This window comes from Nelusetta ayraudi, unplaced genomic scaffold, assembly GCF_046127955.1.
Source record: "Nelusetta ayraudi isolate G7.1 ecotype Tasmania unplaced genomic scaffold, CSIRO-AGI_Nayr_v1 ptg000026l, whole genome shotgun sequence".
NCBI classification, from domain to species: Eukaryota; Metazoa; Chordata; class Actinopteri; order Tetraodontiformes; family Monacanthidae; genus Nelusetta; species Nelusetta ayraudi.
Genome location: NW_027466076.1, coordinates 10,649,199 through 10,790,385, shown reverse-complemented (window position 1 = coordinate 10,790,385; position 141,187 = coordinate 10,649,199). Strand labels below are relative to the sequence as shown.

General features: G+C 43.7%; 9 protein-coding genes across 12 annotated transcripts in view; 2 read left to right on the top strand and 7 right to left on the bottom strand.

Moving 5' to 3' along the window:
- Nucleotides 1-54,281: 54,281 nt before the first annotated feature.
- LOC142890634 (protein phosphatase 1 regulatory subunit 3C-B-like) lies at nucleotides 54,282-55,904 on the top strand. The gene is made up of 3 exons (XM_076029836.1): nucleotides 54,282-54,375; nucleotides 54,488-54,567; nucleotides 54,652-55,904. The coding sequence occupies exons 2-3, from the start codon at nucleotides 54,554-54,556 to the stop codon at nucleotides 55,712-55,714; spliced, it is 1,077 nt and encodes a 358-aa protein (XP_075885951.1). The 5' UTR covers nucleotides 54,282-54,375; nucleotides 54,488-54,553; the 3' UTR covers nucleotides 55,715-55,904.
- Nucleotides 55,905-65,354: 9,450 nt separating this feature from the next.
- On the bottom strand, nucleotides 65,355-66,368 carry LOC142889892 (phospholipase A2-like). The gene is made up of 4 exons (XM_076028567.1): nucleotides 66,237-66,368; nucleotides 65,986-66,133; nucleotides 65,759-65,892; nucleotides 65,355-65,646 (listed from the first exon to the last, which is right to left on the bottom strand). Exons 1-4 carry the CDS (start codon nucleotides 66,334-66,336, stop codon nucleotides 65,528-65,530), a joined length of 501 nt encoding a protein of 166 aa, XP_075884682.1. The 5' UTR covers nucleotides 66,337-66,368; the 3' UTR covers nucleotides 65,355-65,527.
- Nucleotides 66,369-67,257: 889 nt separating this feature from the next.
- On the bottom strand, nucleotides 67,258-68,648 carry LOC142890639 (phospholipase A2-like). The gene is made up of 4 exons (XM_076029844.1): nucleotides 68,535-68,648; nucleotides 68,297-68,444; nucleotides 68,061-68,194; nucleotides 67,258-67,950 (listed from the first exon to the last, which is right to left on the bottom strand). Exons 1-4 carry the CDS (start codon nucleotides 68,581-68,583, stop codon nucleotides 67,832-67,834), a joined length of 450 nt encoding a protein of 149 aa, XP_075885959.1. The 5' UTR covers nucleotides 68,584-68,648; the 3' UTR covers nucleotides 67,258-67,831.
- Nucleotides 68,649-70,156: 1,508 nt separating this feature from the next.
- On the bottom strand, nucleotides 70,157-76,135 carry prkab1a (protein kinase, AMP-activated, beta 1 non-catalytic subunit, a). Its single transcript, XM_076029835.1, has 8 exons — nucleotides 75,975-76,135; nucleotides 74,578-74,745; nucleotides 74,331-74,500; nucleotides 74,052-74,145; nucleotides 73,304-73,418; nucleotides 73,056-73,189; nucleotides 72,211-72,279; nucleotides 70,157-71,579 (listed from the first exon to the last, which is right to left on the bottom strand). Exons 2-8 carry the CDS (start codon nucleotides 74,710-74,712, stop codon nucleotides 71,502-71,504), a joined length of 795 nt encoding a protein of 264 aa, XP_075885950.1. The 5' UTR covers nucleotides 74,713-74,745; nucleotides 75,975-76,135; the 3' UTR covers nucleotides 70,157-71,501.
- Nucleotides 76,136-76,553: 418 nt separating this feature from the next.
- capslb (calcyphosine-like b) lies at nucleotides 76,554-82,504 on the top strand. 2 transcript variants are annotated; one of them, XM_076029833.1, is made up of 5 exons: nucleotides 76,554-76,687; nucleotides 77,439-77,577; nucleotides 79,961-80,138; nucleotides 80,216-80,425; nucleotides 81,669-82,504. In XM_076029833.1, the coding sequence occupies exons 2-5, from the start codon at nucleotides 77,441-77,443 to the stop codon at nucleotides 81,768-81,770; spliced, it is 627 nt and encodes a 208-aa protein (XP_075885948.1). In that variant the 5' UTR covers nucleotides 76,554-76,687; nucleotides 77,439-77,440; the 3' UTR covers nucleotides 81,771-82,504. The 2 variants fall into 2 exon arrangements, with proteins under 2 accessions (XP_075885948.1, XP_075885949.1); XM_076029834.1 differs by lacking the exon at nucleotides 76,554-76,687 and adding an exon at nucleotides 80,608-80,724 and having other exon boundaries at nucleotides 77,405-77,577; nucleotides 81,669-81,750.
- il7r (interleukin 7 receptor) lies at nucleotides 82,305-90,359 on the bottom strand. Its single transcript, XM_076029832.1, has 8 exons — nucleotides 90,154-90,359; nucleotides 88,807-88,936; nucleotides 88,574-88,722; nucleotides 86,376-86,527; nucleotides 86,130-86,292; nucleotides 85,926-86,028; nucleotides 85,759-85,831; nucleotides 82,305-84,858 (listed from the first exon to the last, which is right to left on the bottom strand). The coding sequence occupies exons 1-8, from the start codon at nucleotides 90,254-90,256 to the stop codon at nucleotides 84,439-84,441; spliced, it is 1,293 nt and encodes a 430-aa protein (XP_075885947.1). The 5' UTR covers nucleotides 90,257-90,359; the 3' UTR covers nucleotides 82,305-84,438.
- Nucleotides 90,360-97,477: 7,118 nt separating this feature from the next.
- Nucleotides 97,478-127,209, bottom strand: myo5b (myosin VB). 2 transcript variants are annotated; one of them, XM_076029830.1, is made up of 39 exons: nucleotides 127,068-127,209; nucleotides 118,761-118,871; nucleotides 118,381-118,552; nucleotides 117,932-118,076; nucleotides 117,328-117,484; nucleotides 116,967-117,110; nucleotides 116,781-116,862; nucleotides 115,342-115,449; nucleotides 114,275-114,384; nucleotides 113,920-114,185; nucleotides 113,496-113,577; nucleotides 113,222-113,362; nucleotides 112,125-112,247; nucleotides 110,947-111,030; nucleotides 110,009-110,140; nucleotides 109,823-109,920; nucleotides 109,144-109,230; nucleotides 108,448-108,559; nucleotides 108,045-108,256; nucleotides 107,667-107,823; nucleotides 107,156-107,395; nucleotides 106,067-106,300; nucleotides 105,805-105,898; nucleotides 105,219-105,364; nucleotides 104,884-105,003; nucleotides 104,653-104,787; nucleotides 104,452-104,517; nucleotides 104,022-104,261; nucleotides 103,840-103,931; nucleotides 102,832-103,030; nucleotides 102,401-102,494; nucleotides 102,173-102,316; nucleotides 101,849-102,000; nucleotides 101,665-101,751; nucleotides 101,418-101,568; nucleotides 100,433-100,727; nucleotides 100,172-100,346; nucleotides 100,009-100,089; nucleotides 97,478-98,888 (listed from the first exon to the last, which is right to left on the bottom strand). In XM_076029830.1, the coding sequence occupies exons 1-39, from the start codon at nucleotides 127,095-127,097 to the stop codon at nucleotides 98,736-98,738; spliced, it is 5,451 nt and encodes a 1,816-aa protein (XP_075885945.1). In that variant the 5' UTR covers nucleotides 127,098-127,209; the 3' UTR covers nucleotides 97,478-98,735. The 2 variants fall into 2 exon arrangements, with proteins under 2 accessions (XP_075885945.1, XP_075885946.1); XM_076029831.1 differs by lacking the exon at nucleotides 127,068-127,209 and adding an exon at nucleotides 125,874-126,364.
- Nucleotides 127,210-129,360: 2,151 nt separating this feature from the next.
- Nucleotides 129,361-135,208, bottom strand: cfap53 (cilia and flagella associated protein 53). Its single transcript, XM_076029829.1, has 8 exons — nucleotides 134,512-135,208; nucleotides 133,425-133,654; nucleotides 133,080-133,253; nucleotides 132,568-132,871; nucleotides 132,197-132,415; nucleotides 131,228-131,444; nucleotides 130,355-130,445; nucleotides 129,361-130,235 (listed from the first exon to the last, which is right to left on the bottom strand). The coding sequence occupies exons 1-8, from the start codon at nucleotides 134,575-134,577 to the stop codon at nucleotides 129,995-129,997; spliced, it is 1,542 nt and encodes a 513-aa protein (XP_075885944.1). The 5' UTR covers nucleotides 134,578-135,208; the 3' UTR covers nucleotides 129,361-129,994.
- A 1,201-nt stretch (nucleotides 135,209-136,409) lies between these two features.
- Nucleotides 136,410-141,187, bottom strand: part of LOC142890627 (uncharacterized) — a 9,655-nt gene continuing 4,877 nt past the window's right edge. For both annotated transcript variants that reach the window (XM_076029827.1, XM_076029828.1), the window contains exon 9: nucleotides 136,410-138,464. In XM_076029827.1, the coding sequence (XP_075885942.1) occupies nucleotides 136,889-138,464 (1,576 nt within the window). In that variant the 3' untranslated portion in view covers nucleotides 136,410-136,888. The remainder of the gene's footprint in view (nucleotides 138,465-141,187) is intronic.

Here is a 141,187-nt window from a genome sequence, read left to right as displayed (position 1 = left end):
CATTTATGATTCTTCAAAATAGAAGACAAAGACAACAACAACAAACCAGCGATAGACAGACAGATAGATAGATAGACAGATAAATCGACAGATAGATAGATACTTTTTTCCTCAGACACGTCTCTTCCGTAATTATTAGAAACATTTGCAGCAGATATAAAACAACTCAACTGTGACAAATATATTTTCTCCCATTAAAGTGAAACGCGGCTGTTGGAGTATTCTCCACTTTTCACAACCCTGTTAAACAGCAAATCTGCATCAATCCTCGATTAAACAAAAAATTTGTCCGGCTATGACTGGAAATGGTAAATAAATAAATAAATAAATAAATAAATAAAGGTAATAAAACTGGACTCTGCACACGCTGCAGAATTGAATTAGGTTGGTCCATGTTTTACATTGACTTGGTTTGGTGCAGCGGAAGGCTGCTAGACAAAGCAAAGAGTCATTCTGAAAACAGCCTCACTCACCTCGCCGAGCCTGCTTTTTCAACTTCATTCCTTCCTTCTTTTACGTTTTTTTTTTTTTTTTTTTAATGCTCAAACATATGGTGTGAAAGAATGAATCATGCAGTGACGGAGGAGGTGGACGGAAGTGCCATGTGTCAAAACAGATGATTCATTTTTCTGTTGTGTAAAGATAACGAAATGAGCTCTTTTAACTGTGTATGGATGTCTGGTGTGTATTCATTAGGTAGAAACATATGTTTCATATTATGAATGAAAAAGAGCAATTGGTTGTTTTAGAGGTTTTATACGTGTAAAAATATCTGTTGCTGAAATTTGACTGCAAGAGGTCCGATTCTGCACATATGCGCTTCGTCTGTGTGTGTTTGTCATTGTGTTTGCGTTCGCTTTGCTGTGTGAGTTCCCCCTCTCAGCCTCTGCTCTTCGTTTCCAGATGTTTCATTGAAAAATACCAGATCTGGCCTTTGACTCCCAAACCAATGACCTTTTAAACAGGCCTTCGTTGGCAGCTGCCAATTTACGGTATCCCAAAGCCATAAGCCTCTTTGTCTGCATAAACCGGCTCTGACACAGATCTGATCTGTTTGACGGGAAATTAATGGACAGTAAAAACAGTAAAAGCATGAGGGACGTGTGGCTGGTAAATACGCATTTTTAAACCTGATGGCCTCGTGATGCTTTGAAAACATAACGGGATTTTACACACAATGTCCTGTACAAACAATAAAAAAAGTAGGAGGGGAAAAAAAAGCCGGAGATTATCAAGCTCCCAGATCTGCAGATCTCAGCTGCATCTCGGTGCTCCCTCCACTCTGCGGTATATTTGTGTTGGCACCGTGCCCGCCTTACATATCTGAAAATCGCAAAGTCCCCGGGCCACGGATGGCGGTTCAAGCCGTGCACCCCCTGCCTCCAGTCTATCCCTTGGCATGGGCGCAGGCGAGCCCAGGGTAATTTAATGCTTGCCACCCAGGCCCTGTGATCCTGCGGGAGTGGCCGTGCCCTCGTAAGTGAGGCCGAACGCTTTATCCCCCCAGCATTAGTCGTCCATGTTTGAGTTAATACCCCGGAGTAGAGCTTCTATCCCGAGGCATTAGTGTCTGACACCCCGCAGCCGGGGTAAGGCTCCCACATCCTCCGCCAGACTCTCTCCGCGTCTCTTTCATCATCAGGATTTTTGATCAGAGTTGGCAAACTTGGCTCATACGGACTGTTTTTTTTTTTTTTTTTTTTTTTTTTTCCCCCCACTCAGATAAAACAAGTGATGAAGTTGCTGTCATCCTGATGTGTCACGCTCGCCTGTGACTGACGTCTTTGTAACGCCCGCTGTTTGTGATGTAGCGGTTGCCTTCTTCTTCTTTTTTTTCTTCATCATAGATCAGACGAGTTTTGCCAGCTATCTTTTCAAAGATAACTAGTTCCTGAGTTGTTTGTGTGTGTATTAGTGGCGGGAAACTAAATGCTTTTTTTTTTTTTCTCTCTCTCCTCCTCACTCGAGTTCATGTGAGTCACTCGCCTATGAGAACAAACTTTTTTTGGAGTGATTCGACTCACTGAGCCGGTCAATCCATGCGAACCCGCAAGCTGAATGATTTGTTCATTGGCAGCTCGGGCATCAGACGCTAACCTTATATATTTTTATTTTTTGCAATTAGTGTAGCAGTTGCTTAGTGGTGGCATGTTGTCTGGTCTCTTCTTTGTCATTAGCCAGCTAGCGGTGAACTCTTGACTCACAGGTCAAAAAAATGACTCTTGACATGTGACTGATTTGTTCCGGATTCACTAATGGGAATCCCAGCTGTATTATTATTATTATTATTAGTTTTTCGATCCTACAACAAGCTTAAGTTGTTCCTCCTTTCTCCTTTGACATTGCAAATTTTTTTTTTAACATCAGATTAACAGGAAAAAAAAAAAAACAGTCATGTGAACAGTGTTTACCAGTTTATAACTAATGTGAGCGGGATTTATGATCCCAAAGCATTAGGATTTCCCATAATCCGCAGCATGCTCATGTTTGTGCAGAGCCGTTTTGTCGACCCACAATCCCTAGCTGCGCCGCCACGGCGAAACGCACATGCGGACGGAGAGATGGGAACGCGGTGTTCATAGATTAAAAACTGTGTCATTATGGTAATGAAAGACAAACAATGTCTCCTGTCATTTTAAGCAATTAGAAAAAAAAATGCCTCTGCTTTTAATCAATTCAATTTATATTCTGCGGAGCATTGGACTAATTATTATACCACCCCCGCCCGGCCCCCCCGCCTGCTCCCCCCCGCCTGCTTAATAATTTTATTCCAGCGTGCAAGATTGCGGAGCTATTATTTGCACACATGGCTGTGCCGATGTGCTGAGCCACTGTATGAACAAGTGATAGGCCCATATTAAGGCCACGCAGTTTTGCAGGGGGGGGGGGAAATAAAAAAGGAAATGTGATTTGTAAGAGATATTCAAATCAGTCCGACGCCTGCGGAGGATCTTGCCTTGCCTTTCTCCCTGCGACGAGGCTGATAGCATTACGGAGCGCAGATAAACTCCCCGACCCGTCGCTTCATGTTATCGGGCTGATAGCATGAGCGTCGCGTTCATAACTGGTGTCCTCAGCCTCCGAGGCTGACTGAGGCAAGTGCAGTTTGGTATTTATTGCCACTGGACTTCTGAGCGATACAAAAAAAAAGTCTGATGCACAAGTTATTTGTTTTTTTTTTTTTTTTTATCTGTCTTGTCCTGTTATAGGCCCTGTTTAGTACCGTCATTTCCGGACTGTAAAGCGCACCTGAATATAAGCCGCAGCAGCTAAATTTAGGGGGGGGGGGGACAAATGTACATGGTGTGTGTACACTATGAGCCGCAGGTGTTTCGTCAGGAAACGGGTCCGCGGAGTGGATCGGTTCGGCGGCTGCGAGCCTGCGACTCTGGACTCGCTCCGCGGATCCTGTTTGCGGGGTCCCGCTGGTCACCTCGGTTAATTGGTGCGGAGTCGGACTCGAGGCAGCGACGCACCGGAGCTCACAAAGACAGAGCGCATAAAGACAAGAGAACATACAGACGAGAGCGCGAGCGCGCCGTGCTCAGAAACATTATTTGATTGACTTGTTCTGTGATATGGAAATGATCAGTATTTCTCCATTTCCTTCTTTGACCGCCAGATCGACCGCCTTTAACTTAAAAGCTGCATCATATGCAATTCTTGGTTTGTTTTCCACAATGAGGGTTTGTGCATGAAAACGTTCTGTATCTGGTTCCACTTTTGCTTTCGTTGTTCGCGCGGACTGCCTGCCTCACTCTTTCCCGAGCCCACCCAAAAATCCATTGTTGAGAAGGTCCCCTAGTGGCCGTTAGCTGCAAAAAAAAAAAAAAACAAACAAACAAAAAACATAGATTAGCCGCACCGTTGTTTAAACCGCAGGGTTCAAAGCATGGGGGGGAAAAGTAGCGCCTTATAGTCCGGAAATGACGGTATATGACTTACTGTCTTAATTATTAATATTACAAACTAGTTATTTGACTCACACCCAAACAGGGCTTCTGCATATTGTTCATATGTTGCTGTTTTTCATTCACTAGTCATCTAACGGATTAATTTTTGAGCACGTTTAATTCCCTGAAATTCAGCAGTCTGCAGCCGTTGTCTTCTCTGTTGTTCTGAAGTGATAAGTGTCGCTTTGAATGTGTTTTTGTTTTTTTTTTTCTACTGAGTTTCAACAGTGTTAATTAAACTGCTGAAGATGGAAATGGAAAGTATGTCCTCTGCAGACGGCAGAAAGTCCTGCTGCTGAGAGAGGAAGTGTGATTCTTTGCGAGAAGAGGAACCGCAATGACGTGCAACAAGTCACGTTGAGGTCACGGTGCTCACGTCAACCACCCATATGTGTGTGCACTAAGTACAAGTGTGAAAGTAAGAAGATTTTTTTTTTTTTGGTTTCCGTTTCCACATTCAGAAGCATCATTCGTCCATCCTAACTGAAGCACTTTTGCTTTAATTATCGAAACACAGAACACAGACAGTTTGATCATGTCTCCATGTTTTTATTTTGTATAACATCAATGTTGATGTTACACGGTGGTCCCCATGCTGTGGTCTGGATGGAGACTATCCCAGCTGCCCTCGGACGAGGTCCGGAACAGCCGGCCGAACTCACCCACTATTTAGACCCGCCAATCAGCCAGTGTATGCATGTCTTTGATTTAAAAGGGGTTCTGAAATAAATGTAACTATTATTAAAGCATTATGTATTATCAACTGCAGTATGGTCCATTTTCCAAGATGCACTGTAAATATCTGTTGTCAAAAGCTATTGATGTGTTCTCATATTTTAAATACAATTTAATCTACTCACAAGAGTCAAACATTTATGGGACAAGTATATGATGTTTAAGCCACACTAACTTGGCAATTTTCTAGTCAGAAAGTGCTTGCGTCTGGTCTTTGTGATCTTTATTTTTCTACTTTGCAGCCATATCACTCTCTCTTTAAACTGGTGGCTGAGCAAAAAGCAGGACTTCCTCTTTTTCTGCACATGAAGACTGCACACAGAAGACAGAGCGACATCGACTTTGGCACCCTGAAAGCTTATCACCTGCAGCAAAGCACTTTGAAAATAACTGTATTTTTTTTTTTTATCTCCAAAAGAAAAAGGTAACGTCTGATGTAATTCCAACTGCATCCCTAGTTATACTCAAGAAACGTCTTTCAGTTTGTATGTTGTTGTTTTCTCTCTACAGACAAAACTGACATGGAGCTCATCAGAAAGATGAAACTCCTCTGTTTTGCGTTGGCACTTTCACTTGCCGTCACCTCAGCTCTGAAGACACTCGATTCAGAGAAGCAGCTGGAGGAGTCCGGCTTCGGTCAACCGCCGCCTCGCCACGGCCTGACGTTGCTGAGGTGGTACATCAGGAACTGTCTGGACAACAACATGCAGGCTCTCTGTGATCCCAGGGAGAGGGAGCACGGCTTTCATAAGTACTACAACGTAGAGCGGCTGCTCCCAATCATCACAGACACACCGCAATACAGCTATTACTGCATTGGAAACCTCCACTCGTACGGCGCGGAAACCCTGCCCGATGAAGTCACGAGGTACGACGGCTGGGGCCGCAGGAGTAACATGGACAGAGTTGTGGTGAGATACAACAGTAACAACAATCGCGTGGAGGCGATATATGTAACTGCCCACTATCACGAACTAGAGACGTACATTATTGGCCAAAACCTTTTTGAGGCTATTCGAACTTCTGGGGGGATCACGAGGCAAAATTGTGATCGCCCCAGAAGTGATCTGTAATGTGTCTCCAAGAAACCTCAACAGCTCTCAGCTCTCTGACGACAATCCCATTCATTTGATTGTGATTTTATTTTCCTGCTGTTTTTTTTCTCATTTTATCAACCTGCTTTAATGATGGAATTTTTAGGCACAATTATTTTTCTTGCACAGCGTCTCTAACCTTTGTGTTTTGACCAACGCTTCAAATGTGCTGTCCAGAATGAAATAATACGTTGTGTCATGCATTACTGCAAAAAATAACTATAAGTGCATTTTACTCTCCATATTGTTACATTGCTGTGTAGAGCTACACGGTTTGTGGAATGTTTGTGTGGTTATCAATGTGTAAAAGTTACTTAAGTTTAATAAAGAATATTTCAACTTAACTCAAATATGATTCTGCAATTATTTAGCACGTCATCCAAGCAATGCAAGAAGAAGCCAATAACAAAAGGGAGATATCATTTCATCACCAGTCATATCTAATTTAATTTTTTCCAAATTCAATAATTATTATTAAAAGATAAAAAATAAAAAAAAAAAAAAGGTTTTGGACTGCACTTATATAATGCTTTCCAGCACCTTTACAAAGGCCTCTCATTCACCCACTCACACAACTATTAACATCCCTGTATTGACCGTTTCTGACAACATAAACACATGATGCATTAAGTAGTTCACACTTAATGCACTTAATGATCACAATGTAGAGTAAAGAAAGAGAAAGTGGGATGGAAGTTAGGCATAAGAAAAAGTCCCACTCATTGTCACATGGTCACCCAAGATCGTCTCACGTCTATTTACCGGTAGGTTCTGTCCAGTTTGTTCATTTTATTTGTCTATACATAACATTTAAATACGTTGTATCTTGTCAGTTTAAGTCGCTCATGTATGGCCTCGTCGTGAACTTCCTGTTCTATTTTAATCCCACAGTTTAAAATCTGTAAAGTTTCGTGTCATGTTCATGTTCAGTGCTTGACGTTCTGTCATTTTCACTTCCTGCATTGTTTTGTGTTTAACTTCTTCCTCTTTCACGTTTCACATCCTGACTGCCTCCCTGTGGATGATTTCAACCTGCGTATCATCGTCACCTGTGTTGCCCTGCATTCTTCTAGCTGTTGTCTCCCTTTATCTGCGGTCAGATTGTTGTCGCTAAATTGACCAAGTCTCTCGTGTTTGGTCACGTCGTGTACATTTGTGTACACTGGTTTGTGAATTTTTGAGACACTTTTAGTTCAGACCGAGTCAAAGTCAAGTTGCTGTATTGAAGTTTGAAAAAAAATACCACTCCTTGTTTCACCTGCTCAGTGTGATTTCTGCATTTGTGTCCTGCCACCGATCAAGACGAGACATTACATGCATGGGAATGTTAACACATGGAGACCTGACATGTCAGTCAAACTTAGTGTGTATGACCTTTTTGTCATGTTTTTGACGTCTCCTTATATCAGCATTGATTTTTTTTTTTTTTGGTTGTGGATCACCAGACAAACCCATCAGATCAAGTGTATAGTATATAGCTGTGTTAATGATTTATAAATGACAGTTGGATTACAGCAACATATTGTGACCCAATCCAAGATTAACAAGTATCAATGATTTTACACTAACAAGGGTAAAATACATGAATTATTTATTAATTCCCACAATTTTCCTCCTTGTCAGACGCATTTTGGGAGCAATTCCATTATGGCAGTCTTGCAGGTAGTTGGCAGGTAGTTTGGATCGCTCAATCCACAAATATAAAGGAAAAAAAATATCCACTTCATTAAACCAATGTGATTGAGAACTGCTGTTCAGACATCTGTGAATCGAGTCCATCCCGTTACTATTGTCATGTTCCTATTCTTGTCAATAATCCAAGTCACGCTGCGACTTGTGGCTCTTCTGGCTCTGATGAAGGAGCCTGAGGAACAAAAAAAAAAAAAAAGAAATACTTGGCTTGAGCAAGGCCATGCATTTCTCTGCAATTTAATTTGAGCTTTTCCTCGAAGGATGTCGTGTTTTTGAGGCGATGCATTAAAAAAAAATTGGAATTTAGGGATTTGGTCCCCAGTGGTTTCCATTAAATCCCAGCGGGATTTAATCTTAGTGCCAGGGTTTTAATTGGGGGAGTTGCAGTGACTAGTAATGCCATCGTGCATTCAGGCAACATACTGTATATTTTAATGTTCAGTAAAAGGCTTGAAAAAAAAAAAGTAGAAGATGAGCCAATCCAGTCATTTTTGCTCTCAGGCATTTCTACTTGTTTGTCGGGGATGTTTCCAAGAGTAGATCCACACAACATACTGTAAATCCAGTTCCTGTTTGTTTCACTACAACAGCATAGATCAGATCCATGATACCAAGAGCACTGGGGTGGGGGAAAGTACATGCAGTTGAATGAATCTTTGCACATATGCAAAACACGGCACTTGCAGAGCGTCTAAAAACAACACAAAAATACACGCTAATCTTTCACGACAGTTACACCCAGTCATCATTTCTTACATAAACGCCTATAAAATGCAAACCAATTGCAGGCGGCGATGGAATAGTCAATTATTTAAGGATCTTGGAAGAGAGAAAATTGCTCCGCGGCGTAACAAGCACATAACTTCTTGTCACCTGAAGCAACAACAAGTGCGTCTGCGCCGCACTGAGCTCCATGAGGCCCTCCGGGAACACTTGTCATTGTCTGTATTCGCTGCACTTTTCCTATATTTGTTCTTTTGTGAGTGTGTGTGTGCAGAACGAGTGATCGAGTTGTTCAACTTTTTCATTCGTCCGCTTTTTTATTTTTATTTCATTTTTTTTTTTTTTTTACCCCCTCAGCATACTTTGGAGAAAATTGAATGAATTTTCCGGCCATTCATGTTCCCAGATAACTACGAATATGAAAAGAACAGCAAGAGAGGAACCCTTCTACTGGACCTAGTCCTAGAGTCTGGCCCCATCAGCCAGCATGTCAATGCTAATGGGGGAACTGGATGTAACGTTGAAGAATCAGAGAGATTACAGGAGTCCGGCGCAGTGAAGGTGTCAGGTTCTTCTTGGCTTCACACACTCAACCCGCCACTTGTTACACGATGAAGATTTCATAGTAGGCTTCAATCAAAAAGCCCTATCTCGCCCCTGTTTGCATCACACTTAGCATCCCGATGCGGAAGGAGTAAAGTGGACTCGTATAAAATGATTTCAATAACTAAAATGACTCCAGGCAAGACTTTGGACGCTGGGTATTAGTTTGCATTAACACGTACTGGCTCGAGGTGGATTTGGGTTTAATCAGACAATCTCCCTTAATGATTCTGTCTTGTTATTCCGCTTTTATGACCTGTGTGTGTGCAGAGCAAAGGAGATTGTGTCAAAGAATGCACATGCTGGATGCTGCATCGAATGACCCACTGCAATCATCGACAAAATTACCGTCTGCACGATTGCGGGGCTACAGATTACAGGCTAAGATAACAGTAAATAAAAAGATTTTTTTTTTAAATAATTAAAAATTCATATTCATATCGGGATGCCCTTGGACATTTTGTGTGGGTGGCAAATTTCTGCACTCTCCAAAACAAAGCTAATGAATCTGAGTTTTTGAGTTTCATTGTCTGTAAAAAAAAACAAACCATATGTGTGTTTTATCATCATAAAGACACAAAGCACTGCCCAATGCCCTGGATGTCAAAGCTCTGACATTTTGAATGCCGTAGTTTTATTATTACATTTTCCTTGTCAGATGCTATAAGATATTACAGAAGCAGTTCTGTTTACATACACACACATCCACATATTTATCCAGTGTCCTGAGGTCCTGAAACAACTTAGCAGATAAAAAAAAACACTCCTTATTTTTTCTCCCTTGGAAATATTCCAAGCCGCAGCAGATTTCAGATTTGGAGGGGAGCTTCACTCGCATCTGGCCAAGAAGCGACAGCACACGAAGATGCCTTTCGGCAGAACTCGCCCCCTGCAAGTAATTTCAATCTGGCGCTCAGAGTGGCAGGAGGAGCAGCTTTCTCCAGCCATTTGCGCTGAATGAATACCGGGTGATTAGTCAAATTGCAGGAAGCAGTGGGGTTGAGTAGTTTCACATGGGCAAGATGCAAAAGGAAGCACTCTGTGTGCGGGCTGCGTCAAATTCAATAATAATAATTAAAAAAAAAAAAACAATCCAGATGGAACGGAAGTCTATTTCAAGGGAATCTTGACCTTCACGTGTAAGTCAGCACATTGCTGAGACACATTGCTGAGACAGACTTTGACACAGGGGCAATTTAGATTGTCATGTACCAAAGCAATGTGAAGCAAGACTGTGCAATATCACAGTCGTCCAAATGGCTCTATGAATCTATTTCTTAGTCAATTACAGCCAACAGGAGCTTCAAAAGGAATCCAAATGAAGTTGTTGGGTTTATGTTCACGTCTTTGACAAAACGAATCAAAAAAAAAAAAATTCACTCCATTCCATTTGGATGGCAGCCTTGACCACTCTGTGGTTTTACCACACTAGCTTCCCACTGACCGATGGCCACCATGCGGAGGTTTCATCAGAACTCGATTATAATTGATTTATTCTGGCCATTGCTTTTAAACAAACCACACAGTTTGCTACATTTACCTACTTTAAACATATTGTCGTGAAAAAAACAACATCATGGAAATGAAGCAGTTCATCGAAAACAAATAAAACAAGTGAAACACTGAAAATGTCAATATGGTATTTTGAGTCAGAATGTTGAGATCATTTTATATGTAGAATGCTACACAGGATTAGGAAACCAACAAGGAGATTTCAGGATTTTGTGTAAGAGGACATACCGTGTGAGGGAAGAGGATGCAGGGAACCGGGTTCGACGGAGGCAGATGATTGGCTGTGATGACCCTGAGGGGAGCAACCAAAATAAATTTTCCTAATGATTAAAAAAAATATATGTACAATGTCACCATCACTCCATTGCTCCCTTTCTCTCTGTCACACACACACACACACACACCTTGCCCTACCTTGCCCTACCTGCCTACCGCCCCCCCTCCCTGCTTCACAGCTGCACCTAATCACTGAGCCACTTCTTAACCAGCTCCTTCACAGTACGTCACCAGCAGCAGCCACTGCAGCACTTTCCCCCGGACTGATCTCTCGGCTTCGACCCCTGGCTCGCCATTGACATGTTCTCCTGGCCTCTGGCCGGGGCGACTCCAACTGCCTTCTGCCTGTTTGCTCTCTGTCCGCCTCACTCTCTCGGGAGGATCCAATCAAGTTTAGCGCTCGGGCTGTGCTCACCAGCCCACCGTCTTGATTATTGTTTACTTGGACTTTTGACCATCTTGTGTACCTGTTACAGTTTACTTTAACACCTTTTTTTTTTCTTTTTTTTTTACCTGCCTCCATTTCCTGGGTCTGGCTACGAGTGCAGTCACTCGAGCTCTCGGCGTTTACAACTCAGTGCACCCGTCTCCACAGCAGCAGGCTGCAGAGTTCATAAGTAATGCAACCTTTGATAGGAAAAAAAAAAAAAAACAGTGCCAGTTGAATTCCCCAGAAAGTCAAAACTCTTGGGAAAGAATTCCAAGGGCAGCCTGCTTCTAAGGATTGTACGATCTCTCTCTCTCTCTCTCTCTCTCGCTCTCTCTCTCTCTCTCTCGCTCTCTCTCTCCCTCCAGGGAGCCCCCAGCTCAAACAATGAGACTGAACATATAGAGAGGAGCCCTGCATGGAATGGAAAAATAAAAAATAAAAAATAATCTACAAACTGGTGCCTCATAAAAACATGTGACGCTGTAGAAAATAAAATAAAAAATACATTCCCTTTTGAAACTACCCATTTTTAGATCATTATTTTTCATCCCAGACTCCCATGGAGCAGCACACTCAATCCTAAAGGAAAGAAAACCACTAAAAATAGCATATCAAGCCCTCCATTTTACAGCCACCTGCAAAAAAAAAATACTGCACATTGTTGTACCTTCCACATGTCTGGAAAGGGGCAAAAACAAGAGGTGCGTTGACGCTTAGCAGGGGGGGTGTGAGACTGGGAGAGATCTTGGGGTGTGAATCCACAAAGGGGATAAAAGTGAAGCAGTTAAAAGAAGGATTTTTGAATGTGTTTCAGTGTGTTTCCAACCAGCAGAGAAAAAAAAAAACAGCTCCTTTTTCCAGATATACTGCACTCTATCATTTCATCCTGGTGTTTAAGGCAGCGTGGCAGGACAGGCACTGTCAATTTCTCTGGGCTCGTCTGTGAAGCTGCGTGCAGCTTCGAGCAGGAAAGTTGCCAGGGCCTCCAGTGGGAAGCAACCATACAGTTAAATTGCCAACTGGGTGATGCAAAGCCAAGAGCTGAAAGCAGCGGAGAGCTCCACAGCTGAGTCGACTGAGAGCGCAGCCCTTGAAGTGCGACTACAAAAAAACAAAATGTTCTGCATCGGGGAAGCGTTTTTTGATTTAAAATAAAAACAGACAGGCCCTGTTCCAATCTTTGCATCCAAATCAAGTTCCCTTTGTTTTTTTTTGGTCTTATTTCTGAAGCTGTTGCTCCAGCTGCACACTATTGAAAACGGCTGCACACTTCTTTCTGGCCGAACTGGGGAGCCAGTGACATCATGGTCCACTTCAGCCATGCACATGAGTCACCACATAACTGAATCAGATTAATATTACCGTCATTAAAGATGTGGTTATTTGTATTTTTCTTCTGTAACAGACACATGAAATATTTTAGACATTATCTTCGTACTTGGGCTGTCAGTCGATTACATTTTTTAATTGTGATTAATCGCATGAGTGTCCTGAGTTAACTCGTGATTAACCGCAAATTAATTGTTTATTGTGTTTCTTAAACTCTAGGAAAAATTGGAGTGGACAATAGTAATTATTTTGTGGGAATATATTTCTATTTTCATTGTAACATTCCAAAACGATTACGTATGTGTGTGTGTGTGTGTGTGTGTGTGTGTGTGTGTGTGTGTGTGTGTGAGCGTTTTTTTGTTTCATCGCTCTCGAACTCTGATACTACCCGCTGTCGAACCGCCCTCTCCCCTTGATATAAACACGTCACGTAATACCAGCCGGAGACGGAAGCTACCGTCGAAATACTTAAAGGTACGAAGATAACATCGAAAATATGTATGTGTCTGCTAGAGAGGCTCGTGTGAGGCCTTCACCACAGCACATTTGCTGGGTTTTTATTCCTGTTGTCTGCATATGCTTTGATTACACTGAGCAATGGCCTTGCTTTTGTTGCCGGCTGCATTTTTTTCCCACCCACAAAACCTGCGGAAGAACTCGCTTGAGGAAAACCAGGATGTTAACCACGACGGTCACCTGATGAGCCACAGCGTGTCGGCAAGGCCGGTTTCAAGCTAGCACCATTGAATACCATCCATTGAAAGCTGTCAGCGTACAGGACTGCGAGCCAGAGGGACAAATAAATTAAGAGCTGATTAGGACTGATTTCTGGTTCGGCCTCACCAACATCTGTTCATTGTAGGCGACAGCAAACATATAGACTTTAAATGCTGCAATGACGAGTACAGAGTGAGGCAAACAGCGTGCAGTCACCTGTGGGGTTCATGCTGATGCTTGGGCATTAGAACAGCTTATGAAAGAGCGCCATTGTATGACGTCATTTGATAATCAGGGCGATTTTATCTGCAAAGTTCTGGAGGAAGACATTTGTCACTTGCGTGCTCCCTCCAGATAGAATGATGTCATGCCGCAGGGTTTGATAATAATCAAACCCTGCTCTTTATTTAAATAAGTAAAATGAGCAATTTATGTGGAACAAGGGCACGAATTCTACCAATCGACGTATATATTTGTTTGTCTCTGAAGCACAAGTGTTTCTTCAGAAGTTCCCCTCCGATGAAGCGCCTTCACTCAACAGCATCCGGAGATGTTCTGTGCAGAAACTGCTCCATTAAAGTAAATATATTAAGTAGTGACATTTTCTCTCCCCACGCCTTCCAGTTTTACCACGTGCACACCTCATGTTTTTTTTTTTGTTTTTTTTGCCATGACAACAAACGTTTGTTTGTTGTCACGTTCACCCGCTCCGATGACTTTAGCCGTACTTGAAGTGCACGCAAAACATTTCACTGATGTAGTTTTTTTTTTTTTTTTTTTCTTAAAGAAGAAGAGCGGTGAGTGATGTTAGACACTGACGGACGGTTGACATTTTGTAGCTGCCCGATTTTTTTGGTTTCTTTTTTTCCATCCCGACACACAAAAGTATCAAAATAGCCCCAAATTCAGGACAGTTTTGATGTGAAAATACATAAATAAATGCACACCTGAAACAAAAGCAGCACTCTGTCAGACAGGAGTTGTCACCGCCGTGTCACGCGCTTGAATAAAAGCTTCATTTCGACGAATCGACTTTTTGACTTGCTGACGTTCTGACGTCTGTGCTGGACGAACGAGCCTTCGCAGAAACAAACGACAAAAAAAAAAACAAAAAAAAACACGTTCGGGTTTCGTGACGTCCTCTGCGTACTGACCCGGGACGTGGTCTCGGCGCGCCGTCTATTTTGGTGCGAAGCGGCTGCACAAATCTCCCATTCCATCTCTTCCCTCAAACGTTTCATAACTTATTCAGCCAGTTTCTTGCCTCAGCATCTGTCCAGCTCCCTTCTTCCTCGTCATCCCTCCAGTTCCTGCATGTGCATCCGAGCCACATCACTAATAGTTGGGTGTTATTTGTTATTTATTTATTTATTGTTTGCGGCTGGCTTGATCGCTAAACTATTTTGTCTTTTGTTGAGAGGCTCGTCTCTTCCCCCCACCAAGCAACCCCACCCCCCACGCCCCTACCCCGCCGAGACGTTTCCGAACTTTAAAGGAAACATCACATCCCGACTTGAGGGAGAGATGAAGTCATTCCAGAATTCTGCAGTTTTATTTTATTCACCAAGAACCCCTGTTAGGTTCTACTTTTACATCTTGGTCGCTCTTAACCCGGCATCAGCATCAAAAAGTGGCTGTCGCTGCATTTTTTTTTTTTTCTGGGGTTTGTTTGTTTGTTTGTTTGTTTGTGTACATGAAGGATGGTGGGTGTGTTGGATGATTCATCAGCCACGAGCAAACAGTCACTACCTGGAGCAGCACAAAAGGAGGGAATCTAGGCCAGACTGGTGAACTACAAAAGAGAAGGTGTTGGAACATGTGTCGTGGGGGGGGGGTGTAAAACGAGTGATTAACTTATTGTGAAACTGGTCTTGGGGCTTCACTGATCCACCTGTGGCGCTCAAACATGCCTGCACTGCTGCAATAGAGTCCCGAAGACAAAACTTTGGACCGTGTTTGAATCTGGGATTTCTTATACCAAACAGCCCGGTAATGGTCAAGCGGAAGAGTTTCCTTGTGTCTGGAGAGCAGAGCTTGGGGGATTTATTTCATTTCTTTATTTTACCACCGAAATTGAGAACAGCAAAACCACAATTTGGAAATAACTGCAGTTGACAGTTCCCCTTTTGTACCTCTACCCTCGCGCAAGATTGGTGGTTTTGATCAGGCACAAAGAGTTTTTACTCTCGTAAGCCCGCCTCGATTCTTCTGCCGCTGTCGTCCGCAGCACTTTTTAAGAGTCTGCTGCTTTTTTTGTACATATTTTTTTTTTATCTGCGGCTGCGACCCTCACGGTGATGTATGGGCGAGAACGGGGCCGAACAATGAACAAACAACGACATAAGCTCTTGGACAGCCGCCGCGGGAGGAATCTCAGGGTGTGTGTGTGTGTGTTTTTTTTCTTCTTCTTCTCTAATCGGGTTTCAGCCTTTCTCCAGCCTGTCTCCTGTCACAGCACTTATTTACCGGGGGAGAGAAATTGCACCTGAAATATTTTCCAAAAGCCAAACCACGGAAGAGCTCGAGGGAGGCCGGGAACAATGAAAAAAAGAGAGAGAGACAGCTGGGTAAAAGAAAATGAGATAGACTGAGGGAGGGGAGAGCAGGAAGGAGACATAAGCGAGACGTAAACAGCTCCAGAGGAAATGGCGCTGCGGCGCTCCGAGGGAGACAGGAAAACCCTTGGCGTGCAACTCCCACATCTCCGGATGATTTTGATAAATGATGTTTTAACTAATTGGCCCTTTTTTTTTTTTTGTCTTCACTTTGGCGTGATCACTTCAGCCGCTGAAAAAAAAAACCACCAACGGGCTTAAAATGGACTTCATGCTTTCATTTCAGCCTCTTATTGTTGGGCACCATAAAGCAGCGTCAGTCACTTCGCAGCAATCATGTTGCGAATCTACATGACTTAAGTGGCTGTTTAGGCCAGTTAAGTCATCTGTGAGTGCTGCTGTTGTAAATCAACCCCAGCCTTCTTTTCAATTGAATCACTTATTCATCAATTAAACTCGGCTCCAAAAGATTCTCTGTCTGTTTTGGGTTGTTTTTTTTTGCCCCTCATTGTTATGGGAATCATCTACATGGCTTGTGATCTCAGTTGTTGGTCTAAATTTAAACTTAATGGAGTAGTTCACCAGGAATATAAACATCCCCCATGTGTTATGTGAAGAATTGAGGCAAATAAATGTATTGAACAGGTGTTGCCAGGTAGAGGAGGACAATTGTGAAAAAATCGGAAGACGGATGATGAGGTTGGAACAGCCAGCTGAGGTAGACTCGGCTGCGACTTCTCAAGTCAAGATGGCGCCGCGTGAGTGGCGCGCGAGTCACAGCAGCTCTCTCTTCTTTCAGTTTTTGTGTTTTACTATTTATTTTCCTTTTTCTCATCTTCTGTCCCACTTTGTGAAACCCCTGTGGAATTGCGCAGCCAGGGGTCAGACTTTGGTAACTAATTCTGGCTGAAAGACCAAGGATTCCAGAGGAACTGCGATGGAGACGGAGGGGCTGCAGAGCTGGAGTCAAGTTGCTGGAGAGAAGACGGAGGTATAAACCATGCATACCGGCGGCCACCATGGGGAACGTCCGCTCTCTCTCCAACAAGATGGACAAGCTGCCGGCTGCCACTCTCCCTAACTTCAAGCAGTACGTAGCAGACTCTCTATCAAGCAGCATTTGGCCCCTTTCCCTCTGACCAAAACCAGCAGGGTGTGACACCTGCCGGCGAGCTGCACAGCCTCCACTTTCACCGCTGCGTGTCTGCTGACGTCATCGCGCTGCCCGGGTTGTTTGACGCGTTTCGGCGCGGCTCGGTGAGCCTTTCCCGCTGCCACCAAATGCCGATTCATAAACAGTCTCCATCAGGTTTTTTTGGCCGGTGGGAAAGGGGCTTAACAGGTTTGATCAAGGTGCAATAAAACATTTATGTCAATAGTTTGTACATAATTTGTAAATAATCCAACTGTCGATATAATGTGAATATCTTGAGAATAACTTGCTTTTAATCGCTGTTTGTTCCCTGGTAGGCTAAAAATATTATATGTATTCCTTTTAATCAATATAATCTCCACTGTTTTCTATTGTATTTTTGCTGTATTTACGCAAATTTCCCATATGTGGGATCAATAAAGGCTTCTTCTTCTTCTTCTTCTTCTTCTTCTTCTTCTTCTTCTTCTTCTTCTTCTCCCAAAGGGAATAGGCAGCAGGCAGGCACCTTATTCACTGATACTTAGCATTCAAAGAGTGGCGCCACCTGTTGGAACATTGCGTCATCATGTCATGTTACTCTGCCAACACAGCTGTTCTAAGAAACATATGGGACATAAGCAGTAAACAGGGATTGCCTTTCTTTTCCTTTCCTTCAACATCAGATGCTCATTAAAAACCTGCGGACTGATCCTTTAACGCCGGTGTTCTTGCAACCTTCGTCTCTCTCGTCAGCTGAACCGAATCATCTTGTGACATCGCAGTGATTGATCTCACACCTTCGGTGGCAAGGGGCACAGAGTCACACTGGAAGTGCACTCCAGACTGAGTGCATACCAGCTCCGCCATGCGCTCTCGTGTGCTTGATGTGCCGTGTCTTGGGAGCTTGTTATGCTGAACGCCATATATAAGAGAGTCGAGCACATATGCGAGGCCTGGCTGTGCAAGATATGAGTTGGATTTTTTTTTTTTTTTTTTTTTTACTTCATGCAGGCTGCTGTTTTACCGCATTCCTCTTCCCCAAAAGAGGTTTCTGCATTGTTTTGTTCTTGTTTTTTTCAGCAGCAGCTGTTTTTCTGGGTTCACTGCTTTCCAATGCAGTGGCCCGAGACACATGGCCCACGGAAGGCAAGCGGGAGCCAGAGCTGGCTCGGCTGCTGACCGAGCTGTGATGTTCTGGAGGCCTCGCAGTCCTTTATCACGCACGAGGGACAAAACCCGGCAGACTGATGGGAAGGGAAGGCTCCCATCAGAGGATGCATTTAATTTCCATAAAGATGACTTTGTTTCCTAATTAATCTCCTGGCTCCGTCTCCCCCGCTTTGCTCCTGCCACTTCCTTAGAATGAAACATGGCCGGCAATTTGTTAAATCAATTATTCCGCCGAGGAAAGCGGGGCTGTTGGCGAGACCTACCACTCCAACACGCTCGTACATACACTCTCCCTGCGCCGCGCGCACCCAGGGAAGCACAACCGGTCACCGGAGGACGGTGGCGGCAGCGGAGACGGCGAGGGAGCATAAAAAAAGAAAAAAAAAGGTTAGCGTCGGTGTCAGGATTGGGGATTTGTTAAGTAAAAGAGAGGAAGAGTTTGTCCTTGTTGACACGGCAGAAAAGCTTTCCAAACACTTGGCTGACGAGGACTCTCCTTGGCCCCGTGCCCCGATCTCCCGCAGAAAAAGCAGGGCCTCTCCGCCTCAAGGGATGAGATACTCGGAGAGAAAGGGAGGCTGGAGGAGTGAGGGCGAAGTGAAAGAGAGAGGGACGCAGGCGGGGAGGCGGAGGAGGTAATAGGAAAGAGATGGATGCCACGGGGGAGAAGAAATGAGAGGCAGAGATGAATGCCAGAGAACATCTTTTTTTTTCCCCTCTCGCTCTACAGCTACATTAAGAATTGCACAGACTCCAGGATCTTTATTTATACAGGCGTATTCTTTTGCATATGACTAAATATGATTTTTTTTTTTTTACATGTTGTAATTCTGGCACGAGACAGGAAGATATGAAAGAGGATTAGGGTCACAAGAAGAGATTGAAAAAATAATTACAGGAAGGAGACTTTAGTTTTGAGATTGAAGTAGAAATTTGAAGTTTCATTTTTGTGATCAAAGTCAAAATTTTAATTTGTGAAGTCAAAGTTTTGTGGTCGAAGTCGAAATGCTTTGATTAAATACAAAAGGCTCTGTGCGCGGCGACCAAAACAATCATCCAAAGTAGACTGATTATGAACACTGGCAGGTTAATGAGGTGGAATAACATTACCCACAGTACACTGGAAACCATCCTGGTGAAAACAGAAGCACATCACGAGGCTTGTGCACGGAGCCTTCTGTCTTTGATCATGAAATGTCAACTCTATTTTGACTTTAATCTAAAAATCTCGATTTCAATCTTGAAATTTTGACTCAGATCTTGAAATGAAAATGTAAAAAAAATAAAATAAATCTTCTTCCTGTAATCATTTTTTTTCTCGTCTTGTGGCCCAAATCCTCTTCTATAGATGAGGCTCAAGCTTCGAAAAAAAAACAAAAAAAAAAAAACAGATGAGAACGAAGCACGTTTCAGATCCGTCTTGACTTGCCAATGATCTACAGGTGCACAAAGCCGAGACATAACTCACGCCGGACCGGGAACAGGTGGGGTTGCTGTTGGGGTTAATTTCCAAATACAAAACAAAGCAAAAAAAAAAAAAAAAAAAAAAAAGGGGGGGGGCTGACTTTCAAATAGGAAGACAAACCGATGGGAGGTGCACGGGACGGCTGCTGTATTAGGGAGAAGAGGGATGCGGTGGCGGCGGCATGTGTTTAAATCAGGGTGCTCTATCTTGCGGCGGGACACATTTCATTAAGCCTAGCAGCTGGGTCCGCCGCGCCGTCCGCACATCTATCATAGGAATCCATCAGACCCGTCTCCAACCAGCGGGCTGACAGAGAGCCGCGTGATGAAGGCCCGTCCCCCCGATCAGACGACTCCACCGTCCTCATCCGTCCCCGCTTCCATCGCGCTGTTTTTTTTCCCCCCCACTGCCTTCCCATCTGCGCTCTCCGTCCACTGACGCTCTCTGTACTTCATTTTGCTTTAAGCCCCATTTTTTTTTTTTTTTCCTTGTCGTTGCCTCTTTTGTTTTTTTCTTTTTTTTTTTAAATAGTCTTTGTCTCAGATGTTACCCCGGCTGTGACTGGACGCTGAACCCTGCCCCCCCCCCCCCCCCCCCGCCCCTCGTCCGCTGGGTTTCATCGCCGTCCCTCGTGCGTCGCCCTATCTCGGCCTCGCACACGGCGGTGCGTGCGGCAGGCGTCCAAATCCATAATTGAAGTTAAAAGAAGAAAACAAACCAACACCAGAGAGCTGAGACGATATACGTTCTAGCGGTGGTGAATTGCAACTCACGGAGGAGGAGCGAAATGTCGCGCAGCAGGTTGGACGGGATCAGCTGAGCGAATGTGTCCCTTGTCTGAGTGCAGGGGGGAGGACCAAAGTACCTGCGAGGGAACTGGAGCGTGTGGCGGAGGCGCCACATGACTCAGCGTTGTTTCCAGTCAGCTGGCGTCTCACAAGCTACAACTGCACTAAAGCCGTACGTAACGTGCTGATGTGGGACGCCGGTGGCCAGGCAGGAGTGGAAAAGGATCGGGCTCGGCTGCAGTCAACACGGCAAAATGACTCAATGGTTTGTTAGAGGTTTTTGCTTTTCAAACTGGATCTATGATGGCACTGTATGGCGCGCCAACGCGTATAGCTAACAGGGATGCAACGAGTTCCGGTACAATGAGAAACCGCGGTTAAAAAGTCAGACGGTTAGCTATCCCGTTTAAAATTGCAATCATCGCTTAAAACCGTGTTCGATTACCGCGGTTTAAAAACCTACGGCTCATTGCAAGGAAAAGCAGCAGAAGCCCCTCAGACACAGGTGCACAGGCACAGTATACAATCTTTGGTCGTAAACATGGTGGAAGGAAGTTCAGCGGACAAGATGTTTTTTGGGGCGTCAAAAAAGTCCTAAGTCTGGGCGTATTTCGGCTATTACAAGGATGCTGAGGAGAAACTGGTCGTCACTAAAGTAAACTGAAGTTTTAAGTGTTACCTAGCGTTACTCCTATAAAATGACATCTTCAGTTCACACAACAAATGACTCAAAAGGTTTGTTCGAGCCTTTCAAAATGGATACTTTTACGCAGACACGTTTAGCTAAGCTAAGGTGAAGTTGAAGTTGAAGAGTGGAAGATGAGTAAGCAGGTGTTCAACATCAAATCCTTTCCAATCGTACCATGACTTGTAAAAACAAAGCCTGCTCATCAGGCGACACGTCACGCTGGGGAACGGGTAAATCGTTTGGCCGCTTTGCATCATAACTTCTGAGTTACTTTGAGGACGGAGAGAGTTTGTTCCATTGCGACGTCGACTTCTCCTTTGTGAAGTTTATGTTGTTGTTGATTTTTTTTTTTTTTTTTTTTTTTCCCAATTACACCGACCGTCCCACGTTTCCTGTGGAGATGAAGTGCCTCACTTGCAGACCCCGAGGGCACCCTGTAGCACCTGGACGGCGCAGAGTGTCAGGGCCCGGGGGTATTTTACTCTTCGGAAATGACTCTGTGCCTAAATGTGCGGAGAAAAGGCTTCAAACAAGTGGAGGTTTCAAGCAGCGGGGGGCGGGGGGGGGGGAAATCGAATAAACTACGGAAGTAGACCTCTCGAGTTAATGCACTTTGCTCCGGCGTCTGATCACCCACCCACCCTCCCGATCTGTCTGCAGCTCGCCGCCGCGCTCAGCGGCATGCGAGCAACTGCACTTTAATTGTAATGGGTAACAGACTCTAAGGAGGGGAAGGCAGCTAATTACGGAGCTCTGGCGTGGGAACTCCGGGGCGAAGGGGTCACGGTGTAGCGGCCGTGTCGCCAGCGTGTTCCTTTGACAGCGGATCAATCCAAATGAGCGCCAGCAGAAAAGAAGGACCTCGCCATGACGGGGTGCGAATCAAAAGGATCCGTCCTGCGAAGACGGAGCAGCTCGAGCACTTGACCTGCGGACTACTACATTAATGTCGCCGTTAATGGACCATTGGGATCTTTTAAATTCACTAATGAGAACGCTCACACAAGGGTCAAGATGTGTGGATAAGGAGTTCCGCAGTGGACACAGCCAGCCGCGGCAAATGGTAAATTCTGAATATTTTCCTTTTATCTCACACTTCGGCCCTCTCTGGGATACACAGGGATGGCCCACACCCTGCTTACTAATAGAGCTCTGAGGGGAGATAAATCCATTCAGAATGAGATGTGTTTCAAAGCGGAATGAGGTGTCTGGGATTCACAGTTAGAATGATGTGGACCGTGTGTCCATGTACCTTTAAAAGTCAACATCAGGCTTGAAGGAAAGTGAGGGAATGTGAGAGCGACACCGACGGCAAGCAGAAATATCGAACTCATCACAGGGCACTCAGAGAAATAGTTGGATATTTGAACCTCTGGGGTGTCAGTAGGGAAATAAAAATCTAGTTTTTAACTCACAGTCAAAAACGTTTCCTTACGCAGTTATGAGGACACATCTATCATTGTGTTTGTAAAAAAGAGACAATACTCTTAAAATTCTGAGAACGTTAATTCCTTTTTGGACATTAAGACATTTGTAGTGATAGACTACTTGGCCATTAGGTAAGGCAGTAAGAGTAATGTGTGTAATAATATGCCTCTGGAAATGACATCTAGAATGAAGGGTTCAATGTAACTAATAAAGAGATTGTGTGTAGTGAGTGCGCATGTATGTCACAATCATAGGAAAAGTTATCAACCTTATGAAGACATGTGGCGTAATAATACTCGGATATACACTATAAATCGATATATAATAATAAATATAATACATCAAATTGGTCTGTTACTAGATAAAGTTATTGCCTGAGCAGCAATTAATCAGCCAAGTTTAGTATTACGGCATCAGTCCATTAAGTATAATGTTTTTGAATAATAGGTCGACATCAAGCTTTTTGTCGTAAACAACTACTTTGGGAAGGCAGGAGGAAAAAAGACGAATGAGATTACTGATAGATCACAATTCAAGTGCAAACTAATGGACGATTGATGATTTTAAAGCACCGTGGATGTATTGTTTTGATGATGATTTTTGTTTTGATTTGATAAAAAGTTGCCAAGAAAATAAATAAAATAAAGTTGGAACTTTGATGGAGTTTGTTTGACCATGTCTGTGCTGTTGCCTCGTCGTTGACAAAAAAGTGAGTCATTTGGTAGGATTGGATGGTCAAACCACCTCATTAACGAGGAACCAAAAAAAAAAACGTATTGCTAATTTTACAATTCAGTCTTCACTCCATTCTATATGTATATTATATTGAGGCTGCTCCCTCAGGTCACCAGCGATAACCTCGGCTCTGTCAGCAAGTGTTCGCCCACAGCTTGCTGGACGATGGCGGAGGTCGCTATGGCCATTGGCTGCCGAATCTCATCCTGATGCATCTGAGCATTAGCATGGTCTTCGGCAAGGACAGGCCTTGTTTGCCTCTGCCAAAAGCTGGACCTCCATTAGCACAGCATTGTGTAGCTGCATTAGCTAGGTTTGTTTTTGTCTCGTATGTTAGACAAGTTAGCTCTTTTTCTTTACCTTGATGAGCTAGCTGTTTTACAATGGGAGGGTCACGTGTTTTGAAAAGGTCCTCACCCACTTCCGAGATGTTCACGATGACTGCGTGACCCATGAAGGTGGGTGTTGTTGAAAAGGGTAGCGAAGAAGACGTCCCCTAATCAAAGCAGATCCAGTGCCAGCTATTAGGTACAACGGAGAAGTTCCAAATGTCCTTCAATGAGCTTGCGACTCTAAAGATCGCCCACCAAATAGTCAGACTTGCCAATTAAATTTACGGAAGACACAAGAAGAGAAAAAGTTTCCATTTCGAGAATAAAGTTGAAATTTAGAGATTAAAGTCAAAATTTTGAGAATAAAGTTAACTTCAGGGTCTATTCACTTTGTTTAGTTGTCTTATTGTGTCTTGCGATACAACATAGCCTCGCTGTATAGCACGCAGGTGCAACCAGCGATATCCCTGCATCTGCGCATTTCCAGCTATCTCGTTCTGCATGAAGGCGGCAACCTCCTGCAGGTTTGTCTGTTTAATTCTTCTGAACAGACGTCAAGTTCGACACAGTTGTTTCAATGTCCTCATACTTATTACCACCGAGATGTTCCACAGAAGATATGTTGTCAAGTGACGAAGGTGTGCAAATGCCATAAATCTATCTTTAAATTTCTACTTTATTCATGAAATTTTGTCTTTTTTTAACGTTGAATTTTTTTTTTTACGAAATTTCGACTTACAACTCAAAATGAAAACTTAAATAAAAATCTCCTTCCTGTAATATTTTTTTGTCTTCTTGTGGCCCTAATCCTCTTTCGTATAAATTGGTCCATGCAAGAGTCAGAGAGGGGCGGCGACCCCACTCCGGGGTGGCTTTTCATCGTCCTCACGCTCCTCTGCCTCACCGTCGGATGAGTTCATCTGTGAAAACTTGGAGGGCGCCACATTTGATGCGCCGTCAACTGTTTCTGCCACGTCGCCACAAATAGCCTGAAGGAAAAGCCTCTGCATCAGGCAGCAGTGGTGGTGGGGTTGTGGGAGGGGACGGGGGGGCGCTCTTTTTTTCATTTTATTCATTTTAAATTCAAAACGAAATGAGCCGCCTGCTGCCAAACACCAAGAAAGCCTACTTTAGAAAACAGGAGAGGGAAAAAAATCCCTTTCATTTGCGATCACAGGTGCCCCACATAGAATCTCCATAACTCAGGCACACTTTAAACTTGTCAGAAAGTTCCGCGTTGCGCAGCGTAAAAGTACCTCCACACACCCAGTGGCGCTTGCCTGACTTTTTTCTTTGCAGTTTCTTTGACCCGAGTTCATACACAAAATGCATCCTTTGATATTTTTACACTATTGTTTTCTTCTAACTGTGAGTCTCCTCAAGTTTCCCGCGTCTCTGTAACCCTTGAACGTGGATCAAATGGAACTGAAGCGGTAAACAAGGCTGCGGTAATTACACCGATGTCATCTAAAGCGTGTGGTATTTACATATTGTCCCGTCATGCTGTCATTGCGATCGAACAACGTGTCTCTCCGGTGCTCCCACAGAGGGGTCGCGAGCAAACTTCAGTCGCTGGAAACTTCAAGACAATCGCGTCCGCTAATATTTGTGCTCTTTACCACCGACGCTCATCGGGTGACGCCTGACTCAAAGCGACACCTCGTCCGCTGTCTTTACCACCAACTCGTCAAATCTCCTGATTAAAATAGCCGCGGCTAATTGCGCCCCGCCGCCCGTGTGCGCTTGACATATTTCCACATCAAAGTGTTTTCCTTTTCCCAGGTGTTTTTCTCCCCCTGCGTCGTCAAACGCCATGATCACGGCTGAGTTCGTATGACACAATGAGTACAAATGACTTTCTTGCCCGCTTTTTTTTCTTTTTTTTTTCTTTTTTTTTTTAAAGAAACAGCACAACTTCTCTTCAAATCAAGTGCAGCGAGCGAGTCAGTGAAATACGATTGTGACATCTGAACACATGCGTCTGCATCTGGGCTGCCCCGCGTGAATCTCATCCCCCACCTTTCGCGGCTCCAACCTGTCTGTCTGTTTGGCTTTTCTGGCCTGCTGCCCGGCTCTCTTTCACCTCTTGGTCGGGGAGGTGAGAGTCGAGCTCGGTTTCATACCGACTCCTGTTTTTTTTTTTTTTTTTTTTTTATTCCACCGTGTAATCCCTGACCGTCTGTGGCCCGATTCCTTGCGAGCGGCAGATGTGAGGCTCATCTCGGGCAGTCCCGACACGCTCCCCGGCTCCATCTGTCTCCAAACATGTCCGCTTCCAGAGCACCGCTGCATGGCTGCTGCAGGGCCGTTCGAGGGAGACGGGGCTTCAGCCGGGCCAATCAGAGGGTGAAAACACAGTCTCAGCACACATGTGCACCCCCTGTCGAGGACAAAAGCCCATCTGTTGAAGGAGTCAAACTCTCCGGCTTTGAAGCGCGGGCGGCTGATGAAGGGCGTGCGCCGCCGACTGGAGTATCTGAGTGTAAACACGCAATCTTGTTTTTTGTTGTTGTTGTTTGTTGTTTTTTTTGTTTTTTCTCACACAAAAATCTGAAGAGAAAATCCATAGATCGTGCTCCGAATATGACACGGCACTCTTCATCTGGTGTGCAGGCTGACAAGGTGGGTCACCTGACAGGACCTCAGCTTTGTGTCCGAGCATCTAAATTCAGGTGCAAGCGCACATTTTCTGAGTATGGCGGCAAAGCGCACAAAAGATGATCCAAAATCCCAAAGTGATACGACACATTCATAAACAGACAGAGAGGAAAATAACCACCCCGCTCCCTCTATGCTAGCATCTTTTTGATTCACCTGAGAGAGACAAATTAATAACTATGCTCAAGATCTCTATCTCTCTCCCGCCGGACTCGCTAGGCCTCGCCTCCCCTCCTCAAAAGAATGCTTTGCGATTCTTGTGATTTGGGAGTCTCGCTCAAATGAATTGTATTGATTTTTTTTTTTTTTTTTTTTTTTTTTTTCAATCACAAAGCAAACCGCGCTGCTTTGACACAAAAGCGCCTCTTGGCGAATCCGGATAGCGCAACAGCGCAAGCTATTAATTTGCGTTCTGCACCATGTTCGCCGTTTGTCACTGCAGGAGCGCCGCCCCTTGTGATTGTCCAGGGTCGCACCGCTGGTCATCACCGCCTCTTGCTCCCCTGAAATTGCCCAGTCGCTGTTGTCATTGCCTCGTCCACGACATTCTTAATGTTTCTGGACTCAACTCTAAATACGAGGGGGTTTGCATGGCATTTTAAATAACACAGTTGGACCTCAGACAAAGCCGAAGCAAAAGAGAATGACGGGTGATTGATAGTGGCGGAACGGTAATTTATGGCTGAAATGCGGGTGTGGGTGAATGCGAGGGCGGGAGGCCCTGATTTGCTTCTTTAAAAGCCTGCAGTCACGTGAGGCCTCTCACTCTCTATCTCTCTCTCTCTCCTTCTCCCCGAAGTGACACTCTCTGTTTATGCCCCCAACACCCAACCCGACCAACCCCAACTGAATCACTATCTATATCCCTGCCTTCCCTTCCCCCAGCTCGCGCAGATGAAGTATTATAAGACTACAGTGCCCTTTCAGACAGGATAACCACATCCCCGCTGGAGATGCGTGAGTAATTGACCGTGGGAAATGGGTGTACTCGGTCCACGTGAAAGAGGAGGGGTAGGGGGGCTTCGCCAGCTAAATCCTGCAGTCTGCTGCCTGGTGTTTACCCCTGGCACCATATCGCTCCACATCTGAAATCCCGACTATCCTCAAAACCCCATTACAGACGCTAATCCCCAGCCATGCACACTCAGACGCACCCACTCAGGGAGGCATTATGCTTAGCCGGAGTAATTTAATTTCCACTGAACCTATATGGTTACTCCTCAAATAGCTGTCAAATACTTCCTAGCGTATGGTCTGTCTCAATTCTACAATTTCAGTTTTACACCAAGTCCTAATTAAGAAAAAAAAAAAAGCCTGGTGTGTTTTTTTTTTGCATCGACTGGGAGTTTTTCTGAGCTGGGTTTTTTTGACAGGCTTTGACACAGTCAAAGAGTTACAGCTTGAAACAGGAACATGATATTCTCATGGTTATATTGGTTATTGTGCATACAAAAGTGGCCAGTGAGCTGTTTTAGAAATGAGCGATGGAAGGCCTGCTTCTGCGGGCTGTTTTTTTTTTTTTTTAAAGGAAAAAAAAAAAAAAGACCTCAATGAGACTCTAATGAGACAATAGGAGTCCGCTGCGAATTGGTGTGGGCACGTTGAGACGGAAGCTGTGCCAGCATGAGAGAAAATGCTTGCGTGTTTGTCAAAAGCAACGTTGAAGCCGGAGAACAAATTATCATTGCGGACGAGGCGCTCCGCTGCTGCTATGCAGTGTTCTTCCTGGCACAACGGGAACGCTTCCTTAAAGCTGAGCCGAAGCAATTGGAATAATGAAAGTAAGCGAGACACACGGAGGCGAAGGAGAACCTAAGAAATTCTGTCATTTTCCCGAGGGCAAAAGAAGGCCCAAGGACGGAGGGAGGGGTTCAATCCGGGCTGCGGAGTCGTGCGTGATTCGTTTGATTGGAAGACGCTGTCCGCATTGTTTGTTTTACTCCAACATTAAATCCAGATGAGTGGCACAAAAACTGTGCCTGAAGTAAGGTTCCTGTTGCATACAGGAATAGTCCTTACCTTCAGACGAGCTCATGATATGAATGTGGTGAAAATTGGGTCCAGAAATAGACACATTATCCTCTCTTCGCTGTGACTGTAGGCAAGATTGTCTCCGTGTGGTTGAGGCTCAGGGGGAACGCCGTGCATTGAGCAGAGACATAAAGTCGACTCGGCATAACAACTTTGAAAAAAGAAAATGCGGCCACAGTCATTGGATGTTCAGATGGTAGCATGTGTAACAATGATCCATGACTGTGAATCCGTATCCAATTCAAAGCAGGTAGGGGTGGATCTCTGCAGAGAAATAGTCGTACAATCATGACGGCAACAACTGTGTCAAATACAGGAAGTGGCGGTAAGTACCAGGTTTCCTGTGAAGGTTTCTCAGTCATCCTGGTCATCTTAAAGTAGAAGGGTCAAGTTGGACCAACTGGACTTGTTCTTGTGATCTTGAAGACACTTTTGTTTCTCGTCCGCAAGGCATCTCCAGTTGTGAACTGAAGAAACATCTTCCAGAGCAGAAGAGCAAGTCTACTTGCCCTAACTTAACCCTTCGACTTCATGAACCAGGCGCAACTCACACGCAAGCAAGGAAAGGCCAGAATTCATCTCCTCGGGATACATAAAACAAACAAACTGTATCTTTGTTGCAGTTCAACGCGTCTTTGCATCACTTTTGATCACATTCACATACTGAGTCCACTGACTTTATTTTTTTTTTTTTGCATTATGAAACTACATTCGATTTGTTTGTTTTTTTGTTGTTGTTCTTCTGTTCTTTTCTCCAGGCGTTGTGCATCTGTTCCATGCACATCAGGACTTGAATAATGTCTGAATAAACACTCAATAATCCAGTTTCTGGTGTCCTGTCAGTTCCCATCAGTAAAAATGTCTCTTTCTTTTGTGTCGAGTCACTGCCTCTTTTATTTTGAAAGTCTCTTCTTCCTCTTGCACTATCGCTGATGTTTTTCCCACACCTGGTGATGCCCCTGACTCTCCCTAATGTGTCCCCTGGAGGTAAGTCGAGCTGCTCGCAACCCAAATTCTTTATTTGTGCATGTGGTTGCTTCCACGTTTTCTACAGGCCTTGCCCAGCTCGTGCATGAGGCTCGTCTTAGACCTTCTTTTCATCAGTGTTTTTTTGTTATCGCCGTCCTTTTTCCACAGCACTATTAAAGTGCCAACGGCAAGCAACCCAAAATCCAAACAGATGACGCCACAACTGTAGGTAATCACAGCGTTTTCCTGCCAGACTCGGCCAGACAGCCTGGGCAGGCCAATTAGTAGTTGCCGCGAACATCTGCGCGCTGTGACCAAACATGACACCCTGAGAGCAAAAAGGAAACACAAGAGGATTAAGGATGTAATCTAAATTAAGCACAATTAGCCAATTTTTCGGGCGGATCAGAATCTCACTCCAGCAGAAGCCAGTTTGATGCCACATAAAGACCAGCACAAAGTCTGAAGACAGACGTAACAGCCCAGTGTTTGTACATCATGCATGTCAGTTATTGTTTCTATTCTGGGGAGTATTTCAGGGCAGTCTCGCTCTCTTACCTGGCACTGCAGGCTCTGTTTGTTCTGATGGCAGAGGGGAGCATCTGGTCTGTCACCAGATCATCCATGTTTAATGGCAGACAGCCACACTGAAGTGAGCTGGGGCGTCACATTTTTGTTTTTTGTTTCATTAATGGATAAATATATCTTTTTTAGAAATGTATTTATAAAGAATGTATTCTTGCAAACAAATTCTGTAAATGCAATAACTCAGTAGTAAAAACTACAATATTTTCCGGAATATATCAAGACAAACCCATGAAGTGCATGAACTGAATCAGGTTCAGACTTCTGTTCACAGTGAAAGCAACTAAAGGAAAAGCGTTTTGAAAATGTGTTTTTCCTCTTCTGGATACACAGTTTACAAGCGAATAGAACCAGGTTTTGTTTTTGAGAGGCAGCATGCCCCATGGCTGCCCACGGGCAAAGAATGTCATTCTTCCCCAACACCAATGGCACCATTGTGTACGAGTCAAATGGTGGCGCCAGCGGTGAGAGGCAGCAGATGAAGCAGGTCAGCTCACACTTCACACACACCGTCCAGCCTCGGAGAAGTAATTAATGACAATATGACCTTCGATGAACAGTGGACTTTGTAAAATGAGCTCTGTTCTTTTTATGGAACTTTCAACGTTTGTTGTTTTGTTTTGTTTTTTAGAAAACCAGCGTCTCTTGATAAAACAGATGTTGTTGTTTTTTATCTTTTTAAACTGAGCGTCAGTCTAGTTTTCTGGAGTTCAAACGGAATACAGAAGAAACTTCCAAAACAGGAAGAAAGAAATTGCCTCTTTTATCACCTTACCTTTATAACATCTCAGCAGAATACGGTTTTATTCCTGATTTTATTGTGGAGTGCGTTACAACTTTCTTGCAATCTCACAACTTTTTGAAAGGCCACTTTAAATGTTTGAACTCAGTGTCCAATTTGATTGTATTGTTCTTTGCAGTATGGCCCTGATACTTGTCATATGCACACACATTGTAAAATAGATTCTTTCAACGCTTTATACTTCATGTTTGTTCATACCATTTCCTCTTCATTGTCTTCTTCTCCAGCAGTTGATAGCAGAACAGAATATTATAGCACACGTGGCCACATAGCAGCACTTTTTTTTTTTCTTGAGGTTGTAGACCTCTGGGTCCTCGCTTTCTGCATCACATAATTTACATCTTTAGCAACAGAAACCAAGATTTTAAAAAATGAACACAGATAAAGGAATATGTTGATAGTCCTGGTTACCTAGTTAGAACCCAACCAGGTCATTTGATATATATATATATATATATTTTCTTCTTTTTTTTTCTAAGCGAGCTGTGTCCAACTGCTTCACTACTGATTCCTTTCAACTCATGAGTGCTGGATCTTTCTCAGCTGTGTCAAGGTCGAAAGCCATCGACAAACAAGCTGTCGAGCAGCGAAATTGTAGCATGTTGAGCATTAACTGATCCAAAACGACAGCTTCACCACTCGCCACGTTGTTTCATTCCCAGCATTTTCCATTGTCCCGCATTACTCTCTTCAATGACTGGGCCACCAACAAACAACAAAGTTTAAAAGATTATTTTTGACAAAGCTGAACTGTTCTATGTGACGTCACTGCTGTTATTATATTAACATCCAACAGCAGCTTTATAGTTGTTAGGCATTTATATGGACATTTTTAATATGTCGCATGCGTGAGAAAATGACAACACAAACAAAGTCATTCGCGAGCGACAGCTAAATGGACATTAGGTTCAACGTCTTCCTCCTTAAAGTTGTCGCACATGCACAAATTTGACCATTGCAAACTGGAGAAACAGGCCGTACAGTCTTACCTGAGCAGCGTCGAGCAAACCGACAAACCGAAACGCAAGCTAAATCAGTGAATTCCCTACTATGGCTGTGCCGACAGAGGGCAGGACGGGTCTGAGAGTGAAGAGTTCATGGCCGCGTACCAAACCAGACATCCTGACCGAAGGATGAGCGCCGCGTGCCTGTGCCAAACGCCTGCTGGCGCACTGCCCGCGTTCGTGTCCTGCTGGAGCACCGTCCCGGCCTCCTCAGGGGGAATCTAATGGAACAACAGCTGCGCCGATGCTATTTCTCATTTATTTCACTTAGAGGGGGCCTTCTTATCAGCGGCTCAAAACAAAAAAACACCGGGTCGCCCTTCCAGCGTGCCCCCCCCCCGCCCCGTCTTCCACAGCAGCCCCATCTAACGCGATTGCAAACTTTTCAAATTCGATTGTCGATCCGGAGAATCGCTCGGGCGAATTTAATTGAAGCCGGCCCGTTTCCTTGGAGCGAGGCGCCCGCAGCGCAGGCCGGGGACCTGTGTCCAAACGCGCCAAAAGGAACACAGAGCGCCCCGCACGCGCAATCATACACACGCCCAAGAGGGCACTCTAATATAATTAGGTGCAAAGCAATTATTCAAGCAATCAGTCCCAGTTTGATGATGTGTCAACACTCCTTGTCAGTACTCCCCCCCCCCCCCCCCCCACCCCCGTCTCTGTTCTTGAGCGGCATCGCTAATTTCCTCTTCATACTCGGCATTCATAAATGTGCACGCTCCCTCTCCCTCCACCCCACCACCTCTGTCTCTCTCTCTCTCTCTCTTTCACTCCCTCTCTCTCTTTCTCCTCACTTTTAACGGTTGCAAAAAAATTTGCCTCACCGGGGGTCAGGAGTTGAGCGCTAGCTATTTTCTCGTGTTCAAAACGGCCAAAAATTGGATGCACGCCACAGACTTGCTTTTCTACGTGAGCAGAGAAATTTAAAGGGGCAAAACAAAAAAAAAAATAGAGTTTAATAAGGGCCTCTGAAGGAGGAAATAGTCCTCTGGTAATAAAAGCCGTGGACCTGTCACTCAGGGGAACAGAGGCCTGCTCTCCTTCTTGTCGGTTCCCTTCACACCCCCCGAGCCTTGGACGTAAAGATGTTTGCGTCTGTGTTTTTGTCATTTTTGAAAGCCTATGCGGCTCATTGGACGCCTCTTTCCCACTGTACCGTCCGTTGACGGGAGCTCGCTGGAGTTCTTGGCCGTTGGCGCCGTCCGCTGCCCAGGCGCCTCCCAGTCTCTCGACATCTGCTCGGAGATCCCGCCGCCAGGTGTCCTCGGGCCGGCCTCGCATCACGGGCCACCAATTTTACCATCTCGACAACTTCAGGGCCTTCAACTGCCGACTCCCAGCACAGCAAAGTGCTTTGAAAAGCCAAAACAAGTGAATGCCACGCTGTGTAATACTTTTTCGTTTGCCACAAACCTCAAGCTGGCATGTACTCACGTAGTGTGATGTACCATTGGGTTTCTTCTCGCAATGTGTTTTTATGTTTGTTATTAACCCCCCCCAACCACACACACACACACACACACACACAAACACTCTAAAGGTAGAGAGATAAAAGCCACTATTAATATGTAGCCTATATCTTTTCTTTTCTGTTTCTAGAACGTGATAAATGAAAGAATAACAGTGATAAATACGCTGGGGTGGAATTGTACAGAAACCCCTGTGGTGGGTGGACAAAGCAGATAACAAATAAAATGAATTCTAATTAAATCTCATTTGGGCCAATTTGTTTTCTACAAAGACTTGTTTAGAGTTCGCAGGCTATTACCTTAAATCATTAAATTCAGATATGTTCGGTCGCTCCGGACCAAATTAGAGAGGAGGGGAGCTTCAGAATGACTCTGTGGGGGGGGGCTGATTGCCGCTGTTACACACGCAAATACCTATAATATGGCTCCGAGTATGAGTATGTCGATTATTATCGTAGGGTGTGCTTAACTCACAGGTAAATCCGACTAGATTTCTTGAAGCCGGACTCATGCAGGATACAAAGCAAAGATGTGAGCAACCCAGCGTCTTATCCCGGGGCAGCATAAGGCATCACAATGGCGATAAACTGGGTCATCCCCGCTGCACCTTCGCTTTGCCTTGCTTTCAGCGGTGCACGATGCGTGTTTGCCGCATGGTTACGTTCATCACGCATCCATTATCTGCCCACTTATTCAACGCGGGGTTGCAGATGTCAGGATCCATTCCCGCTTTCACGGGGCAAAGGGCGCCGACTCTTGATCTGCACAGGACTGACGTGCAGACAACAATCGAGCCTTGGCGTGGTTAATATGCAGCAAGCAGCCTACACAGAAGGCGTGTAAACATGTAATCACACAGACACAAACGCACATGTGTAGGGCAGTTTCTGAACAACATTTGCACAACAATTTCACACACTGGTGTTTGAGTCATCAGGAGTCAATGAAGCACTCGAGCGCTGACGGTCACCAGTTTTGCGCACACATGAGCTTGCGCGCACAGTTTGCAACGAGGTTCAAATCTTGTTTTGCAACGGCGCCACCTAGAAATCCCCAAAAAGGCCCCAGTCCCACAATAACACGGGCAAAGCAAAGCCCCACAATGAAACTGAGTTGGAAACATCCCAAGGAAGGAAAAGGAAAAGGGGGAAAAAAAGATGATGTCTGATTATAAATTCTTGTTAAAATTCATTTTTTTTTTTTTTTTTTTAAATCACAAACTGCTGCTTGGAGAGCAGAAACTTTCCAACCATACAATAATCAATCCAAACTTAAAAAAAAATAACAATAATAATTTGTTGATCCCACAAGGCATCCCTGCCGTAACCTTGTGTTACATTTAGCAGAGCGCTCCAAGATAAGCAAGTGTAAACAAACTCGGAGGAATTCGAATGGCAATTTCTGCCTTTATTAACTTCGATAAACAAAATTACCCGAAACAATAAAGCCAATTAAAGCGGAAAAGAGAGGAAGCACAGCATTAAATAGAAGCAGCAAAGTGTTGAGCCGTGAGAAAAGAAATGTAAATGAAATGTAGTGGCTGGTACAGGCTGTGCCAGGCCTTGCTTTAAAACCGGATGATGGCGGTACTTTAAAGATAGTTGTGGAGTAAGTGTGGCTGTAAAATGACTGCTATTATTCACATAGGTATGAAAAGCAGCAGAATGGCAGAGATCAGTGAGAGCCCAGTCCCAAATGTGTCCTGACCAGTTACAGGTGAGACTGCATGCAGCGACTGGTTTGGCTTTGATTCACTCAGACGTGGTGGCTTGAACACAAATACGAAAATCTTTCCATCTGAAGCCTCTGCCTGACACACACACACACACACACACACACACACACACACACACACACACACAGAGACACTCACACACACACACAAACACACTAAATCTCAAGCTGTGAAGCATTTCAATCGAAATGCAGCCGGGCGTCAACGGACGTAAACCGTCATGCAAAATACATTTCTGGATGCCTTATCTCATATAGAGTATAGTAAGTATATATAGTAAGTAATCCAACCACTGATTACTGAGTACTCCTTTAAAAAGTAATCTAATTACTAATTACTTTGGTTAAAAAAAGATAAAGTAACGGTTGCTCAGAGCTTTGGAATGAACTTCATTGAAGTGCTGCTGCTTCAGTACTGCCGACTTACTTGTAAACATGGCTTCCAGCAGTTTATGAGGTCTGAGGTGGATATTGGAAGTTGATAATGTCTTGTTTCCTGCACATAACGTACAACGAACCACAGTGTTCTTTCATTCGGATGAGATGAACTGAAAATAATGTTTGTGTTTCCAGCTATGAAAAAAAAATCTGCGACATCCTTGTTTTTGGTTGTTTTTCTAAATGTCAGGCGTTTTGTGGACAATAAGACATTTATCAGCTTGCAAAATGCTTCAGAAAAGTAATGTAATTGTTACTTGATAACGTAATTATGATGCAGTTGCCAGTTTCGCCACAGTAATCCGGTTACATTACTCCGTTATTAAAAAAAAAAAAAAAAAGTAGTTTAATTACAGTCGTGGATTACTTAGTCATGGATTACTCGCCAACACTGGCGCTATACTCTCTTCTTCTCTTCGGGGGTCACATCCAATCGCCTGCCTCCATCTCGCCCTCCCCTCTGCATCCTCTTCTCTCACGCCGACCATCTCCACGTCCTCCTTCACACCGTCCATAAATGTTCTCCTTGCTCTCCCTCCAGGCCTCCTGCCTGCCAGCTCCCGCCTCAGTATCCTATATATCACTCACTATAAATATCCTGTAAATTCACTGTCCCTCCTCTGCACACGTCCAGACCATCTCAGCCGGGCCTCTTTATCTCCAAAACCCCCAACGTGTGCCATCCCTCTGATGGACTCATTCCCGATCGTGTCCGCCCTGCTCGCTGCCTAGGAGGAGCTCGCCACTTTAATCTCTGCTGCCTCCAGCGCTGCCTTCCTGTCCTGCCGCCTCTGTGCTACTTAGACCAAAACATCTGCTCTTTATTTCCCCACAGCTGATTCCGGAGTGCGATTCCAACCCCTGTGCCCCACGGAAATAAACCTGCGCCGACTATTGCGGTGTGTACTTGTTGATAAGTGCGCCGAGTTGCAGAAGTACTCAATTTTGAAGATAGTTTTGACATCACCGCCCCTACCTAGCTTCCACCCCGGCTCCGAGAGGGAACTGTCAACCGCAACCTTTGTGGATCCACGTGTGTCACTTATTCTCCAGTAAAAAATAGAAATAAAAAAAAACAGCTAATGATGATGTTAAAAAAAAAAATCTTCTACATCACCCATGCTAAGTTGCGTTGACATGCCGCGTCGCCCCGCGAGTGATTAGCACCAAGACATGTGAGGCTTTTGGGGATCCGTCCTTCAACGCGTTCTCCCTTCTCCTTTCCTTTGGTCCTGTGAAATGAAGATGAGCCGGAGATCAAGTGGATACGCTGCAACACAACTGTCGAGGCATCGGCTAAAATTAGCTTCCTGGAGAGAGTTTGCAACACTAAGTTTGCCAAACAGAACTTTTTCTCCTCTTTTCTTTTCTTTTTTTTTTTTTTTTGACAAGGGTGCCGCCAGCAGGGAATCGTGCTTTTTTCTTTTTTTTTTTTTTTTTTTTTTACTTACTTTTTTCGGCATCGGCGCTCTCGTCAAAGGAAATACCCTCGCCGCCGTCCTCCCCGAGCTGGCGGGACCTATAGCCAGTGGCCCGCCGGTGTTGGCCGCTGTGGGAGCATTCTGGCAGATTCAAAGCTACTGGATCACATCAAAGAGTTGTCGCTGAACCTTTGCCATCGTGCGTCCATTCGGGGAGAACATGGGAAAATTAGCCCCCGCCGCCAACCCCCCTTTCTTTCCCCCCCTCTGGGACGAACATCTCCAATCCCTGAAGTAAGTTGACTCCTCCTCCACCCATTCATCCATCCATCCAGCGCCGCGCTACTTTTCAATCATCTCTTTCTTATTAGAGCCATGACTGCGGGCTAATATCGCCAGTTAAGATTCATCATCTGAACTAAAAAATGATCGGTGGACCGGTTGGCTCCTGAACATTAAAGGCTTTCTGAAGCCAATTACGACAGCGAGTTTAGCTTGGAATGCCTTTCCTCGCGAATGTGGCGCCCGTTCCTGGGCGAGAGGGCGAAAGTCATTAGCATTAGCCGTTGACACGGACGCCCCGTTGCCGTGCCAAAAATGACAGGAGCTCCCCGGCCAATCCGAGCAAACATCGCAGGACTTTGCTTTCATCCCTGCTCGCTTTTGACAAGTCGGCGCTGCTTCGGCATGCATAGAGCCGCCCCCAGCAACGCGCATCACACGCGCGCGCGCCACCACCCCTCAGACCGTCTCATAACCCACCAGCCCCGTTTTGCCATTTCTCATTCCATTAAACCTTGAATTATTCAAAGCAGACGAAATTGATTTCTTGATAGTTTAATCGCAAATCAAAACCAAACCTCGGGGCCCCCGGTTCATTCCCGCGGGGCAATTTTTGACAATCAAATATTCATGGAGAAATGAAATGTTAGCAGATCATTTCTGCTTCTGGCTGATTAGGCAGACACAATGAAATTCAGACGGAAAGGGGGTGGCGGGGAGGACAAAAAAGAAGGAGGAGGAGGCGCGGAATTAACTCGCGCTTCGATATGCCGCGGAAAAATTGAAAGCAAGATAAGATTTTCAGGCTTGATGCTGCGATCCGGGAGGGGAAAAAAAAAAAAGAAAGCCCAGCCCAGCCCACCCCAGGGGAAAACAGAGCCTGCCCTTTCCCGCTATATAAAACCAATTTGCTGCATGGCACAACACTAAATTAACTACGTGTCCTTTTTAACAAGTATTTTTATTTAGTGAGATTCATATCTCCACCCTTTTCAAGAGAGTTTGATCGATTCAAGCCGGACGCCAAATCCACAACTCCTCTCAGATTAAATGTATGTCTGCTTTTAGTTCACTTTACTCTGGCCATTCAGCATTACGAGTGTCTGAACGCCAGTCAGCGGCCAAATTAGATTTGAGTGGCAAATTAAAGAGGAGCCTGTTTTAGCGGAAGACTTAAAGGAGCGACTTGACGTCGCAATCTCGTGACAGAATCAGATCAGTTTGCCCCCCTCTGCTTTGCAAAACAGTAGGCACCGCTCACACGACATTTAAAGGTATTTATAGCTGTTTGGATGTTGTTCCCTTTGGACTTTTGGCAGGCGTGTTCTTTCTTTGCCCGGTTCTGTTTCATAATGCTGACTGGACTGACTGGAAGACTCGTGAACTTTTAAAACTTCCTGCCTGACACCTGTCACGACTTAAGGTAGTTTGTTTAGTTGGTTTTGGGTTTGTTTGGGTTTTTTTTTTTTTTTTTACTCATCGGATGAAGACGGAAGTTTTGTCTATAAGATTTTTTTTTTTTTCTCTCTTTTCTGTCGTAAACTGCAGCTTCTCGAGTGTCACTAGTCCAAACACACAGTGACGACACAGGAGAGGATGTCTGGACCTGCTGCTGTTTTACTGTTTTATTTTGTAGTTTCCGTCCCTGTATCTGCTGTCCTGCGTGTCACTTCCTGTTCGGTCCACCCTGCGATGCTCATTTATTTAATTATTCTCGCTTGCCTCACCAGCTCCTCGTTATCTCTTACAGTGACTCGCCTGTGTTATATCAGCGGCTCCCACCCCTCTCGTCACTTTCTGGAAGTTTGCCTGCAGTACTGCCGCTAATCTCCCTTGGTTGTCCATCCATGGTTCGTTCACTGGCTGATTTCTGTTTTGATTAAGTGATAAATTCGAAGCATCTGCTGTTTTCTTTTTCTTTTTGATGGTTATTTTTTCCTTATTTTCTATGCATTTGTATTTGATTTTTACCAGACCCTGAGCTTTTTGCCACATTTGATCTATTGAGCCTGCGATTTATTACCCTCTTCTGCTGACAAGCTTACAAATGAGGAAAAATGACATTATAAAAGAAAACAATTAATTCTACTTAGCGTCCTCCACTAAACGCTATCTGTTTCTTTTTAAACGGCGTGCAAATGTTGAGCCAACTTCGACACTCATTCACTGTCACAATTTCTCCTATTTTGTTTCAACTTCTGAAAATAATCTAATTGAAGTGTTGATATCAGAAGTGCAAAAGTTGGCATGTTGCTGCCATACCATAACATACGAATGTTGCCATTACTTATCCTTCTCTGCTGTAATTTAATCACATTAACATGATTTTTCTTTTGGTTTTTTTTGTAATCTAGGGTTGCCATAAGTCTATTTACAGACGGTGTGGTGCGTCTCGTCCATGCGGTCGTGGCGGTGAAGGAGAATATTCGAACGAATAAAAGTAAAAAAACTATAGACTTGTATATTCAAGTTTCCTGTGGAGCTGTGATTTCGTGTTGCTACCGTTGTCTAAACGAGCAGAGAAAATGTGTTCTCGGTGAGTAGCATAGCATTCTAGTGTGGTGGCCGAGCTTCCAGTTAGGCCTTGTTTATTTATTTATTTATTTTTTATTAAAACCAGTCGGGATTTCATACAGCTAGCTAATGTTTGAAACCATGAATGTTGATTTGTGAACGCTGTGTGTGTTGTATTTTTTTGTTTTTTGCTTGGTTGCTGTGTACAATTGTTGATGGCCAGATTGCTCGGCGCGAACTAATTAAGGCTCTCAGCGCACTTTTCCAGCCGACAGTGTGTTTTCTACCAGTTATATTTTCACAGGCTGTTTTTTTTTTTTTCCTGCTGGACCCTATGTACTTCCCACCTTGGACACCACCTGCTCCTACAGTAGTGACTGTGGACTCGCTTTGAGAGAGAGTGGTAGGATTTTTTTTAAATTTTTTATTTGAGTGCTCGTCATCGTGTGTTTTTTGGGGTGGAATTCACACGTCTGTTCCAACAGACAGGTTAGTACCCAGCCACCTCCTCATTGAGCCTAGATCAGGGGTGTCAAACTCATTTTGGTTCACGGGCTACATAGAGGAAAATCTATTCCCAAGCGGGCCGGACCGGTAGAACCATGGTATGGTGATAATAACGTGAAAATAACAACAACTTCCAGTTGTTTTTTTGTTTTACTTTGTCCGTGTTCTTTGAGCACTCTGCACTCTGCATCAGCGTTGCCAACTCCTCAGTAAGAAAAGTCGCTATTGGCTTTCCTGAAAGTCGCTAGAAGTCACCAAATGACGTCATCGTCTAATTTGCGTTATTGACAATTTGCACTTGATCACAACGAAATGACACCAGGAAAAGTCGCGAGATGTGTCGCTAGTCGCTTTAGACCAAAAAAAAAAAAGTCGCTATGCGGAGAATAGCGACTTTTTTGTTGGAGAAAGTCGCCAAGATGGCAACACTGCTGTGCATCAGCTTTGTCTGTTTCGACAGAGACATTTTGGGGTAATGAGGGCAGCCAATAGGAGACGTTCTGGGGCAATGAGGGTAGCCAATAGGAGGCGTGATGGCTGTAGTTGTGCCGATTTGCTCAGCCATATTGCCGATATTGCGACACCAAGTGGACACGGCACTTTCTTTCACTGATAAATTGCAGTCTGTATAATTTGCAAAATCATCTCGGGCCGTATGTTTGACACCCCTGTCCTAGACTATAAGAAGCCCTAGTTTTGTGGAGCAACTCACCCTGTCTAAGGCGACAGGTATAAGAAAGGGTTACATTTTTGTCAGCGTTTCAAGTCGCTCAAAGTCTTGGAGAGAAATAATACAATTAATGTCAGTTCTCTGAATGCCGCGTGACCGTTGGCGCAGTTATTTCAACCAAGGTTTTTGAAATTCCCTCACTCGTTCCCTCACAGTCCATTAGCAAACAAAGGAGCCCCGGAACAGCTCCAATTCACCGCAGAGATGTGATCCTTGGAGAGATTAAAGTCCATTTTGAGGACCCGGAGAGTGCTGGATAATTCCGCGGGTTTCGAGATTTCTCTGTCTCTTTACATGAAAGGGGGACACGGGCGGAAGAGCGGCGGAGGTGAGCGAGGGTGAAGAGAATAAACGAGCCAGATCAAACGCCATTTCAGGGAATGGCGAAGTGACGGTGGGGGATTTTTTTTTAATACACTTCCTGAGCACTTTTCGGCGAGGTTAATTCACCCGCGTTCCCTCTCGGCCGCAAGCGTCCCGACGCGTCTCTTCAAGGCGCGGGAAGACTGACTCGCTCCGACACGGAAAAGCAGCAGCAGCAGCATCAGATGTATTAGTCCAACAGATTGTATTAGCGCTGGGAACATACTTCCGCCCAGCTGCTTACATTCCTCCCAGGCGTCCTCCTCTCAGGCCCCAGAGGTGCATGGAGATTAAATATTGCCATGATTGCAGGATATGTTCTTTTTTTTTTTTTTTTTTTTTTTCGAATGCTGAAAAAAATCTTAGCGAATTGCTAAACTTAAAGTTCCCTGTGTTATGCAAAGCTGTCATTCCCGGCCTCGTCTGGCAGTAACTTTGTGCCCTTTGTGATGTCACACATCAGTGACATCTCCCCCAGATTGGTTACGACACCTGGTGTTTGTCCCTCCCTCTGAACCCTCATGGCCCTCCTGTTGTTGTTGGCTTTTTTGTTAGTTTTTTTTCCCACTGATGATTGCTTTAATCACTCCTTGACATCATGGCCAGGGTCTGTGTTAAACATTATTTATTTTTGTTACCAATATGCATTTGCATCAATGCAAAAATTAAATTCAACTGCATATTTCTGTTTTTTTATTTTTTATTTTTCTGTTTTATTTCTTTCGGGTAACGAATTACTCCATCAATCAAACATCAGACTTTTCAACTCAGTAACGAAGACAAATATCATCATAAACAAAGTTATTATGTTGCCTTTGTGCAAAGCATTCATCAACTTTCCTTCCTGCTTCATCAATTTTTCTCATCTCAGACTTTCTGAGTTTATCTGTAGACATTTCTCAACTCTGCTTGTCGGAAACATCTCTGCCGGCAGGCGGCATCGCCAGCAGGAGGCCGTCACCCAGAGGTGACAGGATCAGCATGCACTGTGGGAGCTGCAGTTTATGGTGACAGTGGGCTTTAACCTCTACAAAGGCGGTAATAACATAAGACAATCACACTGGCTTCAAACGGCGGTGGGCCTCATCAAATAATGTGGCGAGCCGAATTAAGCCTGCGGGATGTGAGTTTGACACATGCTGTTTTCTGGAGATCTGCAGAGGATTTTTTTTTATTATTTTAGTATTTTTGAGTCGGCGGGGAGGGTCGGCTCTACTAGATTACGACAAATAAAAGGATTCATTTTAAAATGGCCTTATGCATATGCTCTTTAATGCCTTTTTACATTTAAAAACCAAGTCTAATCCTTATTTAAAATGTTTGTCCCCGTCCGTTGCTGGCTTCGGAGCACTAGCTGCGAGAGCGTGTGCGCGAGCCAGTTGACCTCCTTGAAGTTAATAACAGTGTTTAATTAAAGGCGTCTACTTCCTTTCATGCCGCGGCTCTGGTTGATGTAAGGCCTTTTCAATAATGCATAAATCTGCGGCGCCCCAGCCGCGGAGGCCCGCGCGGGATCGCGACATACATCACTGCAAGTCGAGCCGCCCAATACTTTGGCCCCTCCAAGGTCGACGCCGACGCGGGCCGGCAGGAGTGGATTGGAAGTGAGTAACGGAGCTCAGGACTTCCTCTCGGTTGCGCCGCCTGGGTGAGAATTCATCATTGACTCGCAGTCGTCGTAGTGCCACGTGAGAACTTTCCTCCGTGCGATAAATACTGCATGCGTGTTTTCACCTGTGCAGCCGGAGTGGGAATGTGATCCTAATGCACTTAGCCTCTAATTTGGCGCAGTAGGGGGCAACACGAAGGGGAAGGAGGAAAACGCAAACACTCTTCCCCCACTCCGAGGAATCCCGGGGGGGGGGGAATTAGAGCGCTTGTCAGTCGCTTTGATGCCAAAGACGCCCAAAGTGCAGAAAGTGCCTGGCACGGAAACCTGCGCCTGTTGTTGGTGGTGGTTTCTCGCCGCTGTTTGTTTACATCACAGTCCAAGGTTGCAGAAGTGCTTGCGTCCGTGAAAAGCGCTTCACGAGGAAGGCGCTATTAGGTAAAAAGGAGCCCGAGCCAAAGTCATAAACACACCTGTGGGCTCCGAGCCAGAGCGTCGGGCGCTACGGCTTCGGCTTCGGCTTGTGCTCGTGTTACATGTGCAGGCTCGATGACGCGGGATGGAGAAACGAGGTTCCCCCTAATAACTATGACCAATGCTCCACTGCCCTCAGGTGGATTTGCAGCGACGCTGCATGCAAAAAGGATGCGCTCCCTCCAGCTGAAGGGCAGGAATCTTGAAGGGGGGTGGAGGGTGGAGGAAATCAAAGCAAAGCCGTTTGAAATGATGGAATAGCCAATCGAAGACCGTTAATCTGGCAAGAAAAGGATGTAGACGTCTTCAGACTCAAACGAACGGAGGGAATTTGATTATTTTCTCAGCTCCAAAAAGCCAAGAGAGTGTTTTCCATCAGGATTCATTTAAATCTTACGGGCCGAAAGCTGTAAAGGTTAGTAACTTTCACCTGGATTCACCTGACTGGTCCATTTCATCCCCAGCTGTGGAAGTACGCCCAGCAGAAAATCTTTCATTACTCACAGCTGTTGATTAAAAGCGCTTCCACAGTCCAAGAATTAGGACACATCTGGTTGCAAAGTATGACTGACCTCCCGTGACGTGCTCAAGTTCTCTGAAATAACACTCTTGGTTGCTGACCCCACTCGTCTGTTTGTGTGTGTGTCTGCGTCTGTTTGTTCACGTTGTGATTTCTTTTTAATGGCTGTCAGAGTCACGAGTGAACGGGACCGAAGTGACAAGAGACATAACGACAACATTTCCCTTTCTGTCAACGGACCTGGGCTCCACAACTAACTGCTGCTACTAAACACAACGCTGTCGTCTGCCATGCTTGTTTTGTCCATGGCATCAATTGATTCTTCTGGAAGTGACGTCTGTCGCATGTCAACGAGCTAAAAGACAGATGAGGTATATCAGAACGAGCAAAACATCAGACATTCATCAGATTCAAGACCGCATGTGAAAGTGGCCTGTGTCTTATTTTTTTTAATTTAATGTTAGAATTGTTTTGTTTTTTTTTAAATCACATATATGGTTGTTTCTAGACTTTTTGCAGGGTGAACACAGCCAAAGTGTGGGAAGGTGAGAACGTATCTGGAAAAGTTTCAGTTTTATCTGGAATGTGAAATACGCATCACGACGGTGAGAGCTGTGCTTCCAATGAAGAAAAGTTGTCTCACTCGGATAAACCTTTCCTCATTAGAGCCTCCACCGGGCCGCAGCCACCGTTCGCATACTTGCGATCGCCGTCGCAACTCAAAACTTCTTCCCCTTTCAAATCCAAGGCCAGCTGAAAACAATTCAAGGTGGATTTGCAGGAATTCGGAGCCGGAAATCTCTGCAATCTGTGCATGTTTGAGAAGAGGGGGAGCAAAAATCGCAGCCTGCGTTTCTGTGAAACGGATGATCAGACACGCACGGACTGCTGTGTTAACACCCCTGTCCAGGTTTTTATCCGAAGGGGGCCAAAGAACTTTACAGATAGAACAGTAAAAAGTGCTAGAAAGGGATTCACAGCTGCCCGTGGAGGCTTTAACCAGAGAGATAAGCAGCGGGTCAAATCACAGTCTCGCAGATCTAAACACCTGAAGGGTTGTGGTTCAAAAAAAAGAAGAAGGGGAAAAAAGGCGCTCTGCTCCACTTCCCTCAACCTACTTGAAATACATGTTTTAGGATGACTCATTTAAACTGAAATCTGTGGTTTCCTCCAGGATTTGGGCAAGGGAAGAGGCAGAATCTCGCACATTGGTGGAAAAAAGTTTCCAAACACCTTTAAAATTTTATACAATCTAAAACAATTGGAATTTTTTTGTGAGGAAAAAAAAAATCCTGTTCTTCTTTCGAAAGGTGTGGCTGATCAGGTGGACACAAACAAATGTCTTCTGCAGCCTTTCTATCGCCCTAATTTATTCCTCTCGTCTTTCGAGATCTTTGGGGATCCGATAATGATGCTCCCGTGCTCGCCGTGTGATCTTGGAACTTGCTTGGAACTTCATCTTCCTGCCAATACGTCAATCGTTTTCTTCGGGTTAGGACTGTTGAAATGCAGGATTGCGTGACTTCAGCTACCGGAGCTCTATAGAGCTGTCGCTCCAAGAAGAAACTCCGAGAAATCTTATGGCTGGACCCAGTGGTGACGTTGTACGCGAGCTGTAAACATGTGGCATAAGAATGGGTGACGGAACAATAACAAAAACTCGAGGATTTAAAAAAAAAAAAAGGATTCTGATCCCAGGACAGCACATGGGTACGCTCACCAACTCATATGGCTTGTGTCGTGCCAGCGTGTATTTCAAGACAAGTGTGGAGAAGAAGCTGCAGTTGAATGGGAAGGTTTCACACCTACGCTTCCATAGTGTCTCCAGTCCAAGCGGTTTTATTTATACAGCCCAGACGTTGCGCAGCGGCACAGTGCAGCTTCTTCGCGGTGCACACAAACGCACTTGTGTGTTCATCTTACGAAAGGGAAGCAACTCACAGTCGTATATAAATAATTAAATAGGGAGCTGGAGAGAGGAAGAAGGAGTGCTCCTCTCAGGATGGGGCTGTATGTATTTGATGCGTACAGAACACGGAAAATCACACAGTAAACAGGCGGCGAGCCTGTGAACCGGTGGAGATGATGCCTGGGTTACTGATGCATATTTAAAATTGTTTTTGTTTGTCCTCACATCTGGATCTGTTGTTTTTTTGGGTTGTTGTTGTTGTTGTTGTTGTTGTTGTTTTTTTTTGGGGGGGGGTCATTTTAAACAATATATGTATATAAAGTGCAAATGCACCTTCACATTTTTACTTCGCTGTCAAACTATCCCGCAGCCTTCCTCCACCCACTTTAATTTCATATGCACAAAACATCCCAGGTGTTGTGGACGCCCCCGGCGCTGACAGCGTTCACATTTTATTTTTGTGGCTTGACGATCACATGGCTGATCCCATCCACTGACTCGTGCTTTTTTGGCAGTGCGTCAACACGGGGCTGTTTGCTCTGTCTGCTCAAATAAGGAGCTCCTGGTGGAACGTCTCACGCATCATTAGAGGATAATGTGAAAGTTGGGCCCCAGCTCCAGCAGCAGGAGCAGCAGCAGCAGCAGCAGCAGACTTTTTCACACCTCAGATAAAGTTTGTTTGGCTCGCACTGGCTGGTTCTCATTATATGCATGGAGAAAAAAAAAAGGTCTGTTTGCTTCAAGATCTTTGCCTGTGATTTTTATCTATGTCCCAAAAAAGATAGATTATTTCACTTCTTTAGTCGTCTCAGAATTCAGATGCGCGTATCTGTTCAGATTGTTTCACATATCCGTCAGGGAAATAGCTGGAGTAGCCTGTTTGAAAAAAAAAAGGAAAGAAAGAAAGAAACGGTGTCTATCAAATTCTGTGGCCAACTGACTTAACCACCAGTTCAATTAGGAAGCAACAGCAAAAGCTTTCTCATTGGTACGCTGGGAAAACATCTTCTCCACTGATTACGATAATTCAATACGGTTGCCACTTCTTTCAACACTGGGTCAAAACTGTACACCCGACCATTCGATAGTCACTTGGTCAATTTTTAGTGGGGTTTTATTGTTATTGGCATGCCGTACTGACCAAATTGTGTCTCGTCTACCTCTCTACATATGATTTTTTTTGGGCTTTCCTGCAATACCATGAGTTGTAGTAAGCTAACAGTGCTAACACCAAAAACGCGTGTTTGTTTTTGTTTTTGTTTTTTTAAGGAAGCCTGAAATTTAAGGTAGCCCACCTGCCAGTGCATTTCATATATTAGGGGACAGTTGTCAGGCAGGCCTCCTTAAATATCGAACTTCCTTAAAAAACGGCAGCGCAAGATGGCAGCTAACTAGGAGCAAGCAAGACCCTTATTGCTCTACATATTCTATATACTTATATATTTATATATATATGAGGACCATTCAAAAGGTAGGAAAACCAAATTCGTTTTTATTGTACTGCATGTATACACTTTTATTAATGGAGTTATGGGCAGCATGTTAAGTTTTTACCAAAATAAAAATCATTAATCAAGCCAAATTTTCCACACTGGACTTTTAAACTGAAGCAATTCCAACTTGTCAGTGACATCATTCGAAACTCTGACTTTCTGAATAAAGAGTCTATCTATGCCACTGTGCAGTGAAACAACAAAAAGAAGAAGAACTGAGAGATCCTCATTAAGACTTCTTCAACAGCGGAGTTTGACTCCAGTGTCCCTGCTGGCGACCTCTGGCAAGAGCCAGGAACCTCACCAGCGGAAACACTTATCTTCACAGCTCCTCCCTAAGCCTTGGACAGCGGCCCGCGAGGGTAAACACAGCAGCAGGCGCAGCCCCGTGAAGCTGGCTGCAAGGCCGATTTAATAACGCTACATCTACATTCCACTAATAGCTGAGAGAGAGAGAGAGAGAGAGAGAGAGAGAGAGAGAGAGAGAGAGAGAGTCGCTATTGTGGCGAGCCAGAAGTGCAAATCTTGCAAGCCCATGTTGATTTTATCTTTATCCCCTCTGCCGAGCCCCTCGGATTAAAAAAGAGAGAGAGAGAGAGAGACGTGCCCGTCTTAGTCAGCTGAATGGAACCTGCCACGCGCAGATCATATCTGTCAAGATTTTAATGATTACCACTGAGCTTCACGTTCCCTTTGACAGAGCGAGAGACATCTCGCAGGATCTCACACCAAAGACGTTTTAACCTCGAGGGAGACGCTCATTATATTTCATGTCGACGCAATGTGAGACTGTGGCAAAGGCTATAAAACCTGAGTGACACGGGTTGTACGCCACGGTACGTAGGCCAGGGCTGATCTAAGACTTTTCTTGTTCTGTTGTATTTTGTTTTTTTGGGTTTTTTTTTTTAAGGGGAAGGAGGTCAAGTGTCACAACATACCGATTTAATGTAGATATTCAATATTTAAGGTATAAACGGGTCTTAGGAGAGATTGGACAACATTACAGTGAGAGCAACTTGAAATATTCTGTCTCATCATTTGTAAAATAACAATAAACAGGATCATTATTTCTTAGAAATAGATCAGTTTTCACACAAACCTAATTATGTCTGCAAGAGCAGTGCGTTGCAAGGATTAAAGAATTTGAATTAAATAATCACCATTGTAAAAATAGCTAATTGCTTTTGGCATCAGCTACAACTATACTTATGATGCATTGTGTTTGTCAAATACTGTCTATCTTTTAAACAAAGATCACCAACCAGCTATTTCACAGTACAATTCAATTCTCGGAGCAGCAGAATAAACATGAGCTGAGGCGCGCGGCTCTCATAGGGAAACACGTTCTCTGCAATGTAAAGCTTCAGAAAAGAATTATTGATAAAAGAAACTACTGACAATAAACCAATGCAAATACAAAGGCTGTGTACACTGTACAGGCATTTAAAAAACAACAACAACAACAACAACAACAACAAAAAAACAGCCTGATGAAGACATTGTGCAATAAACCACAGCCTTATCTTCAGGTAGGTTGGGATAATACAAGTGAGGACAGCAAGCGCATTCAGATACTGGCAAAGATGCACTTGCTTCATCCAAGGCTGACATATTGAACATTAATTGCAATTCTATCCACTTAATAAAAAAAGAATGTCGCCATCCTGCTGAAAAATAATTGCAAGGTGTGGGAGTCTCACTTTCCAATCAATTTAATAGGATCCAAAAACTATAAGAGTCTTTCCAGGAAAACTGAAAAGTGAAGCTCATTCATTTGAGACCCGCGTCTGACGATGACGTGCACTGCAGAGCTGGAAGAGTACTTCCTTTTCTCCCCACAGGAGGTCGCTCCTCCCTCATGGTTTCTGGCCGTGTGGGTCGTCAGTCAGCACAAATGACGATGGAGGTCCTGCAGGGTCCTATCTTCAGTCAAGCGAGGGTGCTAATGGGGTTAAGTGTGCAATTCTCTGCTCTATCCTGTAAGCTTACCTCAGCCCCTCTCATCATTCTTCCCAAAAGTCAAGAAATGTATTATTATTTTTATTTATTTATTTATTTATTTATTATTTGCCTTTGATGATGTCCACCCCTCCGGAAATAAAGTTTGGGGCTTTGAAGATACTATTATTGCAGCATTTATTTACTTTCTAGAAAGAACTGGGTGGAAGTACTATAAGCGGCATATCAAACAAATTGGTTGGCAGCACTTTAATATATATATATCACAAATAATTTAATCCACACATTTGATTATTTTTGTCATTATTGTAGAGTTCTATCACTAATAAAGGAATTGATGGGTGCTGGGTAATGGGTAAAACATTATTACTGGTGGTTGAAATTTTAAACTTGCACATATTGCACACCTTTGTCTGGAACACTTGATAGGGTGAGTACGCGTTCACACTTCTGAAATGGTGGCACGGTTAAGAGCCTGGAAATATGTTTTGCACGCAGTACTAAACTGCTGTCAGACAGCAAATCAATAGCCATTTCAAGTTCAGCAGTGTTCGGCCCATAACGATTCAGTGTGTTGTTGGCTAACTTCAGTAGCTCATAGTTAGCTAACAGAGCTGCCAACTCTCACGCATTTGACGTATTTGACGCATTTGTTCCTCACGCTCTCACGCCACACGCTGCATTGGCCATACGGTACCGTCGAAAGCGGTGAACATAGGTATACTGCCCTCTGGTGGTGAGCTTCTGTACAGTAACAGGACCGCCTCGCACAGCAGGGGACAGTATAAACCGCCACTAAATCTCACTCCAAAAGTTGGCAGCTCTATAACACGCTCCGCTACAGAGCAGCAGAGCAAGAAAAAAGGGCAGCGCACATAACTTTAACATAGGTATGAATTCACTCTGCCATAACTTAAGTGAACAAACACAATCCGAGTGTATAAGTCACAACTGCTGTTATATCTTCACTTGATTAAACGTCATAATCCATCAGCAAATTAAAATGCAATGCTGAAGCTATGAATTCTCTGTAAAGCAATCTCTCGTGTTCAGTGTCCACGTAGCAAAAATATGTGAAACTTTTGGTGATTTGTTTGCTTTTTCCCCAGCGTTGCTTGTGGGTTGACGGTATTTCCAGCTGGAGCTCCCACTTGACTCCTGTAACAGCCGTGAGTCATGCGTGCTGCTCCACGGGCCCAAAGTTTCTCCGTTCATGTCAAGACTTGAGAGGCACAGTGGGGCCATCGGCTGCCTGGAGCGTGACTTCATCACAGGATGACGGGAAGATGGGCACAGGGCAGGCAGACGGCGGTGAGAAAACGGAGCAGTCCCATAAATCTGCGAGCGTTTACTGCCTTATACGTGCATGTGCCCGGATGGCGTCAGTCACTTCTTCCCGCTCGAGTTGCTTTTGAATGATGGAACGCTGAAAAAAAACGTGGCCCAATTTCTTTTGGCCACTGGCATAAACAGCTGTGGACATTGCGAACATTAGCAGCAATTACAAGAGGAGCGAGTTCTGCACTCGATCCATGTAACTTTTTTGGCCTTGTCACGGGTCAGAAACAATAGTTTAAATCAGGGCTCGCCAACATGGTGCCCGCGGACACCAGGAGGCCCCCAAGGACCACATGGCCTGTTCTCAAAATAGCACAACTATGTCTAAAATGTTATTTTATTCTGTTGCTATTCCTTTGTTGTCACAGTTGCATTTGTGTATATTTAAAAATGAAAATGCCTTTCAAATAAAGTAGAAACATATTCTATTATTTATACATGAAGTCTTGGAACGTTTATGGTGAACGTTTAAAAACTGTGTTCAGTTCAAAAGTAGGTCCACGAAATATAACAGATATAAGTTAGATTTAAAAATAAATAATGTGTCAAACTGATGGTTTGTCCAATGAAAATGGGACATTTTCCGATCAAATGTTGTTGAAGTGATCATCTGAAAATTGAACCAATCGCTGAGCTTAGTAGAAATTGAGAGTTGATTATTGATATTACCTGCAGGCAAACTTGTTGAGTCATTGTTGATAATTACTGTTCGCTAACACGATGAGTGTCTTCACATAGATAAGTTTCATTAATAATAATACATAACTAGAATCACAGTGAGAAAATGTTTCATTCATTTCAGAACACATTTTGTTCCCAGGTTCACAAAGCTTGGTGAGCCCTGGTTTAAATGTACTGTATTTGGGACGAACATTGATGGCTTTCCTTTTAAGTTTTTACTCAGGGGAAATGATCCTGAGGGTCCTGTGTTGGGTCTCGTCATCAAGTCAGCCAACAACAGAGCCTTTAAAGCTTGCGTCAGCCTCCCCACTTTCCCCTGCGAGACTCTCACCGGAGAGGAGTGTGACAGAGCAGCGATCTGGGAGACAGACAGACTGACAGTGTGAAGACGGATGATTAATCATGCATGGCTGTAACCCAGTGTGAGCTCACCGACTTGTCTGCAGCAGTCGTACGTACGTTTGGTATTCATCATAGTTTTTGGCAGCACTGGTCCTTTTTTCAGCTTCTAATCGAGGCTATTTGACCTTCGGTCATTCTTAAATCATGTATTTGTGCGCATTGCAGTGTGTGTGTGTGTGTGTGTGTGTGTGTGTGTGTGTGTATGTGTGTTTCAACAGAAAGAGTGCATTTTGACTCGTCCTCACAACTCTATCATTAAACTTTAGAATGAAGGTAAGGTGGTGGTACAGGGGTCAGGAAAAAGGGCTTGGATTGGGGCGTAAAAAGAACAGATAATAACAATGAGTAAACGTCAGTGTATGGCTCTCATAGAAATACCCTGACTTGTGCGAATAATAAATGTCTGAACAAGATAAATAAGCGCGTCTCCCTCACTCTCTCAGTGCGGGTTTTGTTGGAGCATTTTGTCGATTTGAAGGGCCAAGTCTGTATGACCAGGCTGTTTCCTTTAAGGGGAACATGACAGCAGCTCTGTGTCTGTATCTGTATCTCTCTGGGTCCTCCGGCTTCCTCCCACAATGCAAAAAGATGCCTGTGAGGTGAATTGGAAACTCCAAATTGTCCGCAGGTGTGTGTGTCTGTGAGTGCGAATGGTTGTTTGCCTCTGTTTGTCTCTATGTGGCCTTGCGACAAACTGTTGACTTGTCCAGAGTGCACTCTACCTTCAGCTTATGACAGCTTGGTGGCGCGACACCAAAATAACTGCACGAGTAGCAAATAAGGAATGAGTTTCGAGTCGCCAGTTACGTTAACGTGCAGGTTTTTGGAATGTGGGAAGAGGCCGGAGAACCCGAAGAGAACCCACGCAGACACGAGAGAGAACTTTAGCGCATGAATTTTATTGAAGCCAGCGTCTTTTACGACCTTGACTGCCTGTTTCAGCAGGCGGAGCGGAGCACGAAGCTTATTTAGCTGACTCTACAGACGTTTTAGTGCAGTTCATTAGATAGAATTGCTCCTGTTTAGCTATACAATACAAAGTACCTGGCACAGCGGTTCTCAGACGTCATGGAAAAAAAGGGACCTATTAGCGCACGCACGCCTCGTTTCCTCCTGTCCCTTTAACTCTTTTCATGGGCAGTTATCATCGCGGATGAGGTTTTCTTGGCACGTTGCAGGTGGCAATTCCATTGTGTTTACATAAACAGCCGCCCTTTACGCAGGCGCCGTCTCCAGGAAGCGGCCGCGGCCGTGTGAGAGGTGAAGTGAGACGCAGCAGGCAGCGGTGACAGCGGTGAAAGGTATTCGTGAAGCCTTTAGTCACTGCACGGCTCCGTGACCTTACCTCGCCCGGGAACGTCTGCAAGGGCGGCATCGCTGCTGCTGCTGCTGCTGCTGCTGCTGCTGCTGCTGCGTTAATTAATCTAGTCGCTCAGCTGCCTGTGGCCAGACTGCTTTGCCTGAAGGCATGATGTGCAAGATGTTACAAAAAAAAACAAAAAAAAAAAAACTGGCAAATAAAATATGGCATCTTTTTTTTTCTGCTTATTTAAAAACTTTCATTTGTAATCTGAAGAGATAGAAACAGAGATTGGAGGGAGCGCCCCTTCAGCAAGAGGCCGTATGACTTTTAGTTGTGAGTTATATGTGACGCGTGTTTTAGTTTATTTACTCAAAAGATAATAAACAGTAAATACACACACACACACAAACACGTATATACGTACACATGTATGGCATTTAAAAGATTGGCTCAAGTCCAACCAGACCTATTCTCATCTTTAAACTGACTGTAAACAGTATGTAATCTTATTTTAGTACTTGTGCACTTTACAAATGCGTACATCATGGTTTTTGTTGTCATGTATGTTGACCGTCTCCTATTTTAGTGTTATTGTCTGCCGCTTTTACTGTAATTTTATGTCTCATGTGTCCCTATTTTTATATAATATGACCCTTGTGTCCTTTTTATGTGTTTTTTTTTTTTTTTTTCATGGTTTTTAACATCAGTCCAGAGGACTGTGGTTGAAAATTAGCCTAAGGCTAACACCAGCACATTGACAGGAAGAAGAATGCAAATTAATGTGCATTGTCCTCTTCAAATTAATAAATAAATAAATAAATAAATAAATAATTGAATCCTACTGGCTTATGAAGTGCTTTCCCCCAGTTAAAAACAGCACAATAACAGTGACTATCAGAATCAGTTTTAAGGGACCATTGGGAGATTTAATCTCAAATCCATACCTGAAAGAGGTTTGTACTGAAGGTTGCTAAGACACGTTAATGCGGCATAACTTGTTTCAGTCTGGCAAGCCAAAGGAACATTCTGAACTTTGGGAACGGCTGGTCTATAAACCCACTTATATGCATTGAAGAGCAACAGTGACACAGCTCAGCAGATTAAATTATGTCACTGATCTCAGACGTTAACCTGGGCGGTGCTGACGACAATGCAGCCCTGTGAGTCAGTACCCGACTGCATGTTGTAACACTCTCAGTCCCGGCTGGTTTCTATGCAGCTGCAGCTTCGCCCTATTTTTGAGGAAAAACAGTCTGCAATAATATTACATAACGACGCGTTCAATCTTTCATGGTTTGCTCGTTCGCAACGCGGAGAACATCGCTATGGCTCGTGACGCTGAAATGCTACGGAGGGATGTCACCACCACGTTTACACATTGGTGTGCATTCTTATTCGTTTGCAATAACAACTTAATGTCAAAGTTGGAAACGAAGGGTGAAATATAAGCGTGTTGTGTTTACTTAAGGATTTATTCTTTACTTAAGATCAGCGCAACTACGCATTGTGTGTGTCCGTTTCCGTCCCCAGAACTTCAGCCACCAAGTGTACCTGGTGCGAAAGGCAGTGGGAGGGGAAGGAGGGAAAAAAAAAAACACATTTCCATGAAGTGGCTTCCCCTGCTTCTCTTGTTTCCCTTCCTCGGGGGCGGCAGGATATAAACAAAGAGGCTTCGCCTCATTGGCTGAGCTCCTCCCGCTGGAGGTGTAGCCACGCACAGAGTGAACAAAACACACTGGCGGGACGGAGACAGCACAGAACCACGGGAAAACTACTCCGTCCTTCCCATCGACTCTGAGGGGACATGGTGACTCGTTTCTGTGAGTACATCTTCTTCTTTTCTCGCTGCGGTTAAGTTGCGACTGCAGTATCTCTGTTCCGTACGAGGTGACGCACATTCTGAACGCGTTTCGTCTCGGTCTCTGTTGGCAGGACAATCAGCATTTTCCTTTCGGGTTGAGGAGAATTCCGCAAAGAGAAGCATCAACAGTCTGGAAAATGAGTTGCGCCAGGTAAGCCGCCGCCCAATCTGCGTCGCATCCTCGCCGTTCGCCTCCTGGATGTCCATCTAAGCGCCACCGCTCGTGTCTTTTCAGAGTTCTCCACGCCATCGGCAGCCGTCCCCAGCCCGCCGCCATCCCCGTCGACCTGGCCAAGTGTCTGAGCCTCAGTCGGCGGCAACCTCTGCACCAGCTGGGTCAGGCTCAGGCCACGGACAGCCTGCCCAGGCCCGGCCTTCGCTCTCCCTACGCCTTGTTCTACCCGCTGTCGCCCGTGCCTAATGCGCCGTCCTCCAGGCCCAGGAGCTGCTTCCGCCGTGGCGGGAGCGCCCCCAACAAGAAGCGGGTGGTGTTCGCCGACGCCATGGGGCTGGCGCTCGCCGCCGTGCGCCTCTTCATCCCCGAGACCCCATCGCCCGAAGCCACCCTGCTGACGAAAGCCGCGCCGGCCAGACTGCAAGGTCAGCAACTGCTCAGGGCCATGCAGGAGCAGCAGCAGCAGCAGCAGCAGCAGCAGCAGCAGCAGCAGCAGCAGCAGCAGCAGCAGCAGCTCTACAAGCCCAGGCTCGGGTTCCCTCCGCCAATGACGGACTTCAAAGGCTTCCTGGCGCGTCTGAGGGAGACAGGCGTCCACCTGCAAAGCTGCAGCATCTCAGAGCAGTCCCTGACCGGCAACGTGTCAGTGTCCCACGTCGGCGTCGACAAGGCTGTGACCGTCAGGGTGACCTTCGACTCCTGGAGGAGCCACCACGACGTCCCCTGTACCTTCCTGCAGAAGTCCCCGTTCGGAGGCAGCGACATCGACATCTTCGCCTTCAGCCTGTGCCTGCCCAAAAGCCTCGACCCGAAGGAGCAAGTGGAGTTCTGCCTTCGTGTCAGCCTCGGGCCCGGTCTGACGCCACTGGTGGATGACAACATGGGGCAGAACTACAGGCTGTGCCTGGACAGAGACTTGCCGAGCGCTAGCCAAAGTGACGCCAGCCGCTTTTACCCGACGCTCACAAGTCACCTGTCCCAACCGTCGCCGCTGTCCGCGTCCGTCGGCAAGCAGGGCCTCGGCCAGCTGTCGTACTTCCAGAGGAGTTTGCTGAGCAGGGTCGGGGGTGAAGGGAACGCCGGCGACTGGTCCAGGGTGTACCCCGCCTTCGCCATGAGATAGGCGGCGGGAATGGACGGAGCAGAGTGCAGAGTCTCTGGGGAGTTCAATGCAGGCAGTACTAGCATTGCCGCAGAACTGCTTACAGAGCGCAGCTATGAAATGTACAGCTTGTATAATCATGTAACTTATGTCTATTATTTATAGCTTCCTACAGAGGATGTACAGACTTTAAAAAAAAAAAAAAAAATCTCATCCCTTGGACAATGTGAATATTTCTAAAACATGAATGTGATTAAATCTCTAAAGAAAAACAATGTTTTTTCTCAGGCATTGGACAAAAAAAGTTAACACATGCACACGTACGAGGGCCGCAGCATGTTAGCGGGGATACATGTTTATTTATGGGTGTCAGGATGCTGCACATTACTTAAAGAAAAGAAAAAGCCCAGGGGGAGGAAAGTGAAAATGTGAGATTTTTTTGCACAACAACAAAAAAGAACACACACACACGCACATAGATGCTATCTGATTCCAAGAACAACAACTTTATTATAATGTGCACTCAAACACACAGACAAGCACCAGCATCTTTCGGCTCACATTTCTTTTCATTCAAGTCCCGCATACCAGACAGGGGAGTCAGCGCGTCGCTCGGGTGGGAGGGGCCTGCGGGCGGGCGGGCGACACTCCGCCTCCTGAAATGGGAACACCAGGCCTGGGAACAGTCACCTGTTGTGCCGGCTGGCGGGGAAATAAGCGGTAGCCATGGCGACAGGCAAGGCTTGCACCTAATCCCAGGGCCTGTGTTCACATGCTAGGGCGGAGCCGTGACTCGATACTGCGGCCCCTCCCGTCTGCTGGGCTTTTGTCCTGGCACATCTTCAGCACTTTTCTGTCCGACTTGTTTTTTAATTCTTTTTTTATTATTATTATTATTTCAAACAGCTGGTTGGCATGATACATCCTCACTGTTTTTGTTTTTTTGCTAAGTTAAGACCCACGGCGGTGACCCACACAGCAAGAAGGTCTCGGGTTTGATCCCCATGCCTGGTTCTCCTGCTTTCTCTCAAAGATCCTGCATGTGAGGCAAACTACGTGTTCCCTTCTGTTCCACATGTCCGTAATGAACTGTATCAAAAGGCTCTTCTCTACTCTGTACCCTCAGCGTATGTTGCAGAAAGTTAATGATGATAATAATCATTTCTTTATTCTTGTAAATACTTTTTTTTTCTTTTTGTGACTGTCACTATGCCTCCAATTGATCATGCGCCCTGGCTACTTGGCCAAAGGGACATCCCTTTGGCCAAGTAGCCAGGGCGCATGGCTGTTACCCGGGAGTCTGGGGTATAGTATAGTATAGGGAACTCTTCGCCTTGCCACATTTCAGTTATTTGTGTTTTATCCACGCAATTTGTAACTGTGCTCTGTAGCTGCTGCTGCTGCTGCTGCCTATTTTAGCCAGGTCTTCCCTGAAAAAGAGGTTCTTAATTGTATTTTAATCTTCAAGGATTCAAGGAAACTTTATTTGCCATACCATTTTTCAACAGTGTGAAAAAGAAATAAAAAAAAACGAAGTACAGAATGTTAAAAAGAAATATATATACTATATACTATACTATATACTAATCTATTATGTACAGATGTAAAATACAAATAGAAGTATAAAAATGGAAATGTAAACAGTAATAATAAAAAATAATCAGTGGCATAAAATATGTACAGTGTTTACTACCTGGATAATTGTAGGTTAGATAAAAAACCGAAATAAGTGAACCAAATAAACGTGTGCACGTGTGAGTACATCGTGCCAAGTTCTCACTACTCTCTGCCAAGGATGAGGATATTTCCAAAGTATAAATGCTATTAATTTCCTACTTGGCTCATTGCACAAGAGCGCCATTGGCACAAGTACGAGGTTAATTTACGAAGAACAAAAGAAGATGCCACAGGCGACGCTCCATTTGTGAGGCACAGCAGCCAGGAGCTGCACGTGAGAGCCGCTTTTCACGTGGCAGAGAAGCCTTTGAGTGTCGCCCAAGGTGGAGTCACAATAACTGTTTGGGACACCATCAAGATCGGTGACAGTTTAATTACAACAGTTAATTTCGCAGCTGAGTGATTGATCAGAGTGTAGATCATGTTTCGGTTCAAGACAGCTGAGCACCTCTGTCGAACCTTTACAACACCGCGCAGACGACAGATTGATTCATACGTGCGACGGATGACGCTCGGGCCTCTGAATGCACACAGCAAGAGATGCCGTTTGGGGTCAATGTGGGGAAAAAAAAGTCAAACAAAAAGTGTTTGAAGGTGAAAGTCAATTAAGTACATTACTGCGGTTTCCACAACGGTTTCTCTTGCAACGTCTCAAGAGAAACCTGTCAACTGGTCCCCACAGCAAGAGATGGTGTCATACAAATCGGCCACCAAATCAACTGAGTATTAAGATTTCTTTTTTAAAAAGTCCATGAATTGGTCCACGAATGTTCATCGACTGCTCTATCCTGTTTCTAACTGCTTCTTGTCAACATTTAACATTAACATCTAATGTTAAAAAAAAAAAAAAAAAAAATCCCAATAAATCCAAAACACAAAGTTTAGTTCATGAGTCGCCGTAATGACTCTTAGTTTTTCCGGTCATTCCACTGGTGAAGTCATTCATGTCAATGACCAATCATTAAATGTCATAAGTCTTCTGATGTAATATGTTGAATACTGATGTAATAACTTATACGTAGTTGTTAGGTCATTCTAAAGGGATAAATATTTAAATATGAAGCCATGGCATCCAGCGTGAAACCAATAGAGGATATTTTGAAAAAAAGAAATTACATCGCGTAACATCTTCACCAACACCCATGTACTTACAAATAAGCGGGATCCTTTTTCACAAATTTATCCTTAAAAGATTTAAAATCATGACAATGCTTCACATTTTCTGGCATTACCTATGTAGAAAGTGATCGCAACATCGCTTGAGTGGAAGAACAGGAAATCAAATTTCTTGCAGGGAAATCTTGTGTGGGTGACAGAAGGGTTATTAGACTGGGTAAAGGCTTTCCGAGTGTTTTCCTGTAAAAGTAATGAGGCATTAGAATAGTATGACAAAAGTAATAATAATAACACTAAAAATTGGATCAGCAATGTTGGGAGGAATATCATTGTCAGAAATAAAAATGTGTGTGTGTGTGTGTGTGATAAGGGTGAGAGAGTCACATGTGAACATTATCTATCCAGACGGAAGCCATGCTGTAAAAAGTATTTTAAATATCACACATGCAGTGCCTGGAAAAATGTGGCGGTGAAAGAAACATGAAACAGAAGTCTCACCAATAGTGATTATTAAACACTTTAATGCAATAATTAGAACAAAAACACAATATAGTGTCAGAATAGAACTCAACAGACCAGCATGACGATCAATGAGCGATCATCCACTAAGGCCTTCGCACTTCGACGACAGCAAAAGTCCCAAACAATCACCTGGGCAATTTCCTGACTATTTACAATGTCACGTGTAACAGGTGCAAATAACAAATAATAGGTATTCCCACTTTTGATAGTGAAGCTTTTGTCGGCACGTGTGGGTGAAACAAGGGTAATGCCAGAGGGTTTGTTGTCCTCGGCACAGTTCACGCAAACAGTTTCTTTTTGGCAGAAGGGTATTGGCACAGATAGCTGTGTGAGGTGTGTTAGTCTTAGAAGGGTTTTTTTTTTGTTGACAGGTTGTGGTTGTGAAATTAAATGGGAAATGAATGAATCACGTTTCCAAACAAACGTCTGAGGCAGTCGTGATGACATTTTGGGAGAAGCTTTTATTAATTGGGCAATTTTCGAAAAACACCTTTCAGCCATAAAGGCCTTCATCGGGCCGCTTACAAAATGGCTGCTGCAAAGGTCAATGGGTCCTACCACAAATACAAAGGAAAAAAAACACAAGCTCAAAACATGAAGGTTTCAAGGATCCCCCTCTCAGTTTTCCAACGTGGTTGCACCTTGCGAAATCGCTCATTCTTACCAAACTGGCTCACGTCAATTTCCTTCTAAGTACACACTACTGACATTCACACACGTAAGCACAAGATTCCCACCGGCGGGACTTCCTGTTCCTCCACTCATGATGCAGTATGGTTTTCCACTTTGGTAAAAACCACCAGGAAACGCACACTAGCGACATGATTATTATCACTATTACAATCATGAGTCACTCATGATACAAGAACCCTTTTTAAAGGGTTTCTACTTGATAGCCATTGTCGTTCCAAAGGCCTTTTATTAAGTGTGGTTTCCATAAAATGTAAAATTAGAACTTGTTTCACATTGGGATTGGAAAAAATGAAAACACCAGCCATGATTTTGTAACCCTAGTTACTATGCAAGGTAATAACAGAGCACAGGTAAGCATTAAACACCAATAATGAATGGACCAATAACAGAAGATATAAAGTTTGTAAGAGCCCTTAATATTGTAATCCAAAAAACACAGGCAACAATTGTTTGAGTTTGTGTTAATTATTATCATGTAAAAATAACACAATCCCCATACAATAGTTTGTTGTAAAAAACATGAAATGAAAAATAATAAACAAAAATAACAAAGCCGGCAAAATAAAACCCTTTTTTCAGCTTCAGGCGCTGTTCGTGCTCCTCCAAGGACGATGAAAAAATTATCAAGTCGTCAATGAACACTAGGACCTCTTTTAAGTTCATTTCTCCAACACATCTCTCCATCAGTCGTTGGAATGTTGATGGTGCATTTGTGATGCCTTGGGGCATCCTATGAAACTCCCAAAATCCTAGTGGGCAAACAAACGCTGTCTTCTGTTTGTCCGAGTCCTCCATTTTGATCTGATAGTACCCTGATTTAAGGTCCAGAACGGAGAACCACTTTGACCCAGCAAGAGCAGCGAATGCGTCTTCGAGTTTTGGGAGAGCATAGGCGTCCTTGACTGTTGTGAAGGTTCAGCTTTCTGAAGTCTATGCGAAGACGAACAGAACCGTCTTTCTTCTTCTTCCTAACAACGACAATGGGAGATGCAAACGGGGACTCCCAAATCAAGGAGCTCCTGGAGGTGCTTTCTCACTGCATCCACATCACGAGGGTCTATTGGACGGGGTCTGTACTTAAAAGGTGTTTCATCGCTGAGTCTGATCCGATGCTTGACTTTGTCTGTATGTCCAAAATCCAGGTTGTGATGGGAGAAGACTTCTGGCACGGAGTGCAAACATGGTCGTTAGTCAGTCTTTCCATTCAGGATGTAAGGTTGTCGCGGCAACCGGCTGTGTCGCGGCAGTCAGCTGGGGGGCGTGGCGAAAGCCGCGCTTCCATGTTGCGGCAGTCGGCTGGGGGGCGTGGCGAAAGCCGCGCTTCTCGGTTTGGTTTGCGCGTGCGTTGTCGTCGCCCGAAGGTGCGCCTGACCAGGTGATCAAAATCACATTGATTGCAAGCTTGCACGTTAAAAGAGACAACCGCTGCCAGCCTGCAGAGAGCGAGGCAAAGCCGAGAACAGGAGCAGGCACACGAAACGAAACCGAACCAAACCAAACCAAACCAAACCAAACGAAACCAAACGAAACTAAGACGCATGGGACACTGGACTCGCACGAGAGAGGCTTACCGGTAAGGTCCAGCTTGAAGATTGCTTGGTCTGCTGAACTGGTCCATGTGAAAATTGTGATCGTCTTGTTTGGTTTTTAAAGAAAAACGGAAACACTTGTTTAATTTGTCAACAAGAAATTTAAGTTGCTTTTGTTTGGAATGCTGCCAAAAAGTAATTTAAATAGACCGTTTGCTTTGTTAAAATAAAGTTTAAAAAAAGAAATGAGGATTCTATTTTATTCTTCTATTCTATTTTGCTTGAGTGCAACGCTTTTATTTAGGTCAAAAGAAAAAATAATTTTTATTTACATTGTTTTGTGTTGTGTGTTTAAAGGTTTTTCACCTGCACCATCCTTATTTGACCACTGAATAAAAGGATTGAGCGAATCCCTCTGCTTTTGTGAAGTCCTTTCCCCTTCAAGTGTGGGAAAACCATGCACCTTTGTAGAAACACTTGACAAAGGTTGAGTCTCCAAAATCAAAACTCAGTTTTGCTGGTTGGGGGGGGGGGGGGGGACTTCCTTTGCATGTCAGGTAGGCTTGATTCCGTTACTGTTTGTTCTTTGTGTATCACCCGTACCACAGCATTGACATCTGCCAATATTGTCTTGGATGGAATACCAATATCATGTTCTGTTTCTCTTTTTTTAATACAACCGGTAAACGTCAAGGCTGTTTCTTTGGCAGACTGACCAAGCTGGCTGAGACCAAGAGGCCGCTTGGTAAGGAGGAGGTCAATGGCATACTCGTCAGAATGAGCACTAGAAACATTGGCCATGCCTTTAAGAATGACTGACTGTCCTGCCGGAACAACTTCAGGTGTCTTTCCAACCATCCTGGCACACCCAAGACTCCTACTAGTAGAGCTTCCCTGACGCATATGGAGGATCTTGAGGACAGCTCTGTAACCATAAGACAATGGCTGGAAGGTGGAGCGGTTTGGGTCATCTTGAAGGTTAGCATAAAAAGCATCAAGAGTATCGGTGCCAATAAGGGCCTGTTCCTGGACGGCAGAGTGGAGGTGGGGAATGACCAGTGTATAATAAAGTGTGGACTTAAATATCAGCGGGGCTCTGCTGACTTGCACCTTTCTTTTTCACAGGGTGAGCCGCAACTCTATCTCTGGAAACAAAATTTTTTGTGTTCTGTTTGTGCAGTTTGTGTTTCTGGCTTTCAGCCGTCATGCTGCTAAGTTGGGCACTAATATCTGCTACTTGTTTGTTTTTTTTTTTTCAGCATCTCAACTTCAGTGTTATACTCCTAATCAGTTGTGGAATGTGCCATTGGTAGATGAGACACGACACGTCGTTCACTGACACCATAAGCAGGCTTGGCGCTGCCCAAATGTTGCTTCGAGAATAAAATCTGTCAGCCATCATCGACATTCAGAGAGACTTCTGCTTGTCATTATGGCCAGACAGGACAAGGAAAAAAATAAAAAATAAAAATATATATATTTTAAAGGAAAATTTAACTAAAAAAAAAAAACATGGAGTTATTTCCGGAGTTATTGCTGGACCTTGGTTACAATTTGGTGAGAATTGACGAGGCTTCATAAAGTACAGTTGCAGCACAGGAGGTGAGAAGCCATGTGGCTGCCAGAAGAAGGTAAACAGCAGCAGTAAAAGGATGACAGGGATTTCAGGTATTACTGTCAATTAGGAAGGTTGTCAATACTCTTGAAGGTCAGTCAGCGTCGACCTTGAGAAATGCTGCTATCAGACCAAAATATAAATAGTTGTCCGGTGATTTTCCCAACTGTTCTCCTGATACCGAGTCCTCCCTGTTGAGTTTTGCTTTATTATCAGTCTGACAGACAGGAATGTTTTATGCTTTAATTTCCATTTTGTTTTGAAGTAATGTCCTTGACCTTCAAATTGTTTTCATATTGTTCCTCATATTATTCATCCAGATGTGTCGCACGCCTGTCAGTCTTGCCTGCTGGGTTCAGTGTGTCCTTGGCTGGTGCGCAGCTGAGGCACGTTTCCACCTGATTAACACAACTGCTTTCTATCTATGGACAATTTAGAGTGTTCAATTGACCTCACGTGCATGCTTTTGGAGTGTGGGAGGAAGCCGGAGAACCCGGAGAGAACCCACGCAGGCACAGGGAGAACATGCAAACTCCACACAGAAAGGTCCAAGGCCAGGAATCGAACCCGCGACCTTCTTGCTGTGAGGCGGCAGCGCTGACCACTGCGCCACCAATGTTTAAACATTGGTTTAGTATTTCTTTTGAGATGCTGGATGTTTACCCCCTGTGTTTAAATGTTTTCCTCAGCAGTGGAATTTCATTTATTTTCTCCCATTGTCATGATTTTGTCAGTCTCACAAATACTCTAGTTCGCAGCAGTATTATTCAATTTTATTGTCCCTTGATGTTGTTTTTTTCCACCTCCTCCTAAAAATCATAATTATCTGAATGGACACAGCTGCTGCTACTGACTTCTGCTGCTTTCTGATTGGCCTCTCATTAGGAGGTGTTGCCTATTTAAGTCTTTTGGATCCGTTTTCCTCATGGTTTCCCTGAGAAAAGGAACACATTGGCACGCCACTGCTTTTGCATCACTTTTGAGCTGCTTCCACAAAAACATTACTAGATGTTTGCAACTTGGCCAGGCATTCCAAGCCTATCTGCAACAGATGGAGGACAGAGAACCAGCAAACCTTTTGATCAAGGAAGTAGTAGTTGCAGCCGCTTACACAGCTCGGCGGGGATTAATTAGTGTGCTGCTCGACAATCATGAAACATGAAAGAAGTTTTGATGCAATACAATGTGTTTTTAGTGAACACCAGGTCAGTTCAAACGCATCGTTTTAAGAAAAGAGATGTTTGATACAAAGACTGTTCTTTGCATTCATTTCAGATACTAAATAAATAGAAATGAAGTTATCAATAACTTCCTAACTTCCGCCATGTGATCAAAACTATTTGCCACATGATTTTACAACTAAAGAGAACAACATTTTCTTGTTTTTTGGCAAAACAACAACAAAAACGGCTGATATCTAGGCCTTTATGAGTAGCTATATTTACACCTGGGAAGAATAAGAAGATTGTAACACAAATGCATTGTCTTGGTGTGGAATATACGGACAGTACTTGCTGGGCAGGGGCTCGTGCTGGGTGATCCAGAAAGACCTGGCAAAATCCAAATCAATAAACTGAGAACAAAAATAGGCAATTGCAAAATGTTGAAATCATATTTAACTTTTTAAAATTGCATTTGTCATAGGCACTTCTAAAATATCTTTGATGCCATTTTAACAAATACTGTATGTTCGCCGCAATAATCTGATACCTCCTGGACCCAAACATAGAAATAAAACAGGAATGAGGACGCTGCTCGGGGCAGGTGGTGAACAGAATTCAATCAAAGACTCTTCGCTCCTTCGTGTCCTACATTTTGCTAGCTACCCGTTATGATCCACCATGAAAGAGCAACTCTCCAGCAGGCCGACAAAGGCGGCAACGCAGAAGACACAGTCAGGTTGTGTTGGGTTTCGGTGGCTCTCAAAGCACTTTCCTTCTATCATATTATTCAAAAACAAGTTGTGGTTGTGCACGCCGCTGGCGGCTGGCAGACCTGGAGTGTTGTGTTTCACAATAGCTGCTTCTTTGGAAGATTTCTCCAAGGAATGTCTCATTGGGAAATAATAGCTTGGTGGGCGAGCCAGAGCATAGAGCTGCGTGTACTGGAAGCTGGTTCCTTTGGCCAGTGTGAACACAAGTGTGCTGTATTTGTGGAACTTGTGAGAGTGCACTTGATAAGAGTAGAAGACACAGCTCTAGTTAGCTTCTTTCAATAGCTGCTTTTGAAAAAACAAAAAAACAAAACAGCAGCTACATCTGCCTAATGGCAAGCAGCCAGGAAACAGCTGCCGGTGCTTGAAGTTCTGACATTTAGTAGTGTCTGAACATCAGCCCCAAGACTCATGGGCTGCAGCAACAGCTGTGATCCCTGATTCACTGACTACTGGGGAGCTGAACACTTCACAGAGATTGATTTAAAAAAAACAAAACAAACAAAAACATTTTATCACGTGGATGTTTATTATCTTCAGATAGACACAAAAGCCAATACATTTCATTCATAAGCGTCAGGTGAGTAAATGTCTTAGGTCCAACTCCACCAATGGAGCAGGAGTCAGAATGTGATTTAACCTTGCCATTTGTTTATATTGTGGATATACTTCAAACAGAAATTTTATTTGATTATTATCTTTATTTTTAATAAATGAAATAAAATTTCAACAAAAATGACAAAAGCAATCTACTGGCAGTGCTCGCTGGGCAGGTGCTCGTGCTCGGGGTTCCAGGGAGACCTGCCGAAACACTCGGCCGCCTTCCTGTCGCACTCGCAGATGAACATCTCACATTCCTTGTTGGCGTCTGAAAAGCAAAAAAGTGACCAATCTGATAACCTCCAGCCACCATGTATCATTGGAGAAACAGGAATGGTGAATCTTTTCACCAAACTCAAAGCTTCTCCAGCGCTACTCACTGCCACACGTGACCTTCTTGTTCCCCTCATCGCAGCTGTAGTCGTAGAACTCGGTGTAGGGGTTGTCCAGGATGGGCCAGCACTCCGGGTGCTGCATGGCATCCGTGTAGCACTGGTCGTGAACTTGGCAGCACCTGCGGGACCAACACAGCCAAAGGTCGCATATTTTCACGACGCGTCGGAAAGGTTTCTGCTCTGCATTGTAGCGGAGGCGAGTGAATTTTGACCTGTCCAGATCGTCCACTGGGTTGCCGGAGCCTCCTTGTCCGCAGTAGCAGCCGTAGTCGGCGTAGTCGAACACGGGCCAGCAATCCGGCTTAACGCACAGGATCATACTCCGGAACTGGCCAAGTCCCACCAGATGAAAAGGCTTGGCTGAAGCACAAACGAGCAACATTTATTCATTTCAAAATCCACGAATACACTTCTGGTGGAATAAAAAGCTGCATATACACACAAACACAAACACAACACGTACTTGTATTGATTGCGGGAAAGGTGATAATCCATCCAAACGGTCTGAGCTTAAGCACGACCAGCAGACCTACCATAGGAATCAGCACTGAGAGCTTCAACATCCTGTCGCCTAAGTAAACACGAATCCGGCAATGCCCTGTGCTATTGATGATTTTAAATGCTGCCTGCCTTATATTTGGGGAGTGGCTGACACAGGGCTGGTCAGAAGAAGCTAAAACCAGTTTGAAAGAAGGGAGGAACAAGACAAAAAGGTGTTATGTAAAACAAGTCAGTCATGAAGTCACTGAAACTCTTCCTTTATTATCATAACTGACAGAGATCGTTTTCCCCAGGGGCATCTGCGTTCCTCCTTTTGTCCTGTGGACACGTCCAAGCCAAATCTTGCTGCTGAGGAAATTGTCCCGAGTCTCTCTGACGGCCGCCTGCTTCAATTCGGTAAACTGTCGAAGTGCATCCGTGATGTGTCTTTTGTGGATATAGGTGTTCTTATGCAACACAACGAATAGCATTGCAATGTCTCCTACTCCCAGATGTTGACCTCAGTGTTTTAATGAGAACAGTAATGGCCCTTGTAAAGAAAAGGAAAAAAACACACCTCTGCAGGATCCAGTTGTCAAAGAGTGCAGGACAAACAACTCATGACCTTTGAATTGGATCTCCATTTGCTCTTTTCTGCAGTGTGAAAAGTAGATTAACAATACTCAACAGTACCAACTAATGGCTAATACGTTCCTTCCTTTCTTACTCTATAAAAAGTTTATTTTATGTTGTTCATTTATTTATTTTTAATCAATATGTTGTTTTCTTTGCTATTGGGCTACATGTTGCTGTGATTATGTAAATTTCCCTGTGGGATAAATAAAGGCAATGTATTCTCTCCATTCTAGCTCTCAAAATACTGTATGCTCAATGACAACATTCTGATGACATGAGAAATGTGTGGGACTTCTGGGAGCTATTATATAATAGCAATGTAACAACAACAACAACAACAACAACAACAACAATATAAAGTATATGGATTTTTGTTTTTCTTGGTTTTTATTTTCAAATAGACACAAAAGCCAAGAACTTTTTTTTCACAAGTATCGGGCACTCTGAGAGGCGTGTGTTGATAAGAGAAGGAGGAAGGAGACGTTTTAGGCCCAGCGCCACCAATGGAGCAGGAGTCGGAATGTGTGTTACCCTAGCGATTGGTTGAGGATAAATATACTTCATGTAGGGTTGGGTTTTTTTTTTTTTTCAAAATATATGAATGTGCAAATAAATTACAATAAGGTTATCATTAAATAGCAAGATCGTCAGGTCAGCGTTCATTCCATACACAGGTAAGGTGGCACAATAGGCTGAAGAGTGGTGGTGTTTTGGGCAGTGATTTGACACGTGTTCGTCGCATGATTCATGGTAAAAAATTTAAAAAAAATTTAAAGATTCCACTCTGGTAATGGCAGGTCAAAAGAATCTGAAGAAATAATACAAGACTATCAAGACTTCTCTTGTTTGTAATTATCATGAAACAGCAGATGGGGTGAGCTGAGAGGTGGGATTTTGAAATCGTATTTCATGCTACATTGCCTGATCAAACCAAAAGGGGATCTATTTGCAGTGCTCGCTGGGCAGGTGCTCGTGCTCAGGGTTCCAGGGAGACCTGCCGAAACACTCGGCCGCCTTCCTGTCGCACTCGCAGATGAACATCTCGCATTCGTTGTTATCGCCTGAAAGAGAAAAGAGCGACCGGTCTGAGGTGACCCAAAAACCTCGAAACAGCACGGGTCAGTTGAGAAACAGGACGGGTGAGTCTGAAAGCTTCTCCAGCGCTACTCACTGCCGCACGAGACCTTCTTGTTCCCCTCATCGCAGCTGTAGTCGTAGAACTCGGTGTAGGGGTTGTCCAGGATGGGCCAGCACTCCGGGTGCTGCATGGCATCCGTGTAGCACTGGTCGTGAACCTGGCAGCACCTGCGGGACCAACACAGCCAAACGTCGGCAAATTTCTTACAACACGCTGACAAGTTGCTGCTCCGTCATGTTGGTCCGAAGCGGAGGCGAGTGAATTTTGACCTGTCCAGATCGTCCACTGGGTTGCCGGAGCCTCCTTTTCCACAGAAGCAGCCATAGTCGGCGTAGTCAAAGACGGGCCAACTGTCCGGCATAACGCACAGGATCATACTCCGGAACTGGTTGAGGGCCTTGTAGTCCAAGGACTGGGCTGGAGCAGGACAAGCAAAGACAAATCAGAAATCTGCTTTAACGCCTCTCGGGACGGCCAAACAGCAGTTTCGGATTGGGTTGGACTCACCCACAGAGAGGCTCAGAGCCAAAAGACACACGGCACGGAGGTTGTTCATCCTCGGGTCTGATCGGTCAGTGGAGCCGCGTGCGCTGTGAGACGTCAGCCGTCCTCGGGTGTATATATATGGAGCCGGAGACCTTGGGAGCCGCTCCGCCAGCTGTTCACATGGAACACGCTCGCACGCCTCGCAGCGCACTCGCAATCTCAGTGAACCTCCCCGAGCTGCGGTCCCCGCTGCTGGGTGCGACGTTCCATCTAGACTGCAGGTTCTCGGCCACGCAGGAACCACAGCCAACGATGATTGAAGAGATTCAACACTTGACTTTCAGTTATTCCTTTTTATTTAATTTAGCGTAGATCAACCCTAAACCAATAACAAAGAAGTGGAAGATCCAGAATGTAGATGGCATGCACAGACTGAATAATAATAATCATATATATATGTGGGTTAAAACACATGTATCCTCAAGGCAGATGGTGAAATATTTTTGTATGCTTTTTTGTTTTGTTTAGTCTTCTAAATACTAAGTATTTGATTTACACAAGAAATAATCCTGATGCAATTAAAGCATCTTAAATGTTTGATGTGCAAAAGTGACAGGCAGAGAGAGGATGCAGAGACGTGTTGGCACTTGTGAGTGGTTGGCATTTTAAAATCATTTTTTTGTAAAATGAAAATACACTTAAACCCGCTGCTGCAGTTAATCCCCGTGAATGGGATGCAGTGACGAAGCAATTTTAGGATTTTTTTTTTTTTTTTTTTTATGCCACTGCCAGCACGAAAAAACGCAAGTGAAGCATTAAACTTTGCCAGTATTTTTCTTTCAAAGGTTTGATGATTAACCTTTCGCAGATTATATAAAAAAAAAAAAAAAAAAAAAAAGCAGATGGATCGCGGGGACGTGCACCCCCTCACGTTTGCTGCATGTTTATTGATTCAGCCAACGCTTTTACACCTGCAGTTTACAAAAAATATTGTGTTTGCGGGGAAAAAAAAGAGACTTGACATTTTTAATTTCTTATCACCCTTCCATTAACCGTCAAGTAGTGCAGCATAGTCCAAGCAACAGCTTTATTACCTGCAATTATTCACGCTCGCTGTCAGACCAAAGTGAGTTCCAACAGCATCAAAGAGGAAACTTTTCCCAAAAGATGTTTTCAGCATAAAAACATGCACAACTGCCTTTTTTTTCTTTTATTTTTTTTTAATTAACTCATCGGTCGGAATTGGTGAATTGGACTGAATATCATAAAAAGAGTGATTTTCAAGCTGAAATAAATGAGTGTATTTTCATACATTACCATGTACACTACTAAGAGTACATCTTTAACATCTCTACAGCCCGTGTAGCCATAAGCCTACAGAAGACTACACACAGACTCCAGCCATATGTACAGACGCGTGGAAAATCCCAGACTGAAGTGTACTGCAAATAAGAATGTTGCTAAACACAAGGTGCTCAGTGAGCCATATTTTTTGGAACAACAAACATAGGCGCCAGTCGGCGTCATCACAAAGGCTGACTGACGTCCTGTGTTGTGCATTTTATCTCGACCTTCTGAGATGTGGGGTCAGTGGCAGGCCGTAGGCAACAGCTAGAAAACACAGAAGAAGGAGCTTCACAGAGTGTGTGACTTTTTTTTAATACACAAATACAGCAAAAAAAAAATCAGTCGGTGAGTGTTTTAACAGAATGACAAACCAAACGCCGCACTCTGTCATAAATGTTTTCAGTGTGGCATGAAATGTACACAGCTACGTGGCCCAGAGGCTCAACAACGTTTCTAACAGTACTCAAGTGCAATTTCTAAATGGACCATTGATGTGCATTAAAAAATAATATCCACACCGGAGATTGTCGGACTCTACTGGCCTTCAGCGTCGATCAAAAACAGTGAAACCATAAAACCAACCTCATCTACTTCATTAAAAAAAAAAAAATGGCCCACAACAATGTAATAATAATGATAATAGTAATAATAATATCTCAACAAAGTCAGTCAGAAAATCATCCAGTCTGTATGGAATCAAGTCACTTTGTAAATGTGTTGTCAGTGCAGAGACGACTGAGACCTGGTAGATGCTCAGACGGGTGACAGTGCATGCACATACACTGTATGTATATCCTGCTCAACGTGCTCGGGGCGCCGTAGTGCAAAACTAAAAGTCTACCAGAGCTGCTAACCAGCTTTATTACCGGTTACAATAATGCCAGTCACTTCGGATCAGTCGGGAATGTCGCTCCGTCACGGGAATGTCGTTCCGGAGAGAAAACACGCCACACGGTGGACATGCAGGAGAAGGACGAAAGACTCAACTGAACAAATCACACGTCCACGGCGCATCTCCTCTTCGAGTCCCTTCTACGGGCTTCTGTTTTTTTATGCTGTAATTATGCACATTTCCCCACCGTGAGATCAACAAAGGTATTCTCCTTCTCCTTCTTCCTCTTCTCCTTCTTCTTCTCATCCCAGAGTGTCCCAAGTCGCCTTTCCCCACCGTGCACGATCCCGTTCAGCACACGCCACAGGTACGCCAGGGCACTGAATTACTCCCCATTTGTGTTTACATAAGCAAAGAGCTGTGTTGCTGTCGACCGCGGTGTGAGTTAGTGAATAGATGAAGGCAGGTTATGTTGGCCTTGAAGCAACTACAGGATAAAACCCCCGCGTAGGAGATAACGGGATAAACACAAAGTGTGTCAGATATGATGTTGGGGTGTTTGGACTGACAGTCGCACCTAAACGGCGACCCTGCAGGCTTTTGCATTGAACTCTTGGAAGTCCCGCGCCTTGATTTTGCGGTTATAACTTAGATCTTTGTGGAATTTCCTGTTTCCTCTGTTGTCAAACTAACGGACGGGGGAGATTATCTTGCGCCCAACGCTCGGGTACACATACTGGGACGGGAGTGAAGACAGAAAGTGGGGGAGGGGTAGGGGGAGGGGGAGGGGGAGGGGGAGGAGTCTCTGATCAGATGGGTTTGTACAATAAGGTGGTGACATACTTCTTCTTGTAGCGGTGCGTCGCACTCAGCACCATCACTCCATCCTGTGGATGAGAAAAGGGAAAAGGAAAACGCAAGTGAGGGAAAGATTTACTCCGAATATGTGTGGGGGGGGGGAAATAAAAATAAAAATAATAATAAAAAAATAAATAAAAATAAATAAACAGTCCCAGCAAAACTGAGGCAACGTAAATTACACAAAGCAGCCCCGACTTTTTTTTCGAGCCAACAACATAATCTCTGCCACTGCTGCGAGGCAACCGTTTCACAGAAATGCAGAAATTATTATTTTTTTTTTTTACTTTTTTTTTTCAGCATCCTCCCCAATTTAGCCCAACACATTTATGACCCGACAGCGCTGTTGGTTTTTCCAGTCTAAATGTGGGGAAAAGGGGGGCAATTACACGCCCCTCTGCCCTCCCATTGGCAGAGGCACGCGTTATCTAAGGCGGCACTTTAAAGACCCAATCTTTAAAGGGGAGGAGGAGGGGGGGGGGGGGGGGGGTAGACCTGCGGCGCAGCTGCTGCAGCTCACAGATTTTTTTTCTTTCTTTATAATAAACGCTAACGAAAGGGAGGTCACTCGCCAAGTTTGGACACCCGGCGGCGCAGAGAAAAAAATAAACACAGGTGCGTTTGTGTGGCGCCTGTCTGACAGCCGGATCAGTACCTCACCTTAATGGAGAGAGCGTAGAGGTGGTTCAGCATGACGTGGTTCGGTTCTGGCAGCAGCGCGGGGTCACACTGGAGAGGGCAAAAAAAAAGAAAAGAAAAGAAAAGAAAAGAGTAGAGTGTCACTTTTGTGGCTTTAATTGAATGAATGTGCAAAAACACATTTGCAAGTAATGTGTTCAGTGTCATTCATGGATTAACCACAATTCTTTTTTTTTCAAGATACAACTCTGCGGAATGATTATATAATATTATCTACAGTGTTGTTGGGATTACTCCATAAAAGTAATCCAACTACTGATTACTCGTTAAAAAGTATTGTAATTACTTATTGTACTACTACTGAACCACAATATTCTCTGATGTAGACGAGATGAACTCAAAATAATGTTTGTATTTCCTTTGTTTTCGCTGTTTTTTCTTTTGCCGCCGCCACGCTTGTTTTGGTGCGCCGTCGCATTTCAATGACGTTGCACGCACGGCTGCGTCACCAATCTGCGACACCGGTGGTTTTGGTTGTTTTTCTGAATTTCAGACATTTTGTGGATAATGAGACATTTTTATCTTGCGAAATATTTCAGAAGAGTAACGGAATTGTTACTTGATAAAGTAATTGTGATATAGTTACCAGGTTTGCCACAGCAACAACCCTTATTCCGTTACTAAAAAAAAAAAAAATTACAGTAGTGGATTACTTGTGATGGATAGATAGTAGATTACTCACCAACACTGAGTATCTACTAGAATAAAGGAAGGTGATGTAAGATTTATCGGTATTTGGTTACAATGCTTGTTTTGTGGGAAGAAAGAGAAACCAGGAGAGAAAAAGTAAAAAGGTGAAGACTTACAGAAATCCCAGTGTCCTTGTTCAGGATAACCTGGAGCAGATGAGGGGGGAGGATGGGAGGGTATTTGAACTTCTCTTCCTGTTTGGGAATGTAAGCGTCTTGATGGTAGGGGCCAGGAGGAGAGCTAGACAGGTCTGGCGGGAACGAGGGGAACGGATCGTGTCAATCGAGGCCTTTCATTTATTTATTTATTTTTTTTTAATGTAATGGAACAGGGCAGAGGAGAACGTGGCGCCATCAGAACTCACCGGACATGTCGGAGCATTTCTGCGAGTCCACCATCAGCGCGTCGAACACCTCAAAGTCCGTCTTCTTCACCTGGATGATGTTGTTGACGGTGCCCATCTGACTGGTTATGACAGGCTGTGAGGAAAACCACAGAGCAATCACTGCATTCCGACTCACCACAGGCGCCACAACACAATGATCCTCATGGTTAGAACGGCCAAGGGTGGAGACCGTCAACTTCACGGGCGCCCTTTCACACTATTAATACTCATGTGGACTGCATATAATATATGCATGACATTCAAGTACAGTATTGGGTATTTTCATAGTAATTGAAAAAAAAAAATGTGTGATTTATCTTTTTCCAAAAATATTTTAATTTGTTCAATTAACTAATCAATTTTTTAAGCAGAAATATATTTAGTTTTTTTTTCTACAAAGACGTCAAACCCATTACAAAAAAAGAAGATCAACGTCCAAACCTAACATACTTAGTTGTGACCGTTGTTAGGAACTTGACCCTGAGCGTTATAATGATTACAACCAAAAGAAACGCTGCTACTTTTATGAGAGGTCGAAGGAATACTTTTCTGATGTGCCTGTGTGTCTCATTTTTCTTCGGTTACACTGCGTCAAAACATGACGCAAAAGCATTCTGCGTTTACATTCACAGCATCGACCTTCTTAATTATACATTTCATGTTGCGTGCCGGGTGATTTAGGACACAGCAGGAAATCGTAAGAGCTGCAGTGTGAACAGCCGCTGACCTCTGCTGGGTCGTGGGTCCACTGGCCGTCCACGTAGAACTTGTACTGATGCTCCCCCTCAGGAAGATCAACGATGGCCGCGAAGGTGTTCTGACTTTGACGGATGACAGGGGTGGGGGGGGGGGAGGCAGAGTTAATACGGCTCTTCTCTTTTTCCTCACCGCCTGACTCTGCGGAGCCGCTCTGACATTCAGGCACCTAAAGGATTTCCTGAGCCGTTTCATCGGACATCTCGATCGAGTTCAGGAGTAAACAGAACTGTTGACAGACTTCCCTCACCTTCTAATGAGCGGAATCTTGTTGGCCCAGTTGTTGAAGGATCCGGACAGGTAGACTTCCTTTCCGTCGCCGGTCCAGCGGAAGACTGTCGGCCTGTCTAAAGTCGGCCCTTTGTCATCCGCTTCCAGGTCTTGCTGCCACGCGAGAAACTCTTCCTTCTCCGAGGGACCCTGCGACATTTGGCACGTTTAGCACACAAGTAGGCACGAAGAATGTGGCTGCGAGCGAGGAAAGCGGCACAACTCACTTTAATGTCTTCGCTGTGGAAAATGTCAGCGTCCTCTGGGCTGTCCATCAGGATTTTGGGCCTCTCCCTCCCTCCCCGCTGAGCCTTGTCCGAGCCCTGGCCCATGGCGGCCCTCTCACTGCTGGTGTTCCCCATGACGCTGTTCTCTTCAAGACTGGCTCAAGGTTACTGTGGGTGAGATCATGTGAGATCGAAGTGGCAGCTAAACAGAGATCTCACAGCAATCGAACGAAGCAACGTATTCTTGGTAGCTTCTGTCGGTGAACTGGTAGCAGGATCTGATTTAGTTATAGCTTGTTCAATCATGAAAACTAAAATAAGAATGCACTCAAAGTTCTCCTTGGTGGTAAAGATGTTGTTGTTTTTTTCCTATGAGAAAAGGTTTGCAGCTGCTGCTGGAAGGCCAAAGTGACAGCGTTAACAGTTAACTCTGAATGTGACAGATCCAATAAAGCATGCAGTCAGACCTGCAGTGCTATGAGTACAGATCTTTATAACTGAGTGAATAATTAAGGTTACATATTATCAATTCAGCTTAATATCAAACCAGAGCCAAATCGATTTGACAAAATGTTTAACTTATCAATGAGTTCATAACGATCAACAAGGTTTTTCTTTTGTTTGTTTGTTTGTTTTTTTTTGCATGAATTACTACTGTTATTATACTAATGTTCTAACGTTTTATTAAATATGTGCCGGCAGCACAAGTGAATTGTAGAATAACCTTTAGTCAGACCAAACTAATGGATTACATATTGCAGTGATCACTGTTGGAAATTTAGGCAGGCGACTAGAGGTGACCTTGCAAGAAGCGCTATTTACGTACAAGAAGCCTTAGGGCTTTCGCCATTTTTGCAACGTACTTATATTTGATTACAGGACTCTGATGTACTCTTTTAATGTTTATGCAAGGCAAAACGTTTCAAACAAGTATCAAAGATAAAGCATTAAGGCAACAATTTCCTTAACGTCATTGTTGAATTTTACAGTAATATTTCGTTTCCCGGTCACTGGTATATGTGTAAACCATGTTACAGTTGCATGGAGTTCGATGTGTTTACATTATCGTTTAAATATGCTGCAAGAGATAAAGATAACGGTCGCCCCCCACTTGAACGGAAGCGGAGAAAATAAGACTCTGGTTCTAAAAAAGTAATACGGTTCAGTTCACCATCTGACAGAGCGATATTGCTAGCGAACAAAATGAATGTTGCTGCAACCGACAGCACATTGTCGTAAATAAAAGCGAACTGTGTATAAGCTAGTCTTAACCTAGCAGCTAGCATCAGTAAGCTGCGACACCGGCCGGTAAGGTGTCATTCTAGGCAAACAGAATGAAGTCATATCCAAAACTGAAGACAGCGACGATATGTGGGTAGAGAAACACAACGTGTTACCTGGAAAAGGTACGTTGACACAGCTTCTGTTGCTAGCTCATTTTCTTCCCATTCCACTTTCAGGAGACCAACAAAAAAAAATGACTGTCAACAAAACTAGCCGCACGCATGCGCAGTCGAGTAACAGTGAGACGCTTCTTTCAAAATGTAAGCATCCAAATTGTTAATTTCCTTATTCTGGATACGCAACCAGTATTATCATAAATATATGAGAGGCATTAGCATAAATGTATGATCATAAATCAACTGGCATTTAAAATCATGGTTTTGTTTTGACCTCCACAGACACCCGGAAAGAAAGATGTAGTTACATAAAGTTGACGCTAGATGGTGACCAATCCCCGCGTTGTCAATAAATACGTCTCAAATGGACTTTAACGTCTACAACGAGTTTACTTCAGTGAAACGTGTAAACAAATGTGGAGCCAAAAGTAACCACAAAAATTGATTTAAAAAGTAATTAAAAGGGGGTTGTGAATGGTGGTTATTGGATACACTGGTTTATATCACGTCTTAATTATTTTTTTTTTCTTTTCTTTTCTTTTTTTTTTTTTTTTCATTTATTTCGACGAACATCGATGGAACCCGGAAAACAGGTGCGCAAGCCAATCACAGGAAGAGGCACTGCTCCGTCGCCATAGCAACGGTGGATCGTTTGGTGTCAAACTTCCTGGTTAATTTTCATCGCCCGAAGATCCGATCTGAAATTATCGGTAAGCTTAAAACAGGGAAAATACATTAGATGCTGAATATCAGCAAATGTGAAAGTATATGGCAGGATGGACTGAATGGGGGGAAAGGGGAGATAATTCACTCTTGACTGTTCTTGACCCTATATGTTTGCTAGATAGAATCCATCATGTACGATTACTTTAGAGGAAAACGTATTTCTATTGAAAAGTGATAACCTTTTAATGTACCTGTACCTGTTCAAAACCTATTGCTATTTTTTATTTTTTATTTTTATTTTTTTTAAAGAGGAAGGGAATTGGTAGAAGTAGTTAAGATTGTAATAGAGGACGGCTAATTTTAAGGATTAAGAATAGTTTTAACATTTTGTAAAACAAATGCCAAATGTACCTATCCTTTTCCATAAAGCAAAAAAAAAAAAAAACCTTTGATGCAAACATACTTTTAATTATCTTTAAATGTACGAATTTCTACATTCTGTTTAATTCCCAGTTTCTTCTCCATACCACTAAACCCTGTTGATCTCATGCTTACCTAATGAATGTGTGTTGTTAATCAAAGGCTCTATTCAATAAAACACTTGTCAACCTGCTCTGCTATTTAAGAGCTATACCCTTGAAAGATTTGACACAAACCAGATCTCCCCCTTCTTCATAGCCAGCGCCATTTGTCCTCTTGATATGTTTCCCCATCAATGCTTTGAGTAACAATTATTATTTTATTTTTATTTTAATATAATTTTTTTATTATCATTATTATTGTTGTTGCCGACAGCGATGGCTGGGACTTCCAGGCACGACCGAGAGATGGAGATCAATGCCAAGCGCCGACTGACAGCATGTTCAGATCCAGTGGAGAGACTGAGGCTGCAGTGTCTGGCCAGAGGCTCCTCTGGTATCAAAGGTCTGAGCAGGTATAAGAGCCTCATACAGCCAAGCACACTGGCTGACTGGCATAAAAAGACTGACCTCATCATACAGCAGGGAGGAGGTATCAAATCCAAATATTCAGATCAGTCTATTGTCCATTATGTTTAACAACCACATACGACATGAATCAATTTCAGAAGTGGTAAAAGTATTCACATTCTGTACTTAAGTAAAAGTATACTTTTAATACGACATTAAAAGTGAAAGAATTGATTCCACTCCTTTACTCGAATATCAGTGAGAAATGAGTTCTGTTTCTGAAATGCATTTAAGTAAAAAAAAGTTTTTTAAAAAAATTGTTGCCATTGATGAAACAATACATTTCTTTGTTTTTACATTTTTTTTGCAGCAAAAATTAAAGTCTTGTGACAGAACTATGTGGACTGAACTGCTCAGAGTTCTACCATGAGCATCTGGATAATTTTTTAAAGAGCTTTAATACTCCTATTAATACTACAGTTGTTTTGGATTTTTCTTTTTCTTTTTCTACTTGCAGCACAGCCAAACTGAAATGAGTAATAATTGTGAGCCATTATTGGATGTTTACACTTTTAATAACAATAACCAATGTTATTTTCTTTATTCACATTTTTATTTTTCTTCAGTACCGAAAACGTACTGAACCCCAAAGCTAAATGTAAAATAATCTCCCCATAAAATATCATCCACTTTTATATTGAACTACACATCAGCAGAGTTCAATTGGCTGCACTTCAAGCAATGATAACTTTTAACTAATAATCAGGGAATTACTTTGAACAGAATTTGTATCTAATGACAAGCATGTTTTTCCAATGTGAGAAGCAGAAAATATGCAAATTTGTGTACAAATGTAGGGAGTAAAGGGAAAAAGTCATCAGAAAGAAAAAAAATACTCAAGTAAAGTAAAACTATCTGAAAGATCTACTTAAGTACAAGTATTAGTACTTTGTTACTTCCCACCACTGCTTCATTTATATATCAGCATACACATTTATGCACACACAAAACCAACTCCTTGTCTCAGAAGTGCAGCACAATTGAGAAGGAATGATACACATGCAGGGAAATTCTGTCTGCAGCAGCTACAACTAGTGGTTATTTTTGATTAAATGGTTCATTTTAAGATGAAATGAAGAATAATTACAGGAGTAATTCGTCAATTGGGAGATCTATATTTGAGATTCAAAATAACTTCAGCAAAGGGACAGTGTAAATGGTCAGTTCATAGTAATGTCTGAATGCTTTGTCTCCCAAAAACAAAATTGCACGTATCGAGCCGAACCAACTACAACAACGCAGGTTACGTGCAAAGACCTTGCAACATCCTGTTGTCAGCTCTCTTCAGTTGGTTCCTCACAAATCTACCATTTCATGTGATTGTGCTCAAACACATTTGCTCACTTCCAATTAAATTTCGTCACAGACGACATTAATTTTTTTTGTAATACACCTGTGCTTCCAGGCTTTAGGGGCGTGGGGGTGGTGGAATGAAGTCGTTCATCGCAATTCAGCTCGAAGCAGTGTTCACAACACAAACGGGTTTTTAGAGTGGTGATGGTGTAGCAACAGCCTGCTAGGAATGACCGAGCGGATCCAATTGATCGTTTTGATCCAAGGACTCTTATTCAGTTTCATCGTGATGTTTGTCGCAGTGCAGCAGCAGGTTTACGCTGGAGTGCCTCAACCACACGCCGCCTTTTTCCTGTGATGTACAAGCCGTGCACTTCACTGCACTGTAGCAGCTCACAGGTCCGCAGGATGTTGCTTGCCTGAATGTGCGTGCGTGCGTGTGTGTGTGTGTGTGTGTGTGTGTGTGTGTGTGTGTGTGTGTGTGTGTGTGTTTTGATGTTTTTGTCAGTCGACAGTGCTGTGTCTGCCTTTGTGGTTGGAGCGTAGCTGAGGGACCTCTGAACTTTTTATTAGCAGCATATCTCACATTTCTGTATTTAAACGACTCGGAAAATAATAACATTGAGGAGAGAAGGAAAAGTCACAAATAAAGTTATGCAAGACTGACATGAGTGCTTGGAAAGTACCTACATATTACACGTGCAAAGTTAAAATAATTTTTTAGCCAGTCTGAAAATAATTTGATATTATAATACCAAGTTACATTCTATATTGAGAACATAGTAATTGAAAAAAAAATCTCAACTCAATCAATCGACCAACCTTCATTTATGAAGCACTGAGTCCCATCCAGCACCTGATCCTTCCAGAACAAGCATTAAGCGACAGTGGCAGAGAAAAACTGAACAAAAAAAAAATGGGAAGATGAAGAAAGAATGACAGACAGGAACTTTGCCAGCAAAGTTTATTTTTTATTTTTTTTATGTTCTATGCATCAATAAGATGTTCATAATGAATCAACTCTACCCTCTTTAGGACCTTCAGAATAATGGACGATGACAAGAGCCGCTCCCTGGACCTGAAGGAGTTCCTGAAGGGTTTGAACGACTACGGCGTCCTGCTTGAGAAGGAAGAGGCCAAGGACCTCTTTGAGAAATTTGACCACGACAAGAGTGGAACCATCGACTTCGACGAGTTCCTCGTCACTCTGAGGGTAACTATCAACCCATTTTACCGACGACCTCCTTTTTTTTTTTTTTCCTTTTAACTTCCGGTGTCTGTCCACCCAAGCCGCAGATGTCCAAATCTCGCAAGGAAGTGGTCATGCAGGCGTTTCGGAAGCTGGATAAGACAGGAGATGGTGTGATCACCATCGAGGATCTGAGGGGGGTGTACAACGCCAAGTGCCACCCAAAGTATCAGAACGGGGAGTGGTCCGAGGACCAGGTCTTTAGGACCTTCTTGGACAACTTTGATTCTCCGTACGACAAAGACGGAAAGGTAAAAACGCACGGTGACCGTTTTGCTCCGACAGGGGGGCCTCGAACCTGCGCTTGTGAAGATGGAAAACTTCAGCTCAAAGGAAACAATCGCGTGTGTGTGGGTGTATGTGTGTGTGTGGGCGGGGGGGGGGTCGTGATCACCAGCTAATCATGTGCCTTCGTGCTGCTTGCTGTCTGAAGGTGACGCAGGAAGAGTTCATGAATTATTACGCTGGCGTGAGCGCGTCCATCGATACCGACGTCTACTTTATTGTGATGATGAGACATGCCTGGAAACTCTGACTGAGCGTCGTTGCGGTAAAAGAGCTCACGCTCCCAGTAGTGAGGGGAGGGCGAGGGCAACTTTCGATCATGAGGTGTTTCCCTCTTTGAGAATAATCTCTCATCTCCCACACTGTTTCAGTCTTACGTTGTATGTTGCATGGTTTAAATGTATGCACCCTGCCAATATAAGAAAGCAAGACAGAAACACACAGTCCAGACAAGTGAAAGAATTGACCTAGCAGAACCATGCAAGGTACAGCCTGAGGTCTGAGGGATGATAGTTCCGTCGCTGCTCGTGGTACAACTGTGAGTTGCAGGTTAGTGGTTTTCTTCTGGGAAAGTTCTGTTCAAACTGCAATGGTTTCCTGGCATTTCCTGACACCTTCACACGTCCCACATGCTCTTTCCATCCAAACACGAGGGTTATTTCAAAATCTCCGCTTTGCTTACAGGCCCTTGCAAAAACAACAAGGTGGCCTTGCACTTTGCAATACCTCCTTCTCCTTCCCCGAAAAAATAAGGCAAAGAAAGCTACACCAGTAGCCCTCTGTTTAGAGCCTCCGGTTGGCTGCGCTGGGTTGTGACCTTCTGTATAATTTTGGTTGTACTTTCAGAATGTACAGAGGGGGGCGCCCAAAGAGGTTGTCCCTGGAGGTCTCTGAACACCTGGCTAACCTGGGGCAGCTATCTTGTGTCCAAGGTCACCTTGTTCAGCATTAGTAGTATCCACCTCACGTTCCTTCAAATGGTTTCAGATATAAACCCGTTGGCGTTGAGCCTTGGGCTAAAAATAGGTCCTGGTGCTTGGTGTGTACTCACTGCTGGTTTGGATGGAAACTAGCGGCTGGATGATTAATACCCTCCTCCTTCTCTACTCTCCCTTCGTGTATGAACTCCAAATTGAGACTTTTCGTCGTCATTATTCCCTCTCTTGCTGTACTGACTAGTGAAATTATCTCCCCTTCCCCGATTCACAGGTGACCAAGGAGGAGTTTATTAACTACTACTGCGGTGTCAGTGCCTCAATCGACAGCGATGCCTACTTTATTCTCATGATGAGGAACGCCTGGAGGCTCTGAACTTCGGAGGGCAAGAACTCAACTAAAGAAAGAAAAAGGAATGGGGGGGGGGGGGGAAAGGGCCCACAACTTTTTCAGATGTTCAGACAGAAACACTCACTGTGCTGGTGATTTAGGCAACCCAGCCAGTATTCCATGGGGGGAAAAAGAAGTTGTCTCTGTTTTCATAAACGAGAGATACACTAAGATGATGTATGTGACTAATATACCTGCAACTCAACCTGAACATCTTTCACAATATGGTATATTTTGAAGCACTACCTGCTGCCCCAGGAGGTTTAAATAAATCATGACCTTTTCTTAATACTGATCTTTTTTTTCTTCTTTAGTGTGGAAAACTTAGCTAAAGTAAAGCATCTCGGAGTTTGCAGAACACCACAGAGCCCCAAAGTCTCCCGTACTTGCTTCATTTGTGACTTTAAAAATGTCATATGCGTCATATGCACAGTCAAGATCAACATAGTGTGTTACTGTGTATTTGCAATATTTTGTAATATTTGTTCGGTATGTCAAAAGCATCACACAACATCTGGAAAAGTTTGAAATTCTTTATATCTATATGAAACACAACTGTCTATTGAGATAAATATTGCATAGAACAAAAGTACAAACTGACTTTAAAAGGACATTCAGTGCGAGCAGTAAAATGAACGCTGTAAAATGAAAAAAAAAAAACTGGACGGAGTGCAAGTAAAAAGAAAAGTAAAATTCTTAAAAAAAAAATAAAAAAAAAAGCGTACATTCTGTTTTTGATTCCCAGCCGTTGCTGTGAGATGTCTATTGTTGTGTCAGGTGTACTGAGAAGCAGCATTGTGTGGTACAAACAGAAACAATCACATCAGGTTGCCGTGGCAGCAGCCCCGCATTCATGTCACGCATGCGACGAGACAAAAGGCCCTTTTTTTGCAACTATTAGTTTAAGTGCAGTTATGAGCAGCTTCCTTTAAAGGACCTATTTGATTCTTTTTACTTGTATGAGTGAACTTGTTTACTTGTATGAGTGATCTTGTTTACAATATCCAGCCAGTTGTAAATGCACAAGTAGGTGAAAATTACAAGCAGAGCAGCTCTGATCTTTGATCCCGTTTGAGTCCCATTAAGAAGACCCGGCTTGGTTCGGAGCATAACTAAGTCCCTGTAAATGTTATCGTTGTTGTTGTTGTGCTACATTTTTGTCAACAATTTATGAAGTTCAAATACCATTTCAGGTGAACTTCCAGTATATTGTTTGAAGAGGGCCTTATGAGTGAAATGTCACTGTGTGAGCAACAGATGATGGGTCAGAGAAACGGCTCCTGAGAATTTTTGCTATTTTAGAAGAAATACAACAACTTCCGCCATAAAATATGTATCTGGTTCAAATGCGTGCCATGCATAAAAAATATATGAAACTTCAATTTAATTCCAGAGTGATACGAAAATTTGTCCGGACAGGTGGAATATTGCTGTGCCTGTTTGCTACAGAAGACAAACTAAACAGTTGGAGCAGTTGTACCTATTTGCATCAATAACCTGACCAACATCACATTTGACTATTATTGTATAATTAATCATCCAGTACAAACCCCCTTTCAGACTGCTGGAATCTCCCTTTAATTTGACACGACTACGTACATTCTGTTCTCAGCGCGGAGCAGTTGAGGATATATATAGAACAAAAATATATGTCCCCTTGAAATGATTTCCTGCTAGGTTGTTTTCATACTTTTTCTTGACTAACAGTAGATCAGTCAGAACAAGATGCTGCGGCCGATGTTTTAACACGGAGCAACATGGCGTTAACCCTCACAAACAAAAGTAATTGGAAAACTATGAGGAGTTACATCAGTGTAATGTGTAAATAAGCAGTAATGTAAAAAATACTTAATGTATTTACATGTTCAAAAAAAGAACCATTGCATTGGTTTAAAAAAAAAAAAAAAACATTTTAAAACCTTGTGGGTGTAGGTGTTTTCCCATTAAAGCAAAAACTAGTTGTGTTGATATTCTCCAAATATCATTCAGTAACTTGTAATGGGACAAAACGCACCCAGCTGGCTGGGTCGCTTGGGTGCTCGGGTTCCCCGCTGCCAGTGCAAATGCCAATGCAAATGCAATGCTACACATAGTATGGGCCAACCAGGTGCCACAGGTCAGTGGCGGTGCTGTCATTTTCCCTGCTACTGGCTGCTAAAAAAATAAATAGAAAAACTATTGCTACAAGTTACATTTGAGTGAAGCCTTGTGGATATATAGTATAGTATAGTATAGTATAATATATATATATATATATATATATATGTATACATATATATATATATATATATATATATGTATATATATATATATATAGTTATATAGTTATATATAACTTGAAGTACCGTAGAGGTGAGATCATGTTTCTCAGAGTAACATGATGTAATACCAATCCTTTGTGTGTGTGTGTGTGTGTGTGTGTGTGTGTGTGTGTGTGTGTGTGTATGTGGGTTTTTTAGGAAGTTGATATAAGAATGTCGATGATTTCATCCATCCTCATTTAGATGTTTGGATCAGAGGCTTCCACCCGTAACAAATATGTGCCATTTCGCTCTTTCGGTTCAGTAAAAGGATCTTGAGTGACTCTTATGAAACCACCGCCATTTCCAAGAGGCTTCGTAAATATCCTTATGCACACTCCTTGCGCCTTTGCCTACTTGATCTGGTAAAAACTGGACATGGTGACATAAGCTTCCTCCTGCTGTCCCACCTGCCGTCGAACATCGTTGTCCTCGAGGCCGCGTTCGCCCGCAGGCGTGGCGGGCCTCCACGCCAGCCGAGGCACGCCGTCAGCCGATGGACTGCTGCTGCTGCTGCTGTGGACGCTGTCCCCAGAGTCAAAGGAGCTCCTGCTCAGCTGTGTCAGCAGCTCCAGCTCCTCCGTGCTCGCGCTGGCGGCACAACTGGAGAATTCCGAGCTCTGGGCGGAACAAGATAGAGTGGACCGCGTGCTGTCGGCGGCATCAGCAAGAGTCGGGGGACGGGCCTCCTGCTGCGGTTCTCCAGTTGTTCTCTCCATTGGGCAAACTTTGAGGGCGCTGCACACTTCTGGTTTGACGTTCATCAAAAGGCCCTGTGGGAAAAGCAGAGACACCCCTCCATAGTCACATCTGGGATACTGCGGCCCATGTAAGCGCAATCCATCCTCCTTCCTGAACTCAGGTTTTTTTGAGGGTCTCCTGGAGCCTATAGGGCAAAGGCAGGGTACACCCTGGACAAGTCACCAGTCACCGGGGCCGCATAGTGAGACAAACAAAGACAGACGACCATTCGCACTCAGGCACACACCTACAGACAATTTAGAATTTCCAATTCACCTCACATGCATGTTTTGTTTGGACTGTTGTAGGAAGCCGGGGAACGCGGAGAGAACCCAGGCAGACGGAGGGAGAACAAGCAAACTCCACCGTGTAGCACGTAAGCACAATCAGTGTTTGAAAAGGAAAGGCCCACCTGATGCAAATTGCACTGTGACTGAACAAACTACGTTCACAGCGACTGAATAGTCACAGCTTTGAATGTTTGGTCATATTCGAAGCTGATTGATCTCGGTTTTTGTTTCCGCACATTCTGGTGGATCCGTTGGTTGCTCTTTTGGTTGCGCAAAGCACTTAGCACGCACTCGCGCGTACGCACACACCCCTCCACCCAGGGATGTGTTGGGCTGCTTGACTGTGCAAAACGCTTTTGAGACAGCTGTGGATGTGATTTAGTGCTTTATAAAGAAAAGTTGATAGTTTGATCGATGAGCCAGATAAGAGATTGTAACTTCCTCATGATGTTGTTGTAAACATTACTGCCTTGTACAGCCCGCAGTGAAAGACAATGTTGAATTAAGCACCTCAGAAGCATCCCTTGTTTTCAGTGACCACTCTTAAAACTATAGCCGACGAACTGCAGTGCAAGGCACACTGCATACTATAAAGGCGGTGTTAGTTAAAAAAAATAATAGTAATAAAGAAAAAAGACTCACTGTATTGGGACTGCAGATGTGCACGAGTGTGTATTTTGGGTGGGGAATGATTGGGCATGTGCAGGTGAAGATTCTATAGAGGCGGGGGGGGGGGGAGAAAGGCATAGATGAGGAGAGTCCAAATGCGCTGATTTGCTCACGGAATCATCAAAGTAGAAAAGTCTTACTTGTGTTTCCAGAAAAAAACGACTGCCACAACCAACAAAACGATGAGACACACAAGTATGCAAAGCTGCCACGTCCAGGTGTACGTCCCGTCGCGGGTCCTGCCTTGTACGTTACGAAAAAGAGAAAGGTCAGATATTATTAATTATTATTATTGTTAATGCCACCTTTGGGAGGAGTTGTTCGAAGACCAAAGTCTCACTTACCACGAGGGGTGTCAAAACTGTAGCCTTCACTCCATTCACTCCAGGTGCCTTGCAGTTTATAGTAGGGTATTGCTCGCACTGCGACATTATACTTTGTACCCTTTTGGAGGCGATCCATGCTAATCCTCATGATGATTTTGTACGATGACGATATGTTCTGCCTCTGACAGAATGACATCACGGTCAAGTCAACATGTGCGCAGGGCTTCGACGAGTTAAATGGTGTCAGAAATCATGCAGCGATACCTCGTAGTCTGTGGGACTGCGGATGGACACCTGGAACAGTTGATTCCTGACTTTGATGTATTCGTGCTCGTACGGCGTCCCAATATAAATGACAACCTGGTTAGATTCCTGGTTTATGGTTATATTCTGCACCTCCGGCGTTCTTGGTTTAACTGTCAGGACACAACAAAAATCAAAACTTGACGGGGATGGAGACAACATTTATTTATTTATCTATTTATTTACTCATTTATTATTTTACATTATCATCACATAATAATCAAGAGTTTGATACATCCATTAGCAACTGTAAATGACACTCAGTTTTTTGTGTGGGCCCCCACATGCTCGTATGCAGGCCAGCCAACATCAGGCCATGCCCCTAGTGAGGCAACATACAGTTGGATCTCCTTTCCCCCCAAGTCTGGACCAGGTCATCACAGAACTCCACAGGAGCAGTGTATTTACAAACAGCCATAAGTGGCTGCACCACTTATGACTGTTTGTTTGTTTGTGTGTTTGTTTAAGAGAGACTGCTGTTGTTTGTTGCTGGGTTTTTTTTAAGTGTGGGGTTGGTGGTTGGGGTTTTTGGCTCTATAGAAAGTTACAGATCTATATTAAAACCGCATGTGACCGCATTTGACTACTTTGGGGCGGGGCAGGGGCTCGTGGCAACACCCGCTGCTTGCTGACAACAGGAACTGTGGAGGAACGATACTTGCTTTCATGTCACTCTCCAAAATACCACAAAAGTCTCCAATAACACCAGGAAAAGTCGCTAGATTTGTCGCTAGTCGCTCTTGACAAAAAAAAAAAAGGCGCCATGGGGAGTTGGAAAGTCACCAGATTTAGCGAGAAAGTCGCCAAGTGAGCCAATGAGGGTAGCCAATAGGAGATGTGAGTGGCTGTACTTGTACTTGTGCCGACTTGCTCAGTCCCAATATTAAGTATTTTTTTTTGCGGAACAGAAACGACATTGCGACATCAAGTGGACACAGAACAGCAGTTTCTTTCACTGAAATAATTGTAGTTTTTAATACTTTGCAAAAACCCAGTTAGCGGGCCTGATCTTGCCCGCGGGCCGTACTGTACGTTTGACACCCCTGTGTAGAGGGATTGTTTTGGTTGTTTGGACGGCAGAACTTTGTTTTGAGGTTTTGTAGTTGTTTTATTTTGGGGCTGTGGGTGGGATTGTGTTCTTTTTGTTTTTGAGTGTGGGGTTGCTGTGTTGGTGTCAGTTGGGTTTTTTGTTTTGGGATTATGGGTAGGCTGACTGTTTTTGAGTAGGGTTAAAGGTGGTTTTGTTGTTGCATTGGAGTTGTTTTTTTGGGATTTTTGTCATTGCTATATTTTGGGATTGTTTTTTGTACGTTTTATTGTTTTTTTATTTTGGGGTTGTGGTGGAGTTATTTTTGAGAGAGAGTTTTTTTTTTGGTTAAGTTTTGTGTTTTTTTTGGTTTTGGGGTGGTTGTTGTTTTGGATAGAGTTTGTTGTTTTTTGTTTACGAGGGTGACTTTTTATTGTTTTGTTTTGTGGTTTTTGTAGTTGTTTGATTATTGGGCTGTGGGGTTATGTTTCTCGGGGAGGGTGGGGTTGCTGTTCTTTTGAGGGGTGGTTTTGGTGTTATGGGCTGGGGTGGTAACAGGTTGGTTGGTTGTTGTTTTCAGTGGGGGGTTTTCGTTGTTGATTTTAAGGGTTGTGGTTTTTCTTTTTTCTTTTTCTTTTGGAGTTTGTTGTGTGGAACACGCTCACTCCACAGAATAAACTCCCATGATAACTTAGATATGCCACTTCCTTCTTTCTAACTGTTATGCAACCGGATCATGGGTAAGTTGAGCCAGGGTAACCAAGATATCCCGGGTTAATAACTTTATATGTTGTTGCTGGGGTATTGTGTGTTTTGGAGGTTGTGGGTGCCGTGGATTTTTTTTAATTTTTTTTTATGCTTGCATGTTTTGGGGTCTAGTGCTGTTTTTTTTCGTTTGGTTTTGTTTTGTTTTGGCATTGTGTGTGTGGTTGTGTTTGGTCATCATCATCATCATCATCATCATCATCATCATCATCATCAACATCATCATCATCATCATCAACGTCATCACCAACCGAAGAAAATAAACAGATCCATCACTCAAAGACACATTTCCCTTTTGAAGGTTGCTGGCTGGATTCTTTCGACAAAACAGGATTGCACAATAATTCTTTACTCTGACGTTCTTTACCTATTTTCTTCAGGTCGATTCTCTTTGTAATCTTTCTTCCCGCGCATTCAACAGTCACATTCCAAATAAACACAGGAATAACTTCCATGCTCATCGAGTGGCTTTCATTTTTAAAACATTCTTCCCTCTTCTTCCTCAAGTTGAAGAAGCTGTGAACAGACATACTTCGGCATTTACAGATTGTACATCTAATTTGGACTTTTGTCAAAAGACCATCAGTTGGAATTTCTTACCACGCCGTCATTTTCTGAATGCGACTGGCCTCGGCATCTTCATCATCCTCATCGATCCCGCTCCCGGCCAGTTCACAGCTCAGGTTTAAAATCTTTGTCGAGATGTGAGAGATGCAGTGGAGACTTTGCTCTGAGGAGAAAATCCAACACGTGAATGTTTTAAGATTTCATCCATGCATACATACTTTTTCGCCAGACTGCTCTTCTGGGAAAGTAGGGTGTCATCATCTTTCTGTAAAGAGATGAGTTCAATGCCCTACTTTTGAGGGTTGTTCAACATTTATTTATTTATTTATTTATTTATTTAATTACTCAAATTAAAGATGTCCATTCAACCTTTAATTTGAGTGTTCAAATGAGAAATACAGAGGTGCTAACCAATGCCATTCTGGAGATTTCCCAATTGTTATATGGGCTGATCAGCCGTTATGGACTGAAAGTTTGAACCAATCCATGTCCAAAAGTTGTTCACAGGGCACAGTGTATTTTTACAAAAACAACATATAAGATTGTTTAAAATAAATGCGGCATTTTGGACCCTACAACAGTATGGTCAAGGTTTGACATATCTCCTTTTCTGCTTGCTGCAATAGGATTGGTTGATTTGTAATTAATAATAACATGGTACTTAAAGTGGCCAGTGAACGCATCTTAGCATTCAGCATTTGAATGAAAAGGAATGCTCATGGGCAGCCCATCTGTAATTTTGAGAAACAAAAGTGAGAGCTACATATATATGTTGGTCTTTATTCAACCCCTTCTTTGCTATATTGTCTCCATTGAAGAAAATCATAGTGACAGTTTAGTGAGTAATCAGGCTCCAAGAGTATTGGAAACGGTCCAAACAGAATCAGATTTGTCTATTTTGATTGAATCAAGTCCTGAACATCTTTTTTGTGTCAATGAAATGCAAAAGTGAGAAACACACAATCACAAGTGATTGTTGAGCAGCGGATCTGTTTTTATTTGCAGTACGTCAGACTTAATTTGCAACTGGCGTACTGATGTTGTGCTCCGTACAGATTGTAGCATCACTTTGAACACAATTCCCATGCTGAAAATAATGTTTACTATCATTGTGACCCTGACAGACATACAGGGCAAGAACTCCTAGTGCATTGAAACACTTAGAACAAAAACATGTTCATAAAAAAAAAACACTACTATTACTCCTACTGCTACAACTACTACCTTTTTAATACTGTTTGCAAACAACGTTTTAAGAATCCCTAAAGCAAATCCCTGCGTTCCCTTATTTCATCTCGTAAACTCGGAGCAATAAATACTGCCAGGTAATTCTGCGATCTGATTCATTCTTATCAAAGTACTCGGACACAGCCTCCTCACCCATGTTGACGCTTTCGCCGTCTCCACTTTGGGCCAGGCTTGCGGCCGGCAGCAGCAGCAGCAGCAGCGCCAGCGCCACAGTCATCCCACAGCCAGGTGGCATCTCCTCGCGGGGCGATCACATGCACACGGTGTCGGCTCAGCAGGCTCACAGTGCCGCCGCGAGACGAGCTGAGCAGCTTTTCTTGTCTGCTCCGCGAGACAGGAAGCAGGAGTGGCCAGTGCACGGCAGAGGGGGGGGGAGGGGCCCCACCGAGGGTTGTCCTTTTTAAAAGTGTCTTTGTATAGCACAAGCAGCTGCTTCGGCATCATCTGCTGGTGAAACGTGCTCGAACAAATTTCAGACTTCCAACTTGGGAAGACTGCGCCGTCGAAAATGCGGCTCTCTCGCATTACCAGAAACACGAGTCACATGGTTTCATTTGAAATCCTTGCAACCGGGAAAAAGGAGTCCGACAGTCAACTCTAACCAGTTGTACTTGAAATGTATAATCAGGTACTTTCCAGCTGAGGTTGGAGTCGTCATTGCTAAAGCTTTATCAATATTTGGGTTTTGCATCACTCACTCAGCATGATGATGATGATGATGATGATGATGATGATGATGATGATGATGATTATATGCATTACCTGTTAATATGTTGCAATTTTACAAGGAAGCCATTTCAACTTCTATTCAGTCTTGTTTAGTCTTTTTTTTTTTTTTTTTTTTGTGCGTCGCCGTCTCTGCAGCTCTGTGGCTTTTTGTGCTTGCTGTCTTAGCTCTCAGTTTTGGTTTTGCTGCACATTTCCTGTCTGGGTCAGTGTCAGCTGTTTCTCTTCTTCACTGCAGCACCTGCAGCAAAGATTCAACATGCAAAGCCAAAACAGTGATGACCAGAGCGCTGCTTAGGTGACAGACAGATTGTGGTGAGGAGTAATACAGTGATAGGTTGGTGTCACTCGCATCACTTCAAATCGCTGTTTCATGTGGGCCGGACTGGCTGTGGTTTACTTTGATTTTGTTCCTAAAGTTACGTCTCATAAAGTCACGTTTATAATGACATCATGTTTGCTATTTTATGGAATGTTTTGTTTGTTTGTTTCTTTGTTTGTTGTTGTTTTTTGGGGGGGCAGGGGGCTTATGTAATGCTGTGACACAGAAGCAAATAAGACAGAAAAGTTTCTGTCTTGACAAGCATCACTGTAAAACAGCAACTGTGGAGCAGAAAGTCTAACCAGTAACCTACAAACCACTTCCCGTCGAGTCAACTGGTTTGTTTTCAAATGAGGTGTGTGTGCGCGTGTGTGTGTGTGCGTGCGTGCGCAGCTAACACTCAGGCATTTCACCGTTTCAGCGAAAAGACAACGCACTGCACTATTTGCCTCCCCTGTACCCCTGTACCCCCTCTATGAGGACCATTTTATATTCTTGTACGTCCGGTTTCCTTCTTCCCCCTTGACATCTGTGCATGTTGTTTCTAAAGGCAGCCACACACCTCCTTAGTGTACTTTCTACGGTTTGTTTCGAAATCTGATTAGTCACTTTAAATGTTGACTATTTTCTTTAATCAAAGGTCCTATAGACCTGTGAGAGGCATATGAAGGGAATATGTATCATATTCATTAAATCAAACCTTGAACCTCTAACAAAAGGTCCAGACTACTTCCAGATTTTACAAGCATATCCTGTTATATACTAAAAACAAAATCCAATTATAGGGAAGTCCACCACCAGCCTACTTGTTTTCTCCACACTAAGTTGTTGACGGCTTCTGGTGCATCAGTCCTTAAAATCCCTAATCGGTCCTGTGTACAGCCCCTCGTCCCCATCCTTGATGATTATGGAAAAAGGTGAAGGGCACAGAGCAGAGAGATTCAATAGCAAGAGCTACTATTGAAGGGCTAGTTTGATGCTAGGCATAGGAAGTCTAAAGACATCGGCCATGTATTTCAGGGGAATCAGGCAGAGGCACACTCTTCAATGGAACAAGGAACTGGCTCGGAGGAAATGACTTGTGTCCAGGTACAAGGACGATCTGGCCTAAGCGGAAAGAGAAGCGCAACTCAATTACTCATGTGGGCGGCGGGACAGGCGAGAAGACCCAAAAGTACCGACATCAGGAGACACAAAGATGGAGGTGTGGGGTCGAAGACAGGAAGTGAAGAAGGAGATGACACGTTGGGGCTGTTTGGGGGAATTTCAAAATAAAACAGGACGTGACAATTGATCTCATCTCATCTCATCTACAAATGTCATCTCCAGACTTGGCTACTAACCGACCGCCTGCAGTAAGATGGATTGCATGTGGGACCTGATCACAGCCCATGGGCGCTAACCATTTGGCCAAATTGTTAGCGACTTGGCCAAAGTCGCCAGGGCGCATGATCAATTGGAGGCATAGTGACAGGAACGTCAACTGTCACACCTCTCCTCCTCTTTTGTTACGCCCCAGTCTAGGGGGTCTGAGACATAACGATCCTCCCCAAGTCCCAAGAAGCCACAGACAGGTTGACAAAATCATGACAAGATATGTTGAGCTATAGGCTTGGAGGCATAGTGACAGGACCGTCAACTGTCACTTGACGGACTTGAGGTCGTTGGAATGCTTTCAGTATTTCGGTATTTCAGTTCCACCGTTTCACCATTTTCCAGATTAAATTCATCGTTAATTTCTTTTCACACTTTACAAAGAGACATCGGTGCATCCAAGGTGTCGGTGCTCGAATATAATTTAGTGTCTAGAGTATTTTGGCGGAATGATGAAGAGAAGCGATGGCACTGTAGCAGGAAGACAGTTTGTGCATTTGTAGAAAAAAAACACGAGAAAATCTTGACATGTGCCCCGCTCTTCGTCGAGGGAGGGGGGAGAGGGGGTGACTGTCGTGGGCGCGAGCCGAACGTGGCGGGCTTTCAAGCTCGCCGTGCCCACGACTGTGCCCCCACTCTCCTAAAAAGACAAAGACGTGAGCAAATATCAAGAAAGAATAAAAAAAAAACGTTCATGGATGCAACCCCCCAAAAAAGAGGGATTGTCGCCCTCTGTTTTCTCCAGCACCCTAGAACAAGCAATCAATGGGTGTGGGTGTGCATGTTATTTTTTTTGTGCAAGTGTGAAGGCAATCGAGTGTCACTGGCGCTCCAGCAGAGTAAACAAAGTAAACCACATGCCTTACGTTCCCTATCTGAGCCGTGCATCGCCGAGCGTCTTTGGCTGCGGTTTTCGCTTCTTTGGTTTGTCACCTTCAAGCCCTCGCTGATGGGAATCTGATGAGCCACCTGTTTACGCTGCTCCCACCCGCTGGATTCTCCTGGTTTCGCTCGACCCACGCGTTCATTAGCCTTTTGAGCGCAAACCGTGTGAACGCGTCGAGCGCTGCAGATCGAAAAACCAGATTTGGGGTTTGAGGTCTGCTTGGAACCCGGTTGTGTTGCGGTGCTGTGTCAGTCTCACTGAGTGAATCTGCCTTCAGAAGTGTTTAGTTTTGTGTCTTGCAGCAACAACAACAACAACACAAAACAAACACCACAGCATGGCTTAATATTAGAAATCGGATTGATTATAATGAGATAGATAGATGAATACTTTATTAATCTCCAAGAGAAATTTGAATGTTTGGAGGCTGTGAAGCGACAGCCGTGTGTTGTTTGTTGGTGTTAATATGAGCGAATAAACGGTTGTTTGTCTCTATGTGTATCTGGTATAAAGTGCCGACTTGCCCAGGGTGTAACTTTGCCTTCGATGGGACCCAGTAGCTGACCTTGAGTGCAGGCCAAGCAGTGATTACGTGACGATTTTCAGTATCTCTCACAGTTAGATGCAGTTGATTCTCCACCAGTGTGTCAGGTGTGCAGTGGAAGATTATCCAATTTCACTTAATTGAACTAAATAAAATAATAACATTCCAGTGTGTAGTGACTGTGCTTTGAAAGGAACATCAGCCTATTTTCCTCCCTCAGTTCTTCCCAGGATATCAGCTTTTTGCGCATCTAAGCAGGCCCAGGTTTCACACTGAGTGAGTATAAATAAACTAAGAGACTATATTGTCATTTTTAGGCTAAAAAAAAGTGTCATTTTATAATATTTTTGGTTGGCGGTGTGCCATGGAATTTTCTCAATGTAAAAAAAAAATATGTGTTGCGGCTCAAAAAAGGTTGCAAAAACACTCTTCTACATTTCGATCTGTCCCTCGGAAGTAAAACAAAGTAAATGATAAACCTCGCACGGGTTGGACAGTCACAACTATGGGTATTAATGCTCAAGATGAATGGGGGAGTTCAGATTCCAGGCTCTTGCGCTCCACCACGAACCCGTGCAAGTGCGTGAACGTGGCTCCAGATGATTCTTCGTATATACATAGGAGCCGGCGGGCTTGCATACCTGCAACTTCTATTTATGTCACCCAGTTGTACACCTACACACGTCCCATGAAAAACCACAGTGTAAAATCTCATGGCGACAAATTTCAGCGAAGCCACACCAAAACTGAGCACCGCCTTTGAAGCCTGCGTGGCAACAGCCACATGAATATCTCCCCTGCACACCTTCGCTACAAACTCGGCTTCCTGCTCCTGCCTTCACTTCTTGTTGTTGTTGCCGCCGAAACTGCTCTGTTTTTGTGCATGAAAAATGCAGCTCGGCGTTGCCGTCTCAGCAGGGCCTCTGTGCACAAAACACGCAGCCGTTCTTGCATGAAGAGGATTTCTGTAGAAAGGTGTTGCGCGCCGCGTAAACGAACCCCGTTCAGAAATGACTTGTCACCACATCCTCTTCCTCCACTCTTGGCTCATCTTCATCCTTTAAACGCAAACGCGCGCACAAAGAAAAAAACAAAAAAACATGCAACTTCCGGGGCTGGCTGACGTGCGGCCCAAAAAAAGTACACATGATTAACATGAGACGATCGCCGCCGATCAAGTGTTGTCATGCGACAAAGGCGGGTTTCATTTCATTTTGCCTTGGAAACGACGGTGACGCACAGCGGGCGCGCTTGTGGTGAGCCGGCGAAACTGGCAGCGCGCGCAGGGAGAGTGAAGAGCATTTTCGGAAGGCTCTGGCAGCTGCTCAAAGGATTAGCACAGGCCCAGAATTGGACGGTGTTTTCTATGAAAAGGGGAACAAAGATCCCCACTGCAGGTTTTTGTTGGAGGGAAAGATGCTTTCACTTCACGGATGTTTGCCATAGAAATGTGTCGCCTTAGTCACATGACAAGGGCAAGCAGGAATTGGTCTCCTCGATGCCGACCTCCAACACGTTCACATTTGCTCTGTGCCGGGCCAAGGTCACGTTTGAGGAGAAGTTGAGCACCGTGAGCTCTTTGGGACCAGTGGTCCCCGGAGAAGTGGGCGTGCTCTTAATCCATGCCCTTTTTTTTTTTTCTTTTTTTTATTAAGCAACCCATTCCATTGACATTGTGAGTGTATGAAATGTGGACGGAAAAATAGGTGGGTATAGGGAGTATACCCGTATATACCCCACCCTCCACCACTGACCAGGGCGCTTGTAATGGGCCGGACGTGGCCGGCAACACAGCCCAGTGTTTTTCCACATGGTAGGACGGATCCACGTCTTGGCGTTTTTACACCGACTCAAAAATCAACGTCAAGAGCTGAGATTGAAACTCATTAAACAAGGCTGGGGTCTTTTCTGTTGTTTTTTTTTTTTCGAACTCTCTACTGTCCGATCATGGTGAGCCCATGCAAATTCTTGCCACAGCGTCTCATCTGTCTGCAGATGGGAGGGGCACGCAGCCTTTCCTGCGTACCAAGTACAGCGAGTAATTCTCTTGAGTTCCTGTCTTCTTCCTGTCACACCTTTCCGCACCAGCTCTGGCATCAGAGGGTCGTCCTAGCCCGAAGAAGCACTCTTCTCTGTCAACCATAGATGGGCTTTGTTTCAAAAACCCCAGATTTGCGTGTCAGATCGAGCTGCCGGCATGCGATTGGTTGATTGTGTGCTTTGTGGTCGTGGACAGCTGGAACATCTGTGAGCTTCGCGAAGAGGTTGGTGAAAGCTTTGAAGCGCAAGGCTTTAAAGCTTTCATTGACCTTAGTAAAACTTTAGACCACATGTCTGACACACTTCCTGTCTTTTGTTTGCGAGCGCTGCACACATTGGTTACGACTAAAGCGGGTATCGAGAACCGCACGGACTAATCGAGTTTCCGATCCACTTGGGGTACAGACGTGCCCACTGCTCATAAGTGTCACTAATCACTGTTGTGGCTTAAAGTAATTACTCTAAGGATTTGTAGTTTTGTTTTGTTGTTTTCTTTTTTTTCCCCAAACTGAACATTTTCAATAAGCTTTAGTCGATTCTCTGTGGACACTGTGAGACGAGCCATGAATATGCATGGCCTGCTCTGTAGTTCTGCTTTGTCAGCAGGACATTGGAAAGTCCCATATGTGTGTATATGTATATATGTACGTGTGCGTGTGTGTGTGTATAAATGTACATATATATATATATATATATACATATATATACATACATATATAGATATACATACATATAAATATATATAGATATACATATATATATATATATATACATACATATATATATAGAGATATACATACATATACATATGTATATATACATATATACATACATATATATATATATATACATATCTATAAATATATATATATATACACACATATATATAAATACATATATATACACACATATATATACACATACATACATATATATAAATATATATATATATAGAGAGAGAGAGGGAGAGAGGGAGAGCTTGTTCAGCAGATATGTCAACATGATGCTTGGAGGTTTGAGAGTAGTAACTAGCAATTTGAAACTGATTTGTAGAATTTTTCTTAACATGAATTTCCTTTTTTCCCTTTTTTCTGAAAGAAGACTTTTGTTTGGTGTCGCCTGGTGACAAAGAGACAGGTAAACCACAGACAGCTGGAACAACTGACACAGAGCTGCTGTGGGAATCCTCTCGTTGCCATGTTCGCACAGTCTGCCCCGGCGAACACGGCAACAAGGCCTGGCTTTTACATTTCTGTATTCAGGGGAATCAAAGACAGATGAACACAGATGGAATTCAAACAAAGAGTAGAAATGTATTTTTTTTGCCATACAAAAGAAAAAAATATGTTTTAATTGTACCGACACAGTCGAGAGAATCAGGTTATTATAAGACATTGCATCATGCTTACGGAACCCAAGATTTAGCCGATTCAGAGTTACTTCATTTTTATTTAAAAAAAAAAAAAACTTACTTTTTTTAACTTCAAGAAGCGACAGTGCTTGACAACATCTTGTCTTGCTTTCTCGGCTAAATCAACTCACAGAAGAGGACATTCACAGAGGATGAAGTTGTATGAAAATATATTTTGCCTTAACTTCAGAGCACTTCAGGTTCTATCTTGCCTGACAGTAAATACATCATTCATTAGTGTTGATTTTTGCGACATAGCTCCCTTGAGTTACACTTCAGCATTTTGTCCTCAGCCTCAAGATGAAGTCCACCCACCACCACCACCCCCCCACGATTTTCACAAGACAGTTTTCACAAGTTGTAAATAAGTGTCTACAAGTGCAAATGATAATTCAGGCTTCCGTTATTCCCAGGATGGAGCATGAACCACTTTGATCCTGTACATGTACAGAGAAAAATAATTTAGACGTGGCAAAACACATCTGTCAGAAATTGCATCTTGTTGTTAATAATCTGTGTCATAAGTTATGTAGTGCCACTATTCAAATCACACAAGAAAACAAAAATATGTGAGCTCAAAAAGAGCCAGAAAAAAACACATATAATTATTTTCCTACATAGAGAAAAAAAAAAGAAAAAGAGAAAGTTAGAGAAACAGAAGAGTCATCGTTAAACTGAGGCGAGGTCAGTCTGGATAGAAGAAGGCATAAAGTACATTTCACGTTGATCCAACAGATTTACATGTTTGGCATGGCGACGCCTTGTCGGCCCAATCATCGTTCGTTTATTCACGTTCACTTCTCCACTTTCTGGTACATCTACGAATGTCCGTTCCCACACGAGCAACGAGCCCCGAGAGTCGACCGTCAAGCTTTAGTGTTCTCTGTGTTTCCTTTTGTTTTCTGTGTAAACTTCGGGGGCAACTCCACGGCCCTTCGATGTCAGCACACAACGCCGCTAGCGCCTCATTCCGAGCGGACGGTTGCAGCTAAGTGTCGAGGACGGAGGGGAACTAAATGCGTGACGTGCAGCGCATCGCGTGCATATTTGTGAACAGTCAACACCTTCCTGATTAAACTGACGGTGAAGTCACGTGCCGCCCGAGGGGAACGGAGAAACGGCTCAATCGCGAAAAGAGGAGGAGGAGGAGAGGAAGAGGAAGAAGAAGCAGCACTGGCGCGCGAGACAAATGAGATCCAACTGAGCCACCGAGGTTTCCGCGTCTGCCCCCACAAGCCAAGCAAAAAACTTTGATCGCCTCAGGGCCCCTTTAAATTAGAACTCAATGCTGAAACAGGTTCCGTGTAGAACTTCAGGAGGAGGGGGGGGGGGGCGATGCCGAGTCTGCTCGGACTGTCTTCCGTGCGTTAGCGTGGTCGAGTTCCCGCTGGCCTTGAGTGCCGTCGAGCCCTCACACCCTGACCAGGAAGTCCAGGCCAAGGGAGGCGGGGATGTGCAGCGTCTCCAGACTCAGGGCGGACGGCGCGTACGGGAAGACGACGGGGAACGTCTGTTTGGTGTCCACCAGGAGCTGAGGGGGGTCGTTCCTGTCCTGGAGGTTGTTCTGCACGGACAGGACAGGACAGGACAAGACAGGTGAACACGCAGCGTTAATGTTCAGGCCAGATATGAAACTACGCCTGGAATGTAGTAGGCGTGATGTTCAAGGTGCAAGATCAATCTCTTCATTCAATAAATAAATAATAATAAAGTAAAATGAAAGCTTCAAACTCCTGTTTCTTTTGCAGTTTTATCGCGGATGTGTAGCTTTAGTATAAATGTATTGGAATGGATATATCATTTAAAACATGATGAGGGATGAGGCACAATGTAAGGCAACATGTCTGCGAATTTGTTCAATGGAAGGCAATGGTAGTGGGGTGCAAACCACACTGTCATTAAATATTTGCTTTCTAATGTTCAGACATACATGAGTCAGGACTGAGTGAGTACACACAACACATGTTTTGATGTAATACGTGCTTGTCTCGCCCTTTGACTCTTCATTGCCCCCTTGTGATGGATTTATATATATACATATATATGTACACACACATACACACACAGAGTATATATACACATATATATTCTTCATCTGACTGTCCTAAAAGATCCAGTGTGTAATTATTTGGCCTGATTTACCATATTTATATTGGTAAAAAGTTAATATGCTGTCCATAAATACATTAAGAAAATTGGATATTGATAACATTGTATACTCACAGTTCAATAAAAGTAATTTGCTTTTCCCTACCCATAGAATGATTCTTATTTAAACATAAGAATATACATAGAGCGAGTTCAGTTAGTTTCTATGTCATCTTGCACCTCCATAGTTCTAAGGAAGCCCAGACAGTCCAGCTGCCCGACGGCACATTTCGTATTTTGGCTGGGCGAGCGCTAGCATCCTCAAATAAACCAACGGAGAAGGTGGACGAGGTATCCAAGTTTGTGCGCGCAGGCCACCGTAGTTCACTGACAAGCTCGGAGGAGCGAGGGTGAGAGGGTGAGCATTTCAATCTAAAATGTAACTACTTGATGTCGCACTTTCTTCTCAAAATATCCAAATAATACGCGCTCGACCTTTAAAGCGTGATTTTCCCCACAGTGGAGTAAATCAGGCCTCACAAATTTCATGCAAAAAACAAAAAAAAATGTCTCTGCTTCCACGAACGGACTCCCACCTGAATGTTCCTGATGAAGGACACGGTGACCCTCTCTTCAAACTCATTCAGGGGAGTGTACAGGTTCAGGATCTTCACGATCTGCAAAAAGCACAAGACAGCTCGTGATCGCCACCGGTTCCGCTGACCCGCCTGACGTGCCGACGGCGGCCGGCGAGCTGACCTGCTGCGTGGTGAGGCTGGTGCACAGCGAGCAGATGGCCTCGGCGTCCTGGCTGGTCTTCTTCTTGACTTGCAGCAGCTGGGCGGCCTGGATGATGGCTTCCAGGGTGGCGGCCGCGTTGCTCTGGAACAGGTTGTTGGCCCTCAGCCACTCCTCCATCTGGCTGGTGTTGTACCTGAGCGGGTGCCGTGAGAAATGCGTTGTTTACTCAGTTCAAAGTCGCTCTCCGCAGATCTCGTTTGCTCCGTGGCCGTGTCGAACCTGAGTTGCATGCCGGTGCTCCACGAGCACACGTCCTTGCGCAGCAGCAGGTTGTTGAGGGTGACGGCGTTGATGCAGTGGAAGAGCTGGCGCACCACCTGGCCCATGATCTCGGGGTCCATGCCGTGGTCGCGCATGATCCCGTGGAACTGTCCCAGCTGCCGGATCAGCGCCTCCAGGGTGTAGCTGCTGGGCGCCCCGGCGTCAGTGTCCATGCTGGACGAGCGGTTCCTGTAGCCCATGGGCTTGACCCCGGCCAGACTGGGGATGCTCTCGCTCTCCAGCATGGCCGACACTGAGGGGAAACGAGCACAGGGTGGATCAAAATTGTTTCTGTTCAAACACTGACTGCAAAAGAATGAATTTACTCTATTGGCAGTGGGTGAGTGGTTTTTTTTTTTTGGTTTTTTTGCTTATTTTTGATTTTATTCAAAATTTTTGTTTTGAGCGTAAACAGGGAAATCAAAACAAAAAACAAATAAAGAAAATATCAGTGATGATAAAAAAAAAAGGCTGATAAGTAAACAAAATAAAAAAATAATTCTAAGATAATAAAATTAAACATGCTTGAAAAAGAAATAGGGAGAAGTAAAAACTTATATACTCATACCTGCATCTCTATTCCTTACAATTTCTCCGGAATTAAATGGCACTAACTATCTTATAATAACAGTATAATAATGATAATAATGATGATAATAATTGAACACATCCTTATTCCTATACATATACTAATAATAAATAACAATACCCGTTTACAAACTATCATATCAGTATCAGCAATATCAAGTATCAATAAGTATAAAAAAAAATTTAAAAAAGCAAACAAAAAACGTGCAAATAAATATATAATATAAATTTTTCTTGCTCTGATTTAGTAACAGCTTGTTTTGCTCAGGGAAAAGTTTCATTAAAAACGAACTGACAGCGTATCTTAGTGGCTTATAGCATTAGCAAATGACACGACACGGCCAGCACAACTCACCAATCATGGGCTGTATGATGCCCTCGGCCACCTTGATGAGCTGCTGGTAGATCTGGATGGAGAGGTCGCTCAGCACCTGCCGGTACTCGGCCAGGTCGAAGTTCTTCAGACAGTGTTCGTTCTGCTTGCCGGTGTTCTGCTTCATGAACGTCTACGTGAAGGAACAAAGGAGTTTAAGTTGCCTGTCATTTTTGCATTTGCAGGCAAGTTGACGCAAAATAATTTTTTTTAAAAATGCCTGGATTACCTCATCGCCGCTGTACTGCTTCAAGCAGTGTAAGAGGCGGCTGGTGTTGGCCAACCAGAAGGACGTCATCTCGAAGTCCTCGCTTTTCTGCAGGATGAATTACAGAAAAAATAAAAAAGCATCAGAAATTTCAATCCAGTCCGACGACCAGGGACGGGAGAGCAGCCTCCACGCAGGCACTCACCTTGAGGACCTTCTTGATGTAGTTGATGGTGGAGGTGAGCAGCGACTCCACCTTCTGGTCGTCGTTGATGTAGTCGGCGTGGCGGATGCACATGAAGAGGATGTAGGCGGGCAGACACGGGACGGTGGCCGAAACCGCACTGGGCATCATGTCTGGACAGGGACCACAGGTGTTGGAACCGAATCACTTCCTATTAGTTCACCGTGCTCGTTGCTTTGATTGGCCTGCCATTCACTTTGCTTGGACACAACATCGCCTGGCTGCCTTTGCCCGAGCGTTTTACTCAAAAGGAGGCGCGGAAGCGGGAAAGGAAAGCACAAAAACCTGCGATGAGCATTCTGAGGAGCAGGGGTTCGTCCTCCTTGTTGTACTCCAGCATCCCCTCGAAGTCCTTCTCCTTCCTCTGCACGGTCACCTGGCGACTCAGCTCCGGCTTGGCCCTCAGCGCGGCTGCGGCCGCCTGAGCAGCTGGTTGAGGGGGGGCACAGCAGTGTTAATGTGGGGGTCACCTGACCGCACACAGCCGGAGCTCACAGCCCTCCCACTCCTTACCTTCCAGCTCCTGGACTTTCTTCATGTAGATCCTGAGCTGCTTCTTTAGTTTCCTCTCATTCTTCTCCAGCTTCTCCACCAGCTCCTTAAGGTCCTACAAGCATGAATGAATGATTTATTTAATTTACAGAGCACAATACTTAAATTGTGGGCAATCAACTGAAAAAAAAGAAAGGAAAAAACTTTACAAACAAGGTTGCACAACATGTTCTCTCATAAAAAAAATAAGCTAACTCTGTAAACGATAAGGAGTAGACTGAAGCCGAGGCTTATATTTGCCCATCCTCTACAATCCATGACATTGCCCAGAATATCATTAATACAATGCATGATTATAGCACGAATAACATGATTTAAGGAAGAAAGAAAAAAAAAGAATGAAACCAACACAATGAATCTGAAGTTGCTCCCCGTCCTAAGGAATGTCTTACCAGGTTGTCGTTGGTGAGCCGCGTGATCTCCTGCTGCACGCTGTACTCCACCTTGGCCTCGGGCGACAGGGCCGCCGTGTAGTTGAGCAGCTCCTGCTTCTTCTCGATGTCGTCTCGGAGCAACTCGATCTGAGTGTGGAGGGCCTCCAGCTCGTCCTTGTGCTGTCGCGACTGAGTCTGCAGCTGGGCCTCGAGCAGCCTGGGAGGAGGAGCACAACTGTCACCATGTGATGACTGCAGTTGTGTACTGTCACCTGCAGCACTTGTCTGTTGCCTTCGGCGACCTAAACTTCATTGCATATGTGATATAATCAGAAAAAACTTTTTTATAAACGATTATTTGACCAACTTGCTGCCGCCACAGATACTTTGGTACATTTTACAAAAGACAATGAAGGCCAATCCCTCCCGTTCACGTGCCAATACTACGCAACAAAAGTGGCAATCTACTATTTTGATGCAGAAGAAAAAGTGAGGAAGCAAAACAAATAGAAGCAAAAAAAAAAACGGGAACCTGGCCACTTGTTTTAGGCCCTGGTAGGCCAAACCAAGCTCCCCATCTTCATTCAAATAGCACCAGTCTGGCTGCGTGCTGGTGTCCAGTTTGGAAAAGCAGAGTGAGTGGAAAGAAAGCAGAAGCAGAAAGGTGAGCGATTGCAGAGGCAGTGGGAAACTCAAAGGTCAGTGCGAGCAGAAAGACCAAAGCAGCAATCCCCCCCCCCCCCCCCCCCCCATTTTAAAGTAATTAGATTCAGCACAGAACCCTACCTTATTTTTTATTTTTATTTTTTTTACAGTTTGTGATAAAGACTGATGGAAAAGATGAAGGAAGAAGCAGCATGATGGAATGATGTACATGGACTATGAACCATGTTTAGATGTGGTTTTAGTTAGTTAGTTAAGGCTAATAAAACAACCATTAGCATCACAAAGGCAAAGAGCTTCTCTGAACATATATATATATATATATATATATGTATATATGTGTGTCTATATATGGCCACTTACTTCTTGGTTTCACTCAGTCCTTGATAAGCTTTCAGGGCCTCCTCTTTGTCCATCGGCTCTTCAGACTTTTCATCAGACACATTATTGCGTTCCTAGGAGGAGATGAAACACTTTCCCAGTTTCTTTCCACTCACAGTCGCACATGTTTGCAACACCAGAAAACAAGCCAGAGGCCTCTTTACCGAGAGGTCGTTCTTCTCCAGAAGCTGCGCAGTGCTGACTATCTGCGTGCGCAGAATGATGACCTCCTCCTTGCGAGCGTCCAGCTCCTCGGTGGCCGCTTTGAGCTGACTCAGCAGGACGTTGTAGCCGTCCTGCAGTTCGTTGGACGAATTGTTTTGGGAGGCGCGTTCGGCGACGGCCTTCCTCAGCTCGTTCAAGTCGTTCTTCAGCTTTTTGTTCTCGGTTTCCAGCTCTTGCCGCTGTGGGGAAGACCGAACGAGTCACCGATGCCATGAAACTAGCTTTTTGAGCAAGTGAGTAGATTGGATATACTGCACATTCATTTTAACACCCTGAGCCGCTGGTCAACCTGTTACAGATACATTTCACACTAGCATTTTATAATGCAATTATTTATGGATAAGATAAGCACAAGACAGACAAACAAACCTTGAGGTTTTCATATGCCAGATCTGCAGTCTCCTGATCTGAGATGGGACTCTTCGACTCGGATCCCTTTTAAATGAAGGGAAATCATTTGTTTCACCACAGAAATCTGTGTTTGTTTGTTTTGTTTTTTTGGACAGAATAACTTCAGAAATACGACCCAAAGAAAATTTCTGAGTCGTGTTCCTGTTTCAAGACTGTCACCTTGCGCATGTTGATCTCCTCCATCTTTTCCACGCTGGCCTGCAGCCTCTTTCTCTCCCCCTCCAGCTCTCGGACCCTCTTCTGCAGCTTCATAAACAGGCCAATGTCCATGGCCGCCTTCTCCATCCCCATCTCCTGCGGTCGGGAAAAACACGGCATCAGGAAGTGAGCGTCACGCCACCCCCCCAGCCCGCTCTGACCTCGCTGGTCCGCTCCCGCCCACAGGCTCACCTCCACCAGCTGCATGGAATCCTCCGTGTCGCCCACCTCTGAGGTGGAGATGGACGGGTAGTTGGAATCTGACTCCAGGCTGCTCTGATTGGACGCGTTCCTCCTGTGGCCGGGGTGGAACTGGAAGAGGAGGAGACCATGACGGTTAGCTTGGCCATAGCAGTGGTCGCCTGCATGTTTATCCTCAACTTTGAAATGCAAAATCACACTAAACGGACTGAATGCCCAGCTCAGAGTCTCTCCTTGGCCTTTAGCGTTTAGCCTTTAGCCTTTGCCATTACAAGACAACACAGTCCAGTTTTCTCGTTTTCAAGTGCGCCAGGGCAAAGCGTCACCTTGGGGAGGGACACTTCCTCCTTCAGGTTGTCGTATCGCTGCTCCAGTCTGGAAAACTCCTTGAGTAGATTCTGGTAACGCTGGCGCTCCTGGTCCAACTCCTTCTGCAGGGTGGCCTCTTTCGGAGACGCAACGCTGCCATCCACTGGAATACATGAGAACGCGCAGCCTGAATCCTGATCTTAATGAAGGTGAATCCTTTTTGTATTGTCAAAGATATGAATTGTGACATAATCTTTTAACTGAACACAAAAAAGTAATAAACATGTCTATTACCCCTATGTAGCTCTTTATACATTGAGCCAGAACATTTTGATGGAACAACTCAATTTTATCAATCACAGATACAAAAACTACTTTTTTTTTCTCTTTGATGCTGGCCTTTTTATATGGACAGCTAATCAACTGCTAATTAGCCTTTTCTATATTATTATTAATGGACTTTCAACCAAATATAATGTAAGAACGAGTCTCCAAGATAAACTGGTGACACCAAACAACAAAGAGTTCTTGGTTTTTTTTTTCGCCTGCCACATCAAACAGCAGGCTGAATCAACTCTCACTTACACAACTCTCAGCTCTCACCTTCAGTCGAGTTTGATTGCTGCAGGATGCGTTGGTTCAGCTCCTCCTTTTCACTCTTGAGCAGAGTGTTCTCCTTCTCCAGCTCTACCACCCGCTGAAGACACACGGATACACACAGCACAGGGGTGACGCACTGATCATCACACCATCATCACTCTGTCCAGTCGGAAGCATCTGCGCTCCCTAATTCTGGCGTTATCAAAGAAATAAATAAAATAAAGAAGTCAACATCGTGGGCAATCATCATCATCATCATCATCACCTGCTGGAGGTCTAGTTTCTCTGTGCTGTGCTCCTCCTTCATCTTCTTCTTCTGTAGCGACGCCTCCTCAAGCTGCTCTCTCATCTTGTCCAGCTCCTCCTGCAGCGACGTCAGCTGACTGTCTCCTCCCTGAACCCGGGCGCGCTCCAGCTGCTTCTGCAGCTTCTCCACCTCCGAGCCCAGGGTGACGTTGACCTGCTGCAGCTGGTCGTTCTGGGTCCTCAACCCTTTAGACTGGGGAGAGATGGTAAATGGTTCCTCAATAGTAAAACAAATTATCATGATTTTTTTGTTTTTGTTTTTGGTCTCCTTATTGAACATGGTGAGAAAAGTGAGGTTGTGTAACTCTAAGTCTAATTCTAAAGATTTATATTTACATTACGGCTGTTAAGTTGATTACATATTTTAATTGCGATTAATTGCGTGTGTGTGTGTGTGTGTGTGTGTGTGTGTGTGTGTGTGTGTGTGTGTTCGTTTCATCTCTCTCGCACTCTGATACTAGATACCGACAAATATAACGTAAACAAATGTGATGGCGTTTGTCAATCGAGGTATTTTATTTTGAGAATTGACCGGATTTTCACGTGTCCTTCAGTGACTTCCTGTCCAGCTTGACGCGATCGCTCGCGGAGCGCGCACAATATAGACCAGACACCGAAACGATCGATGCACGGAGCGAACCGTCGACGAGTCTGGTCTGACCGACACCATCGGTTAACAAGGGCGCCGAAAGGAAGCGGGCTCCGGTCCGCGGCGCTTCCGCGGCGCTTCCGCGACCGGTGTGAACAACAGCAAATGCGCGTCTGGTCGGCGCGCGATTTTCGTAGGCGTGCAGCTTCGCGGCGCTTCCGCCTCCGGTGTGAACCATGCGTTAATCGCGCGTTAAAATAAAATTAAAAAATAAAATAAAATAAAAAAAATAGTGCCGCTAAAAGGAGTTTGAGTTAACGCGTTATTAGCGGTATTAACGTGTTAACTTCGACAGCCATAATTTACATACATCTCAAATGCCTCATCTGCTAACATCACGAGCTGCATAAGTAGTTTGCAGTGTGCGTGTGTGTGCGAGCGCGCGCACGAGTTCCAAACCTGATCGTCCATCTTCCTCTGCAGCTGAACAATCTTGTTCTCCATGCCCGTGTTGAGCTTCTTCAGGTGCTCGGCCGAACGCGCCTCGATCTTCAGCTGCTTCAGCTGCCGCTTGGCTCGCACGCGCCTGAACGCGCACTGGATGACGATGGCGGCGGCCCGTGCCCGCAGGAACTTCTTCCTCTGCAGCCAGCCGCGGACCACCTTCTGGATGATCATAGCCTTGTGGTGCAGCAGGAACTGCGGTGGGGGAAAGGTACACACAGACAGGAACGGGTGTCAGACCTTCCACGGGAGAGAGAGAGAGAGAGAGGTGGAGACGATCCAAGACGTTCCCGCTGAAATTGACGACGGCTCGCCGCCAGTTCTCTCAATTCCAGTGAATTGAATAAGGGGCCGAGTGTCTCCAAAAATGGCCCGAATGGAAAAGGTGGGATACGCAGGGCCTTGATTGTAAGGGGAACCACACAAGAGCAAGTGCGAGTCAATTCTTTGTTCATTCTTTGTGTACCTCCATGTAAATCCTCCGTGTGTACATCCCCCTGGTGTAGGCCTGGATGGTGATGACGGCCTGTCTCACTCTCAGATAGGCCCGTCGATCCCTCACCATTCGATACTGTTTCTGACATACGATGGCCGCTTTGTTGAGTCGCAGGTATTCAGCATATCTGAAAAGCAAAACAAATAAAACAGAAAAAAAATCTCAGTGGCAGTAAAGGCCAAAAGAGTTTGAAATTCATTCATTTTATTTGATTTGATTTCAATACAACAGCAGGTGCAAATGCGTTTAGCAAGGGAAATTTTGTTTTAGCTCACAGTTCTCATTACCAGTGATAGTGAACACGTCAAGTCAGAATTTCGCAACACTTCCGGGGAGGAGAGCTCTCACCTGCGCGCCAGGTATCCTCGCCCGTATCTTTGCAGCAGGGTGACAGAGCGGCGGATCTTTCGGTAGCGAATTCTTTGCAGCCACCCTCGCACCGTCTTTTGGATCTTGATGCAGGCCGAGCGAAATTTGTCCGCCCTGAGCTTCTCCAGGTACGCCACCTGTCCAGCCCTGAAGAAGATCTTGGTCTTGCCGAACTGGAACATGTCCGGGTCCTTGGAGAGACGACACAACAGATTTAAGACATAAAACTAGAAAAGTGTAAACACAAATGGCCTTTTCAGAAGACCTCTCTTTCGTGAAAGCACTTATTCAAGAATGTTGCAAATATACAAATAGCATTCGTTAGCCAAGAACAATGTTCTCGTACTTTTCCCAAAAAACAGTGTCTGCTAACATTTCTCACCTTAATCAGAGTCTCCAGCAGGTTTTTACACACAAGCTTCTTGTCTGGTGACATCATGTCCTTTTTCTTTAGCAGCACTCGATACCTATTGAAGAAATCTGGGTAGGTCCACCTAGGAGAAAGACCGTGCTGGGTTTTAAGTGCAGTTTGTCTCGTAACTAACATTTCCTTTTTTTTTTTTTTTTTTTTCATCCTTCTCACAGAAACACGGTCTGACGGAACACTTGAGAGAACTTTAAATAACAAATAAATAAAAGAAATAATCTTTCTATTTGGTTCAACAACAAAACAAGCCTCTTTTCTAGAAAAACCGTCGAGGGCTTGGACTGGGTTAAAAACAAAATATCTGCATCGTGACTCTGAGTCAGTTTCAGGTCGCCGTCTCGCCAAGTCAACACAAAGACACCTTGTCTGGGTTTGGACTGGGTTTCGCTGTACAATCTAAATTCTCCTGTATCTACTTTCTTGAACGATTCTTGGAAAGATCACTTGAGTGAATAAGACACAGAAAGCAAAGAAGACACACAGGTCGGTGTGAAGACAATCAAGGGAAACTAGCGAGTTATCAAAACGCTGAAGGGCTTCACTTAAAGCCAGAGGCAGAGAGTTGCTGCTGCTTCTCATCTCTCTAAGGACAACATGAGGCTTCCTATGAGACGGAGCAGGGCAGAAAGAGTCTCAACAAAGCCGTCTCACCTGGACGGATACCCGGCTGCGCTGATCCGGATGGTCTCCAGGACTCCGCAGGCTCGGAGCTGCTGCACCGCCCGCCCGGAGTCGAACCTGCAACGGCAGAAGGTGTCACTTACAGAACAGCTTGGCTGAACGTTTCAGCTAAAAAGGCACCTTTGACGATAAACTTTCCTCCCACCTTATCCTTTTCTTTGGCATGGCGCACCCCAAACAGGGACGTGAGCAGAGCTGGAGTGCCTTTTCAGCTGACTAACGGAATGCATTAGCAGCGAGCAGGAGTTTCGCCCAACATGTGACTGTGAACCTTGATTTAATTTACCAGAGCTGCAGTGGAGGCTCTGTGTCTAGCGATATTGGTGGATAGGTTCTACACTGTTTGTGAAGGGCAGAATGAATAAGGTGACAATGCCAGTACGATGCCACTCTATGCTGTCTTTATTTTTAACAAGTGTCTGTTTATCAGTACCAACAAGTTAAACAGCTTTGTTCACTTTCCTAGTTTTCTTAGACTGCATTGCAGACTTTTCAGCTTCATATGAGTCCGGTCACATTTAAAGAGTCCCGTGCTACCAATATACCCGCATACAAATAAACAAATAAATACAGCACCTAAGGTTGCTCCAGAGACACAGATCCTCAGTTAGAAAACCACCATGCTACATGAAGACCACAGGTGACTCACGAGAAGGCTTCCTTGTCATCGTTGGGTTTTATGCAGCGGACATAGTGAGGAGTGGTCGCGTTCAGGGTCTCCATCAGGAGGTGGAGAGAGTTGCGGAACTGAAACGGGAGGAGAAAACCGGGAGAGACGTGAGCGCACTCGCACTTCCGCGGCCGCGACGAGCAGAGAGCGGCGGCGGGACCGAACCTGATGTCCGACCGTCTTCCTGTGATCCTTGTTGGGAGCTTTAGGCGTCGACTTTGCCGAGCGCACGTTGATTTTGGACTTGGAGGGGACCGGATCGTCCTTCTCATGAAACAGATCAGCAACCATCTGGAACTGAGAGGGAACAAACCGATACAGTTTGAACGAGCTTGCAGTTGGGTTGCTAAAGGGGCATTACACACCATTCAAAGTCACATTTAAATATTGAAAAAAAAAAAAAAAAAAGCATTATCCTCAGCAGTCAGCATGAAAAAGCAAAACAAAAACAAAAAATACTTGCGAGGGATTTAAATATTTAGTTTTAAATAATACAACTAAGCTACTCTATGTGTTTTAGGAGTTCATATAGCTTATATAAAATAAGTAGGCCATTGAAATAAATAGCTTTTTTTCCTTTTTTAACATTTTTCAGAAACAAAATTATTGTCAAGGTCTTTGTTTTGTAAAGTGTATTGTTGTAGCTCTATGCAGACATTTTAATCACACTTTGACCCGGTCGGCCAAACTGGAGCAACCAGAAGTTCAGCGCTCGGCTTCAAGCAGCGAGCGTGATGAGAAGGGGATCTGAAGGGTGAGTGAGCACAGACAAAAGCTCTGCCCCACTTTTGTCATCTTTTGTAACTCTTCTTGGAGGGAAGCCAGCACCCGACCCGTTGTGATATTAAACTGAGGACGAGGCAGGAAAAAACACGTTCCCAAAACAATCTTTGAGAACGGAAAGGGATGATTGTCAACAGAAGCCTCGTCACCAGTTCGCAGAGGGAGATCAGCTTCTCGTGGATCAAGGATGTAACGTTCCAGAATCAGTGAGTCATTTCGAATGACTTCCTTAAATGTACCTATTTATCTGCTGTGTGCTCTCGTCTTCCCTTTTCTATTAATACCAGTGATGATGTCAACCTCCGTGAAAGGATTCTCACCTGGCTGGCCTTCAGGATGTTGATCTGCTCGTCATAAACGGTGTCTCTGTTCTTTACCAAGAAGCCTTCACACTGATACTCCACCTGCAAAACAACAACAACAACAACAACAAAAAACAAATCAGTGTCATTCCATGCGCTCAAACAGAGATGCCGCCCTAACGCTCTGCCGCTTCGAACAACAGCTGATCTCCATGGAAACAATTACGTGTAAAATGTCGAAGTTAAACCACAAACACTGACATGAAATGAAGTAGACAAAAGTAACAAATCGAGATGGAATCAAATCTGTTTTATTTATCTGCTAAAACTAAGCTTTTTTGAAAATTTAAAAACTGGCAAACCCCTGCTAAAAACTAATTAAAACTAACTGAATTGTACGGAAATAAGTCAAAACTAAATAAAACTAAACTAAAATGAAAATTCCAAAAGTATTATAACTCTGGACTAATTTTCCAATCAAGCACATGTTACGTCTTTCTATGCTCTGTTGGACGTCAACAGAATTTGGTTTTGCCAAAACAAGGCAGTCAACGACAATGTGACCTCCAGGCGTCATCACCAACAAGTGTCATAGCCTGTCTGCGATTGATGTAACTTCCTGGTTGGGCTGCGGCACAAAGTGCGGATGAGGACAGCATGGGATTTTCTTTCTCTTTCTACAATAGATGAGCTCTAAAAAAAAATAAAAAATAAAAAGAACTCTAACGATACCACCATCTTGCATCGTTAATGGTTAAATCCAAGAGAGAAATCTGCAGCAAGAGTTTGGAACAAAGTTGCCTGGCTCATTGTTCACAAAAAAATAAAAAATAAAATCACATAACATGAGTTTGTACCTTCAGAAGCAAACATGCTTCACCGGGAGGAGGCATACATGTACAGTAATTACAACCGTGCGTCAGTCTCTTCTGGCTGCCCTCGTGCAGCGTTGGGCCAATGAGTAGACTGGGCTCAGCCACTTAACATCCAACACTTAATGAATTTTCTATTCCTATTTTCCTGTTTACAATAATGTGTCACAAAGTGCAGTACAGCCGTTTCCATTGCCTATGCCATAAAGCACTGCCTATGCTCTCTTGCTCCACTTGTTGCACTCATATTCCACTCATCATCGGAATCTTGAGTGCAAGAGAGCAGGGGATCGGATCGCCATCGAGCCCCACATCCCCTCTCACCTTATCAGCAAAGTGAATCACGATGAAGGAGACGTTGGACATGCGAGGCTTCTTAAAGTGTGCGCTGCTCGAGTGCTGCTTGTAGAGCTTCTGGGCCCAGTTCTGATCCGTTCCCCTCGGCACCTGAAAGAAGGGGTGAGATTATATAACCACCGCGGGGGGGAAATTAAACTTTCACTGAGGCTACCTGCGCTCTGAATAAGGGATTCATCCCTCTCATGCTGTTCCACATCATCACCAGTTACTTCAAAACTTCAAAGACGGCCCGGGACCAACAGAGAGGCAGAATGAATAAATCATCAGTTCTGGTCGAGGAGATTTAAATGGGATAAACATCCGGAAAAAATAAATAAATAAATAAAAGGATGCTCCAGTCACCAGAGTTTTATACAGTGAGGCGCCTGCATGGGAAACTTGTAGACTTATTGAACTAAAAGCTGATGATATATTTACCTAGCACGCATTTAATTAGTGGAATTAATATTGAAGCAAGTTAAATTTAGCATTACGCTGAAGTAGGGATCTGCGCACACAGCCTGATTAAAGACGTTGCTGATAATAACTGATGTTCAGGACCAGCAAGTGGGTGTTGATCCTTAGGAATCAGCAACTCTGTGGTGTTGAAGAGTCAAATCGCACTAATTACCGAAACATTGGAAATTTGTTTGCGGCAATTTGACCCCCGGGGAATTATCACGTCGCCAGGAGTCTCGTTCCCTCATCTCTCCCTGGTTGGTGACATCAGCCCCAGTCAGGTGATGCTTTCGTCCCTGGGGACCGCCTTGTTTTTGTCCCTTTCAGAGCATGTGGAGGGTCTAGCAAGGCTTTGGTTTAAATAGAAGGGGAAAAAATAGTATTGTTGTGGGAGGATGTAAGTAGAGGGCTAGCTATAGAATTTATATATTTTATATGTTTAACCATGCTGGGCTGCTCCACCGGTCCGTGGGATGAAAAAATGGTTTTTAATAACCCTTCAACATAAATAACATGATGAGCATTGTTTAGATTATCCTTACAAAAATCATTAAAGCCCAGATTATTTAATTATTTCTTCATCATCATATTATTATTATTTTTTTGTAGATTATTATTCTCACTTTGCACTCTTCATCCAGCAGGTCCAGGATGCCGAGCTTGGCCTCGATCAGGTCAATGCAGGGCTGGTTGTCGTAGAAGTCTATCAGAGTCCAGGGGATCTGCTCTTTCATGTACTCCTCCTGCTCCAACTTAAACACGTGCTGTCGGCGGAAAAGAGTGACACCTTTCTCAGACGCCGAGGAGGCGAGGCAGTTTAGGCGAAGAGAGAGAGAGAGAGAGAGAGAGAGAGAGAGAGGGAGAGCGAGAGAGAGAAAAAAAGAGGACGCTGCTCACCGAGTTGAACTGCTGCTGAAGTTTCTCGTTGGCGTAGTTGATGCAGAACTGCTCGAAGCTGTTCACCTCAAACGTCTCAAACCTGCGACAGGAAACGGGTTCAGACACAGAAACTTTAATCAGCATGGATCAAAGAAGTTTTGGAAAAAATATGCTAATATAAGCTATGCTAATGTTATTTCTTTACTTTGTTTAAACTGTTTAACCAAGGTGAGGTCATTGTATAAGCCTTCCAAGTTTCTGACAGGAAATATGTACATATATTGCTCTATTTTATACTTACATGTGCAAATAAATGATGGTTATGCTAATTCTAATCTAAAGAAAAAAGGGTTTAGGATTGTGAGGCAGAAAAATGAGGCTGTTTTAGATGTTTTACTTCGTCGCGGAGGTCAGTTAGCTCCTAAAGGTTTTGCTCTTTTACCCGTAAATGTCCAGCACGCCGATGAAGGAGTGCTGCTTCATCGAGGTGTGCAGCGCCATGTTGATGTGCTCCACAATCCAGTCGAACATGCGCGCGTAGATGTGCTTGGCGAGCGCGTCGCGGGCGTTGTGGGCCTGCTTGTTGGTCATGTTCTTCACGTAGGTCTCCGAGGCGGTGACCAGCTTCCTGTGACACAGCCAGTGCTCCATCTGCTGCAGCTCCACGCCCAGGAGCCGGCAGAAGTGCTGCAGGTGCGCGTCGTTGCTCTGCGCGAGGAGAGAAAGGCACGCGCTGACCAACCGACTCCTTCCGCGAGAGGTTCCCATTCTCGAGTCCCGAACTCACGCTCACGTACCGAGATGCGGCAGGAATCTCCGTCGCGCTCCGAGCAGATCTCGACGTTGCCCAGGTGAAGGATGGAGGCGATGATTTTGAAGATGGTCACCTGACTGCTGTCCTTTATCCCTGAAATCACAGAGACCTTGAGCTGGTCGGCAGAGACTGGACGTTTGACATATTTTCAAGAGGGCGAGCAGGAAGATAGCAGAAATAAATACGTGACAGCTGAAAGAAAAGGACTTTGCCTTTGTGCGTAGCGATTGCCATCTGTGCCATATTACTTTTAGTGACTCTCGGTTCAGAAACTGGCTGCCATAAATCACAACTGGTGGGAACAGAGGCCGTTTCCTTGTGGCACACGCACAGCGACAGCAGGGGGAAAAAATCTTCCAGACTCAGCAGCACTTTGTTTGGTTTAATTAATTCATTTTTGACAGACTCTTCCTTTGGAGAGTCATTTTAAATCTCTGTCAACAAGCAGGAATCACACATCCATAAGTCATTTCAAATGGAGCTCGCTGAGCGAGGAAGATGCAAGTCGTGCTTCCTCGGCTTGCGCAACACCTCCCTCAGCAGTAAAAAGATGAGAGGCACTTTTAAAGATAGCAGCAAGCTCGTAAAACGACTGAAACGCTGCATTGTTTTGGGCTTTTACGCAGTATGCCCAGTCAAGCACCAACTTAAACTTGGTAGCAGACACAAATGGCCTCTTCAAGTGAGTTTATTTCAGTCGTTTTCAATATGCTACATGCTTTAAACATTAAACAAAACAATACAATGTATTTCAGTACTAAAATCTTTTTTTTTTTTTTTTTTTTTAAAGGTTTCTTCTATGAAATACAGGCTGGTATAGACCTGTTATAGTCCTCAGACCTTACAAATGACTATTTTTACTGGTGGTTTTATGGTTACTTGGCAGATGAAGTTCTCCAAGCCAGATTAATTTAAGTTTTGTTTTTTTTTGTTTTTTTCAGAAACAGAGAGATGTTAAACATTGCAAAAGAAATATTTTCATCCATCAGCTTGTTTGGATACTTCCTCACTCATCGAGTATTGGTGTTGTCTGAAAATTGCTTTCCTCACCCAGAAGCGTGAAGGCCTCCCTGGTCTTTACAAAGTCTTCTGCATCATTCACTCCCTCAATGAAGATGTTCTCGCCCAAGGACGTGTAGATGAACTCTTCGGCGCTGGCTGAGAGACACAAAGGGCACAAATTGCGTCAGCCGACATTGGCAAAAAGAAAAAAAAAAAATACCACAAAAAAACCCTCTGCTCCACGCTATTTACTGGAGACGCTAGTGTCACGACATGTCTTGAATTTATATTTCCCTGAAGATTCATGTGGTCTATTGTAATTTTTTCTGTTAGTCCCATATCCTTGTTTCAATGTGTTTTTGTGTGAAAGGTAAATAAGGGGGGTGAACACTATAAGCTGTTGCTTCCCTCCCTCTCTTCCGGAACAAAGGGTGAGTTCGGTTCATGTAATGGCATGAAGTTTTCAAGCAGTTGAATGAAGTTTTTTGTCGTGCAGTTTCTTTACTTCCTGTTTGATTTTGTACTCACTTTCTTCCTCTTGTGCCTAACCCAGACTTCACACCTGTTTAATTAGTCTCCCCCGCCCTGATTGGATTGTCCTCACCTGATTCACCACCTTGTGAGTATATATAGTCTGCCTTTCCCTTTGCCTTGTGTCATTTCGTCTTGTTCTCTCCTGCCAAGGCACCAAGTTGGTCCTTGTTCAGTGTTGCTCAGGTTTAAAATTGTGGAAAAAGCTGAGGCAAGTCTTTTCCTCCATGTGAGAAATCTTGTGTTTTCCCTTTTTCAACCTGCTTGTGAGTATTTTATTTGCGCTAGTCATTTTTTTTTTTTTTTTTTTTTTTTTTTACTTTTTGAAACAAATGTTTCAAACTTTGTCACCAATTATTGAATCATGAGTTACATTCATGATAATAATAAAAAAAATAAATAAAGATAAAAAATGTTTATGTAGCTTTTAAAGGTGCACATAATCAAAGAATAACAATTATGACATCTGCTGTGATTGCATAATAAACACTGGAGAGATGAAGAACAAACATGGTGTTAATACTAAAAGTGTTGGTCTTGAGAATCCGTTCAGGGAGCAGGATGTTTGAATGTAACTTTAAACTACATATCAAGTTAAAAACCAAAAGTGTCATCTGCATATTTTTTTTTTCTTCAAAGGTTCTTACAGCAAAGCTCTAAATTAGTTCAATTTGAAACTGGGACGCTTTGCTTCATGTGTTTGTTTATTTATGTTAGTATTAAACATTAGAGAGGAAAGTGGGATCAAAGCACTGGGGTTGTGCATTTCTTAAAACATCGCAGCTGGAACCTGTGGCCTAGAAAAAAAAAATGTTCATTTTGATACACGATTTAAAGACAAACTGTCAGTGATGGTGAAATTATACTGATCTTGCAAAAACCATACAAAATGTGACCGATCGTACCAATACAAAGCACGTGTATGTCTCAGAGATATGAGTGGCTGTGGGACTTACAGAGGCTCAGGTCTTTAAACTCTGCCAAACTGGAGGAGGCGCACAGCTGGTAGAAGATGTGGTAGTTTCTCTCTTCTTCAGCCTGGGAGAAAAACAGCACAAGTCTAACAAACTTCTCAACGCAGACCTGAAATGGTCAACAGATCTGTATCTCTCCAGACAAAACTGCCAACCACTTATACTGACCTGAAAAACCACCCGCGACTTCTCCAACAAGTACGTTCTCATGTTGGCCCCGATGATGTGGTAGCGTCGGCTGAAGCCAATCTGGATATATTTTCCAAAGCGACTGCTGTTGTCGTTTCTGGTGGTTTTGGCGTTTCCAATAGCCTTGGAAAAAGAGCAGAGGGTTTGTTTTAAGAGTTCAAGCAAAGGAGATCAATGTTGCATTAGGTAATTAGGAAGTAGGAGTGAAATACAATCACTTCTTTTGCTTTTTGCTGCTGTCATTTACAAGAAAATTCAGCAAGACCAAACTACTGACTAAGCTAAGCTCACAACCATTACCTTGGCAACATGTGTAGGCATAAAGCAAACATCCGCTTACTTCCATGATGGGATTGGACGCGAGCACTTTCTCCTCCACGTTGGTGTCGTTCGCCGAGCCGCCCACCGTGGCGAAGAACCGCATGGCGTACTTTGCCGAAACCGTCTTGCCGGCACCGGACTCTCCGCTGACTATGATGGACTGGTTCCTCTCGTCTCTGCCAGACGGACATGAAGCGACACAGAGCGAAGGTTTCATCTTAACCACCTGAGCCCAGACGATTCACACTGAGTCGACTGGCGGAGCGGCAGCGACGAAGAACGTGAACATTTAAATCTGCCTCTTTTCTAATTTGATATTGGAAATATTTATATATATATAATGAGTACATTTGTTAGTCTAGTCCATAAACCATCTGAATTCAACATGTGTGTTTAAGCCCCATTGCATCTGTGGGCATCATGATGCTCTCACTGCAATCGCATTGACTGAAACCATCAGATTATACAGGGAACGACTGCAAGACCTTTAATCATCCACCTGCATCCAACAGCTAAAGAAACCATTCCTTTACTTCACACGGTCTTGAAGGATCAATGACGTTTCATCTGATGAGCAAAGTGAAAATCAACTCAAACATCCCCGTCGCGGGTTGAGAGCCGACCTGGCCATCTGCTTGTACGCTTCTTCAGCCACAGCAAATATGTGAGGGTCCATGTCCCCCATGTTCTGCCCGGTGTAGGCGTTGATGACCTCCTCGCCGTAGATCTGGAGCTGCTCGTACGGGTTGATGGCCACCAGCACAATGCCTGCAAAGACGCAGCGCACACACACACACACAGCTTACAGTCTCCGGTGGACCGTTTCACTTCTGCTGAGTTCACCGACAGGCTGAAGACGCCTTGTTCTTACAGAACATGGGCAAATTTTTGCCAATGTGGGATCATGTCATGGTGAAAAGATGTTCACTGGATGACACGATAAGTACTGAATATTTTCTTAGAATCACAGGAATGACATTTTTAGACAATTTATTGGACATAACACAAAGAAATGACCCGTATTGGAATAGATTTCAAGTAGGGGGAAAGGAATGAAAGGAGTATTACTGACCACAGTACGTGTAGATGTGGTTCGACTCAAGGAAGCGGACCTTGAGGTTGTGCAGGACGGCAGGCTCGTGCAGGTAGCTGAGAGCCGTGAGGTCATTTTCTCCCACCAGGATGTCAGGGTTCCGGAGGAAGGGAAGAGGGTTGCTGTCTCGACCCACCGGGTACTCCAGAGACTGAGGCAGCGTGACAGACGGGGACAACGACTCAAACTCTGAACAGCAGCGTGAAACCAACAAAGTTAGTTCTTTCTGCCAAAAACACAGCCAGGTCACTTTGGGCCTTTTAATGAGTGAAACACAAATGCAGTGAGATTCTTACTGTAATTATTACTTTTTTTTTTTTTTTTTTTTTCTGGCCGTGTGTGTGTGTGTGATAAAATACCGTCTCATCCTCCAATTTCAGGTGAATGACTGGTTGCCCTTCCTTGAAATCCCTGATGATCTCAGCAGCCTTCCACACCTCCTCTGGATCCGGAATCCAGACCCGAGTGAACTGAAAAACACATCGTTCTGCTCATTCACCGAACACTGACGTTGAACACATTGTCACAGTGCATTACAAATATACATATATACATATATAAATACATATATACATATATATATATACACATATATACATATATACACATATATACATATATACACATATACACACATATATACACACATACGCACATATATACATATATACACATATACGCACATATATACATATATACATATATACACATATATACATATATACACATATATACACATATATACATATATACATATATATATATATACATATACATATATACATATACATATATATATATATATATGTATATATATACATATATACATATACATATATATACACATATACATACACATATATATACATATATACATATACACACATATACATATATACATATACATATATACATATACATATATATATATATACATATATATATATATATACATACATACATAAAAAATGTTTTGTCTTCTCGTCTTGTCACTACCGGCAATCCACAACAATCAAATATTTATTGTTTGTATCAAATTGCACTGATATGGTAATTCACCATCTTCAGGAGTGAACTTGTTCACTTGCAGGTCAGTTTACCGTGGGCTCTTTCCCAGATTGTTATGTGAAATACAGTAAGTCCCATGCATTTGCAAGACGTCCCATCTGGACAGGATGCAGTAACCAGTGTATAATTTCCTTTAAGCGACACTGCCGTTCAGCGCAGCAAAGAATAGAAACAGTGAAGCGGGAGCGCCTAATAATGAGTTCTCGGCAAGAGACGTGAACGTGGTTTATTTCCTCCTCCCGACTCTCCTCCCACTTCGACCTGCGCCTCTCACTCTTCAGGATAATGAACCGTAATTAACAGTTCTCTCTGAAGTCCTTTATCAGTTTCTGTAGATTAATCCAGCATCTCTTCGCGATCAAAGGCATCGTTAGCACCTCCGTGATCCCCGTGTCTTTGGAAATTACAGCAGACCAAAACACAGTGTTCCACGACGACAAGCGAGTCAGTTCAGAGCAATGGACGTCTCAAGCACGGCTGTGATTCTTTTTTTGTTTGTTTTGATAGGCAATTCGTTTGCACAATATTTTAATGTGCACCTTGCATGTTCACGCGGTCATTTTCTTTTTGTTCACCATTTGGCCATGCAAACCTTAGCACAAAACTTTGCACACAAAAACACAGTGAGTGGAGAATCCATCCAAATATTTCCACTGTCAGTTATATTTAATTCAAAGTAAAGCACTATTATTGGGAAATGGATCAACAATTTGAACTAGTTCTGATCAGATTTAGCCTGAGGAAACTTGCAAGACACGCATGTCCCTTGTCTGAAGATTAACTGTGTGTGATGCTGAGTCATTGAGATGAACGCGTGATGTGCAGAAATCCAGACCGGTTACGCAGGATTTGGATTAATGTTCTCCAGCTCAAAAATCTGGGAGCGCAGAATTGTATGATGACACCAAAGGGAGGAAATCGTTTGTCTAAAGCAGGCTTTGGCTCAGAGAGGGTTTAGATGGTCTGCATGTGGGAGAAGACAATGCAATCCAAGTCTGACCGGAACACATGAAGAGACACATGAGAAGAGTGTAAATTTCACTGCAGTGTCAACATTGTGAATGTGCACCAAATCCTTCCTTGCAAGGAAAATGTCATTGATATTCAAAATTGTGGATCATTTTTGTTTGTTTTTTGTTTGTTTTTTGTAAACTTTATTTCTGACAATTTCAGATACAAGAACAAAAGTTACTAAAAATAAATGAGATAATATTTTTTTAGCATAGCTTTTTTTTTTTTTTTAGCAGAGCTTATCTAGTCCTATCCCAGTGTTAACACATATCCCAATTACAAATGATAGGAAAGAAAACCAATACATGTGATCATCGTGTGGAGGCTCCAAGTGTGAAATAAGGGAACGGCCACTTCGATGTGACCGTGATGTTCTGAGAATGGCTGAAGCCAAACAGAGTTGTTTTAACTGTTCATCTGGATATTGGAGATTTAATGAGTGGAAGTTTGAATTCGCTTGACGTTGCCTCTGTCATGTGACCCGCGGGACTCCTGGGAGCTCTGTGTCTTTTATTCAAATGCTTGGTGATTTCCAGGAAGGCTGATTTGCATTTTTGTTTTTTTTATCTCAACTCCAGTTAACTTAAGGCTAAAAGGAGACACCAACAGAGGCACAGGGACAGACTGACTTTGGACCTGAAGGAGGTAAAAACAGTTAAACAAACATGTTTGTCTTTGTATTACTTATGTACTACAAAGGGGGTAGGATTTAATAAGCTTTAGCTTCCTCCTACTCCTTTATTGAACTTGTAGACAATCTGTTGCTAATATCCTTTATGATTTATCTGTGTAATGTATGACCTACATTTTTCAAAAATAAAAAAATATTCATTCATTCATTCATTCATTCATTCATATTTAAATAGATAATTTCAATTAATTTTAGAGCTTTTGAGATCAGATTTTGGGCTTAATTAAAGTCTGAATACAAAAGTCAATTACAAATATGCAGTAAAGGAAACATATATAGTGCCTCTTCTGAAATGATTTCATCGGTGAACGGTGACAGTGTGAGTCTGAGTATCTCTAGTCACGCGCCATGTCGGCATCCTATCCACTCTAAGCTATTCATTCATTTCTTGTGCAGCCAGACACAAAAGCCCATCACGAAAGTGGATCCTCATGTCTGTTGTATGTTTATCTGGGACACTGCGACCGGCCGCCCAATGACTGTGCAGCACGACGTCTGCATGAGCGTCTCAACAAGCAAGGCAGACAGGAATGGGGACACGGGTGAGGGTAAACATTCCATGCATAAACTAGCACTTAAAAATGCTCTCGTGTACACCTCAATTTTAGCACTCCACGTTGAATGGAAATGCAAATATAGCTGGGTTGTATTTCTCATGACTGCATGTGTGAGGGACGTCTCCTCGATTGTGGCTTCCATTCATTCTTACATCATTGAGGTGAGAGGTACTAATGAGTACATAATTGCTAGAAACAAAAGCATAGAACAGAATCCAATCCTATATTGCACTTTGAAACAGACAGAAGAAGTTATTGGGGAGAGCACACTTCCTGGCATGCACGCATGCAAACTTCTGCTGATTGGAGTCTGACAGACTCTGCTAATGCTGTTGATGTGATGTATGAGGAAATAAAATACTTATATAAGTACTACCTTCCAAAGGCATAGAATGAATGAATGAATTGGCACGTTTGAACACACTGCACGATAAGACAGTTGTTGTGGTTTTTCTGTGGTGGTCACATGGAGGCACCTGCTCAATCCTTATTTCCTCACTTGGTTGCAAAAAAAAAAAGAAAGAGAGAAATTGTTGCTTACTGTATACTGCTGTAATAAATAGCGTCAACAAAAGTGACAGTCTCGCAACGGGTGGGCCTTTTATCACACTGCGATTGGACGGTTGCTCTTTTTTTGGGGGGAGGGGTACAGCAAACTGCCATCTAGCATCATGGGGTAAGTGAAGTGGAGCCAGAAAACCGGAAGAACTGGTTCATTCGACAGGTTGGGGCTGAAAGACTGGGCTGTTGAAAACAATAGAATGAATCTCAATCAAAGGCAGGTGAAAAAGAAATGCCATGAAGTTCAATGGAGTTATTTTGCCACTCCTTTTTTAATTTATTGTTTGCATATTTTACAATAACGTGTCTCAAAAAACATTGAAGTAAAAAAAAAACGAAAAAAACAAACAAACCTGGAGTTATTTTTCTTTTGGTTATTGATTTTCTTTCACAGATGCATAGTTTCCCACAGGTGTCTGCTGGAGTTGCTGCTTCTTCAGAAATCAGAACTCCTTGCACTGAGCTGGACACGCAGCTATGAGGTGGACACTCGATACGTCGGCTTCAGGTTTCCATGTGAGGGGGAAACGGGAAGCTGCACAGGTGAACTCTCAGATGTCTCCGCCCATGACGTGGCGTCAGCACAATGACATCAGCCTCTGGGGAGGGTGGCAGGAGGGGAAGGGGAAGAGGAGGACGAGTAGCGGGAGAAGGGGCGGGGTTTTCGCAAGGTGTGCCAGGCAGGAAGCGGCAGCGACTACCTGCATCTGACGAGGAACTTTGAGCCGAAGTGTCGGCGGACAGGCGGAACTAAAGGTCGCTACTTCAGCTCGGGGGAGTGCAATCGGTCTGCAGGGACGGCGCCACGCAACACATTTTCCAAATAAGTCAATAATTTGAAGTTTAGTTTGTCTCGGCAGCACTCCTCTTTTTTTATTGATTTTAATTTAGCTTCACACATCTGACTTGTAGATTTTCTGGAAAAAAAAAAAAAAAAGCATTTCAATTGACGCATTTATTTCAAAGTTCTGCCTTTGCTTCTTTTAATTCTGAACACAAGATCACTTCATCAGGCACTGGTAATGAACTAAACCTATTTTCTTTCCTGATGTTGGATTTGCAGTGGACGGTCAGAGGTGGAGGGCGTTCATTTGCTTCTTCAGAGTGTGCGGCGCTGCTCTGAAAGTGTTAATATGCAGGAGACAAAGAAATAGCACAATGTCGGCTCACTCCGGATCAGTCCGGCCCTCAGATTGGCCCCACATGTTAGTGATTGACAGTGCTATAAAGTCCTATGACCTGCTGACCTGCTATATATGATCAGAAAACCTTCAGCTGAGCTGAAGGTTCTTTCAAAGAACCAGGGGACATTTGACACTGGCTATGATTCGAGATAGAGATACGGGGATGTAAAGTAAGCTGGACACGCACTGATGGAGGAAAAAACAAAACAAGATTAATCCAGCGACCTCCAGAGATTAGCTGAGAAACGGGACAAAGAAGCATTTTGCTCTTATCCTGCTCAAAAAGGAACAAACAGCCTCAGATAATGAGTCAGCACATTGCGGTTCAGGTTGAACCTCAGCGTAGTATCACCAAGCACAGACACAAATACTAGACATGCTACATTATTTTTATGCCGTCAGTAAAATGCCAGCGGTGCGAGTATGAGAAATCTAAGGCCCCGGCTGAGACCGACCTCAGCCGAGCTACAAATGAAACGGGGGGCAACACAGCAGAAACCGCTTGACTCAAATCAAAACTGTGTGACAGCGCTTGACACCCGGCATTCTCGCGTATGCAAATAAGATGAGCCGAGGCGGGCAACTGCCGAAGCTGCAGGGCCTGCGAAAGACTCGTTCGCAAACCGCGGAGAGCATCTCTCTCCGAGCCAGACTCCGTGAGTCAGCGTCCGACACTGAGCTGAGGCAAACCAGATGGGAGGCGCAGGATTGGTCCTTCTGGCCTCCAGCTCCGGATTAGTTAGTCTCACAGTGGGTGAAGAGACTTTAAGTGGCCCGACTTAAATATGTGCAGTCCAGAAGGAGGATTACAGAGCCGCTGTCCGATTGAAGGCCCTGCCCCAACGGAACTCAGCTTATTTGTATTGTCCAAAGCCCGACTACTAACCACTCAAATCTGCCAGGTCTCAGTATTACTTTATCCTTTTAATATAATCACTTTTTAATGTCTGCTTAATACGGATATGTTCAATATTCAAGTCCATCTCTATTCTTGTGTCCCTGGGCTCTCCATCAGGCCACCACAACAGCAGGTGTTTGACCCCGGAGTGCACAAAAAACATCAACAGGGATGATGATGATAGTTTCCTAAGAGGCCTATCCATGTGATATCAGTTCCCTTTGTGATATCAGAAGAAGCCGATCCAGACGTGTACGTTTCGGCAGACGCTTCCTGAGTGGAAGAAGCAAAAAGCTTACTTGGCAGACTGGAGACGCATGTTGTTCAGAAACTCTGTGGACAGCTGAATTTTGCACTGCATTTGACATTTTTAAAAGCAGTCAAAAGATTTGCAGTGTTCAAATTGTCAAATTGTATTTGTAACGCCAGATTAATGTTGTAGGTCCGACTACTAGAGAATGCGCAGTACAGAATTCTGAACATGTTGATTATACACACACACACACACACACACACACACACACACACACACACACACACACACTTAGTCATACAGATGGCTGGAAACGTACATCTAAATGACCATCAAAAACATGACAGACACAGTGGATGTTTTCTGCCCATGCACACTTTATCAGTCCTGCACCAAACTTGATTTTCGAAGCCAAACTGTAGGCGACTCCAGCCTGAGTGCACGTGCAGTGGTTTCAAGATTTCATATCATCTACTCTGAGGCAATTTACCATTATACATGCAACTAGGACCAAAACCCTCACAGTGCTAGATGCTATATGATGGAACGTGCCTTTATATATTGTATCAAGTTGTTGTTGTTGTTGTTGTTGTTGTTGTTGTTGACAATGCAACTAATAGTAAAATAGATGTGCTTTCGAAATTAAATTGTTGATTTCGCATCAACAATTGCATATGAGATTCACCACTTGCGTCTCCGGAGCTGTCAACACCAACTTGCTGCTGCTTGCCCCTCGCAACTGAGTTCTGCATTGAACTCCATTTAAAGAAAAGGGGGAGAAAACGCACATTTACGGCAGCGTGTCCTTGACGCCAAACAATCTGTCAACTGCGTGATTCCCAAGAGCTTCTCCGACACGTCCACAATTCGGCTTACATGTAATCTAAATCACTGTTCTAATGACCGATACTGTTCAACCTTTGGCTGACACCTACGTCAGTCGAGCGAAGAGAGACAGGTGCTCCCCGTCTGGAGGTGTAACAGACCTGGTGTTGTGTTTAGCCCGTGAACTGAGTGGGCAAAGCTAAAAAAAAAAAAAAAAAAAAAAAAAAAAAAAATGCCCTTCACCGAAAAGGAACACAAGCTTGGAGGAATGAGTTTGTAGCCGACGTCAACAACTTGCACCGGCTAAAGTATTCACCTGGCAGAGAGAGAGAGACGTGCAGGTGCACTGCCAACTTCCCCGCTCTTAGGGTTTGACGTTACGTCACATGCCGGTTGTGTTTTCCAGGTAGAAATATGGGCTTACCTTCGTGTATAACTCGTTCACAGACATGGTCCCCCTTTTTCCGCCCTACCTACCTAAGCGAACAAACTACAGAGGTTGTCTTGCTTCTCCCATTCAAAAAAACAACAACAACAAAACAATCCATGTGAAATAGTCTAGGCGGAAGTTCCCTGCTGGGACACTGGTGAACTTTCAGTCCTCATGTTCCCGGTGCGGACAGGTGGAGTTTCGGTCCGTCCGCTCGGCGCCGCCTCGGCTCTCGGTAAGCAGGTGTTTTTGCTCCTTCTCTTGTTCTATTCAAGTGCCGCGAGCTTGCCGCCGTTACATATTCCCCGGGTTGAAAATATAACTCGCCAAACGCTCCAAATGTGCTTTAAAAAAAAAAAAAGTAATCTCGTTCCAAGCGAGAGGGAAGAAAGCGTACTTCCTGACGACGCTGCGTTATCTTCGAACGCACACACAACACCAACTGGACTACATGGGCACTGCAGCGCGGAGCAAAGGTTTCCAACGTAAGGTGCGGGAGCCCACAAACGGTCCCGTCAGACAGCCGACCCGTCCCCACTGCCCGAGCTTGACCTGCGCATGCGCATGCGCGAGCCTGACCTGCGCACGTCACTTAAAAGGAGTTAACCCCAAATATGCCTGTTGATAGATAGATAGATAGATAGATAGATAGATAGATAGATAGATAGATAGATAGATAGATAGCATCATCAACATACTAATTAAAGTAGGCCTTTGAAAATAAATGTCCCCAAGTTTGTCATTGTAGTATTGTAGTTATGTTTTTCCGCTGTCAGCATAACATAAACATTATTTTGGGTCAAAATAGATAATCAAACTGTTAAAAACGTAGTTAAGTAAACACAATTAAACTTAAAATTGAATTTTGTTCAGTGAATTAAACTGCATTTTAATAGGTCAACTGCACAATCTATTTGAAAGAAAAACTGAATCCTTGGTTAACAGTCGATGTGTTCGTGATTCTCTGTTCCCTCGATTTTCTCTGTCAGAACAAGGTGCGTGTTGGAAAATAATCAAGGAGAGAACTCTTATCAGTTAAGTTGTGCAATATGGACAGGAACATGCTGATCATGTGTGCCTTGAAGCATTATAAAAAGTTGTAGTTATTTGACCATTAACCCACAGAGATCAGCCTCTGGTCCCCGGCTTCAAAGAGCACTGACAGACAAAGATAAAATGGACCTTTACCTTGCAATAAGGATTGTACTTATTGGTCATCCTGCCGATGGAGTTGATATATCCTCACTGTTTGTCAGTTTCTCCTGTTGTTGAGCATGTTGCGCTGCATTAGATCATGCAACTGACTGCGGACTGCTGAATAGCTCAGATCAGTCTGAGCATAAACCATTATTCTTAAAAGGCTCCACTCCCAAACCACTCCTTTTGGAGGTATGAGGTGTTTGCCTGTGTCGGGTTTTGACAATGGGCAGGTCCACAGAAAGACTGTCAGGCTTGAGCATTATGCCACCAACTATTGAAGCAGAATAACACACAGGGCTATAAAAAGAAGTGGTGGTTTGTCAGCAGAAAGAAACGCAGGCCTCTCTGGTTCACGGTGAAGTGAACGGTGATTGAGGTGATCATGATAACGCATAATCAATTGTTTGGGATATGTTAATTATCCTCTTACTGTTGCTTTGGTACGTCAATACCTGTTGAACTCCTGTCATTCACCAATTTCAGTTGCGCCCTTCTTAATTTTTATTGGTTATATTGGTGTAACATCAGACCAAGAATCATAGAGGAATACTCAAGGAATACATACAGGAATGTATATGTTGGTTTTTTTTCACTGAAAGACCATTGACGGTAGAGTTACATGTATGTTATGCATAGCTAGAACAACAGAACATCACAGCTGAATTTTAACCTTTTATATATATATATATTTATATATATATATATATATATATATATATATATATATATATATATATATATATATATATATATATATATATATATATATAAATATATATATATATACATATAGCAAAGCTGCAAGGATACTCTGAACCTAAAATGAATGCAATGCTAGACAATTGCTCTATTCAGGTAGAGCTAGAACATGGTGCCAGTCCCAACTCAACAAAAATCTGCTAAATCAAAGTCACGAAGAAAAATATTTTTTGTTCCGGCTTCCCCTGTCTTATTTGAAAAGCAAAAATGTTATTTCCCGTTCAGCTGCAGGTAAATCAGCAATCTGGTTCCCAACTAAGACAAGCCGAGTCAAGTACACACCTCTGGCAGGCTACTTGTCCATGGAAAAAACAACTAGAAATACCTGACTAGTGAGGAAAAAAAACATCAGGACAGAACAGGAACATGAACCTGTATGATGACATTATCCTTGTGAGTCAGGCTATCTGTATATCTATCTATCTATCTGTTTCATTGTAGTTGACATTGTCCTTGTTTTGGAATTCTGTTGCTCTGATCACTCTTTTCCATCTGTCCGCCCTTTATCCCTGAGTGTTGTGACGTTGTGATGCAATTCGTGGATGGATATTGCATGGAAACCTTGTGGTTCTTGGGCAACACAATGCCACGTGTGTCAGAGATACTTTGCCAGTTTCTGAGTTGAGCAAACAGAGCTGACTCGCCTCGAGTACTTACATAATTACCAATAATACCAAAGAAAACAAGTCAACACCGCGAGGGTCCTTCCTTTTACTGGTTCACTGTGTTCTAATTGAGTCCATTCCTGTATTTTCCTCTTTTCCTTTGTATATCCCTTTACTTCCTGTATTTGTCTCAGGTGTCAAACTTTTTTTTTTTATTATTGCAAAGGGCTTTTATAAATTCAGAAACTTTCTGATATATAGATTCTTTAATTCCATAATGCTGTCATATTCACCAGGTACATTTTTGAGACTTGAGTGCAAGAAACATTTTTTTAACCTTGTCCCTGAAATGCAGCATTTGCTGTAATGCCATTTGCTACTTTCCAAGACTGCCTGTCATTGGGTGGTTGTGTTGATGAGTTTTTATGAATCATTTGTTGCTACCTGAAATGAAACATTGGAACAATGAGTCCCACGGTCACCTCTTTCACAGTAAAACGTGCAGACACGAAGCAACACAGTTCTCCTCCCTCATCTTCAGCAAATGTTGCATTACTCAACAAGGTGCAGGGCGTAGGAATTGCAATGTGATGTCCACAGACTGTTGATGTGTCCAAAGGAACAAGCTGTTTGTTTCTATGAGGCTTATTATTGGATTATTATATACTGTTGCACAGGAAGTTTTGAAGTGAAGATGTTTTCCTCCTTCCAGGTTGGTGCTAAATAAACATTATTCACGACTTCATTTCACCTGGGCAGTTGGAACACTTAGTGATTTACTAATGTATTTAAATAAAGATAAAACGAGAAATATGTCTGGAATCAAAATTAAAGTGGAAAAATGCAAGGTAGGTTTTTGTTTAACAAGTTCATGCACAAGTTATTGTAAGGAAAAGTGATGACACGAGCTGTCAGTGTTGTCTGTTTGGACGGTTTAGTTTAATAAGATTGACTCTAATTACAGACCTGACGACCAAATCCTTGAATCAGACAATTTTCTGCTTAATTTAGCAAAGGGAAAAAAAAAACTATGTTTCATTTGTCTTTCAACAGTTGAGACTTTATTAAAAGCTAAAAGTGTACAGTGTTTTTTTTTTTTTTTTAACCTTAAGACAGTTGTTTCAAAACCATTTTGATAATTTGCTGCCTTGCCACAGGGAGTGTGGCAAACCCGCCACTGACACAGCAAAGCCTGTTGGCCTGTGACTAGTAGATGTCCAAATAGGACAGGCCTGTTGAGACATGAGGGTGCTGGGCAGGCAACCAAAGTTATGTGTTATGGTGGCAAAACAACAATTTATCTTGGCCAAGCACCACAGAGACAATTTTCTTCTCTTGCAGTGGACAGAGTTGACTTCCTGCTAGCACTCTTGATACTTCATTAGAACACCAATATATGTGGAAAGGGGAAAAAAAACAAACATGTTTTTTCCAAACAGGACAGGCATATGAGGTCAAAAAAAAAAAATTCTGGGGAGTTTGGTGATTGGCTAAAGACACACATTACTGTTGGGAAATGGTGACCACCATCCAAGTAGTTAAGGCTGACAGCTACGTGGGCAACAAGGGCGCGGCCCTGGATGCGTCTGCCCGCCTGAACGGATGCTGGGCAGCGGCGTGCGAAGCGTCTTTGGACAGGACCTCCTCTTTCCTCTGGAGGTACATCTCCTGCTCCATCAGACCCAGCTGATACTCCCTCTCCTCGTGGGCTTTCCACTCGGCGTGGCGCCGCCGCTGCTGCTTTATCTGCTCAACGAGGTCGGCCTGGTGCGCGCAATTGACCTCCCTCTTACTGCGGGGAGAAGACGACAACGCGTTCAGGAAAAAGACGCGAGGAGCTCGCGAACGTGACAGACCGCGGGTCCTCCGCCTCAGACAGAACAGACTGCTGAGATGTTCAACCGGCATTACCGTCTTTTCTCCTCCTCATCCATGAGCGTCATCTCGGTCATCGCCCTGTCAAGCTCCTCTTTGCTTATTTGTTCTTTCTTGTTCATGTCAACTGCGGGACGAGAAGGATCAAAGACACACAGATTGCAAGATAAAAAAAAAAAAGGCAGGTTCATCGTGCAATGATGGGTTGCACCGAGAGGCACTGTCCAGGCTAATCTGAAGAGCCGCTTGGGAAAAAAACACATAGAGCATAGGTGTCAAACTCTGGCCCGCAGACCAAATTTGGCCCACTGTGTAATTACATTTGGCCCGTGAGGCAATACAAATTTGTTACTAGAGCAGGCCTGCCGCTATTCTACAGCGCATGTACTGCTAATACTATGAATCCCAAAATGCTTTGCTGGCATTTTGGCACGTCAATCAGGACATTGAAGGATATCGTTATTGCCTAATTGCTTTATTGTTGTTATTTTACTCTGAAATATATTATTAGCATGTAGAAAAAGGTCACTGTTGAAATTTAAATCGGAAGGCTGCAAGTAAAAAGGAGGCATAGGATTATTATTTACATTCAATGTTGCATTTGCACAATATAATTAAGTAGTTTATTGTTTAGCACTCAGCCTCGCTTGTTCCATATTCAGGTTGAAGCTAAACTTGTTTGGGTCCATGTTAAAAGGTTCACTGTTATATCTGGGGAAGGATTTTTAAAAATAAATATCAATGTTGGCAGGTGACTTTAAAAAATTGGCCCATTGTGTATTGAGTTTGACACCCCTGACATAGAGTTATAGTATATAGAGCCATAGCTCTATGTAATCAGTGTCTACAGCTCACTGAGCGCACTGCTCAGTCTAGAACTGTGTTCCAATTTGATTCAGATTTTCTCACGTTTTTGTTGGATTTGCAGGCGCTGCGTCTCTATCACTTCCTTCATCAGTCGGTTCCTGGCCTCCCGCTGCAGACGACTCTGCTTCTCTTGTTTATTCCAGACCTCCCTCAGTTGCTCATTGACCAGCATGTCCGCCTCCTCCTCCTCCTGCTTCTTCCTCTGCAGCTCCTCGGACAAGTACTGCCAGTACCTCTCCTGGTCTGCACAGAAGTCGGCCTAGACAGCGCGAACACACAAAGAGACAACAGGGGAGACCTCACTGGCAGCACTTTGTCTTGACAGTTATTAGTTTAGGATTAATATAAAGGCAAACAAAAAAAAAAAAAGGATTGTCTCTTCAAGGATTAATGGACATATGCTAAATCAGTTGTTGTACGCACATTGATACTGTGTTTCTTTCCAGTATTGATTTGGATTTGGGTGATTTTGGTCTTTTTCTTTTTTTTTTCCTACTGTTTGTTGGCGTTTGAAACGTTCATGAAATCTCAGGGCACACTGACGCCATCTGCTGGCCATTTTTTGTAAGTACATTATTATTATTCTAGGCAGGGTATTCATACTCAGGGGCTGCATCAGCATTAAGGCTGCACCCAACAGTACGACCGCATGTATTTATAATCACCTTGACATACAAGTGTCCATATTTGATTATCATTTATTTGAGTAAAAAACATTTCAAATGCATTACGGCATTAAAACGAGTTTTTTTTAGATACATTAAAAAAAAAAAAAATTCCGTCAACATTAATTTTTCTCATCTGGGATATTTTTGTAGTGTTGACAGTGGTTTTGGTGATTAGCTATTGTGGAAACACTGGAAGCCAGATTGTTTCTTTTCAACTCTTCTCAATTCAGGTGTAAATTGTAAAGCGTGAACGTGAGTCTTTGGCATCCACCTGAGTCTAACTGCTGCCTCATGACACATTGACGCAACGTGCACAGATTGGCAATAGTGTCCATGCATTTACCTTTTTCTGAGCCAGCCCAAGTTTCTCATCAGTCTCCTGCCTGAGCATGTGCTGCAAGATGCTCATGTCCAGCTCCAGCTCCTCCTGCTGTTCTCGTGCCAAGCGCTTCAACTTCAGCCTCAAGCTCTCGTCCAGGTCTCGCCGCCTGGTGTCCCGCTTCTGCTGCTGCTGCTGCTGCTCGCGCTGCTCCTGCAGGCGGTCCATCTCCAGCTGCTGGCGCTGTACGGAGTGGCGTCAGTCCGATGGAATCCCGTGCGGCCACGGGAGGCACGCCAAAGCGTTTCACCCACAGAGGGGCAGCAGAAAACAGGATTATTCATGACAGAGGGCTTTATGTTGACACTTTGAATGATCTGAACAATCTGCCGCACCATGAGCCCGGCTTCCTCCTCTTTCAGTCGCTTGAGATCCTGCCTCTGCTGCTCCGCTGCCTCCATCTGGCTCTTGATGACGGTCAACTGCTCCATGTTCCTCTCTTGCTGCCTCTGCACCCTCTGCACCTCGCGCTCCTCTTTGGCCTGGCGGTCGGCCTCCCACAGCTCGGCAAACACCCTTTCCTCCTGCTGCTGCTGCTGCCGCTGCTCCCCTTTGCTCCTCATCTGAGCCGCGAGCTCCAAGCTCACCTGCTGCTCCATGCGTTGCCTCTGGACGACTCGCACGTCATCGCACTGCTGCCTGAAGACCCAGTTTGAGCAGCGCACACAACAGAGTTCAATGCCTATTTCCAGATCAACCAAACCTCAAACTTTAAAAAGTTCCACATGCCCTTCTTTACCTTGGATGGAGCGTCTATACAGTTATCATCCTGAAGCTCTTTTAGTTTTTATCATTTTTAAAGCTAACAGGTAATATGATTTGAAGGTTAAAATGTGGTCACTTTCACCTGAAACGTTGTTCCAGCTTGTCAGATACCAGCTGCTGCCTTTCTTTCTCTCTCCTCTCCCTCAGGGCTTTAATGTACTCTTTCATCTTCTCCTGTCTTTGCACCGAAGTCTCCTTCTTGGCCTCGATTTCCTGCAGGTGCTGCTTCTCCTCTGCTTCTAGCAGCTCCCGCAACCTGGACAGACACACCCGAGTCTCAACGCGCACACGTTTGACGAAAAACCGTCGTCTGAAGAAGAATGGCAGATGACGAGTTTGGACGAGAAGGTAAACATTGGTGGATAACAGAGTGGATGGGGTCAGTGTGCCCCCCCATCCCAGGATTACGTATTGACAGCACACAGACCTTTCCTTCTTCTCCTGCAGAAGGACCTCCTGCTGCACGAAAACATCTCGGACTTGTCTCTGGATGGCTCCTCTCACGAAACGATTCTCAGAGCTCTTCAGCCACGAATTCTTCATAAAACACGTCTTGTCGTACCTTGTGAAGTCCTCCAGGTTTTCTATTTCAGCATCCTTTTTTAGTCTCTCCTGAATCAGGTAGTCCGGAGGCCTGTAAGAAGGCATCTTTGCCCTCTGTTTAATACCAGGGGGAGGGGGGGGATTGCAATTTAACAGATTAAATCTGAGCCCGGGCACAGTCATAAACAATCACAGTACTCAGAGCTTTAGATGTCAGTGCAGTTTGTTTTACGTATCAATTTCTTTTCTTTTTTTTTTATGGCTAGCATGAAGCTGTGACTGTTTTAAGTAAATAACGCAACAATGCCTCAACATCCAAATTGATGTTGTGTAATCTAACCATGGGGAAGATCGGGTGCATATACATGCACTACGAGTCAAAGGATCGGACACATACTTCTGATTTATTGGTTTTTCATTCATTTTCATGACTATTTACATTGTAGGTTGTCACTCTAGACATCAAAACTATGAATGGACACATATGGAATGTGTATTAAACAAAAACGTGTGAAATAACTCAAACAACTTGTTTAGATGATCTAGAATAGCCAGCCTTCATATAAAATATATACAACATAACACATTTTCTCTTTTGCCACATTAATCCACATATCTTGGTCACATTCAGTGTGTATCTAAAGTGTCGTTGGTCACATTCAGTGTGTATCTAAAGTGTCGAAAGAAGTAAAGATGAAGAAGAAACAGGTGTGTCCAAACTTTTGACTGGTAGTGTTTTTAAAGAAACATATTAATTTGTTCTTATTTTTCTGAACAGATTAAATATATTAAATACATTTCTTTTTTTAAAGTTCATAGCGACGCATTAATGAGGCCATATAGCTTTTGCCAAAAGAAGGTAATGGCACAAGGTCAGTTAATAGCACCTTTCTCAAAAAAAAACAACAACCAAAAAACAAAAAGCGATTCTTGAGTATTGACACAAATGACACTGATGTGAAGGAACTAACCACAGCCACTGCGTGAGGCGTCGGTCCTGTCACCTCCCCACATCTTCTTCCTTGACTCGGTTGCATTTCTATGCGTTTTAAAATGCTCTTAATGACGACCGCAGAGACACCACGGGTTCACGACAACAACAGAGAGATGCCGGTTGCCATGGCGAGCACAAACACGAGAAAGTGAGAGTGACAACAGCGGTCTCTGCTGGTGGAGGACTCAACGACAGGTAACGTGCAACATGTATCTCTGTCTTTCGTACAGGGAGATGAGCAAAAGGTGGAGGGCAAATGTGGAACTATTTTTTTCAAAAGTGAACTTTAATCATAGAATTGTGACTTTAGTCTCTTAAGCAGTCTTGGTGTTCTGGCTTACCTTTGTCATAGCATTTCATCTAGCTATTCCCAGATAGCAAAAAGTTATTGAATCAACATCGCTTTTTCAACCTCAACCAAAAATAACCAATGTGACCAAAATTCAACGTTGAATCAATGCCTTTTGCTATCTGGGTTAAGTCCTGCAGCAGAAAGGCGCAGGTTAAGACGTCATATATCCTGTTATTCACTGCGTCTGTGTCATAATCTGCACAGCAACGAGCTCTTAGAATACAGCTTGCCAAAACTGCCTCCCGTTTCCCTACCAAACTTTGCCCCCCTTATCCTGTTACTTAATTGTTGTAGAACTGATACCAAATAAGGTCAAACTTTTGTGTGACAAGTATTCTTCCAAGGGCAACACGGTGGCGCAGTGGTCAGCGCTGCCGCCTCACAGCAAGAAGGTCGTGGGTTCGATTCCGGGCCTGGGACCTTTCTGTGTGGAATTTACTGTTCTCCCTGTGTCTGCGTGGGTTCTCTCCGGGTTCTCCGGCTTCCTCCCACACTCCAAAAACATGCATGTGAGGTCAATTGAACACTCTAAATTGTCCGTAGGTGTGCATGTGTCTATATGTGGCCCTGTGATGAACTGGCGACTTGTCCAGGGTGTCACCCTGCCTTCGCCCTAAGACAGCTGGGATAGGCTCCAAGCAGACCCCTGTGACCCTAATAGGAATAAGCGGGTATAGAAGATGAATGAATAATATGATGAAAAGTATTCTTCCTTTCCTTTGAAACATATATAAGGACCGCACCCATCTCATCATCCGTGAGCTCTTCTACAGACCATCAGCGGTCCATGTAGAAAAAAGATTGTTTGATAAATAAAATAAAAAAATCACTACTTTAGTATAATTCCATTTAATTTTCCTTCTGTCAACAAAACATCCACTTTAATGTTATGATGCCCTTTATTCAAAAAAATGCTTCTTTTTCTGCATTTCTGCTTCATCTTCTCCCAAAAAAGTATTTGACATCTGCCTTTAACCCCTTAGCGTTATCCATGCGTTTTCTTATCTCTTCCAATTTCTCCACCTTCTCAGTGTCTCCTTTTCCCTTCATCTTGTCAGTCAAGAAGTCCAAGTGGATTCGTGTGAATGCTGTATTCTGATTAGGCGCAATCTTTTCTAGTTTCAGGAGATGATCATAGGCCTCTTGGAGGATCTGCTGTTCCATAGTAAATTGCAACAGTATTTTCCTCAGATGTTCATGATTTGAATGGGTGAATAATGTTTTCTGCTGCATCTCTCTGCTTCTCTCTTTCAGGTTTTGAATGGCTGTGTTCAGTCTGTTACGTGTATCCAACACCTCAAAAGTTAAATTGCTTTCTCCGCTTGTTAATCAACATATCCGTTAAAACTGGCTACATTATTTTTCAATGATTCTGATGTCAGCCCTCCTGTGGCTTTTTGCTTAAAGTTATGCTCCAAAGTTCAAGGGGCTGGACACCATCTTCATCATATCAAAAAGTCCACGATTCCAATTTCAACCTCAGAGGAGAAACAGTGACAAAAATTGACACACGATGATTTAGATTTTAGTTGTTTTTATTGTAGCAAACCAAAATGAGCAGAGATACACATGCGTGACTGAGATGGACTATGTTCTCAGTTAGGAGAGGAAACATTGAGATAAACTGTAGTCAACAGCAGATTTTTACAAAAGTCTCATTACAGCTTTGCTTTACTTCATGTGTTCATCTTTCCTTTTCTTCTGCAATAATCACAACCAAGACTGAATCATCTTCACGGGCTTTTCCACATGCAAATCCATTTAATGATCCAATTTATCACTATTATTGATCAGAACAAAGACACACAGGAGGAGGTGTCACCTCCACCAGGCTTGACCCCTTTATGTTGGGTTTGTTTGTGTTTCCCGACAACTCTGACTTTTCAAAAATCAACACATGATGAAATAACTATTGAAATCACTTATTTGCTTTATATTGTATTTTCCTTATGACGACAACACATCCCATTCATTTTCAACGCCCTTATTTTCTCAAAAAGGCTTATTTTTCTGCATTTTTGCTCAACATTTTGCTGAACCTGTAATCAGCAACCTCCATTAATCCTTTAATTTTGTCCATGCGTTCTTTTATCTCTTCCAATTTCGTGACCTTCTCAAGGTGTCCTTTTTCCTTCATCTTTTCTATCATGAAGTCCAAGTGGACCAATATTGATACTGAATTCTTATTCAATGCGATCTTTTCCAGTTTCAGGATGTGACCATAGGCCTCTTCAACACACTGCTTTATTTCTTCCTCAATTTCCCTCAGCTTCTCCTCAACTTTTTGAAGAGCAGCTGTCCTACTTGATTTTTCTTCATGCACTTTTGTTAGAATTTCCGTAACTTTTCTAGTTTTGGTTACATAGATCCACTCTTGCTTCAAATGTTTTGACACAGGACACTTGCCTTTACAGGAGGTGCAGTTACCATTCTTTATAATCTCACAGTCTCCTGGCGAATTGGCACGTGTGCACCCTGGGTAGTGGCAGTTTTCCTGACAGACAGAACAGGTCAGAGCTCCATTAAAATAACAGTTGAACCACCACCACCCACCACTGATTGGCACTATGTCTTTGTAGGCCTCATCAACTTCATAGGTGTCCTTCATCTCTTGGATTGCGCTCTTCCTCTGTTGGATTTCTTTCTGCTTCATCTGTGTAAATGCGATTCGTTCCATCAAGGTTCCGATTGCTGCTTCCAGTTGGGCACGTGTTTCCAACACCTCAGCATCTTTTTGCACATTGTGAAGTGGACTGTTGTCTATAAATTTTCTGAACTTTCTTATTTGAGTCATTGTCATGTCCCATTGAGCTTTCAGAGGAATGCTAGTCTCATTTGTTCTCTGCGTGTCCTGACAATTATTGACCAAAAAACAGACGGGCTCATTATCTTCATCTTTGGCTAATTTGACATTTGCCTCCTCCAGAGCTTGGAGAACATTTTTATGGGATAAACCATCAGAGTGTGTGAGGAGAGCAACAATGTTTTTCTCCATGTCTTTTCCAAACAGAGACATCACAGAATCAAAGATGTACCTCAGTCGGTCACTCACTCGGTTCTCACTGGCTTTCAGCACCAGACCCACTGCACTGATCTCATGAACACCTTCACCTGAGCGGAACAACTCCAATAATCTGACCTTCACAATGTCATCTCTGTCAATTCCTCTGGTGTCTCCAAATCCAGGAGTGTCGATGATGGTGAGAGAGCAGGGCAGAGGTTTGCCTTCAAACCCACACAGCTGGTACACAATCACATCTGATGTCTGACTATCTGCCTGGTTTCTCTGCTCTCCATCTGATTGTTGCTCATTTTCTACAAAGTGAAACCAGACATTGTCTTCCCACTGGACTCCCAAGGCCTGATTCATCAGAGTGTTGATCAGGGTAGATTTTCCTGTCCCTGTTTCACCCAGTAACAGGATGGCTTTGTTTTTCAGGTTTGGATTTTTTTTACCAATGGTGATTTTTTTCAGTAAGCCAACCATCTCTGGTTCAGGTGTCAGCTGGTAGATGGTTGGAGGTCCTTGTTTCATGCTCTTTACGTTGTTGATATGACCAAATTTAGATAAGGCCGTCCTGTACAAACATAAATGGAAGAGTTAGAAACTATTATCCGGTTGTTCACAATGCATATTTCTGTTAAACTATACCCTGTTTTACTCAAATATTCAAGGTGAGAAACCACATGTTGATGTACAGTAGTGGAGAGAGAAGCAGTGACTATATTGCCTTATGTAGCATATACAACGCAATCAGAAGATTTAAAAAAAAAAAAAAAAAAAAAAAGGGATTGTTCTCGGAAGACTAATAGAAGGGAATATTTAGACCGATCAGATGGAGACTTAATGAAACTCGGATACCAGAATGCATTTGAAGAGTTATTTTATATATAATATATACATAATCGGCCGATCAAGAAACAATAATGTTTTTAGTGCACATAATTCGTCGTCATCATCATCGATTTAGTGATTGTGTCAAAAAAAAAAAAAAAAAAGTATAATCCAAACTCTGTTTGGTTCAGTTCATGCTGCAAAAATTCTATTGATATATATTGTCCATAAGAAAAAAAAAAAAAAAAAAAGAAATGGTCTGGAAGAGAAAGAGTCCCAGTCACAATAAACAATGCTTCGCTTCTGGGAACATGCGGCAGTGGACGTAAAAATCGAAGAGAGTCTTCGCACACACCGACCGTGTCAAACAAACACACACCTGCTGGTGCGATGACTATTAACTCTGACCGCTTGCAGCTGCACTCATTATCGCCGCTCCATATGTGTTACGTGTGCTGCGTCTTACGTCATATGTCAAATAAAAAAAAATGTAAATAAACATAAAAAATAAAAACAGTAAATAAACCCTGGTTACACTTATGTCCAGTGTGTGAAATACCCGTCAATATTCAGGGGTAGAGGGTCCCCATCCTCCTGATTGTTACTCAATACCAATCTAAATTTCCTCAACATGCAGGAGGCCTATAATAACTTATAATAATTACAATATTTCAGAGTTGTAAGCCATGACAGTCAGCCTGATTTACTCAAGGTTTGTGCACGGGTGTTACGGCCGTGAGCCGTTGAGGTCTCCTGCTGCTGTGTCCTGTGTGTGTTTCTTAGGTCTATGCGCAGCCTCCCTCCAACGATTGGCCCTGGCGATTCCCCGTGACAACACCTCGACTGCGGTTGGACACCGCCCAGCCAATCAGGGAAAGCCAACCAGCAGCGTCACCTATAAAAGGCTGGAGCTCCCCTGAAGACGGTGGCAGACACCTAAAACGCCACTTGTCCACATGCTCGTTCGAAATCCCCTGTGTTTATCGTTTCGCGACCAGATTTGGCTGAGTATTGTTCTAAAATACAGATTTACGTTTTTCACCTGGTAGTTTTCCTTTTGTTAGTTTCCACTAGGGTTTAGGAGTGCTGGTCACCCTGTATTTAAGTTTGTAAGCTTAGACTTTGTTTTGGTTATTGAAAACAGATTTTGGTTTATTATATTAGTGATAATTCTTAGTTATAGCTCCATCTTTTCTTTTTGGAGTCTCTTTCAATTTTGATTGTTTATTGGTTTGACAGCACTCACGCTGGCCTTTTCTGTTGTCGCGCCTTTTTACGTTTAATTGTCGGAAAATAAAATTATTGCCTTTATTTTCAATCCCGTGTGTTACTTCCCTTTCCCCTCACGAGCTAGAGTTCGTAACAACGGGAAAACGGCCAAAAACACCATCAGTAGTCAGTTGACTAATGTACTAATCTACTGCCTAATTGGTGCATATGGCTCATGTTACGCTGCCTCTCGTCTCAGCATTAATTCATTTAATTATTTGTATTTATTTTGTCCAAGTTTTTATCGTGGGACACTGCCTCGTGGTTAGGGTTATATTTTCGTTGCAGTAATTTTTGGTTTTAGTGATTCCTCACGTTTACTTTGCTGTTTGATTGGTTTTAATTAGCCTGTCCGCCAAGCTAAGTCCCAGCCCTGTTCCTGCCACTGTTATATTTGTAATGGTTCTTTTTACAGAAATGAATGGTAGTTTATCATTTTGATATGCAGTCAGTGAAATTTTGCTTTTTTGTGTTCTTTTTTAAAAAAAAATCTTTATCAAAAGAGAAACAAGTATTTTAATTCAACTTCTGTTCGATTTGGAAGTCCATCTCGTCCCCTCTACATTTCGTATAACGAATTTGTGCGACCTTCTGTGCATACGAGTACTGGGTTTAGTGTATTTCCTGGGGTGCAATTTCCCCAGGTGGCGTTGTGAAGCAACTCTTCCACCCTGCCTTTGCCTCGCCACACTGGCAATTGCGCATGCAATCTAAGTAGACCGCCCTCAACACACAAAACCAACAAGACACTATATTAGCATGTGCAAGGTGTGTGACGCCTCCCTTTTATTTATATATATATGTATATATATAATACAATATTAAGCAAATAAGTGATTTCAAGAGAGAATGAATGAATGATTTTTGAAAAGTCAGAGTTGTCGGGAAACACAAACAAACCCAACATAAAGGGGTCAAGCCTGGTGGAGGTGACACCTCCTCCTGTGTGTCTTTGTTCTGATCAATAATAGTGATAAATTGGATCATTAAATGGATTTGCATGTGGAAAAGCCCGTGAAGATGATTCAGTCTTGGTTGTGATTATTGCAGAAGAAAAGGAAAGATGAACACATAAAGTAAAGCAAAGCTGTAATGAGACTTTTGTAAAAATCTGCTGTTGACTACAGTTTATCTCAATGTTTCCTCTCCTAACTGAGGACATAGTGCATCTCAGTCACGCATGTGTATCTCTGCTCA

Coding starts and splice junctions, on each gene's coding strand:
- LOC142889892 (XM_076028567.1), bottom strand. CDS start 66,336: ATGTTGAAGCTCTCAGTGCTGATTCCTATGGTAGGTCTGCTGGTCGTG. Junction 66,134..66,236: donor CTTTCCCGCAATCAATACAA/GTACGTGTTGTG, acceptor TTTGTGCTTCAG/CCAAGCCTTTTCATCTGGTG. Junction 65,893..65,985: donor CCAGTGGACGATCTGGACAG/GTCAAAATTCAC, acceptor TTGGTCCCGCAG/GTGCTGCCAAGTTCACGACC.
- LOC142890639 (XM_076029844.1), bottom strand. CDS start 68,583: ATGAACAACCTCCGTGCCGTGTGTCTTTTGGCTCTGAGCCTCTCTGTG. Junction 68,445..68,534: donor GGCTCTGAGCCTCTCTGTGG/GTGAGTCCAACC, acceptor GTCCTGCTCCAG/CCCAGTCCTTGGACTACAAG. Junction 68,195..68,296: donor CCAGTGGACGATCTGGACAG/GTCAAAATTCAC, acceptor TTGGTCCCGCAG/GTGCTGCCAGGTTCACGACC.
- prkab1a (XM_076029835.1), bottom strand. CDS start 74,712: ATGGGGAACACCAGCAGTGAGAGGGCCGCCATGGGCCAGGGCTCGGAC. Junction 74,501..74,577: donor TCCACAGCGAAGACATTAAA/GTGAGTTGTGCC, acceptor CAAATGTCGCAG/GGTCCCTCGGAGAAGGAAGA. Junction 73,190..73,303: donor GAAATGCTCCGACATGTCCG/GTGAGTTCTGAT, acceptor CGTTCCCGCCAG/ACCTGTCTAGCTCTCCTCCT.
- capslb (XM_076029833.1), top strand. CDS start 77,441: ATGGCTGGGACTTCCAGGCACGACCGAGAGATGGAGATCAATGCCAAG. Junction 77,578..79,960: donor GGTATCAAAGGTCTGAGCAG/GTATAAGAGCCT, acceptor TACCCTCTTTAG/GACCTTCAGAATAATGGACG. Junction 80,426..81,668: donor CGTACGACAAAGACGGAAAG/GTAAAAACGCAC, acceptor CCCGATTCACAG/GTGACCAAGGAGGAGTTTAT.
- il7r (XM_076029832.1), bottom strand. CDS start 90,256: ATGCCACCTGGCTGTGGGATGACTGTGGCGCTGGCGCTGCTGCTGCTG. Junction 86,528..88,573: donor AATCGACCTGAAGAAAATAG/GTAAAGAACGTC, acceptor GTGTCCTGACAG/TTAAACCAAGAACGCCGGAG. Junction 86,029..86,129: donor CAGTTTTGACACCCCTCGTG/GTAAGTGAGACT, acceptor GTAACGTACAAG/GCAGGACCCGCGACGGGACG.
- myo5b (XM_076029830.1), bottom strand. CDS start 127,097: ATGACCAATAAGTACAATCCTTATTGCAAG. Junction 118,553..118,760: donor TGAAATTGGAGGATGAGACG/GTATTTTATCAC, acceptor ACGCTGCCTCAG/TCTCTGGAGTACCCGGTGGG. Junction 117,111..117,327: donor CGTCCAATCCCATCATGGAA/GTAAGCGGATGT, acceptor TCTTTTTCCAAG/GCTATTGGAAACGCCAAAAC.
- cfap53 (XM_076029829.1), bottom strand. CDS start 134,577: ATGCAACCGAGTCAAGGAAGAAGATGTGGGGAGGTGACAGGACCGACG. Junction 133,655..134,511: donor CGCCTCACGCAGTGGCTGTG/GTTAGTTCCTTC, acceptor GGTATTAAACAG/AGGGCAAAGATGCCTTCTTA. Junction 133,254..133,424: donor CTGCAGGAGAAGAAGGAAAG/GTCTGTGTGCTG, acceptor GTGTCTGTCCAG/GTTGCGGGAGCTGCTAGAAG.